The 144,179-nt window shown below is 36.4% G+C and overlaps 1 long non-coding RNA gene across 3 annotated transcripts; it reads right to left on the reverse strand.

Annotated features, from left to right (window-relative positions):
* Positions 1-22,551: 22,551 nt before the first annotated feature.
* LOC127385939 (uncharacterized) lies at positions 22,552-84,457 on the reverse strand. 3 transcript variants are annotated; one of them, XR_007889776.1, is made up of 5 exons: positions 84,347-84,457; positions 81,048-81,210; positions 47,149-47,251; positions 26,557-26,654; positions 22,552-25,176 (listed from the first exon to the last, which is right to left on the reverse strand). It is a non-coding gene; the product is annotated as an uncharacterized LOC127385939 (long non-coding RNA). The 3 variants fall into 3 exon arrangements; XR_007889775.1 differs by having other exon boundaries at positions 22,552-26,654; XR_007889777.1 differs by lacking the exon at positions 81,048-81,210 and having other exon boundaries at positions 22,552-26,654.
* Positions 84,458-144,179: the final 59,722 nt, after the last annotated feature.

Here is a 144,179-nt window from a genome sequence, read left to right on the forward strand (position 1 = left end):
CATCTTGATCTGGAGGTCTGTAGTAGACTCCCACAACTGTATCACCCATACCACCCTGCCCTTTAATTCTTACCCACAGACTTTCAACTTGCCCCTCATCAGCCCCTGCACAAAACTCAATACATTCTAGTTGTTCTCTCACATAAAGAGCAACTCCACCACCTCACTTCACTGACCGATCTTTCCTAAAAAGCACATAGCCATCCATGGCCACATTCCAGTCGTGTGAGCTGTCCCACCATGTCTCTATTATTGCTACCAGATCATAACCCTTAGACTGCACACAGACCTCTAACTCTTCCTGTTTATTCCCCATGCTGCATGCATTGGTGTACAGGCATTTCAGGAAGCAAGCAGAGCACACTGGTGGGACCAAATCCTCCTTAGACCACCCCCCTTCAGGCCCTGGTATGTTCCTCTTGGGCTTGTCCCTAACAGACCCAGTTTTCTCCCCTTCCCCCTTCACATCTAGTTTAAAGCCCTCTCAATGAGCCCTGATATGTCCTGCCCCAAAAGCCTTTTCCCCCTCTGTGACAGGTGCATCTCACCTGCCACCATCAGGCCAGGTGTCTCATATAGCAGCCCATGATCAAAAAAACCAAAACCCTGCCTTTGGCACCAGTCTCGTAGCCACTCATTCATCAGTAAACTCTTCCTGTTTAAGTCTTCACCCATTCTTACAGGAGGTATGGAGGCAAACGCTACTTGCGCTCCAGACCCCCTAACTAGCCGTTCCAGGGCCCTGAAGTCTCTCTTCATTGCCCTGACATTTCTTGTAATAATTTCGTCACTGCCAACCTGAAAAATCAGCAGTGGGTAGTAATCAAATGGATTTACAATACTAGAGAGTTTCCTTTTAACATCTCTAATGCGAGCCCCAGGGAGGCAGCAGACCTCCCTGTGGGATGGGTCCGGTTGACAGATGAGCCCTTCTGTTCCCCTCAGAAGGGAGTCACCCACCACAATTACCCTCCTTTCCTTCTTAGTTGAAGAAGTCCTAAGGCATGGAGCTGAGCAACAAGTCCTAGGGGGTTCACTAGACAAATCTATCGCTCCAACTTCATTTTCCTGTCCTTGAAGTACCAAGGCTTCATACCTATTCTTCAAGGGCAATTCAGAGGGCGGAGGGGGTTGGGAGGGTTTTTGCTTGCCTCTCCGAGGACAGACCTCCATCCATTCCTCCACGTCTCTAAAGTTCTCTCCTTCTGTCTGATGACAGGCAGGGAGGGGATCCATCACTTGTTCAATAACCTCTTCTTTCTGCCCTTGCCTCAGGGTTTGGCTCCACCAATCTGTTTCGCTCTCACATTCTCTGATAGTTCTTAGTCTTTCAACCTCCTCTGTCAGTCTAACCACCTGCCTGAGGAGATCATTGATTTGCTCACACCGCACACACGCGGTGCCACTGGCTCCCTCTGGTACCAGTGCCAGGCTCAGGCACTCGCTGCAGCCAGAGACCTGCACAGCTGTGTGCCTGCTCAGAACCTCCGTCTGAGTTCCCATATCCTTTTTCAATACGGTTTTAGGGCGTGTTGTCACCATGCTAGAGAAAGCTACCAGTGTCTTCTTTTCCCTGCCTCCACTCACGCCGCTCCCCGCCCTCGCGCCACTTCCTGTGAAGGCCACTCCCTGCTCCTGCCGCTCTGCGCTGCCGCGTGCTCTGAGGGAGCTGCCGAGATGGCTGCCGTTAAACCTTGCCGCCGTTCTCAGCCACGCCCCCTGCCACATCAGCCTTCCTGTTCTCTCAGGATTCCCGCTCAGACTCAGGTCTCCTCGCTCTGCTCCGGCTTCGCCGTCTCTGGGAAGCCCGGCCCCTTCTCTAATCCTCAGTAATTAAAGGAGCAGCTCTCACCAGTGCCACTGCCGCTGCCGCTCTCCGCTCTGCCCTGCCGCGTGCTCGCATATCTTCAGCTTCACAGGCACAGCAGCAGCAAAGGCTCACTTGAGCTGCTGAAACTCCACCACCCACAAAGTGATGCTCCTTGAGCCTTCTTTCTTTTAATAACTGGCAGAAGAGGAACTGCTAAAGATGAGAAGGTGTTGAATCTCTGTCAATAGCCTTTAGTTTAACCCTGTGCTCATTTTTCTTTACCATACCACTCAGTAATAATCCTTACTAAGATTAGAATAAACACCATTTTATTCTTATGCCCTCTTTACAGTGTTTACACAAAGTCTGCATGAAGACCCATTGCCAATGAGTCAATAAAATAGGACGTTTTCAATATTTTTTTCAGAACACAGTGCCCAATAATTACAAATGAATAGAACAAATACCTCTGAAATACTGTGCAATTTTCAAAGTGATATCGGTCTAGAAAGCATTTTCAGTCAGATTCAATGCATTTCAGGATTAAAACTGGTGAATAGGAAAGTTTCAAATGTGCAATAGTGAGCAACATATTTCTAGAGCATGTTTCTCTGAACAAGAGTATCTTTGCTCGTTTCTCTGAACAATAGAAGTATCTCTAGCATATTTGCAAACAGTCAAAATTATAGCTGATAGCATTATCAATGAAAGGCTTGTAAATCTTTCACTGGAGGAGAACAGTACACTTTCCATTAACATAATTCTGCCATAAAATCCTTTAATGGAATAGTAATGGAAAAGAAAGAGATTTAAAATTTCTCAGGTTGAAGGTTCATTTACAGTATTACCTGAAAAACAAGTTTCTGCTAAGTAAATCCATGTGAATTTTAAGTAACTCATGTACTTACAGTAAATTCCCCAGAGAATGATCATAACTTGTGATAGTTTAATCTCAGTTCACAGTGTAATCACAGTGTAAGAGCATGCACACACAGTTGCTACTTTACTACACTAACTTCTTCATTTGATCAAATCCAGATCACTTCATAATTGCATCTTAGTTCCTATATCTCTTAGCCATATCTCTCAGCCAGACATAGCTCTTCCCTTTTTTTCCTTTAGCCTGTATTATTAAAATGAGCACTAATTTTGTATTGCATCATTTTTAATTATATGTACTTATTAAAGTAATACCTAAAACCTGAGTTTATGGAATATTCATTTTTTGTACTTGATCCTGGAGATGAATACTTTTTAGTTTCAGACAAAAATAATTTTTATTTAATCACAAGTTATCTGAACATACATAAACAAAATTATAAACCCAAATGTCTTGAGTACCTCACACATAAAGGAGGGGGAGAATGAGAAGACTTAAATAATATTAGGGTCTAAAAATCTTACTTTATTAGAATCTTCCTTTGAGCTGCACAGATTGTATTCACAAATGTAAATATATATGACATTGCATAATGTATAACTTGCAAGGCTAGCTACAGAAAGCTGTTTCGGTGGAACCATACTGTCAGCATTATAGATCTCCTGCCAATATAGGTAAGATGTAGTCAGTATATACTTAGGATTGTGTACTGGCATTAGATAGAAGAGTCAGAAAGGTTCTTCATTTCAAAAATGGTCTCTGAAATCTTCTGTGCTAATTGGGGTTGCCAAATATCTCAGATAAAATGAGTTGTCTTTTCATGTTATCTTCACACTTTTTTAGTGTCTCCTCAAGGGAGAGTGGATGTAATGTTATTGTATGTTTGCTGTATAACCTCAGAGATGGTAGTGTGTTCGCAGGATCCTTTTAGGTTTCATGGCTTGATAGAGTTGTTCCGTGGGTCTCTGTGGTAGAGGAAACTGAACTTGATATGACCTTATTTATGCAGCCTCTTGGAGAAATCTCTAAAGATCATCACCCTCTGGATCATGGTTAGGCATCATCATAGACAACAGCTATTAAATATACAGCCTGCAAATTAATAGATCAGAGAGCAAAGATGCAAGTTAAGTTTATTGTCAGTACAGAGTTAACTTTTATGGTTACTGCAATATTCAAAATGAAAGGCTAATAGAACACAGCTATGCCTCTGTATTCATAACAACTGCTTGTTTTAAAAAAGTTTAGCAACCAATAAGAAAAATGGCAACTCTGCATGAAGAGATACGGTCAACACTGTTGATCTGTGTATGGAAGGAACAGCTTCATGTAGCACATTAAGTGATCTCAGTGCCTTGAGTGTCCTGGGTATAAAAAAGCTGAGTACACATTATTTATTTGGCTGTTAATATCATAGTTATCAGCACTTAAAATGAATGCTGGTTATTAATTGCCTATGTATGTAATAGTCTATAATCACTGGTAATTCTCAAATAAGCATGAAGGAATGTGATGTCATTTTTATAGAATACATCATGCCATGCACAGGATAGATGACATAATCATGATGAAGGCAGATTTTATAAAGGAATAAATGTTAATTTCTTCAGGGACAGAGGAAATAATTCATTTTATTAAATGGCTTGTTAAACCTATACTGCCAATGCTTTTATCTATTTGATTGCCTTGGCAGTAGAGCATGATAAGAACACATCTAATAGGATTTTAAATGAGGACTGGATTTTGCTGCTTTAATACATACAAAAGAATGTTCAAATAGTGCTATTGATTACACTGACCCTTTTTAAGTAGAGAGCTGCTACAAAGCCCTCATGAGTGGATAACTATGGCCTTAAATTAGCGAACAATGTAGTCTTGGGTAGAAGTGGGTGAAATTCAAATGTAAGTATCTAAATCTTGTAGTGAGAGGTCAAACTCTCTTCAATCAACTCAAACTCTATTCAAATATTGTTTAATTTAGATATTAGCAGAACAAGACTCTTCTTTTTCCTTCTTCTAGTATCATTAAGACTAATATGTATGTCTTTAAGCTGAATAAAAATGGAAAATCAGGCAAGTAAAATTAATCTTTCTCAGGAAAAATTCCACACTTTCTATGTGATAGATACCAAATTAATTATTTTTCAACAATGTATACATATTCTAGTCAATATGGCCAACTGTAAAATCGAACTAGTGAGGAGAAAAGAATCTGTGAATGATCTGTAATTATTTGTGAAATTATTTTCCAGCTTTATAGTTTGGTGGCATTGTAGACAATTGACCTGAATTCATATGAAGGTTTCCATCTGAAAACAGCTTCTTTTTGGACCTGGAGCTCTTATAAAAAGTAGCTTTAAGGATCTTTGGGGAAAATGTTCTTTTTCTGCCTCTTTTTTTTTTCTCCTTTTGGAGCAGTAAACCTAAGGAATATGGATCCGATAAGTAGAGAGGTAGTAAATTCAGTTGTGGTATAAGGGCTATAGCACTAGGCTGATCAGGACTGAATCCTGGCAATTGAATGCAGCAGTTTGCCCATCAACTTGACTGTATTAAGATATCCAGTTTGCTTATTCTGAAATTCTTCGATGCATGCTCATATAATGCTAATTAACCTCAGTAATATACCACACTATATTCCTGCCTCATGCTCGTCTTGAATATGTAATTAATCAAAAAGTTATTCCTTGCCAGAGCAGTATAATCAGATTACAGACAATGGCATCCCAGGAAACACTGCAAAGATAAAGCTCTGAATTGGTACTAAAAATGCACTGTTAGAGTTATCTATTTATAGATTTGGGGCTTTCTGAGAAACGTAGTAAAATTTCATTGTGAGACCTAGTTTTAAGATTCTTATTTCTCATGTTCAAAAAAGCAGAATGCCTAAAATTTTTAGTGCATGACTGTAAGTCCTTGATGGAATATTGTCTTTAGACAAGTTAATCAATCTTCTAGTAGGGCACCGGTGACTACAGGCTGTTTCCTTATATGTATTAATGATAATATTCAGTTAGACAATACTTATTTTTAGGAAAAAAATGAAATTCTTTGCAAAAGTTATCACTGTTATTAATCCATTTTGCAGGTAAGAAAATGCCAGCCAATGCATACAAAGTGTCTTTTCATAGCCACAGAGCAGCTGCCAAGACAGGATTGGAACTTAAATATCTGGAGTCCTGGTCCCCACTGGAGAGAGCACTCAACTCTGCTTATTTCTCCTTTCAGCTGGGACATATGTATGTTTATTGCACCACAGATACTTCCAGAAGGTTAAATTAGTCCAGAAGGAGAAAGCATTATCTAAAGTGGAGTCAGGATGACAGCTGGAATGCATTCTTCCTATGCACATTTCCTGATGATAATCAGTTTAACATGCGGTCACACTGTTTTTCAAAGAACTATTTATGAAGCTTGTTCTCTGTGCAAGTGTTTCAAGACAAGCCCCATTGGCCAGTCCTGTCCTTCAATGTTGCTTCCAGAAATGTTGAGCCTGAACCATTGATTTTGAAAAAAGGCTTATCTGGAAATTATTATTGTGAGGTGAATTTCCAAATTAATACCATCACCTCTGCTTGGAAAGAATGCGTCAGTGCTTAATAACTGCAGTAGTACCTTCCAAATTCTCTCACAAATTGTTCCAACCAGTAGCTGTTACTTTTACTATAATTGTAAAATAGGTTCACTGTTCCATTAGTGGTCTTTCAATGTCACTTTGGAATGACATGAAGTGGTGTAAGATAGAATGAGTCAGTAACATTATATTATTGATTTTAGCACAGCCTTTTTTTCCTTACAGTAGCATAATAAAGAATTAGGAGACACTGAATCAGATCCTCTGAATTGTATTTAACAGAAAAAGGGTTAGAGATTACAAACAGTCCTTAAATACATCACTGTAGCAACTGAATGTCATGCATATTTATTGACACTCTCAGAATGAGTTGAGTGTAAGTTTGCTTTAAATCTATATACCCAACTCTGAAATAAAAATGTAAATAAATGGTAGAAACAGCAATAGTGTACTGGGAAGGAAGAGGTAAATATTAGAGCCACTGTCACAGTTCTAGTTCTGTTAAAGAGTCCTCTTCATGGAAGCAGTCAGCATCTTTGAATGATGTTTTTTTTGGTAAGTAGAATCAGATGGGGGAACACAAGCAACATTACTGAAATAAGTAAACTTTCCAGATTTGACTTGAAGCAATACTGTTCACACACATCGCCCATCAAGAATAGGATGGGAGAAAGAAAATGGATAGCGAGCTGAAGGTTGTTAATATCTTCAATTAGCACAGCTGTTGACAGAATAAACATATGCCCATGGCTTCCTTTTCCAAAATTTCCTTGTAATGAAGAAACACTTAAATTACTTTTAGTGCAACTTTAGACACCAGAAGAAAAAGGAGAGCCAAGCTGCTTTTAAAATCACTAGGTTGCCATTTTTTGTTCCAACTCAGAGATTTGGGAAATTACACTGAAATCTTACATTTATTTATTTTTTTAGCTGTGATTTGACTGGTTAGTTTTCTTTCTAATTTGTTTGGAGATGAGGACTAATATAAATTATGAAATTACATCCTATTTTTTATCAAATGATGTTCACTTTCTTTTTAGTTGTATAATATGTCCTCCGAATATTGTCTGAAGTCTTCCAGAATAACAGAGTTGATTTTGAGGGAGCTTTATTTTTTGTGTGAGTTCCAGCCATAGGCACATCATGTGGTCTTAATAGAGATGTGTAGATCAATACATCCTGCACCTTAAAATGTATTTGTAACTTTTACTGCAGAAACTGGAATCTGGGTGCAAATTACAAAATCTTCCTTAGGAAAGTAAATTTTTCCTGGAAAGGTAGAGTAAGCAAATGTCCATACTCAGAGGAAAAGAGCATCTCATTATTTAATCAGACAAAGAGATCTCTAGTATTTCTAAGCCTACTGAAATCAGAATAGACGAATGTTTGAATACGTCAACGTCCCTTCATTCTGTTATTTTGAATCAGGGTGTTACTGTGACCCTTCACTGTCCAAATGTTTTTGAGAAATTCAGATGTTCAAAAGAGATGGGACTCTGTATTATATCAATTATTAACTATTGACTTTAAGTTGTCTTTTTATTTGTTTATTTTTCTCCTTTTGGGAGGAAGGGGAAGAGAATGGAGATAATGATTTCTTTTTTTTTCTTTAAGGAGATACTTCATCTCAGTTCATTATGTGCAGAATAATGAATCTGCAAAATAATTCTAGGTTGCTTTGTTAACAAAAGTCTTTTATCACAATATCTTTATTTATTTATTTATAATAATGAGTTGGTGAGTTAGCTTGATATACACTTTAGACTTGTAAAAATGCAAAACCATGAACCAGAGCCTACCTTTAACTAAGCTGCTTTTGGACTTTCCTTTACATTAATGACGTTATATTTTCACACCTTTCTTTGAAGAAATCTCTGACGTTCCCAATTGAGAAGCCTGCAGAGACTCAAACTGTTGTTGTTATGAGGTCATTCTGGTGCAATTTGCTCTTCTGAGGCAGTTTTTTTTTTTTACCATTCTCTGTCTATGCCTTTGTTTAATATTAATGTTAAGGCTCAGTTTCTGCATTTCTTCACTTTTTCTTCAGTTTTGGCAAACAGAGCAAAGGTTTATAGTACACATATGAAATCATTTATTGAGTGTTATAAGAAGCACACTCTGTGTAATTTGATACAGGAGCTACTATGGTATATACATTTTTATTTTAAGTGGTAAATAAATGTGGTAAACTCCATATAACTTGTCAGCGTGCAGGTTACGTTGCTTGGGAACTAGACAAGGATACACACTGGCTTATTAATTAATTCATTTATTTATTTATTTATTTAAAATTTAACTGGTAAATTAGCATGTGCAAATCCACATAGCCTGTCAGTATGTAGGTTAAAATTACTTGCAAACTGGTCTATGATACCCAGTGGGCTATTTAAGTTATTTTTAAAAATTGTGCTGGTAACGGATGACTCTATTTTGTATGCTGGAGCTGGTGACTCCTTATCCTGTTGATTTTGGCTGCTTTCCTCTTGCACCACCCAGCCAGGCTATGTGATGAAGCAGCTAGCACTCTCTCAAGGCAAATGAATCATAGAAGGGGTACCCCTAGATTTTTCAAGTTAAATGAATTATTTAAAGCCCCACATCTGAAGTTGAAGGTGACTTTAAGGAGGAATTACATCCAACTTCTTACTGTGTAAGAAAGCTTGAGGCCTCCATGTATCTTGTTGCTTTCCTTAAACTTCTTTAAAATTTGCTTCCCACTTTAAATATATTAGTGAATGGGATGTCTTCATGGGTTTTACCTTCCATCTCCTAAAAAAACCCACAATAATCTATCCTTTGATTATAGGATTGGACTCTGAATATGATACAACAGCATTTTAATTAGTATTTTAAATGTCTGTAACTGGGCTTTGAGTTTTTAACTTTACTGAATTTAATACTCTTATTAAGCAGCTAGTCCCCTTTATTTTTTGCTATTTGTTTTCTGTTTTATTGCAGATTTATGATTCAGCAAAAATCCAAGAGAGATAAGCCTTTTGGGAAGAAGAAGTAAGAGTATGTACAGAACAAAAGTGGTAGTGCAAGCTTCTCCAGCCACTCCCCTACCAGAAGAACTTATGATATGTGACTTACTTGAGATTTAATTAGGGTTACTGTATTCTCTCTGCAGAGACAACCAAACCCTTCCTGTTTGATGGGCTCTTTTTTTTTTTACTGTGGTGGGGATACAGATTCACATTTGTGAGCTAAACCACTGTTTAATTCAACATAGTCCACTGAGCAGTCAAATTGATAGAAATTGTCTTAAATCATTTAACAACCCAGGCTCATATTGACTAATTAGCAATGATGAAACATTTTATCCCAGTCAGCTGTCTAGTCCCTCATCCCAACTTTCCAACTCAAATGTTGTAGAATACTGTCTTATTTAGTTGTTTGTCTTTTATAAAGTTTCTGTATTTTTTTCCTAGTAGATCTGGACAAGAATATAGTGTGGATCTGCACAGATGGCAAGGGTACTCAGGATACATTGCAGTTGCTGAGTAGGTGGCTCTGGACTCTACATCACACATGTGGTGAGGTCAGGATGTCCAAGATGCCCACAGAGAGTAGTTGTTTCCCCATGACTTTCAGACATCTGCTGTTTTCATTGGAGCTGCTGGAATGCTAGATACCAGAAAACCTGGCCAGATTCACTCTTTACCAGGCACACAAAACTGCCAGGCTTAAATGAGGAAATAATCAGGATGCGTGTTAGTGCAGTCCGAGATATTAGATATGGGCACAGGTCTAGCTAGCACTTTGAAGGATTCACTCAGTGCTATGGGAAAGCTGTGTGTTGTAGAACCAGATGTCTTTTTGCTATTCTTTCCTTACTTCATCTGATAAAAACAATTTGTTTTACTCATCACATAAGGTTTCCTCATTGCAGAATCACAGAATCACAGGATGTTAGGGGTTGGAAGGGACCTCGAAAGATCATCTAGTCCAACCCCCATGGCAGAGCAGGATCCCCTAGAGTAGGTTACACAGGAACACATCCAGGTGGGTTTTGAATGTCTCCAGAAAAGAAGACTCCACAGTCTCTCTGGGCAGCCTGTTCCAGTGTCCTGTCACCCTCACGGTGAAAATGGTTTTCCTCATGTTTACATGGAATCTCCTGTACTCCAGCTTGCACACATTTCCCCTTGTCCTATCACTGGACATCACTGGAAGGGCATGGTTGTGTCCTCCTAATCCTTGCCTTTTACATATTTGTAAACATGAATGAGGTCACTTTGACATCACATTGATGATGAAGTGCCTTTCATTTCTTGCTTTCCTACCCCATTGTCTTTCATCTTTTAAAGTTGCACTACACACACGACTTCCTCCTGATGTTTAGAGAAGGCTAGAAACATTTTTAAAACCATCTTTCAGTCTATTAGTGGACTCACACAAAATACATTTTACTTGCTGTTGATGAGTTATATCTACGAACCTTCATGTCAATTCACCTCATGAATTGCCACTTGTTATCTACTGGAGGTTCACGGTGTTTGAGGGAGACAAGGTGAAGCTATAGGGGAATGTACAGACACACAGCTACCAATCCTGCTTTTCACGGGGAGTATACTTCCTTCTTTTTTTCTTCTTAGTTTGGTGTGCATCCAGAGCCCTTGAAACAGCCAAGTCATCTGTTGAATTTATTTACAGTTTGGCAAAAGCTTATAATTTTATTACATTTGCAAAATAAAAATGATTCTAGCTTAAGTTTATTGAATCATCTTTGGCTTGCCAAATGTGAGAAGAATATTTATTCATTTATTTGTTCATTCATCCATCTATTCATTTGTGTATAGGTACTGTGGAAGGCCTTAGTCCAAGAACTTACTATTCAAGTAAATATAAAATAGTTGATGCACGATTACTGAAGTAAGCGGGTTATTTTTGTTGGATATTACAGTCACAGTTTGCATTTGTTAATGTTTCTAATGTGAATGCCCTCATTTATGAATTTTTACTTCCTGTACACATAATTTACTTCCAAACCTATCAACAGGAACAACATCTTAAAGAACTGCCTTGATGAGACCCCAAATGCAGCTTTTTTAAAGACAAGCTTTGGTAACCTTCCAGAACTTTTTTTTCAGAAAACTATGTAAATAGAAGCTGATTTTAAAATATATTTTTGTTGCATAAAGCATTCAGAAGTACTCCCTTATTTTCAGTACCTTCCAGTGCCTTTGAATAATGAGCTTTTTTTCATCATGTTGCAATTTTATTGCTACTTTTTAATGAACAATATGTATAAATTTTAATTTGTCAGAGACAGGAAATTAATTATAGTGTACAAAATGCTACCAAATGGTACAAATTTCAGCTAGGGTAAATTAAAATTATATAAAACAGTGGAATATTTGACCCCTATGATTTTTTTAAAAAGAATACTTGAAACAGAGGGAAAATTGACCTAACTGAAACATTCCTCTAAGTTAGTGTAAACATGAATGAACTTGCAGAAAAAAAAATATGAGGACTAACGATTCTGACTGCTTAAGAACACCAAATGATGACAGGTGTTTCTCTCTCCTTTTGTGCCATGCAAGTACCCTGAGGATGCTCTTGTCTTTCTCTTTGTGAGCCCTTGTCATGCCAGTGCATAGGATAAGTTATTACCATGGTGCTAAAGACATCCTTTTCCTTTTGGCCTTCTCTCTTGTATCTTCTGTCACTTCTGTCATCCTATACCAACCACATTTGGCACCTTCATTTAGCCCTCCTGGTGTGACCTCAGAATCCTTCTATGTGCACACTGTTCTTTGATTATCCAGCAGAGTCTCAACATGCCTGTAGAAGTTTCAGCCTTTTAAAATGAGAGTCTTCTGTCTGGTATCTATGCCAGTATTTTGGTTTTGGTTTTTGTTTTACCACATATATTCTCAACATTGCTTTTCAAATGACCAAATAGGACATAAAGGGGAAATCCTGGTCATTTGAAATGCAAAGATGACAGAAGTGGGTAGAGAATTTGAGCCCTGAATTTTTTTCGGTTATACCAATTTTGTGCTTGTTTTGACATTATTTTTTATAATGCAACATAATTTTTATGTGGAACAAAACAGCATGCAATCCATAGCTCCTATAAATTCTTTCTTATCCCTGGCCAATACTCTGGGGCAATCCATGATCTGTCCTTTCAGCTGTTGTACCAGTGAGGTCCAAAGAGAAATGTGTTGCACACTCACTGGTAGATAGGATTCTAAACTAGGAAGAAGTATTTGGGTACAGAGTGTCTTACCAGTCGATTGGCTAATCTTGGTCTTCTGTTTCAGGTCTTTGTCTGTTAAGTACAGAATATGTTACCTATCACCTCTGCAAGTTGCAGAAATGTCCACATAAAATACTTTATATTATTATTGTTAATATAAAAATTAAAGGTTTCCATTTGCTTGGCTAGAGACTATGCCAACTTTTAAAACTGGTCAACTGTATTCCTAAAATAATTAAGCCTCTTTTTTTTTTTTTTTTTTTCTGTTTAGTAGAAGGGGAGGGAGGAACTCAGACTAGAAGGAGCTTCCAAAGAACATGATTGCAGAACAAAAAGACCCTTATGTAGGTATTTGCAGTAAAAGCTCTCCTTTATTCTCCAAGAAAAACACCAAACTCCCCATAAATACCCCTGTAGCAGAAGCAAAGTCCATTTTTTCCCCTCTTCTCCCATTGAGTGCTGCTCTTCCAGTTTCACTCATAATAATATTATTATAGGAAAGGGTAAAATCAGTTCCAGTTTCAAGGTGTCTAATTGCAAGGCTGAAAAAAACCTATCTATATATTACATGTTTCTGTTTAATCCAAAAAGCAACGCTTGCAAATCCACCTGGGTTTTTTTCTACTCTCTGGCTGAGACTGACGAAAGCATAAAATGAGACAAAAATAAATCAAGGAGAAAAACATAAAGCTGTAGTAATCTTATTATTAAATTAGTCTATGGAATGCCACAGAAGGGAATTATATAGAACAGTATCACTTAAATGTCAGAAGTGCTTCCTAAAACATTTTTGGGAGTTATTTTACTATTATCTATGCTAAATTAAGATTGACAAATAGCTTCTTAATCCTGGCGGCCACCAGTCCTGAGATTAAGAAAGGAGTCCCTGGACAAAACCTTCTCGTCTAGGTAACACAGCTTTTGAAATTACATTTTGGCTCTAGTCTGATCAGAAGCCACAAACTGCATTTCATCTGAGGATCATGCCAAGTTTTAAGAGGAAAGAGTCTAATTTCTGTGGCTTTAAAGACCAATACTCTTTTAAGAATAAACTACAGACTGGTGATTACTGATTATCTTGATGTGACTGTAAAATTTTTATTAATTGTTCTCTTTCTTTTGAAAATTAGAGCTCATAAAGAATCTAATTTATTAATGTGATGGTTAATCTATTCTACTGTAAATATAACAGCAAACTGGAATATAAAATTTCCTCTGAATTAGGAAAAGTGCCAAATTAGTGCATGGAAATTCATAACAGGATTTGGGCACCTAAAATACATTTGACCTCCAAAAACTAGTCATCACCATTATCATCAAGATATTAATACATCTGTTACTTAAGCTCCTACTCTACCTGAGTAAAAAAGGTGTTTTTTGTTTCTAAAACACAAAACTCTGTAAACATCAAAGTGCAAATTACACAAAAATGGAGGGTGGCAAATGTCACCCCCACCTACAAGGAAGACTGAAAGGAGGATCCAGGGAACTACAGGGCTCTTAATCTGACCTCAGTGCCAGGAAAAGTTACGGATCAGATCAATTTAAGTGCCATTACACAGCATGTGCAGGACAATCGGGAGACCAGGCCTTGTCCGCAAGTGTTCATGAAAGCAAGGTCCTGCTTGACTAACCTAATCTTCTATGACAATTTCACCCATTTGGTGGATGAGGGAAAAGCTGTGGATGTTGCTGGCCTAGACTTTAGCAAAGCCTTCAACACTGTTTCCCACAGTTTTCCCACAACCCCATGCAACAAATGCTACAAGCTGCAGGAAAAGTGGCTGGAAAGCTGCCCAGAGAAACAGGAACTGGGGGTGTTGATTGCCAACCAGCTGAATATAAGACAGCAGAGTGCCCAGGTGGCGATGAAGGCCAATGGCATCCTGGCTTGTATCAGAAATATTGTGGCCAGCAGGACTAGGAAAGTTGTCCCCCAGCACTTGACAGTGGTGAGGTCGCACCTCAGATACTGTGTTCAGTTTTGGACACCTCACTACAAGAATGACCTGAAAGGTCATTGTAGACAGGTTGGTTGTGGTGTCTTCTCACAGATAATTAGCAATAGAACAAGAGGGAATGACTCAAGCTGCAACAGAGTAGGTTTAGACTGGACATTAGAAATTTTATTTTTCACAGAAAGAGTGGTCAGACACTGGGGTAGGCTGCCCAGGGAGCTGGTTGAGTCACCATCCCTGCATGTGTTCAAGGGTCATTTGGATGTGGTGTTGGTGGATATGGTTTAGGGGAGAACTTTGTAGAGTAAGGATGTTTCACCGTTTGACTCAGGTTCAACAACAATGCTCTCGATCCCCTCCCCGTCCCACCTGGGTAGGGAAGGAGAGAGAGAAAAAAACAGAGACTTTACTGGTTTGAAAACTAAACTACACAGCTTTAAACACTAATGTTATAAGAAAATATATACAATTATATACAAATATGTTCAGATATGGGCAAAAGCCCCACCCCCGGCAACTCCCACAGCACTCTCCTTAGCTGAGAACAGTCCCAAAAAATCCCGGAGCTGCTGGAGAAAGCAGAGAGTGATGAGGGTCAGGAGAGCTTGAGCCTCGGGGTCGATGGTGGTGGATGGACAGAGTCCTCCCCGAACGCCGTCCATGGATGGAAGAGAAGGGCAGAAGAAGCAGGAAGGAAGTTGTCTTCTGTGATCTCTGACCTTCCTCTGAGCTTACGTAGATATATGGAATGGAATAACTCTGGCCAATTTTGCTGTCTGTCTAATTCAGCTCACTATGGGGGAGTCATAGATCTCCCCATAGTGTCTGAGCCAGCAGAGCAAAGATGTGACCTTGAAGATCCAGCAGTTAGAAAAACATTCCAACATTTGTTATCATTCCTAGCTGGAAGGCTCTGTGACTAGTTAAAAGAAAGCTTACTGAAGGAAAAAAACAAAATCAGTAAAAGGAAAATTGGCTTAATCCTGGCTCAAACCAGGACAGGATGATAGCTGGTCTTGGTGATCCCAAGGGTCTTTTCTAACCTGAGTGGTTCTAAGAAAGACATTGAGGTGCTGGAGTGACTCCACAGAAGGACAACAAAGCCCTTCTGTACAAGTCTTATGAGGAGTGTCTCGGGCAACTGAGGTTAAGAGAAAAGGAGGCTGAGGGGAGGCCTTACCACTCTCCACAACTAACTGAAAGGATGTTGTAGAGAGGTGCGGCTTGGTTTCTGCTCCCAAGTAACAAGCAACAGGACACGAGCAAATGGTCAGAGATGTGGTGCCTAGGAATATGGTATAGCACTGGATTTGGTAGAGCTAGGTTGAAGGTTAAACTTGACTATCTTAAAAGGTCTTTTCCAACCAAGAATGATTCTGTGATTCTGTGAAAAACCTCCTTCTTATGTGTGATTTCACATTAAAATGTTTTCTCTTGATCTTTTTCTGCCACAACTATTCAGCTAAGAAACAATAAGCAAAAAGAAATCTTGCAGATGAAACAAAAGGCAAACATTAGCACCTGCTGAAATGCTGTTTTTCCTAGGTGGAAAATTGTTGATTCTTTGTCCACTGAATTGTCTCATAAAACAAATGCACAACCACAAATTTTCATGCCATAAAACCAACGCTTGTGCCTTTAATTTATTTATTAACGGGCTTTTTAGTAAATACTGTCAAATTAATCCAGACTCTTGTTTACATCTCTGAAGAGTCATAAGCAGGAGACAATTAACTGCTAATTATTTCCACCTGGTGAACTCTATTTTGAGAAGTTTTGATTAATTAACAGTGGGGATCTATCATCATAATTTGCTGGTGAGAAGGGAAAAAATAACAGTTTACATCAAATTAACATTAATCTGAAGTGAGGTCTTTGTCCATTTTCTAGATCATTGCCACTAAACTCATTATAGAAATAATTGGAAAATGCAGCCACTGTTAATCAATATAACAATATGATTTCCTTTATGAAGCCAGTGGCAATTGCAAGGAAGAATGAAAAGATATTTTAAAGAAGTGGAGAAGTATTTTTTTGACCATTACTATGGCCTTACTCTCAGCCAGTTAAGGAGTAAACAAAACTAGCTTTTCTTTGCTTGCAAAGTACAAGAACTCCTTTTAATTTGAAAGATTTTTAATTAATGGAGATGTTGTTTCAGTGCTGCTTATTTCCTCTTAATTCAGTGATTGCTCGTTTTATCGAAAAAAAATCTGTAGAAAGTTTTTAAGCTAAAGCATTTATTTGGTCCTTCAGATGACGTCCAAGCTGTCTCTCCGTTTCCCTCAAACAAGTTCTAAAAGATTACCACTGTGCCAGGGTTTCTTTTGGCAGTGTGCCATAATCCAAGCTAGTTACCCCTCAGTAACATGTCTTGCCCACCCTGCATTTTCCTCAGAACTAATCTTACACTTTATCTTGAGATCCTAAGAAGATGCATGTCAGCCAGCCCTGCAGGACATTGGTTTAGGATCCTCAATGGGATTTTTTTCAGGAGATTAATTACCTTGTTTGTTGTATATACACTCTTGAAGAGTGAACACAGGAATAGTTCACAGAAATATTAGTTATTAGGTATTTAATTCTGCTACGAGTGCCAGGGTGTTGAATGAAGAGGATTTTATAGCAGATCAGTAAAAACAAATGTAAAAATAAAGCATAAGTATAATGTGTAAAAAAAAGAGGGTGAGAGCTAAATTCTTTTTTCTCCTACTCTTCTCAATGTACTTTTTTGTAGTCTTCTCAGTCGATTTTTATCTCTCAGCTTTCAGCTGTACACATGTGAAATCTACCCGTTTATCTTCTGATTTGTTTATCTATTGCTACTATTTTAAGACATATTTGTTCTTGAGCATACGTGGGTGTGAGACAGTGTCTGTTTGCTGTTCTACCAATAAAGATTTTAGGTGAAAACACTAGATAATTATCCTCTTATTATTTTTTGCCTTTTTAAAAATGTAGTTAATAAATGTACCAGAGGGTTAATGGAGCTATATGGAGGGCAGACTGTTCTTAGAACACTCTTTGTTCTGTTAAAAACAAAAATAATGAGTTAAGAACATCTGTATAATTTTGCAAGAAATGCTTCATTATTCCATATTAAGCTAAGAGAATCCTACATTTCTGCTTTCTTCTGTTGTGCAAAAGAAGATTAGGCAAATTTATGACATCTTGCTAGTTGTTTGTTCTTTCATTTTTATTCATAGAGGAGTAGTATAGAACTCAGTTATTCTAAACAGTGTTCAATCCTTTTAATTCTTGTTGCTGTAAGACAAGAGTGTGATAATCATATGAAAAAATTAATATTAGAACTTTTTGCCTATATTAAAAAGGTTCAAAATTATTTCCTGCCTGTACTGCTAAGAATGTTTGAAGTCAAGTTAATGGCTTTGTTTTGGAGAAAACAAAGATAAATAGAATGAGAAATTTTAACCCCTTTTTTCCCACTTTCTTTTTCTTAAAAAACCATAATTTTCTCTTTCCACTCAGAATTTTGTTCCTCTACTCGCAAGTTTTCTATCTAACATGGACAACATTGCTGGTTAGGTAGGTTATTTTGTACAATGAGATTGAGAAGACAAGAAAAATAGAACAGTTTGTACATTAACAGGATAAGCAGTCAGTGCACTATAGTTTTAATTCCCATCCAGACCTCATACTAGGACAGCTAATTGTCTCTGTTTTCCTGTAAGATCTCTGACCCATTCTCAATTATAGAGCTAATGGATAACTTTCAAGTTTCAAACAAAATATGACAGACTATTTACAATAAATACACTACCACCATTCATAACAATGCCTCAAATAACTTTTTTTTTTTTTTCTGTAATAAAAATGTAAATTCTAATTCTGGTTCCTGATAGGATGCAGATCAAGGATACACTTGTAAGGATACTTATTTGATGTCTGGAATATACAGATTTACCTGTACAGAAATGTTTCCTTTTATCATAAATTTTGGATTTGCAGTGCATGTAACTTACCCACTTCCCACTCAGTGATCACAATCCAAATGTGAATACTCAACAGATTTAGATGTACTACTGATGGTCAGTGTTTGGTACTAAGGAATTGTTACATGTTGTCTTAAACTGTAATGGAAATTAAACACATATAATGTACAGATATTTGTGTATGTCTATGTTTTGTGTATATAAAAAAATAAACAATTTAATCTTTGTCCATATGGGTGTGCAATTGTGCCTCAATATTTTAAAAGCAAAGCAAACCGTCTGACCTGGAATCTGAACTAGTCGTATTCCAGCCTCCTGAATCCAAATCAAATGTTTTCAGTGTTCTTTTTTGAAAGTTTGATAAGATGCAATGATATTCATATTACAGAAGTGTCCAATCATATTATTGTCTGTGGCCAGGAGAAGTTGGATCTGAACATTGCCTTTATATTGCCTGATTTATTGATGTTTTAATGAGACACTAAAATAATTATGAAATTTCAGCCTAGTCATGATGACAGCTTTCTTATTTATCTTACCTGCTATGCATTCTGAAATACCTCAGACCATGATTTCTGTCCATATTTTCTATTTTTTAAAAGAAATGTCAATGTTTATATGACTTTTTTTTCTTCATTAAAATGCTTATTTAGATTTTAAAAGAATCCACTATGACATAAAATATCACTTCTAAAGTCAAGATAGAGTGGATTGAGGGAGTAGATCAGATTTTTCAGGGGTTTTTAACTACTCAAAGACCATTAAGCTCACCAAATACTATGCTCAAAGGATTATGTTTGAGAAAAAAAAAAGACTTTTTCACTTAGCATGCAGGATCAAGATCAGGGACTGCTAGTTGAGCCCCTGAGTAAACCCTATTACAAAGCACATCGACTTTTGGTGTGAACAATGATGTACAATTCCACTTGATTTCAACATATCTTTAGTCTTGATGCCAATGATATCACACCATCCACAAAAAGATACTGGTAGAGAAGGAAGAAACTGTGCATAAAGTGGGGATTGACACAACACACACAGAGCATAGCTACCACAGAAAAGCTGAAATAGGGTTTGGCAGCTGTTTTTTTGTGAGCTGGTAAATATATACCCTATGTTAAGGTCAGGTTCTTGTTGCACATTGAGATAGGAAAAAAAAAAGTAAATTTAGAGAGATGTCAGGCATAAGTCAAGTTCTGTGACTGAGAGCTGAAGAACTAAGGAGAGAAATGTGACTGCAATTTCTGTAACCACAATCAAGACCAATTCCCCTTTGCAAACAAAAGACAGAGAAAAAGTATCTCAAAGAAAGACAAAACTGAAGAAAGTGCATATCAAATTTTTTTAACTGACCTTGCCTTGTTCTTTCACCCCCACAACCCACACACAGAGAGTTATTCTCTTCAGCTCAGTTATTCCAGGAAAAAAGCTTTGGGGCCAGATTTTCACTTTCGTTTAAAACCTTTCACATGACTTTGGAAATATAAAGCACCAAGGGAATCTGTCCTTTCCTCTTGCCTAAGACAGAAGGTTTCCCAGAGAAATAAGGCAAAATTCACACTGTGCGACTACTGAAGAAGAAGGTATTAGATCAGCCACATGTTGAGTAGAACGTAGCAGCTATTTACCAAAACACAACAACACTAAGCAACATGCTAGGAAAGGAAATTAAGAAAGCTGTTTCTATCTGAAACTGCAGGGGGAATTTAGGGAAGCAGAATGTAATTAACCTAATTGAAATTTGTCAGAGTATAGGATTTTTCCAGAGCCTTACTGTTCAGAATGACTTTATCATGAAACAAATGAGCCACTGTCACAGACATTCACTTTTAGCAAAGCAGGAGCTTTGATCTTTTGATTATATCTACACTAAACTCAAAGACTGTTCATGCACTGAGCATTCAGTCCTCTGTACTGTTTGTTCTTGGTAAACAAACAATAAAAACCCATTTGGTGTAACAGAAGATCTTGAACAAACAGTCTATAATTGTAAACATTTTCACTGGTGACATAAATGAGAGCAACTGATTATTTTTGTGGTCTTGCAAAACTGAAGGAGTTGTTGATATTGCTGCTGTAAAGCACAGGCACTCAGCATAACCCCAAAAAAGAAAGTCAGCAATACATCACCTATACATTTTTCAAAGGTTCACCCAGCAATATTTTTATAAGCTGCATTATTTTTAATATGAATAGCCATTGGAAAGGAAAGGTCACTACTCACTGGCTACATCACCTTTTGGATGTAGGGAATTTCCTCTTCGCCTCGCTCCTCTTCAGTAGGAAAATATGGGATATATTTTAATATACTTGCTGTTAGACAGACTGAGATGGATGAGGGAGTTTGTAACTTCTAAAATTTATACAGCTCTTTAATAGCAAAGCTGATTATACTGAAGCCTGCTTTAAATGCTTCTTTCACTAGTTCCCTAGATGTGCAATACTGAACAGTGCAGTTTGGTTAAAAAAACTCAAGCCAACTATTTAGAATTAATTTCTTCTGAAATGTCTTGATTTCTGAAGTGTCCTGATATCTTCAAAACCACATGCAGCTCAAAGATTTATCTTCAAAGTCCTCCAAGTCCATTTTCTGAGCAATGGATAGAGCAATATGGTGGTTCTGTTTAACACATTCCCAGTTTCAATTCCTTGCCTCCAGGTTAATGGTGTTACTGTTCCTTAACTCATGTCGCACTTTCTGCTTACTGGTCTAGCCATCTTACTAAAAATCTTAAAACTTATTGACACTAGTTGCATTGTTCCTTTTCTCTTAGTATATCTCTGGCCTTGGTATTATTTGATATATAATATCTTAGTGGGGAAGGAAAAAATCTGTTAATATTGTATACAAAAGGTTTTTATGGGAGACTTGGCTGTGTTCTGTAACTTTGCTATCCAATAAAGTATGGTCTCTAAGGCATGCAATAGAATCCTTCATGTCACACTGAGAGCAAAAATGGGTAGAAAGTAACCAGAAAATTGTTGTTTTACAAATTGTTTAGAACAGGAATGCTTTTACCAGAAATTTATCGCTGGTAGGATAATCAGATTTTAAAAGAGTTCAACTAAACATGTCAAAATGTAAAAGGTGCAGGTGTTAACATCATCTTTTTATTTTAAAAAGTAAGTTAATTCCTCCCAAGAAGGAAGACTCCTGAATTAAGCAAGAGGTACTATACTCTAGAAGGCACCAGGGATGCAAAGGCCTAAAGGCCTCCTGCTGATCTCACGGTAGCTGGAAGGGATTGACAAAGAATTCATAGCATGCAGAACTTTCCACAACAGGAAAAGGAATGGAAATCTTAGAGAGACCATCTCCATCCAGCAGTTTTTTTCACAGTCCTGCCCATAGACATTTCGGCATGAATCAGTCACTTGGAACTGTTATGTAGAAATATATAAAATATTATTGGTAAACCTTGGGACTGAGAACAAACTCGAGACATACTTGAACTTGAGAGTTGAACAGAACTTGAGAGGTTCTGTTTCCTCAAAGAATATGTGAGGAAACACAACCTTTACTGATTCGCTACAATTGTTTAGACTCCTTGGTACACTTCTTAGATTATTCAGATGTGAATATGTCCTGTAGGGACAGCGGGGAGCATCCAGTTGTTTATATGGCCATAGAAAACAATAATTCAGTTCCATACAGCCTACCATGATGAAGGGTGATAGGAAATGTAATTGAATATACTGGAAATTGTCTGAATATTTTTGAGGATCTGAAACTTATCTCCATGTACTTGTACTTTAATTTATCATGTGTAAGAAAGAAAAAACAGAACTTTTTAAAAAAGACAACTCTTCTAAGTTCTGTAATAATAAATATTGCAATGTTCAAAATATTGATTTATTAATCCTATTTGTCCTGAATTGGTAAATGCCAACCTGTAAACTCCCCAGTTTCTTAAAAAGTATCTACCAAAATAGCAATACTTGTAATGACAACTATTTAATTTCAGAAACCATCTCCAGTGGGATGATAGTAACCAAACTTGTCAGTTAGAAAGGTGATGGAGAGTCAATACTTGTGACTGCATTTTAAGAATGTATATAGAAGTGTCACCGTTTGACTCAGGTCCGACAACAATGCTCTCGATCCCCTCCCCCCCCCCACCCAGTCAGGGAAGGAGAGAGAGAAAAGGAGAGAGACTTGGCTGGATTGAAAACTAAACTACACAGCTTTAATTAAAACACTAATGAATCACACAAGAAAATATATACAATTATATACAGATATATATTCAGATATGGGCAAAAGCCTCTCGCCTCCCCCCACCCCCAGCAACTCCCACAGCACTCCCCTGAACTGGCAAGAGTCCCGAGAAATCCCGGAGCCGCTGCTGGAGAAAGCGGAGAGTTATGAGGGCCAGGAGAGCTCGAGCCTAAGGGTCGGCGGTGATGGATGAGCAGAGTCCTCCCCGGACGCCGGCCATGGACTGAAGAGAGGGCGAGAAGAGGGAGGAAGCTGTCTTCTAAGATCTCTGTCCTTCCTCTGAGCTTACGTAGATATATGGAATGGAATATCTTTGGCCAATTTTGCTGTCTGTCTAACTCAGCCTCCCACGGGGGGGTCAGAGATCTCCCCATAGTGTCTGAGCCGGCGGAGTGAAGGTGTAACCTTGAAACCTCAGTAGTTAGAAAAACATTCCACTGTCTTATCAGCCTAGCAGAACACACAGTTGCTAGTTAAAAGAAAGCTTACTGAAGGAAAAAAAAATCAGTGAAAAGAAAAATTGGCTTAATCCTGGCTCAAACCAGGACAAGAAGGAATACAAATATATGTCAAACTAAAACAGTAGAGGTTAACAAGTTTCAAACCTATCGAAATTAAGGAAACTATTTGCTAAAGCTTGTTCCTTCAACAATGGTTTTGTCTTTTATGAATTTGTTTGCCAGTCATTCATCAGTTGTGTAATCATCTTGTCCATTTTCTCCACTATAATGCCCTCATCGATATCATTTGAACTTGGATCATTGATCTTCAGGGCACAAAAGCTCTCCAGATTTCTAGTACTTCTTTTAGAGAATTATTTATTAGAGTTTGCTGTGACCTGTTATCCGCAGTGTACCAGCTGCTAGTCATAGTACATGGAAATAGCGGGTTGCATATGCATACATGTCACAGGTCAGGTTACGAACTGCATTAACTTCCAGAGATGCTTTCTTGGAGGTAGTGCAATTAACAGGAGGCAACCTGTGCCCATCGTGTCAGACATATAGGTTCTAATAATAGATCATATGGTTTTATTGCTAATGTAATGTAATGAACAAAAATGTCACCAAGAACACATTATTAATATTAGTACAATATTGAATACATGGTTTTTTTTCCTTTTTACTGTATTTTCCATAGTCCATAATTACAAAACAGTCAGATGATAGTTGCTAAACATGAAGTTAACCTGTCTGCATCTCTTCTGGAAAATCAGTTACATGCCAACAGAAGTAAGTTCTCAAAAATATGCCCAGTTTTTATTGAGCAAAGAGTAATTTTAGAAGCATTTCTATCTAATCATGCTAAACAAGGACTTTCAATGATGGTCTTGATGATTGTGAAAATCTGGATTGATTTCAATAAAATCTAGAATACGCTAGTTCTTCCCTGACGTCCTTGTCAAAATCTGAAGATTCTTAAAAAAGTATCAAAATATCAGGATGCTTCTGTTCAGGCAGAATGAGCAGCCACAAAATAAACACTGAAAAGTAGAGAACAAGTTTAGTTTCAAGGCCACCACTGTGATCCCTGTAGTGCCACAAAGTTGCAAGAAAATTATATGTATAGCAGAGATCTGCTTCAGTTTTGGAAATCACACTGGTTTTGGAAACTACAGTGGTTTTCAAATTTTTTAAAAAATTGGTTTTAATAACACTTTAATGATGCTAATATCTTAGTGATGAGATAATCTGTGGAAATGCAACATCTACTAGAGTTATAAAATTTAAATTAATGAAGTTCTTAAAGGTTTATTTTTGAAACAACAGTTTGGTTGTTTAGAGCTTCTTAGCACTTGAACTGTCTATTGCATATTCAGTTTGTGAAAAGATTGCTGCTGTGAGTTTGTCAATCGTGTTCTAAGACCATTTCTTATCTGATCTGAGAGATTCAAGAGCAGTGGCATCAGCTATTAATCAGTTTCACATACATCAGTGATGAATGGACATTTTTGATCATTTCCTTTGTGTTTAATAGGGCTTTCAAATTTTCCCTTTTGCTTCAGTGTATTAGTACTGAATATTGGTTGCGTTTCTGCTTTACCTCTGCTCATTTTATTCACAGACAAGAACACAGCTTTTCTAACAAAATATAGCAAAACAGTAGCTTAATGTCAGATTAGACAAATGAAGAATAATGTGGTTATATGCCAGTGTAGTTTATGAGGTTATATTGTTCTAATTACAGTAACACCTTTTTAGGTCTTAAAAGATATATATTTCCTGAGTTTAGAGACAGTAAAAGCCCGATCACTTAATGATCTTTTTAAACATCAGGTATAGAGTTCCTTTTCATGTATGTTCATGCTATTTTTTACTTCAGCCCTTACCTCTTCTTCTCAGCAACTGTACTGCATATCAGGCTGCAGGGGAAAAATCCTTCTCATAGCAGAAAGAATCATTAGGACTCCATGGAGTCCCTCACCAAATGGGAAATTTCATTTTATTCCACGTCTCCTGTGGAAGCTAGAAAAAACCTCCTCTCTGTTGGCACACTGCAGCAAGGCACTATGATGCTTGCAGGCATTCTTCTTGTGGCTGGTTTGCATTAGGAACACTTCTCACAGAACTTCTGCATTATGAAAAGAAGGGAAAAGGCAAGGAAAAGGGGAAGAGGAAGGGTAAAGGGAAAAGGAAGTTTTATAAAACAAAAAAGTCATTTTGGAAGAACAGGCACTAACAGAGGATAACTGGAGAGGTAATTTTCCCTCCTGTTTTAAAGGACTAGGTAAAAGCAGACAGAATTTCATACTTTTTCACTAGTACATCTGAATATTCTAAGTTCTGACATTTGTGTGAAGCACTTGGAATCTCCTGCTTTGGGAAGGAAAGACTCCTAAATTTTCATTTTTGTTTTATTTTTAGTTTGCTGGCTGCTGTTGAAGTAGTTTCTAACCCGAAAAAAGGTCTGCTTTTGTACATTACTTGTTTGATATCTAACATGCTTGATGAACAGAATTGAATTAGGTGGGGATGTATTGCCAGGGAGCAGGAGCACTAATTTGTAAATGCAATGCTAAATCAATAATGCTAAGGAAAGTTCCTGTGGTTTTTCAGATTATGAGATGTCATCTCCTCTGTTGCTTCTTGTTGAGCCTCAGAAAGAACAGAGAAACTGGGAAACAGAGTTAAGCTTAATTTCAAATGCTTGCTCTACACTGGGACACAACTAATTTGGTTTATGGAGGTGGAAGAAATTATCAGAAGCTTGATCTGTGCAGATTTTAGTTAAAGCTGATACACTGCAAAATCTTGAATGCTCAGTTTTTAAAGATATTTCCATTATAGCTGTAACTTAGTTCTATTTCAAAATAGAAAACAACTTTGGACATTATAATTTAAATTCTATTTATGCTTTTGAATGTCTTATATTGCTCCCTTTCCAGCCTTTACACAAAATCGGATAAGCTTCTGGGAGAAATGAAAAAGGGAGCAAAGCTGATGCCTTCTGCATGCTTTCTACAATGCTCATAATCAAATCAGAAAAGCAGACTCCCTGTGAAAGTAAAGTTTTTACAACATAAGTTCAGTTCAGACTTCTAATTTCCTGGTATTTTTTTCTAAAACATACTTTTTATGGTAGATGGTCTTGACTTGAGTCAAGTGAGATTTGCTTTTTCTTAGTCTGAAGTTTTCCACAATTTTATCCTTGCTGAAAGTTTAAAGCCAGAAAAGACTACTAAAAACTCAGGCATGATATATTAGTATTATTATTACAATAGCTATTATAGTTTAAGTCTTGAATTTAGCTAAATTGTTGGCATTGGCAAAAACCATTCCCATCCTCAGAGGTTATTCTTTTTTATGTATCTGGAGTTTGAAGTCCATCAAATGATACAAAGTGACTGATAATGTGATAAACCCATTGACTGCATGGGGAGCCATGTTTCAGAGAAGGTCAGAAGATTTCTGTCTATATGATGGGTTTTTCATTTATTTCTGAAGTCATTACCAAGGCTCATTGGTCTGATTCAGGCTGTGGGACTGGAGGAAGTTTTAGTAGGATCATCCATTACTTTGACAGGCTCTTGTCAGAGCTAATTATCTGTTCTGAAAAAAAAAAGAAAAAAAAAAAAAAAAGAGCAAAACATGTATATGTTATCAGAATACACATGCCCTGACAAATGCATTATAGGGTAGCCAAATATGGCCATCAAAGAGAAACTATTTTTTTTCTAAAAAACTGGACAAAAAGATGACACTGTAAATAAATACATGGAAGAACTTAGGTGGATTTCTCTGGGATTACAATGTGGGGTGGCTCTTCCACTTTCCCTTCATACTCTGTTAATCATCTGATAGGGAAGCTGCTGCCTGCTGCCTGGACAGCTGTGTCCACCCTTGGGAAGGGTTAGATCATATAAAAGGAGGCTTATTTGTAGGTCAATAGAAAAGGTTTTACACCATCTTTAGTGCCTATACTTTTTTTTTCCCCCTTGGAGTTTAGCACTGAGGTGCTATACTGAGAAAGAACTACTCCCTTATACATCCACCATTGTGGCTAAAACTAGGACAAAAGTCACCAAGACTAATGATTGAAAATTAGTTCCCTCATTCTCTTGGGGCTAAATTTTCAACTTCAAAAGACATTCCTTTATTCTTCTGAAGATTATATAGTTTAAGGGAAACACCCAAAAAGAGAATTAACTCATATTAAACTCATAAAGCCAACAATAGAAATAAAATAATTTTAAATTCACTGTTGCTTTGAAAACAATTAGCATTAACATAAATCCCATTAATTATTGTATATTACTTGCCTAGAGGGTCTAAATGAGGAAAGAGAAGAAGGGGAACGAAGGAAATTTCAGTGAAAAGAAAATAAATTGATTAGTTTCATGAGCATTGGTGTATATTTTTCATTATTTTTAGTTTTCCAGTTCATATAAACACTGCTGTGATGTTAACACTTCACAATTCTCCTTGTCTTGCAGCAATGTGACTTTTGCTTCAGGCCAATATACTCTAACAGAGATGATGATCCATGTGTTTAGTTTGCTCTCAAGGCTTTCTCCCCTCTCTATTATCCAAGAATGCTAACATAGTTTTGTGTTGCTTCCTGCACTACAAAATAATTCTGAAGAGCCTGCAGTTTTATGCTCTAAGCCAGACTGCAGTTTGAGGGTGGTGATGACAATGAATAGCTTATACCAGTTTAATAAATTATTTTTTTAATTGTTTGTTAATAAAATAAGTTCTTCACTAAAGATTTCCTTTAGAAACCGCTGCAATATTTTAAATGCTGAAAAGAACAGTGTTAGATTTCTTTTACTCCTTCTAACCACCAGACATAGCTCAGGCTGACAAGCTCTTCAGTCTTTCTGTCACCTTCTTACTTAGCTTTCAAAAACTCACTTGAGTGTATTTGCCACCTTTTTGCCTTCCATTTGACAATGAAGGTTATCACACTCTCTCTGGATTTATATTTTTTAAGTGTCATCTTGCAGTGATCAGTATGACAGCATGTTTCATACAGTGGCCCATAAAATCTTTGGAGAAAACCCAAGAGAGGATTAGAGCATGTGAAAGACAAAGTTGGGGGAGGAAAGGAATTGAAGGATTCTTCTTTTATTTCATATTTCATACAGGAAAATAAAGGACAAATCCTCCTCTTCACCCTTGACATTTATTTGGTGATTGGTGCCACTTGCAGTACTTCCTTAATCCCTTAGATAGCACAACTTTTCAGTCAGAGTGAAAAATAATATCATTTTATTGCACATAAGCTTAAGCCCTTTAGACAGGCAGACACTGCTGCTTTGTAGAGAAATCTGAAATGAATATGAATTGCTTGGATTAATGGGACAGAAGACATAGGTAAATAATTTTATTGGAAATTGAACACTACGAACACCCTTTACCAGGTAATGCATGCTAGATGATAATATGGCAAGTATAATGCAGGCTGGATATCTGACAATGAGATGTATCATATTGTAAAACACAACATTTTGTTTACACAGCCTCCTTCAACTCATTTGTGTACCATCTGGGGACATAATATGGTACATTATAAAAATACCTATATATATTGTTTCTTTAATTATGGGAAACTGCAAAAAGCAGCTTGAGAAGACTTACATTAGTCATTGCTTTCTGAAACACAGGCTTTACTGAATTTGACCTTTGTGGGCATTATTCTTCAACAGTCACTGTGGCTATTGCTGGGATTAAGTGGCAAGAGCAGGCATACAGAAATTCAATATGTATTTTCTACTGCTCAAGGCTCAGTTGCACATTTTCAATCATTCCTGCTGTCTGCCATTTACATGTCTCCAGGTCAAATTCTGTTCTCTGTTACACCAAAGCCCATCCGTAGTCAACCAGAGTCAGTGTGAGCTGAGAGGCAAACTCTTTAGTTTAGCCTAACAAAACAGAATCCTCCCTGCTGCCATTGGTGAAAAAGTTCACTGTACTCCTTTATGAGCTGGATGGCAAAGTTCATCACGTTTCACAGCTGTTTTCTAGCAGGAACTTATAGTCCCCCATTTTGGAATGATAGTTGAGTCAAAGAGAGAAATGGAATTCTAAGGGTGTCAACTGATCCTATGAGAACGGATACACACTCTGAGAACTTGCCTGAGTAATAACTGCTGTGGGAGAATTGGCTCGGAGGATACATTTTGCTACCAGAATTTCAACACAGATCCCGGAAAGAGGGAAAAAAGTCTCCAAATCATTTGCAGTTAAGACAGTGTCTCAGTAATTTTTGTAAGAAACTAGAGCTGACTACTAAGTATCTTACATCCTGACGAACCTGAGAGGTAGATATCAAATACTAGTGAATTACTTTGGCACTTTTATATTCTCCAGTACCATAAAGCCATCTTTTAAAATCAGTGGGCTTAGTGGTAGAATAAAGTGGTAGGATAAATTTAAAGGGCAATTTCTGAAGCAAAGGCTAATTTTCCAGGCATCTGAAGGAGGCTGCCTGCTGGGTCATTGGGTCTTACTGCTTAGAACAGCAACAGATGTGAAAAGAATAATGATAAATGCAGAGCTCTCCCAGCCAAAATATAGTTCAAATAGCTGTACCATCAAACTTAAACTGTTAGTCAGACTCATTCTGCTTTCTGTAGGTTATTCAGCAAAACTGCAGCAAATGTTGACATCCCAAATATGGTCAGTGTTTTGTAAGTAGTACATTGTTTTTGTAACACTATCTATAAAATAAAGTTTACTTCATCTAACAGTGCCACTGTATTGAGCCTACTTGGGCTTTGTCAATCTAATGTCACAGCAGTTCACAAAGGAATTTCTCTTCACATGAGGGAAATAGCTGTATTCTATTTTTAATGAGAAGGAAATGAGGGATGGAATAATTACAGAAGAAAACTGATAACAGAAATTTCTGATAATTTTGTCTCCATGTGTATATGGTAGAACACCAGAGATGCTCATATTGCCCCTCATTTTTTGTTTAGTATCTTATAAAGATGACATATCTTAATAAAATCTATTTCTAGTCCTGCATAATATTTTAACAGCAAAAAATGTTAACCATTTATTAATGGAATGATAATATAGTTGGAATTGCAGGATACAGAAGAAAGTCATGGGGTGTGACCATCTGTCTTGAGGAAGATTAGACAACTATACCTGTAAATAATGACTTCTCTTGGATGTCATCACAGAATTGTCTTTCAGAATTTAAAACTTCCAGGCATTTTGAGAAAGGGTTAAAGCAAACTGTCTCTGAATCCAGAAGCATAGCTCTGTAAGATGTGGAAACAGTAACTTTTTCCTGAAAGCCTAAGACGTTTTAAATTTCTCCTATGTTCTTTCACTTTTTTGGATATCATCATGAAAACTTTACGTGGGAATAGTGTGAAGTATGAATTATGCATCATATGCATGAAATATGAATTAATGCATCATTTTTAAAGATACCTCTTCTCCTAGTATAATACTTGCATAGTTCCAGGTCAACTGATGAGGACAATTTAATTGCTCAGTTCTTCTTTGAAATGATCAGTGCAGGAGCAATAAAGGAAACACTCTTACAAATGCAGTTTGCACGCCTTATTGTTTACTGTATATCTTTATGATTATTTGCTTTGTATTAAAAAGGACTGTCTACTGGGTATAGCAGATGACTTGCATTATCAGCTAAAAAGAAATTAATAAAATAGTTTGTAATTCTATGTCCAGCCCACAAAGGGGCCATAAAACCAGCTGTGATCCAATGATACAATCTCCTAGATTGAAAGTTTAGGTGTCTTATCTCTCAAGAAGTAGTTTAAGTATTATGTTATCACACTGCAGTGTCTTCCTTTGGGATTATAAAAAACTGGATTTTATATCCTTCAGCCTTTTAGGGGGTTGTCCACTGTTTACACATGACACAAAATTTAACTATCTTCTATTGAAGTGCTCATACACATATTTTAGTTTTATGCAGTGTAATTTGAATGAGAAAGAACTGAGAGAAATGATCAATGAGCTCTTGTGTCTATTTGTGGCTGCAATAAAGCCATTTTAATATTGCAGACTTGCAGAATGCATCACGTAATAGAAATGTGATCACCTAACTATGAATGAATGTACTGGTGACATTAACACTTCAGGAAGGGCAGTGAAGATTATTAGATTCAAGGGACACTTTTCATGTAGGGCATTTCCCCATGAGAACATATTGAAGCCAAGGCATCTTCAAAAGGAAATCATTTTGTAAATGAGGAAACAACTTTGTAAATGAGGAAACATTTTGTAACGCTTGAAATGTAAAGACCAAGTGCTGTAGAAGAGAGCTCACAATTCCTCCTAATAGGAAAGGACTAAAGTGATGATCTCTCCTGCTTCAGATGAAGGTACTTAGTTCTTTCACTGTTTTTAATTCACAGGAAATTGCTACTGACATGAGTGCAAAGACCTGTTTTCTCTGTCTATACAGAGGTGATGTAACTATATAATCTTCTTTCTGCTCTTTATGAAAGAAGTTGCAAGTGGCTTACTTTCTCTTTTTACTGTGAATGTTGTCCAATCAGTTTTCTTTAAGACTTCAGTTCTTTCAGTAGGTATAAATCTTGCTTTAGACAACAAAATGGTTTGATAGTCAGTGTTTGTCACTATGTAATGTAAAACCTTTTTCGTAGGTCAAAAAGTAGTGTTGGGAATTAGAATCTTAAGCAGGAAATCTTCCACTATTTTCCTCCCTAAAAAGAGCCTGTGAAAGTGAAAGACTGATGACCATGATGAAGAAGAATCAATCTGAACAAAAAGATAACACAAAATAAGTTTAGATTTTTTAATAAAGTTACAGTGTGAACCAATTTATTTTTTAATTAGTTTTTTTGCAAGATATTTGTTGCAAAATTAACATTATTAGAATATGTTCCTTGACTCTGAGGTTATTTCCTTTTTTGAGAAATTTGGTCTTCATTAAATTTTTCCATGGAATTTAATTTCTTATAAAATCATCCTAAATGGGATGGATTGGCTTAGGCATTCCTTTGATATGAACTTAAAAATTAATTCATGGGTAATACACAGCCTGAGATAGAATACTAATAAAAGGTTTTCTGTGAAGCTTTCAGTGGTTGGCTGACATGAAAGGCAACAGTCTGTTTAATTTCTGATAGTGTTTTCCTAAATTATGAGCATTAATAGCTTAATTTCATATGTGAAATAATAATTAAAAAATTATTTATGTATACAACAGTTTACACTTAAAATTAATCTCCTGCAGCATCTTTGCAGATATTCTTGTTCTAGTATATAAACCTGATCATCTCAGCAGCCTTATAGCATCAAAGATTTTATGTACATAATACACTAAGGTGCTTCAGTGAGTTATTGGGTTGATGTATTTTTATGTAGAGCTTTCTACTGGCAGTATTGCTCCACTCCAGCTAAGAATTTTCAAGCAAATATAAGTATTTCCACAATATTTTCCTCAAGAAAAGAGTGTTGAATAGAAATTCTGGTCAAAGGGGAAGCCATGCAGCTTGTTCCTCTGCACACCCCTCTTCAAAATACACACATGCAAGCGTAACTGCATCTATAAAGTCTTCTGTGTCTCTCTCCTGTAAAAATGCCATGCACTAGAAAACAATTTCTTGCAAACAATTATTTAAGGCTCAGCTTCATCTGCTGTGGTACACACACTAAGTGAATATTCTGGGTTGTCTCATTGTTCACCAGCCTTCCTTCTTTTTCCCTCTCTTTTTTTTCTTCCTCCTCTTTACCTCACCAAAAATCACCCCACACTGAGAATCAATGTACCCTGAAGAACTACTTTGAAAAATGTGCTTTATTTGGATGTATAGTGCATACATGTTTTGGAATCTGTGGTATTATTAAAGAATAAGTAATTTTGTGGATTGTTCTGGTTCTGCTTTCTCCTGAACATACATGTCACCTAGGATGTACACGTGACAACTTTTTGCCTGGAGGCAGTTCAAAATACTTCAGTGGGAGGGTGTGCTTTAAACATGGCTGAGGAAATTAGGCAAACAACTTCACAAGTAGATCATCTCCAGCTTCCATTCCACCTTACACAACATTATAAATGAAAAATTAACTTCCTTCTTCATTACATTTTTTTACTCTCTCTTCTCATAGTCCCTAATGTGACAAAATAAGTCTTTTGATACAGAATAACAGTAAGTCTTTATGATTATTTTTTTAGTAATAAATTACAAATAGAATTGGGAATCTCTTTTGCTACAATTAATTCTCATAAATTCTTAGGGCTTAAACTTTGACTACATTTGTTTCTCTGAAAAACGTTTGCTTTTTGTTATACATTTTTTTTCAGGTTTTTTCCCATACCTTTCTGATGCTAAAAATAATGGCCTTTTGAAATATGTCATTAAACCTACTAAAGAAGTTATCTGCCTTCTCTGATAGCTTAAACAAAGAGAAGAAAATGCTGAAAGACTTATTTTATACCTCTTTCATTCTTAGTTTTTATTGTGTTTTGATGTTCTTTTAAAGACATTAATAAAGCCATTATTGAATCCAACTTATTAATGAAAGTCCACAAAAAATAACTAGTTCATCAAAGTTGTCACTGGAATTCTGATCTGCAGGAAGCACTTTTCTTCCTGCTTTTTACTGGAGTAGGCGGTGCAGCAGTGGAGTGATATGATGAGGACTGGAAAGCCATGTTCTTCATAACCTAACAGTAGTTGTTGTCACTTAAGAAAATACTGCTCAAAGTCTCCTCCCCACTATATATCAGAACTTGTTTCATTTACAGGCCTCTCTTAATACCTGTAAGAGGTGTTACAAGCTGAAAGCAACATATCCTTATTTATCCATATTCTTATTTTGCCTAATTCTCTTTAGGCCTGTCAGCTGAATACAGTAAACTAGTGTAACCCTTTCATCTCAGTTAGATTGTGAATGTCAAATGATTTGCTTTCAAAAAACCCTAAAAACTAATTAAAATGGAAATTCTAATGGTAATAAGAATTGGATGAGACTTCACTATTATGTTATAATCTATATCTGACCTTTTCAGTGTTTTAGATTTTCCTTCTGAAACAACCAAGAATGATATGGCAGTATTCCTCAATCTATGATTTTTAGTTTTAAGACTGCCACATAGAAGTTAATTGGTGTTATTTAATACATGTATTTTATTTCTTTTTCTTTTTTTTTTTTAATTTATTTTATGGCTAATCAACACAGTTTTAATAATTTTTCACTACATTTTTTACTTAAGTCGTTCAATGAGAACAAATGTAGTCCTGAGTTACTGGGATTTTCTTCCTTTTCTCACATTCCTGGTTATCTAGGCTTATTGTGGTATTTGTTATTTAAAAGTGTTCTCTGATTCCTTAGGCTTGATGAAACTAGTGTCTCATCTGTTCAGGCTTATTTCTCTGGAGCCTTGAGTGCTCCAGCTCCACTAGAGACTGCAACTAAGAACTGATATCAGCTTGCAGTGACATAGTTCAGTATTATCCTTTTTATAGAAATTTTACTTCTAAGAAGAGGACTAGCATCAGTTCTTTTCTGAGTTAGCAAAGTTTCATAGTACATAAAAAATAATTGAGAAAGAAATTGCCTCTGTTTCAAGCATAATTTTTCTTATTAAAAATATATATTGTGTTTAGAGGGCAAAAGAAGAAAGATTCAGTTGTATTTGGTAATGTATTACAGCATTTTTAATACAAAGAGTGCTGGGTTTTTTGTGGTATGAAATTATGTGTCTTCATATTCCAGCCATAGGAAAATAACTTTAACACATTCTGCCCATGAATGTAAATTTACTGTCTAATCAACTAGTATCTCAGTTCCTTTGCCGTATTTCATGACAAGTAATTTTCTCTAGAATTTGATTAACTTTTTTTTGTTATTTTTTTCTGCACCATCTGAAATTTTTCAGCATTCTTTTAAAACCTGACATTTCAGTTTAGCTTTCACAAAATTTTGTATACAGAATTATATAACTGTCTCACTCAGAATCTCCCTGAGTTTCACAACTTTCATGCTAGCATCTTGTAGCTACTGTAGTCCCTGCAAATTATTGGTCTCTTGCCAAACAGAGCACAAAATCTGTTCAAGGTGACTTCTTCCTAAGATACAGATGGCAATGAGAAAGGGGTTAACTGGATTTTTACCTTTTAGTTATATGATCATCCTTCAGTTCTGTTAAAATACAGTTTGTCTGACTTCGATAACTGCATTATACAACAATGTAGTTGACTTCCTTTCTGTCCTTGTTTTTCACCTCAGACAGCCGATATTTGTTCAGTTGACTATGTGTTCCAGTTCTAGTGTATCATATCTTTTTACTAAAAATGCTGTACTAAATCAAGTTCCAAAATTCTAGAACAACTACTTTTTTATAATTTAGATTTGTAATGTCAGCATGGCATTAAATCAGTGCTGTTTGAATACATTAATTCCTTAGAAAGCTCATGGAGATTATTATTAACTACTTTACTGTATTTCATTGGATTGTATTATTTATTATTTTGTCTCAATTTCTAGCCATCCCTGTGAGTGTTTAATCTGTCTCCCATAACATCTTCATTAGGAAACTGAGGGAGTGTGGGCTAGATGAGTGGACCTTGAAGTAGATTGAGATTTGAATGTGTGACAGAACTCCGAGTGTTTGATTAATGGAGCAGGGTCAAGTTGGAGGCCTGTAACCAGTGGTGTCCCCCAGGGGTGAATACTTGGTCTGGTCTTGTTCAACATATTAATCAATGACCTGGACGAGGGAACAGAGTGCATCCGCAGCAAGTTCGTTGATGATGCCAAACTGGGAGGGGTGGCTGACACTCCAGAAGTCTGTGCTGCCATCCAATATGACTTGGACTTGGACAGACTGGAGATATGGGCAGACAGGAACATAATGAGGTTCAACAAGGGCAAGTGTACAGTCCTGGACTTGGGAAGGAAGAACCCTATGCACCAATATAGGTTAGGGGTGGACCTGCTGGAAAGCAGTTCTGAGGAGAAGTATCTGGAATCCTAGTAGATAGTAAATTAACCATGAGCCAGCAATGTGCCTTTGTTGCCAAGAGGGCCAATGGAATCCTGGGTTGCATAACGAAGAGTGTGGCAACTAGGTCAAGAGAGGTAATTTCCCCTTCTACTCTGCCCTGGTGAGGCCGCATCTGGAATGCTGTGCATCTCTCTTATGAGGAAAGGCTGAGAGAGCTGGGACTCTAGCCTGGAGAAGGGAAGGCTGAGGGAAGACCTTATTAATGCCTACAAGTATCTAAAGGGTGGGTGCAAGGAGGATGGATCCAGACTCTTTTCTGTAGTTCACTGTGACAGGATGAGGGGCAATGGGCACAAGCTGAAAGTTCCATTTAAATATGAGAAAAAAACTTATTTACTATGAGGATGACAGAGCACTGGAACAGGTTGCCCAGGGAGGTAGTGGAGTTCCCCCCTTCTCTGGAGACATTCAAGACCCGCCTGGATGCACTCCTGAGTAATGTGTTCTAGGGGATCCTGCTTTAGCAGAGGAGTTGGACTAGATGGTCTCTAGAGGTCTCTTCCAGCTCTGACAATTCTGTGATTCTGTGTTCAGACTCTGCAAACAGAAGCTTATATTTACTCTGAGATTTTGACTATGATAGGCTGTCTTCTTCCAGATGCTTCTAAGATCCATTTGAGGAAAACACTATGCATGGTCTGGAAGGATTGCACAAAACAAATGGCAAATACAGCTGGTTTTGGAGGGACTCTGCTGTGTATCAGTAAGAAGTTACACAGGCACAATAAGTAAAGTATGTATATCACTGTTAAGTATTTGAACCTCAGTTAACAGAGGTTACGTTAGTATTTTAGCTTCTCTCTTTATTAAAGATGTAACAATGAAGTCATTGATGAGTTTCTTCTAGTTATTTTCTTCTTTGCTTTTCTGAACAGCCACACAGTTCCTATTTTGTTTTGCTGTGTTGGGTTTTTTTCCACTGGGTACTGTTGCCTTCCTTTATTTGTTTTCTGCATAAGCTCTGTATTCTCTCTTTAATATTTATCTTGAATTGTTTTCTGGTTTTAATTGTTCAGTGATCTTCTATCCCTGAATCTGGATCGGTTTTAAACAAAAAGAAATCATGTCTTTAATCATCTAATAAGTAAATTATTCTCATTTTTATTTATATTCCCATGTGTTTAATTTTGTTAGTAATCTCATTATTGCACCTTGAGGTAATAATTTATTAATTATAGTATACAACTATTAAAACATTTGCAGTCTTATCTGGGGTTTTTGATTATTTTTAATATTATTGGTTCTTTAGGTATTATTTTTTCCTGTTTCTATCCCCACAGAGACTTATTTTTATTAATAATAAGATCCAGGATAATATTATATATTATTAGGCTTTTTTGAGTTGAAAAATTATTAGAAGATAAAGTAACACTTAATAGTTACAAAGGCATCTTTACATCTTTTTGTTTACTTCTACTCTATATTTGAAGATCCTCTTCTGCCCTTTAATGACCAAAATTCAACTGTTAAAATTCTTATGACTGATCCTGTGTCCATATAAGTCAGCATACAGCAGGAGTAATTAAATTACAGTAGTAAAATGGGCACAATAAAAAAAGCATAAGAATTTGAAGCAGATATTTTTATACCAAATAGGGAACAAAGGAGCTATGAACTACACATAAAGATGAATATTCTTATTGCTTATATGTTGTTTGATATAACTTAGGCTATAACATCTTCTGGGCAAAGACTTTGTTGGTTTAAACATTATGCATATCTCTACTCCTTTCTAGCCTAATAGATTTACAGTGCTTCCTATAAGGAGTTAGTGTTACCATATAATAAACAGAAAAAGGAAATACTCTTGTAAGAGAACAGTGACTTGATTTAAAGCACCTTAAACTACATGCACTTAAAAGCAATCTAAGTAGTGAGCGAGCTATGTTTACTTGAGTAAATAATTAAGTTTTGAGGGTTTTTTTCAGACTAACAATTGCTACTAAGAGAAACATACATGTACTTTTGTACTAATGTCCTGTAAAAGCAATAAATAGGAAGATATAAGCAGTTCTCATATGGACATTAAAAGGATTTTAAAATATGTAAAAGAAAAACAAACAGATTCAGAAATTGACACCATGAAACATGAAGGAAGGATTTTTATCCAAGTAATATTTTTCTGTAGTGGGTAGATCCAGGAGAATGGCATTCTCCTGGCTCTGCATTCAGAGAAAAGCCAGAGAATTGCACAGGTGAAGCACATACAATCATAGAATGGTTTGGATTGGAAGGGACCTTAAATATCATCTAGTTCCAACCCCCATGCATGGACAGGGACACTGTCCACTGGACCAGGTTGCTCAAAGCCCCATTTAGCCTGACCTTGAACACTTTCAGGAAGGGTGCATTCACAACTTCCCTGTTGTGGGAATACAACACAGCCTGTTCCAGTGTCTCATCACCCTCACACTAAAGAATTTCTTCCTAATGTCTAAAATAAATCTACCTTTTTCTACTTTAAAACCATTCCCGTCATCCTATCACCACATGCCCTTGTAAAAAGTCCATCCCCAGCTTTCCTGTAGTCCCCTTTCAGATATAGTAAGGCTGCTATGAGGTCTCCCTGGAGCCTTCTCTTCTCCAGGCTGAACAACCCCAACTCTCTCAACCTGTCTTCAGAGAAGACATGCTCCAGAACTCTGATCATCTTCATGGGCCTCCTCTAGACTCAGTCTGACAGCTTCACGTCTTTCTTGTGTTGGGGGCTCCAGAACTGAACATAGTAATTCAGGAAGGTTTTTTGGAGAGCAGAGTAGAGAGGGAGAACCACCTCCTTTGACCTGCTGGCCATACTTCATTTGATGCAGCCCAGGATGTGTGTTGAACTTCCCATCAACCAACATCCCCAAGTCCCTCTCCTCAGGGATGTTTTCAATCCATTCTCCACCCAACCTGTATTTGTGCTTGGGATTGCCCCACCCATGTGCAGGACCTTGTACTTGGCCTTGTTGAACTTCATGAGGTTGGCATATGCCCAACTCCCAAGCCTTTCAAGGTCCTTCTGGATGGTCTCCCTTTCATCCAGCACCCTTTCCTTTCAGTGTGTCAACCACACCACACACCTTGCTGTCATCAGCAAACTTGCTGAGGGTGCACTCAATTCCACTACCCAGGGGGCCAATAAAGATGTTAAACAGAACCAGTTCCAGTACCAACCCTTTAGGAACTCCACTTATCATTCGTCAACAGCACTTGACACTAGTCACGTTTATAAAACAAAAAACCTAAAAGACTGCTGAAGACTTGACATGTGCCTGTTTTCATTATCTAAGACCAGAAGTCTTGCACTTCTACAGTGGTTTGCCATGAAGGCTTATGCTGGACACCCTCATAGAACTACGGCTCTTGTTTTGTCATAATACCCATGGTAATAGATGCCAAAGGCAGCTCAGTAAGGATTAAAGAAAAATAACTTGTCTGCATCAAGTAATAAAACATGTTGCTGCTAAATAGAAAAGTGCCGAAGCATAATGACCCCTAAACACATTTACGAAATATGGCCCTCAAAATGTCTCTGAGGAATTGAGACAAAATTGAAGTTACTTTGGACAAAGAAATAAGATAGAAGAAGGACATGTTTCTGGAGAAGTAACTGATAATATAGGGGTAAGCCAATATATTACAATACACAAGATTATTTGTTTTCAGCCTAGAACACATAATATTGCAAAATAGATGATGACATGACAGACAGCATGTGATTAGAGCCAATGACTAAGAAAATAGATCATCAGCTTCAAAGAAAATGGTCTGAGGTAGGAAAGAAAAAGCTCTTGTTCCAAATTTTTTGGGTTTTTTAGGGTTTTTTTAATATCATTTGCTCATGCATCAGCAACATCACACATGGAAGGAATTGTGTGACTATATTCAGCAGTGGCTAAGATCAGTTGCAAAGATAAGTGGCAAGAGCAGGGACTAGAGCTTGCCATCGAGGGGAAAGAGCACCAAATGGCACAACACTGCTCATAACCTTTTATCCACCATTTAGTGGATCAAGCAAGGGTGTCCCACAGACACACAGACAAACACAGAGAGAGGTACTGCTCCAGTGCATCAGCGCAGTCCAGCCTAAGAAATATGTGACAGCCAGACAAGGTCTGTGCAGCAGCTTGACATGCAAAAGTCCTCTGCTTCTACACCAGGCCAGAGATCTGCCTAACAGTGTCTCCCCAATTACAAGTTTTGTGAATCATCCTGTCTATCAATCATATCAATCACGGCTCATGGTGTGCAGCTACTCAGCTCTCAATCAACAGGAGGGTTGTGGTGCTCCCACAGCACAAACTAAGCTCTCTTTCTTTCAGAGCAGTAGGCACTTCAAGAAATGGATAGGCCACAAAACAGAACATTTCTTGTTGGACTTAACTACCTAAAACACTTAAACAAATAGATGCAAATGCTTGGTTTTAACATGGCAAAGAGCTCAATGTAGGCAGTAACAGCCTGTGTTATTGGCCACAATGTGGCCAGCAGGGGCAGGGAGGTGATTCTGGCCCTCTACTCTGCTCTTGTGAGAACCCACCTGGAGTGCTGTGTACAGCTCTGGAATCCTCAGCACAGGAAAGACATGGAGCTGTTGGAGAGGGTCCAGAGGAAGGCCATGAAGATGATCAAAGGGCTGGAGCACCTCTGCTATGAAGACAAGCTGAGCGAGTTGGGGCTGCTCAGCCTGGAGAAGAGAAGGCTTCAGAGAGACCTTATAGTGGCCTTCCAGTACCTGAAGGGGGTCTAAGGAGAGCTGTTACCTTTGGCTTTTCACCAGAGAGTGTAGTCGTAGGACAAGGGGTAGTGGTGTTAAAGTGAAAGAGGGTAGATTTAGGTTAGACATCAGGAAGAAATTCTTCACCATGAGGGTAGTAAGGCACTGGAATAGGTTGCCCAGGAAGGCTGTGGAAGCCCTCTCCCTGGAAGTGCTTAAGGCTAGGTTGGATGAGGCCTTGTGCAGCCTCGTCTAGTGTGAAGTGTCCCTGCTCATAGCTGGGGGCTTGGAATCTGATGAACTTTAAGGTTCCTTCCAAACCCAAACTATTCTATGATTCTATGACTTTTCAGTCTCAGAGAGATGACTGAAAGAAATGTAGAGAAGACTGAATCTCAGTACCATAATACTTTCTGTTATAGACAATGCTGTACTGGGATTTAATATCTGACTCTCATTCTAACTTTTTTTTTTTTTGTCTTATAATAATCTGACTTCATATTTGACTTTTCAAATAGTTTCTGTTGGCTCCGTACTTAAGGCACCAATTTCCTTTAATACATCTGTTGCTAATCCACAATAGTAATGCCATGAATTTTCAATCAGCAGCAAAGTGTAAGGCCTGTGATCAAAAATGCTTAATTTTAGCAATATCTGTGTTTGTGTTGAAGACCCATCTTTAAACCCCCCTTTTGACACTGCTAGTAGTTCTGATCTATTTCTGAGATAGGCAATAATCTTATTACTTCAGTATTGCTACATTTCAACATTTTATGTTGGCCTTTTTGCCAATATAAAACCTTCATTTCACCATATACTTGTGTCTGCAAGTTAGCCAAATGTTATCTAGAACTGTCATTGCAATGAAAATGTCAGTGATGTTTTTATAAACTGTGTAATTAAACTCTTCCATCCAATTACCTAGTTAATGACCATTCAAATTTAAGCAAGTATTTAAAATACAGTAATTCCTTAATCCCTTTTCTTATATTTTGTTCAAGATAGCATTTTGTTTTCCACATATTCTTTCAACATAGTATAACATTTCTGCAGCTGTTTTATAAGTGAATCATATGCTTTTATTGCTGCATATAAAACTCCCCACCAAGTGTATCCCAGCTTAATGGAAAAAATAAATAATTTTTAAAACTCCTTTTCTTTTTTTCCCATTGATTTTAGAACCTGAGTATTGATCAATGCCACTTCAGACTGATACAAAACCATAATGTTACTTACTTAACAATACTTTTCAATGGATTCTTTTGGTACACACACACAAAAAGAAGTGTTGTAGAGAATTCCTCCGGTGCTATGATAAATATAATTTGTCTCTAAATATCAGATTATTTTACAAGATATCAAAAGCAGTAATGCTCAACAACATTCATGTGCCTGGATGTGCAGTAGTCACCCCGTGTTTTCTTGGCTCCACAGTTCAAGACGGACAGGGATTTGAGAGAGTCTAATGGAGGGCTGTGAGGATGACTAAGGGAGTGGAAGACCTGTCTTATGAAGAAAAGCTGAGAGACCTAGGGCAGTTTAGTCTAGAGAAGAGAAGACTGAGAGTGGATCTTATTAATGTTTACAAATATATGAAGGGTGGGTGTCAAGAAGAAGGGTCCAGTCACTTTTCAGTCGTGCCCTGTGACAGGACAAAGGGCAATGGATGCAAACTAGAGCACAGGAAGTTCCACTTCATCATGAGGAAAAAGTTATTTACTGTAGGGGTTACGGAGCACTGGAAAAGGCTGCCCAGAGAGGCTGTGGGATCTCCTTCTCTGGAGACTTTGAAGACCCATCTGGATGTGTTTCTGTGTGACCTGTTCTGGATTCTGTGGTGGGCCTACTCTGGGGGTTTAGACTCTATGATCTCCAGGGGTCCCTTCCAAACCCTAACATTCTGTGACTCTGTGATTCTGAGTAAATATGTATATTTTAAATACTCAGCAACTAGTAAATATTATGCAAGTTGAAGATGAGTCATAACTAGAATGTTCTTGACAATGTGCTGTAATCACTATTTGTCTTTCTTCTGAATTTAGAGAGCTCTCCTTGAGTTCTAGTTCAATCAGAAACATGTATCTCCCTTCTTTTTCTGTATTACCTCCATCAGTGCAAATGACAAATTTTATCAACCTAACCTGCTATAAGGCAGTTAAACAGTTTGTGTTGAAATATCAACAATTTTCATGGAAGTACACATACAATACAATAACTTAGAGCTCATCAGATCTTACTACCTTAAAAGAATTAAACTGCTCACCTCTTCTTAGCAGGCATGTTTACTGCTTTCCTGAATAAAATCAGTATCTGCTTTAAAGGCACTTTCAATAGGATTCAAGTTTCCACAGTATCCCTGCGTTAATCAATAGAAACTGCCAATATGTTACTAAATCTGTAGCTACAATGTAATGAATTTTGAATGAGAAATTATTTCTTTTAAGTGTTGCTGAGTGTTACATCTACACTGTGCAAGCGTACATACAGTAAATACTCCTTTCCAAGTTGTGGACCTTGACCTACTAGGCTTATGTTAATGTAAATTTATTACACCTTTGTTGCAGATTCGGTTCAAGAGGGACTTACATCTTACATGCTGCACTGTTATTGAGCACAGAGCAAGAAGGCAGGACTCAGAAGATGGTGAAGAAGAGATGTAAAATGGATTAAATAGATAAACTACTAACTTGAGGCGTAATTTTTTTTTTCCCTCCTATATTTATTTCAATCTTTTAATGCTGTATTAAGTAAATTTTACATAGAAAGACATTAAAGATAATGCTGAATACCAATTAGACTTGTTTCTGGAGAAAAATCTTCATTTGCTCCAAGCTCCACCTCCCACAAGAACAGGGACTGCCAGTCAAGGACACTTCTCTCTTATGTGAGATAGGGAAAGTCATCTGCCAATGACAGCTGCTTTCTTAAGAGGCTTTCTACTTGCTTTTCACAATGGTATTTCTGCTTAGTCTTCTATGTAGTATAAAGTTCAACAAAGACAAATGCAAAACCCAACACCTGGAACACACTGAGCCCTGGCATCAGTACAGGCTGGAGAATGGTTGGGGTTATCCCTACCCTGTCCTTGTTTCTCTGACCCTCACTGAGTATTTCTGTTTAATTTGATTAGCCTTTAGTCACACATCCTCCTGTTGAACATAAGAATAAAAAACTTCAGAACTAGAGTGGTTAAGGACTGGAAAGAGTAGTCCAGAAAAATTATTAAATCTTCCTTCTTTAAAATTTGGTTGGAGAAGAACTTGAACAAGCTGGTATAAATTAAACATTAGCACTTGTTTGAGCTGGAGGTCTGACCACCTGACCTTTGAAGGCCTCTTTTAAATATTCCTTTTTCTATCTCTGCAAAAAGTGGCTGTTTGTAACAGTGACTGTGTGCTGAAAAGGAAGTACTTGCATCACACCATATCTTGTCAACTCTGTTGAATAACTCTTAGAATATAATAAACTTGAGTAAAGTGCAAACCTGTAGTGCCTGAACTCTTTATTACCTGATTTATTAGCCCTACAGTCACACTCTCAAAAAAGTGAACTCATCAGTCAAACAATAATGTTTACCAGTGCATAGCATGCTGTTGAGCTCTAATGGTCTTTAAGTATAAAAAAAGCCATAAGGGGCAGTATTCTTATTATCATTGCAGCACAATATCGGGACAGATTGCATTATTGAGTGGTGAATGGGGGCTTGCTCTTTATTGCTTTCCTGGATATAATCTGATGCAATTCATCACAATTGAAAAGAGTAATTTCAAAATGTAGAGGCCTCTAAAATGATTTGAAGTCAATGAGTTAGTAGTGGAATCAACCTGGCTCTCATATTCACACACAGGTTATATGGTCTGCTTGCTGCATACACAGCTGTGGTTATGTTGCTCTGTAGCTGCTGGCATTACAGTAAGAATGCTGAATCAGAACCTCCCAGCAACAGAGGTACCAAAAGCAAGTACCAAGCACTTTTATTTTGACTGCTGAACAATTGGAAATCCTAGCAAAAACTGAGAGCTCCCTTTACTTATTTTTTTTTTCATCAGTTTTGGCACAATAAAGACCCTTAACCACTCCTCAGCTGTATTGTGGTGAACACACAATACTCTGACATTTGCTTCTAATGAGGAGAGAGAAAAAATGAAACTTTCTCTTGGATTACCAAAATACAGTTCATAGAGGAAAAGCAAAGGGTTGCACAAGCTTTTATTTCTTTGCTTGTTTTGGTGGGTTATTTTCTTAATTTGGTGGCAAACTGAGACTTCAAAAAGTTTTCTGACATTGCTTTCCCTTCTCTGTTGGAAACAACAAAAACTAAAAAATTAGTTTTGTCTTTTCCTCAAATCTTTTTTGTGTGTGTGCATTTGGGCATGCTAAAATTTAATTTAAATAGAAAATGACCAGCTTTTGTTTAATTGGTTTTCCCCATTGCTTCTTCCTACTCTCCTAACTACATTATCACTTAGATGCTGCATTTTTATCCCTTTGTCATTCTGCATTTCTTACACTTCTATGGAATTACAAAGGAATTGATGAATTGTTTAGGTCCTACCAAGATCTTTTCTTTTCAAGAATGCTTTTTTCTTAGTTACTAGAAAAGTCAAGGGCAAGCCTATATTTGCTGATTCTGAGATTTTTTTTTTTTACAATTTTGTCCGTTTTTTGAAAATGAAAGTTGGATGAGTTCAGTCAGTGATTCTAGCCAAAGTCAGACATGAAAAAAAAAAACCAAAAAGACAGTGAAAGAAAGCATTGAAAAATGATAAAAATTTACTGAGGGAGAGTGCCAGTAAACAGAAAATATTATGTTGAAATATTGTGTTGAAATGAAGACAGAAAAGGAGCATATGAAGCATGAGTCAGGGTTATTTGTAAACAAACAACAAGCAAACCCTCTGGTTGTTGGAACATATATACTTCTTTGTTTCTGTTCATATTTTTTTCTATGGAAGTTATAATCCTATAAATTAATTTCAGACAAACACCAGCAGTTGCTCTTGGATTGAAGGCAAAGTACAGGATCTTTGGTCTCATTAACAGTTGGACTTAATGATCTTCATTTTAATGGTCTTTTCCAACCCAAACATTAGTATGATTATATTATTCTGTTATTCTTCTGTAAGTTTCCACAGAATGGATTCTCTACAGCTACAGTTCTCCTTCCAGATAGTACCTCTTCAGATCTCACTTAGAAAAAGACGATGGTGAAAAATAAATAAATGGCAAGATTAAACTGCTATCCTTTTTGCCACCTGTGGCACCGTATTTCTCTAGTACTTTACTTAATTTTTATCATTTCTGGCAAAAAAAAAAATCTTCCTGAAGTTAATGAATTTTTCCATATTTAGTTGTCCTGGACTACATACGTACAGCGATTCATACTTCACTGCACTCTGAAAAGTGTAGACATAGAATCTATTTTCCCTATTATTGAAAAAAAACAACAACACATTTTGTTGCATTACCAGATGGAAAGTGTTCACTGTGCTTGCTTAATCTAATATTAGCTCTGAATCCATTATCACTAAGCAACAAGTTTCAAATACTTATCTAATACAGCTCTGTTTAAATTAAGAATCTTTAAATGTCAGGTTGTTAGCTCTTAATTGTTAACATGGTAATTACTGTGATTTTCAATTTCTGGAGACCACTAAAGGATTAATCATTGAAATGAAATAAATTACAGGCATTAGGGGGTCCTTGAACAGTGATCATTTTTCGCTGTATTGATAAATATTAAAACTGGAATAAAATATCAATAGTGGGAAATGCAAATGCAGGTTTCATTGATTTGAAATTACTGGGTTTATGTACAATTTTATCCATTTGTAAAAGTAAGACAATTCAAATTAGCATAATCCTATGCATTGCTTAGCTATCCCTGCATCTTTCTGTACTCTTTCAAGAAAGAAAAACTGATCCTTACTCTCCACTGCTACTAAAAGACAGAAAAAGATCTTGGAAACTCTTTGCTTCCACACTGTTTCCTAAGAATACTTAATGCTTTGCTACTTGGCATTTTCCATGGTAAATTCTCAAAACAAGATTGATTTTAATTAAAAGAAACTGAAAAAATGGAAATAATGTCTGTAGAACAAAATGTATTGCTTAATAATTTCAGACTTACACATCTTAAAATTTTACTAGAGAAACACTCTTCATACCAGTTATATAAAACTCCCAATAGTCTTACCAATACACACACTTTGAAAAGGACTTGCTCCCTGTCACTGAACAACCGATAGACTAATAAGCTTGTGATTGATATAATGTATTTCAGAGCAAATATAGTCACAATAACACCTTTAGAAGAATGAGGGATAAGACTTTTTTCAAAACGGTTTCAGTTTCCATTCCAAGCTTTCTGTACTGACCTGAACTTACAGGTTTTCATTAATGTAAAAAGACCTTCAGTTTTCTTTTTCTCTGTGAAGCTACTGAAAATTTTCAAGATTTCCATTCTCACCTCTTTAAGAGCTGAAAAAAAAAATAATTAAATATTTTTACCACACAGATATAAAAGGAAATGAAGAGCAAGATACAGACCTTAAGAAAGTTTACTGTCTGGAGTCAGAAAATGTAGTGCAACAAATTATTTTACAAAGAATTTTCTCACTTCCATGAGTCACCAGTTTGTAAATATTTCATTTATTCACTTAAATAAATACATCAAGGACACTCCTTATGAAACCATTATTTCATCTCTGTTTCTGCCTCCCTTCTCCATCATACTGTTTTCTGATGCAGTACAAGCCTTGACACAAAATAACTTGATAAAATAAGATAGAAGGAAAAGGTGTATTTCATGCCATGAAGTTAGCCTTCCCAAAAGGAACTGGAAGCACATATTTAATCCTGTGTCTTACAAAGATTTGTGATTATTTACATCTCTTTTAGAAACTAGTATTTTAGCTCTGAAAATAATAATAATAAAAAAAGTTCAACTATGTTAACTAAATGTTTCTAAGTTATAGCAGCCATTGATGAGACTTTAGAAGATCATAAAATCATAGAATCATAGAATCCTAGGGGTTGGAAGGGACCTCGAAAGATCATCTAGTCCAACCCCCCCGCCAGAGCAGGGTCACCTAGAGTACATCACACAGGAAGGTGTCCAGGCGGGTTTTGAACGTCTCCAGTGAAGAAGACTCCACAACCTCTCTGGGCAGCCTGTTCCAGTGCTCTGTCACTCTCACAGTAAAAATTTTTTTTCTGATATTCACCTTAAACACTCACCCTTTACGTATTTGTAAACATTGATGAGGTCACCCCTCCGTCTCCTTTTCTCCAAACTAAAGAGACCCAGCTCTCTCAGCCTTTCCTCATAAGGGAGATGTTCCACTCCCTTAATCATCTTTGTGGAAGATATAGCTCTCTCTAGAAGACTAGATGTAAAAAGGAATTTATTCCTTATATATGTAAAGATATGCACCTTTGCTAAGTATCACTAAAAGGATCCAACATTTAAAAGAGTACTCTATGGAAACAGTAATTATCTATCCAAAACTTGTCTAAAATTCCCCCCAAACTTCAACCATATGCTACAGAAAATAGAATATCAGAAAATATTTTTTGATTTTTAAGAGTTTGAGTCATTAAGAAAGATAGCTCTTCTGCTTAGAAACTGGTGTGATGCTTAGCATTACCTGTATTCTCTAATAGAGTTTAGTAGAAACAATAGCCAACTGTTAGCTTCATCCTAGCCGTAGGAGTTTTCAAAATGCTTTTAGCTCCCCTCAACTGTTGACAACATGATTTCATTTATTATAGTTTTTTTCAACTTTTTATTTAGGGAGTTGTCCATTGCCCCTGTAACAGTCTTAGCAGGAGTATCCATTAATATGCAAGCAGTGATTTTCATCTTGTATAGCTTCTTAGTGTTGCTTTGGTGTGCATTGCACCACCACTCTCAGTGACATGTGGCAAGAACCATGAAACTTATATTCTACTTGTAATTTAACTTGGCAGTTCTTCCAGCAGCTTACAGATTCTTCAGATTCATTTCATTACCATCTTGAAGTTTTGCTATCATTTGGATGAATGACAAAATAACAAATCCAGTTCTGGTTTGGGGGGGTTTATTTTGTTTTGTAAGGACTAAGACTGTCTTGGTACTCATAACTATTCAAAAGCTATTTTTTATTCTATATGTTTCCTAAGAACAAAACTGACATTATTATTTTCATTTATTTTTTAAGGTTACTGCTGTTTCATACCTATATTCCTGATCTTTGATCAGGCTCAATATGAGATATATTACTTCTCTGGTTTTGGTACAATATCCATCTCTGCAATAGACTATTTCCCATCTGCACCAGTAAGATATTGTCAAACAAGCTTAACAGGAGGCCGCAACACCTACAGACATCCCCATCTTATCCTGTCATTCTCCATTTTTCTTTAGGCAGCAGGAGCAAATTCTCTGAGAATTAACAAACAGCTTCAAAATTTGAAACTATTACCAAACACTAATTTGAAGTACAGAGTCTTAAAAAGAATTATGTATTGTTCTTTCAGATAGGAGAACAAAACTATAAATAATTAAAGGCTAGAATGTAATAAATAAATCTGAATAAAATCAGATGTCAGAATTAATGATGGTTCCAAGTTTGTTTTTTTTAATATAACCTCACATGTTTTGGACCACCTAGAAGAACAGCTTTGTCTTAATTAAAATTTGAGCTGGTTTTGCAAAGGCATCTTCAACAAAGCACAGAAATATACCTTGTTATCTTTCAAAATATTCTGTCTTTGATTTGTAATTAGTATGACTAATTTCAGTCATTTGACTAGTTCCCTTTTCTAATGAGGTCTGATTCAAACTAACCTTGGATACCAGTTTGCTTTGCAATGTACAAAGAGCTAGAAATAAATTGCTGTCACTTGTTGAACAGTAGACTGTTGGGGTTGTTCTCTGTGCTATACCAATACCCATTATTTACCTGACCCCTGTGTCTGACTTTTCCCAGAATCAACTTGAATTTTACATGAAGTCAGTGTCAGATGTTTTACTATTCCTGAGAATACTATTGTTAAGAAATAACATTTAAAATACCACCAGATCCTCATCCCACCAGTCACTAAGTTTCAGTATGAATAGTTATTATCAGATTATTTTTGTGGATTATTCCAGTGGAATAATTTCTTCTCTTTGTTTTTGTCACTGATTCTTTTCTTCCTCCATTTTATAAGTTTAAAAATTCAAAGTAGAAAGTTAACTATATTCTAAATAGGCTGAATTCCCTTCCCCATACACATTTTGCAGTGTGCCAAATATGTGTGTCGTCTCTGTAGAAAAGGTATTAATACAAGCACAGTAGCCATAATTGCTTAGATGCTTTCTAGAATAATGTTTGGCTATTTATCTTACAGTTCTGAATCTGCCGATATACCTACTGACCCTCTACAGACTGATCCCTAAAACTAATCAAGCTCAGTGCCATTATCTTTATCTCTAACAGCATACATTATATAGAATAAATAACATTGTGAAGAAATGCTAATGTTACAATAGACTGGTGTGCACAGTCCATTGAGGCACTGAGCTATTGTTAAATCAGCCCAACTCTCTGCCCTGTACAGAAAAATAAGAGGGAAAAAGCATGGACAGGTGGATGATCTGCATCAGAAAATAGTGTTATGTGTTCAGACAGAAATCTGATGAGTTAGAAATCTGTTGTTTCAACAGTAATAAAGATGGATTAAGATCCTGAGAAGAAATGTTTGCTATCACCTTTATCTGCTGATGTTTACTAATTTCATATTGTTAGAGAAGCAATCAATCTTGAATTATTTTTTAAATTTTAAGTAACACTGCAAAAAAACCAAACAAACAACAAATCCAAACCCCAAAATCACACATGTACACACACAAAAAAATCAACCAAAAGCCCAGCAACGACTAACAACCAAGTTTTCAGTATAATCTGAGTAAAGTTTTTTTTTGCCTTTTGGAAAACCAGCATCCTGAAATTTTTTAAAAAACAACCTCTATTTTATCATATACATGTTGTAGAAAAACATAATTTCACATTTTCACTGCTGTATTTCTTATTACATAAAGCAAAAGATGAGCATCTAAATTACCAACACATAGGAATTTACATTCTTAATTTCATTTTTCACAACTGTAGGTATCTGAAGAAGGCTGATCTTTTCATTATTTACAATACTGCGTTTTGTTTTGCTTTTTCCCCTGAAAGTTAGGATGATCTAAGGATGCTCAAGTGCTTTTGTATAATGTTTAGCAATGAACTGAGGAAGGAGGAGACAAGAAGAGGAATGGAAAGGACTATTGCTAGAGCTCTATTCCTCAGTGTATTTTGGTTGTGTTTTTTTTTAATGTGTGTGAGATGGAAATGAGTTGACTCAAATATATTTGAGTTAAAGAACTGGTAAAATTTTTCTTCCTTCCTTCTTTTCATCTTTTTTGTGTAAAAACAGAGTGCAAGAATTAAGATTTATTTGGAAGAAATTTTAAAAGTTACTTACTTAATGAGACCAAAAAAAAATCTATATAGAAAGGCCAAAAGAGAAAAGCTAAAGAAAAAAAATTGCCTTACTGACACTATGAAACATTGGGAAAACCACTAGAGGAAAATGCTGTCATTTTCATACTTCAGGGCTTTCATTTCACTTTGATGAAAACTGAATGCTATCCAATTTTCCCAATATTGTAAAGCATTTCACACAACTTTGTCATTTTCAAATGACAAGTAATTTCAAAAGTCAACAAGTTTAAAGCTGATGTTCGACAGAGAGGGTAGTTCTGTAAAAACTTAGGAGCAATCCAATGACTACAGAGGAATCCTGGGATTTAGAGTTCATAGTTTTGCCATAGACTGTCTGTCTGATCATGGACAAGACATTTGATCCTTATCAAATGCATTTCCTCATCTGTAAAATGGGAAAGTGTAGCATTTTGCCACTTTCAGAGGAAGCTGCAAGGATAAATATATTGATTGTCAAGAAGAAAGTTCAGGAAAAGGAGTTGTCATTTAGGCATACACAATTGCTGATTTGAAATGTCATTGAGGTTCAACAGTTGAAACAATTGGTCTTAGGTGCTTAATGCTGTGTCTTTATATGGCATTTAATCAGTGGAACTGCAAATGGTAACAGAGAGTGATGAAAAATCTTCAGACCTCATAAAGCACTAATACAGAACTTCCCAGTTATCAAATTTCCTCAACACACTAAACTGAGAGTAAAAACTTTCATATAACATTATTATATATGTTAAAAATTTCCAATTTGATTGGGATTGAATAATGTGTTAAAACATGAGTACCTCTGAATAAAGAAATTCTATAATATGTGGGAAGGTCTCTCTAGAGAAAATAAAATGAAACTTTTTAAAAGAGTTTTTTGTTTGGTTTCTCTGTACTTGTCAAACATACACAGTTTCTACAAGTAATTAGATCCCACGTTTTTAGTAAATTTTAAAATAGCCATCAAAATGGTTATGTTAGTCATATATTAGGTAATAATTAGGTAATTAGGTAATAATTAGGTAATTAGGTAATAAATCTATAAAGGCCTGGTGGGGTTTCATAGAAGGAGGCTAATGAACAATGGTTTTCCATACCTACAGTAAATACCCCAAATAGGAATGTTGTGAAAGATTGCATAGAAGAACTGTGAGGTGGTGTACTAATCAAAGAACTATGTGTCAGGAAAAAAACAGAAACTGCTGCCTAGCACAAAAGTGTTCAGCAGCCCTGCCTGCTTCTCAAGCCCTGTGTTTCTCCTTTATATAACCCATATGTTTTTTCTATTAGAACTAGCAGCACTCTTAGTTTTGCTGCTATTTCTAGGTCTGATGATGAAACACATTTTTTGTCATAAAAATATTCCAGTCCAGGTTATTTTTATTTCATACCTACTCCACACATTTTTGAGCTTGTTAGTTCATCTCCTATTTAAGAGATTACCTGCAGTCAGTGCAAAGGCATGCACATCACCTGCTCAAAAGCAAGCTGCACGACTGACAGCTTGGCCAAAGCAATGTTATAATTCACTCTTTACTCTTCATGGTTCTTCATGATACTTTTTAATTGAAACTGAAAAAATTTAATAAAATTGTAAGTATTGAAAATTTGACTTTAATATTTTTTCTTATGACATTAATTCTAAGAAATAAAAATACTTTAGATACTATATTTCGAATATTAAAACAACTGTCCAGTGATGTTAAGATACAAAAACTCATGACTAAAAAAGTATTTCAATATGCAAAAAACAGGATTTGCAAAAGGTCATGGGCTATTGAGCAAGAAATATATAGAGACCTAGTAGTATTGCAAGAAGCATTTACTTTCCCTGTTAGCATGAAATGACAAGAATACATGGAACATATTGAATTGAAATTTGCTTTAGCTGTGATGTAGGTTTCCAGTTAGTGCTGACAAGAAGTAATACTGTGATTTTCCTCCACTACCTCTTTTATCTCTGGAAGCTTATTATGCCACTCACATATTATCTGCAAATATGTTTTTAGCTTTGGCTTGAACATAAGGCTCAGGAACAGGTTAGTCATAGCACTACAAGAATGAAAGAAAGATATGTGCATTAAACTACTTTTAAGTTCAAGACTTGTTTCTCCTGTGAACTGGAAAATGCTTATTGCATGTAAGCCAGTACATGCATATCAACTTCCTACTGCACAGAACAGACACAATTATGTGCTGGGGTCAAATGGAGTGATAAGTTAAAACTTGATATTGCCATTGCTGTTCTAGTTCAGCCCAAAGGCTGAATTCATGCAGGGAATCTGAGAATGCACAGGAATCCCTGTTGCCTATATTCTGTTCTCATTCTGTTCTGTTAAATCATTATTACATTGATAAGCAGTACAGGTACCATCACAGATTGGTTACACTGTGAATCTTTCTGGCAGTCTGTGTATTAGTCCTTTTTTACATGCCTGTTTCCCTACGGCCTCTGGAAAGATAGTTTGCTCTATGGTCCATTGACTTCTTGGCTGCTAATGAGCTGCATCAAAGCTCCCAGGTAATTTCACAGGTGTTACCAAAAACAGATGCTAAGTATTTGTGGCAAAGGTAAAGCAATTATCAAGAGGGCTGTGTTTTTTATGACAATGAGACATTCTTCAATGACTGTAACCTGTTAGGGAGGGATGGAACACATCTGTCCGGAAAAGGAAAGGGAATCTTTGGTAGCAGGCTGGCCAGCTTAGTGAAATGAGCTTTAAACTGAAGGATTCAGGGGTAGGGTCCAAAATGGAATGCTTGTGTCAACACATCCACATGGGAATAAACCAGGTCAGCTAGACTTGCAACAAATACTCCTTAGTTGCCTCCAAAGAGAAGAAACAGAAGGATAACCACCTTGGAGCAGTGTACAACTTTGGTATATCCTTCTATTCCCCTCCAGCGAAACCTTCATGTTGGACTACCTCTGTGAAATGCCTATACAGCAACACATGCAGTATGGGGAACAAACAGGAAGAACTAGAGATTTGAGTGCTGTCACAGGGCCATCATCTCAATGCAATTACTGAGACATGGTGGGATAACTCAAATGAATGGAATGCTGTCATGGATGGCTACATACAGCTCAGGAAAGACAGGCCAGCAAGACAGGGTAGTGGGGTGGTTCTTCATGTGAAAGTGCTTCTGGAATGTACCAAGCTCTACCTATGAGAAGATGAAAATCTAGTTGAGAGTTTATGGGTAAGAATTAAGAGGCAGGCTAATTCATGTTGTGTCTACTGTATGTCACATCATCAGCATGAAGAGGTTGGTGAGACCTTTACAGGCAACTGAAGGTAGCCTCACACTCACAAGCCCTAGTCCTCACTGGGGACTTCAGCCACCCTGATACTTGGTGGGAAGGCAACACAGCTAGGCACACTAAGTCCAGGAGATTCCTACGGAGCACTGAGGATAACTTTCTAACACATGTGGCAGAAGAACCTACATGAAGAGGCTGTCCAGAGAGGTTGTGGAGTCTCCTCTGGAGATATTCAAAACCTGCCTGGATGCAATCCTGTGTAACATGCTCTAGGCGATACTGCTTTAGAGGTGGGAGCTGGATTATATGATCTCTAGTGGACCCTTCCAGCTCCAACGATTCTGTGATTCAAATGTGAATGATGCCTAGTCTTCTAAGGTGCTGGTGCAACTCTACAAGTCTGACAATTCTGTGATTCCATTATTGGATCCTCCTGTTCATTCCAATGTCACCGCTTTCAACTGGAAGGAGGGAAGAGACCTGCTGTCCTTGTCTAGTCCTGCTGGCCACAGTATTTCTGATACAAGCCAGGGTGCTGTTGGCCTTCTTGGCCATCTGGACACACTGCTGACCCATATTCAGGTGGCTGTGTTTTACCTCCAGTGTTTTAAACAGAACTGGCCTCAATATTGAGATCTGGGGAACACCATTTGTGACTGGCTGCCAGCTCCATTCACTGCAACTCTTTAAGCCCAGCCATCCAGGCAGTTTTATACCTGGCAAATTGTACACCCATTCAAGCCATGAGCAGCCAGTGGGAAACAGTCCTGAAGGTTTTACTAGAGTCTAGGCAGACAACATCCATAGCCTTTCCCTCATTAACTAAGCAGGTCATCTTGTCAAATAAGGAGATCAGCTTAGTCAACATTATGGAATGGATACTGAAAATACCTAAATGTGGGGGGGGGGGTTGTGCATAATTATCTTGTTGCTGGCTTTTGGCTTTGTCTATGTCTATATTCAGACTGCATAACTTTGAATATTTTATTCTTTTATACTAATAACCTAGTTGCATCTGATAATGAAAAGTGCTGCACTGGAATTTAACACTGCACAGAAATATCTGACCAAAAACTGTATTTTTGCATTTGAATGTCTATATTCACTCTTTCTTGTACTTCTTTTTAACTTTTCTCTGCCTTTTTTTAGTAGCAATGAGACCCAGTTTCACATACACCCAGTATCTTACAAAAAAACATGGTTCTTAAACTTACATTTACACCATTATTTTGTCACACGCAGGTCCAACTTCAGAGCACTATTTCTACTTGGCTCAAGCCTTTGTTTATTTTCCCTGATTGTATCCATTCATTGTATGTTTGATGTTTCTGCCTTTGACTTTTCATCTAAGAAATTCCTATACCCTTTTATTTATAGATTTTTTCTCTATTTTTCCATCTTGAAGATGTAACATTAAAATTGTAAAGATGTAAAATTCTTCCCCATCTCAGTTCCTGTGATATGAGTACTGATTTTTTTCTACCCCAATTTGCACTTAATTTTACAGCTTTTGTCACACGATCTTTAATTTTCTTGCACCAGCCAAATGTTCAGGTTACTTACCTTGATCAATCTGGTTAACTAATTCAAGCTAGTAGTTTACTTTAGAGATTCCATACACCAATGTAGATCTTGAATTATTTTCTCTAGAGTTCTTAGATTTAGAAAGAAAGTTAATTTCTCTATGTTTTGTCACTGCCATTAATTTGCCATTGAAGAACTACTTAAACAGCATAAATAGCAGCCGATTAACTGCAATGAAAACACATGAAATAAATTATGTTGCTGGCTTACTCCCAGTTGCATTGGTGAGATTTACTTTCTCAAGAGTAAGCATGTGTATTTCCCAAGATGTGTAAGTAAGAATAGATTCCCTGTTGCTAGAAATTAACCCAGCTTGACTGAACAGACTGTCTTTTCTGTCAAGCTGACACCATACTATGGATGAGCTCAGAAGACCTTAAGTTTGCTTCCAGGCTCAGCTGCAACCTCAAATATACAGTTAAACTTAAGAAGACATAATATCATGTAGTTTCCTTTCCTTAAAAAGAAGATAGCACTGCTATTAAGGACAAATATATTTTAATGACAGTCTCTGTCTCTATTTGAGGAGCCCAGATACTACATAGATTGAAGATCCAGAGTTTATAAAGAATAAATAAATAAATAAATCAGCATTTAATCTCATTAGTTACTTGATCTTATGCTAGTATTTGATCTTATTCCTTGTTTATGTTTCTTATAGCTCCATTGTAAGCTCAATTCACATTAACATAAATGCAGGATCCGGCTTGCTGGATTATTTTCCACCTGTTTTTTGGAGTCCCAGACAATGTCTTCCCTATCAGTTTAAAGTTTTCTATATGTAAAACAAGTGGCATAATAGCAGTTTATAATAATAACAACAACAACAACAACAATGATAATCAACAACAACAACAAATATTAGCTATTGCAACATTTTTAAAATATCGTAATTTTGTGGGTGTATGTGTTGCACCAACAAATGTTCAGGAAGATAAAGCAGCTCTGTGAGAAGGAAAAATATCGATAGAGGTATGCAAACCATAATGGTATAGTTTTATTTTAGCACATAAAGGAAAAAGCTAGCTTTAAAACTGACTACATAAAATAGAGTTGTGCACAAAGTGTTTCTGTACTCCTAATCTCCTGCTTCAGTCTCAGTAGTCTGACAGCTTCACCAGTCTCTGTATTAATTAAAATTCCATATATGATGTCAGACAAAACTCATATTATACTGTTTATATCAACCATAATTTACTCCAGATTTTGTTTAGCTTTAATGCCAAAGACCACACAAAAGCTTTCTTAGTTTTCTTTTTTCTTGTTGTTTCTGTTGCTCAGTCAGTTTTAGCTCTAGAAAATGACTTTCAACTGATGGTATCTTTTCCCACTAATAACTTCTCTTATCATGAGAACAGTTGTTTTCCTCCTCTTTTGGGTAAGTTACTTAATCAAAGAACCACACTTCAGAGTTAATGCGCACATCCTTTTTCCGGTCTCTGTTCCAGCTACTTTTTAAAAAGGTTGTATCTCAACATTTCTCCACTATTCCTCATTAGTATAATCAAAATAATTACAGCAATCACAGCTCATAAAATATTATTTTTTACTGCTATGTTATATCCTTTATTTTTTTGTAATACTGTAGAAAATCATGTCAAATTGCAATTGAAAACAGTGCTAGTATTCATCCTGTATAATGAAAATCATCCAGGGTCATGGGGGTAAAGTTTGTGCAAAGTAGCAGAAGTTGTATTTTCAGTCATATTACTAGAGGCTAAGAAATGTCATAAAACAATTAAAAATGTACACTCAAAAGCTGAGATTCCCAAAGATATAACATTTATGAAACCAATGAAGAAAATTTGTAGATAATCGTGAGAGACATATTCAGCTTTTAATTGGGATAATTTCCCAAATTTTTCTGTATATTGTAAAATGCAAGGGTTAAAGGAAAAATATTTTTATTTAAGTTACAAAAGGATGGAATGCACATATAGATTGTAGCTAGTATTAACAGATTGTAAGTAATTTGTAAGAAGACACTAAGAAGAGTGACTACTTCTGAGTTGTGTACTTACAAACTCTTATACTTAAGACAAAAACAAGTGGACCTCAACATTAAGTAAGGTATGAGACAATCTGATGGAGTGTAGAGCAATAATTTTCTTGTGTAGAAAAAAACCCTATTTTCCCTTTACAGTTAGTTGGAGAAGTCTTTGCTTAAACATGATCAGAAATCTCACAAAAACAGATGATTTTTTCCATTGCAAGATGATAACCTAAATTCCAAATGGAGTCAGATTTTAAAATAGTTGAAATCAAGAAGGTAATACTCATTGAAATTACTAGAATTTGGATACACAGGGATTGTTTTCTCCATTGAGAGTTGGAAGTTAGAAGAATTTGTTTCAGATTTCTGATTTTTACTTCCCTAGTCATAGCTACAAAAACAAAAGCTGAGCCAGGGACATCATTGTCTGAGAATCACAACTTCAAAACATGTATTGGGGAAAATACTGATCTGAAAAAAAATCTTAAATACTTGAATACATCTACCTAGTAATATTGTTTGTTAGTGGTATGTTTCAGAGGCCATAAATAATGTTCAAACTTACAACCAAGAAAGAATCCATTATAACACAGAGTAAAGGAACTAAAAAGACAAATTAATGCAGTTCCCATCCAAGTTAGGTCAACCAATCTCACATCTGACTACTGCCTGAAATTCACAATTTTCTGCTAGCCAAACTAATTCCCTAGCCTTATTAATTACTTCCAGACAAATTTTATTTAAGATATGATGGGACGTCAACTTGAAAAAGTTTTTAGTTTTACATAGTATGTGGCAGACTTTGATTTTCACTAGTGTTCTGGCAAGTTGAAGCCAAATTTCCACAGAAACTATAATTCCATCATGAGACGAGTCTTCCTCACAGGAGTCGTAAGCCCATAAATTGTAGATAAATTAACCACAACAAATAATAATAAAATGCAGCACCATTAAGGACTGCTGAAGCCAGAGACAGCTGCATAACTTGCTCATGGTGGAGGAACTCTGATCATGGAACTCAATCAGGTCTACTTTACTTAGGAACACTTGTCATTTTCTGCAGTCTTTAGAGGGCAGAGAAGCAAATCAAGTCTACTAAACACCAGCTTCTATCTCTGGAAAATGCATCTAACCATCCAATTTCCAAACTAAGTGGAGTCTTTAGATCCATTAGGAGAGTCCCCTTGAACCCTTTTCCTAAAAACACTGTGCAAGTAGTCAGAGGTTTTTCACCGTTTGGTAGGCTAAAAGATGAAGGAAATTTTGCTAATATCAAGTGAGTCCAGGTGAATCATTAACTTTGTAAGATATGATTAAAAATATAAGTTTGTTTTCCTTCCCTCAGGCTGCTTCTTCCTCTTTTTTTGTGTCCACTTTTTGTTCTGAGTACTCAGAATATTATAATCCCTTCTGGCAACAGAACAGAAACATGGTTTCTATTACAGTTTATTACTTTTTTCCTTTTACGTTTTTTTATTATTATTATTATTATTATCAATCCATATGAATCCCAAAGGACTCAATCCACTGTTACAAACTGCAGACAAGACATATTGTGGGTCTAGTACTCCCATATTTCTATATGACTTAGACTGTGTGTTTAGTTCCCATGTGCATCGTTAAAATTAAAATAAAAGTAAAATATGTATTCATTTAGTATTCTGAAAATGAATTATTTTTGTTCTATTGATGTCTATTAAAAAACTACTCCTTTTAGTTTTGTATATATAGCATGTTTGGAAGTGTTCTCAGATTTAAAAAAAAAAAAATCCTTTCCTTTTCATTAAGAAATCTACTTTATTAAAAAAAAAACAAAACAAAGAAAACAAAAAACCACCAACAGAAAAATGTAGTGTTTTAAAGCAAATCTTTTAAGCTACTCTATATAGACACCTTTAGGGTGGTTCCTGCTCCCCTAAAGCCCAGGCCAGCCAGTGAGGTCTCAATTTTAATTAATAGGGGAAGGCAACCTATTGAGTCTTATGCTGTAATTTCACAATCAATTTGCAGCAGCGGCATCTGGCACTGATGCCAAGAGAAGTGTCTGTATCATTCCCCTTTCACCTCCCACCCATCTTCGCCCCCCTGGGAAAGCTTTGTACAGCTGCACAGTGAACCAGGTCAGAGGACTGATCTTGCATGGCAAAAACCCCAACTATTTAGTTTTAGCTGGAAGGTAAATGTTTGTGCTGACACAAGGGAGAAATAGAGACGCAGAAGAACGATGGGGCCACTTCATTTGCAGCCCTGCCAGTTTAATCTGATTTAAACTAATTGTGAAACTACAGCACTGCACATTAACTTTGAAAATGGGCAATTGCCATTGAGCATGCTCATTTTTATTTCTTATCAAAGGTGTTTGAATGACTGCTTTAGACTTTTAACAGTTAGGTAACTTGTCTGAAGTTCAAGGAAATTAGTTCCCCAAAGTGATTTATGCAAAAACTGCAAGGATTGGCACTCCTTAATTCACTTCATTATGACAATGACTGTATTGTGAGATTGAAGGAGAAGACAATAATTTTCATCAACTCACCTGCATAACCTATATTACCATGTTTACCTTTATCTCTGCATTTGCATTAAGACAAAAACAGAGAATGTGTATGGAGAATGCAGTACATATTTCACTGCATTTTTAATCTGTTGTTGACTGCTTTCAGATGTAAATTTCACCATAGCATTATCTAATTCTGATATTTGAAAGATGAACAATCTTCCTGAAATATAATTTACATAGCTGCCTTGTGACAATGGTTTGACCAGTTAACATTTATTTAAATGTAAGTAGTAAGGTGTTGAACAGTGTAAGTCTCTGATATCTTTCCCTTGTCTCTGAAATAAAATCTTTCAAAAGTTCTGTTATTTAAAGATTCAAAAGCAGCTGGTTCTGCTACAGGTCATAAAAAGGTTAAACTACACCTAAACAAGAACAACTGCCATTATGCCATTGTGAAATTCTTCTGTTCAGCATGCCCATATAAGTTCTTATCTTAATAAGGGTAAGACAGGATCAATAGTTACATAAGTCAGCAGAATGGCGTTTATAGTGTTTTTATGAACCCAGTATGAAAGACCATGTGTGTGAGTGAAGTATTCTCTATTTCTTATTTGAAGTCAAGAAAGGAAATGACAGTAGTCTTAAATAATTTGACATGAAGCATAGATCCCAATGCAGTGAGTCCTCCACCAGCCTCTCCTTCATGACTCCTTCCCACAAGGTCAGAAGCTGCTCCAGGGTGGGCTTCCCACAGAGTCACATGTTGCTTTGGGAACAAACTCCCCTGGCGCCCGGGTCTTCCAAAGCTGCTCAGTCAGAGTCCACCAGCAGTAAATCCACTGGTCACAAAATCCAAGTCCACTGGCCAAGTTCAAACCCCCTGGCGCCTTCAGGGAATGTTCCACCACGTTCCTCCATTAATGCAGGGGGACAGCTGTCATCTCGCCATGGGTTGCAGGGAAACTTCTGCTTGGGCACCTTCTTCCCCTTTTTCCTCACAAACCACCAGCACCTCTCCCCTTCTCCAGCACTGCCTTCTTTAAGTGCTCTCTGCTCAGGTGTTATTTCAGTTCTTTCTTATGTTAATTGCTGAGGGGCATCTATTGGCCCTCTAATGACTCCTTGGCTGGGTTTGGAGCAGGGGAAGCTTCACAGCTTCTTACCGGAGCCACTCCTGTAGCCCTTCCCCTGCTACCAAAAAACCCACCAAACCAGAACATTCTCAAAACAAAATTTCTACTATTTTTTTTCAGTGAGAAGTCTTCAAAATTCAAATTCATATGTCAATATTGGAATTTAACTATTTTTTTATTCCCAGAATATATTGCTCTATGTTGAGTACATCCCTACTTTTTACCTCATGTTTTTTGTCTTTCACTAATCATAGTAACTATCTGTCAGATGAACAACATAAATTTGGGGCAGAATTTTGTAAAAGTTTTATTTGTATTAAGGGGGAAAGAGGAAAAGAGACTTAGCAGGGACTGATTTTGTTTATGGTAAGTAGATCTGAAAAGTGTATGAAAATGTAATTTACACTAATTCTGATGTATTTACACGGCTGAATAGTTGAACTAATAAAAAAATCTGTCACACAGACATTGTCCTGTATCTCCTCTTTCCCCCAGATACAGCAGTCATATGTTTGAACAAGTGGCCAAACCTGTCTGAAGGTGAGAGAAGCAAGCACTGTAATATCACATGGATTCCTGTAGGTTTAGAGCTGTATAGCATATGTCACCCATTTTGAGATTAATTCTCAAAAAATGCACAATTATAATGCAATAAATCATACTGATAAGTGTCACTAGTACAGTAAGATTCATGCCAGCCTTTGCTTATCTGTAGTACTGTATTTCAATACAAACTGTTTTATGTTACAAAGACAAGAAATGGTTTTGGTAGGAGAATGGTTACAGGTAGTTAAGCTTCTAATACAAAAGCTCCTGCAAACCTCCAGTGGGCTTTAAAATGTGCAAACTCTGTTGTTTTCTGAAGTGTTTTCCAGGAAGCATCACAGCAGAAGTTAATTGCTGTTGTTCAATCTTTGGAAGTGCATTTGATCCCAGGAGCTGTGGAATAACAGAAATGTATTTTTTCACTCTTTTGGTCTCTTCCACAGTGAGCCTAGAGCTCTCCACTAATAATCCTGGTGGAGAAGTTCCATGACAAAGCAAAGTTCTGCCTTGCTCTTTGGTTTGCACCTTCAGTAGAGCCTAGAACTGTAACCTGGAGTCAGCAGGAAGGACTACAGAACAGCCTATCGACTTCTAGACCAATAAGGAAGTCAGGAAAACTACACATGCTGATGAAACCTAAACAGCAAGATGTGCTTCTTTTATTTTATTAAGGTAATGCTCAGAAGAGAGGGCTCAGACTTGAGGTTTGTGAGGTTTTTCACTGCTGTCTCAAAATTCATCTGGCCATAATGACAATCCTCTTTACTTCCACATACTCAGTATTATTTACTCAGCACTGTGCCCAAAAGAAATAGTCCAACAGAAATAGCCCCTGAGGTGTGTCAGATTAATATTACATTAATAAATAAAACAGGCCAGAGACCACTCTCTGCATCTGAGGTTCATGCCAAGGCAACTAATGTGGGTCCTGCATCCTTGATTCTTGACCCAAACTGGGTGCCAGCTGTGGCTCTGTTGGCCCTTGAGCCATTCCCAGATATCATCACCTGAAGCTGAAATGGAGCCCTGGGATTGGGGCAGAGGGTATGTGGGAGTCCTGGGGAACTCAGCAGAGCAGTCAGAGCCTGTGGGAACCCTTGAGGCCCTGACAGCACTCAGGAGGAAGGGAAAAGACTCTTGTTTGTCTTCCAATCAACATTGCCTGTGAATATGTATTGTAAGGTCTTTTGCTTAGAAGTGATTGAGGTGTTGAAGATTTCCATGACAATTTGCTGTGTAATAAAAAGAAAAAAAAATCATGTTCTGAAATTCTTAGTGCACTACAGAGGAGGACACTTCTAAAAGGTCACCATTCGGATTTGGCCTTTGGGCTGGAGGCCAGGTCAAGTGCACTCTAAAATAAATAACAATGTAAAAAGAGTCTTACTTCCATGATTTCCTGTTGATAAGATCTATTACTTTTTAGCCACAGATTCCGAGGGTGCTTTATGGATTTTCTTTGCTATCTTTTTCAAAACTATAAAATTCCAATTAATATGTTTCTTTATGATGTGACATCAGAATGAAAATTGATAGTACAGCTGTTTAATAATCCTTTTTTTTCTTCGTTATAAGACTTTATTTTTCATCTCATTACTTGCATAAGTTGAAACAACATTTTGTTATTTAAAAACTTATAAAAATTTAACTCCAGTACACTCACTCCAGAACCTTTTAAATAGGAAAGGATCTTGGAAAAAGAATGATCAAATATTTAGTTAAAAAAAAAAAAAGGTGGGGGGGGAGGGCTGTGGAAATGTTTAATATATGAAGGTTCTATGTAAACTCTTAAAATTCTAAATTTTCCATTTCAGAAACAGAAAGATTTACTGGTTTGAAACTGATTTTTTTTTCCTAATTTAAAACTGTATTTGAATTTAAACAGTATTCTGAAGAAAACCCTAATGTATTAAAAACAGTTTTGGTTTTTTTTTTTTTTACAGGAAACTGTGATTTTTCAGAATGAAATTCTCACTTTGATTCATAGAAAAAGCAAATCAGAAAATAACTTTTTCATTATTTTCCTGTAGATGCTTTTTGCAGTTTCCTCCTTTTTTTTTTTTTTTTGTTCTTCCTTTTAACATCCATTATCCAAAATTAAAAATAAAGCCATTGTCATTTGAGTTAGAAAATAACTAATTTTCTAGCCATATTCTTATGGTTATTTCTCACAGGAAACTATTATTTTGAATATCCAATATTGTGGCAATTTTTCAAAAGCTATTTAATAGATCCTTCTAGCAAAGAGAGCTGTGACGTTTTTAGCAGACAGAGTTCTCATATTAAAACTAAATCTTATTAATATAGTCAGTTGTGACAGTTGTAAACAGTAATAACTTTAACATTAATAAGTGCAACTTCTATTATTCCACATAGATCTAAATTTTTTTATAAATTAAGTATAATGGTAACAATAAGAAGTAACCACCTGGTAGCTTATATTGTTGCTCTAATTATATTAATGTGGGAAAAGATTCCTGCTATAAAAGGGGGTTTATGCTTCTGCATATTTGTTACATCAATTTCTATGTGTTTACCTAATTAGTTATTATTTTTGACAGCCTGTTATGGGAGTACTTGTACTATTGTAGGAAATATATATTTTGCAGAGATACATTTTTTATCAGGTTACTCACACAAAAGTGACATTTTATTTTAGAGCTAATTGGGACATATGTTTCACATTTTTAAATTATATCCATGCCCTTTAATATTGAATTATATAATGAAATATATAATGAAATATATAATGAAATATATAATGAATACATAATGAATTATATAATGAAATAATCAAACATGTAAACAAAAACGGTCAAAAAAAAATTAAACTAACAAATTACTTGGTCAATAAATTGAAATAACCTCACTATTCCAAAATATTTGTTTAACTTATACAGTTTGTTTTAAAATTACCCTTAATATGTTAAGAATTTCGAACAGGAGATGACTTAATGAAAACTTATTACATTTTTTTCCTCTTATTTTTGTTTTTTTGTTTTGAGAAAACTTGGTGTGTTGAAAAAACATAACTTTCATTACTGATAAGAAAGAATTCAAATTTGAAAACAAAATTATTTGATGTTTCTGTAATTTCTGTTCACTTCCAGACAGCATATAACATAAAATTTCATTTTTAAAATTGTCACATGGACTTTCTAATCACACATATAATGAGAAAAGCCAAGAACTTCAAAAGTCTTGTTCCAAAATAATAGTAGATGTGCATATATATGTATGATTTTTTTTTTAAATATACACAAATACAGCTGAAATGCTAATGTAACCTTTATAATATATGTATTTAAACATTAATAAAATAATTCTGCATGTATGCAAATGCATAAACTTGCTTATCCTTCCTGTAGAGTGACTGCAGACATATATTGGAATATCAGAATACTACAAAATCATGTCAGAGAACAAAAATAATTCAGCTAATAATGAAAAAAGGAGTTAAAGAAAGATTATAAAGTCTAGAGACATAGTCCAAGATGATGAACTACAAAGAAACAGTATTTTTGAATACTAAACAGTATTGTGTACTAGCAATAAATTTTCCCTGTGTTTCATACAATTTTTTTTTTTTCCTTTCTGGTGTCACTTAACAAAAAAAAATCTCGCTCCTTTCTACTTTTTATATCCTTTCATAGGACACAGGTCATTTGCCAGGAGCAGAACATTAGTTTAATGAATCACATTTATCCTCAGCAATATGTAACTTTAAAAACTCTTTCTGAACTGGAATAGACAAAGAACAGAATGTCACACACACTGATTTCGTATTTTCCAAAAGTATCTTAAATCAAGCCTGGAAATAGGGTGAGAGGACCATTGAGTGATACACTGAGTAGGATGATATCATGCAAATCGGACACGGAAAAAGGCCACGTAACTTTGCTGACTTCATTTTCTCTTGGCACACAGTAATAACTGTCAAGCTGCAGAACATCTGATAATGCAATAGGGGAAATAACAGCTGAGCATGCTGGAACTGAATGCAAAATAGCTGCCTTTGAAGTGAAAATATAGATTTAGGCAATAAGAAAAGACATTTGTGTTCAAAATGACAGAAATTTGTTTCTAAAAATGACCTTAAGAGTCTTTCCATTTGAAACTTACAGTTTAATTTTTGTGGTTTAGGGAAGAAATCTTCTCATTAATAATAGGAAAAGAAACTTGAGTTACCTACTGGGAAAATAGTCACTCTTTCTGGTTGTTTTAGCAAATGAATGATATTATTGCACAGCTATGCATTCACGCATGTTCTGCATTCATGCAAGTTCATGGTTATTCATGACACAGACCTTTGCAAACAGATTTTGTTGACAACACTGAGCCTCATCTTACTGGAAAAAAGAGCTTGTGTGTTTTCTGATGTTCAGCCAGAAATCCTACTTTTTGTTTCTCTCTGGGACTTCGGAAGGGCCAGAAGAGCAAGCAAATGAACCCATTTTCACAAACTGTGCTGCTTAGGCAAACTCTGCAAGGATCTCTGCATTAAAATGCAAGCGATGCAGCCACTGGTGAAGGCAAAGGCAGTGGCAGATGGATGCTGATGTGTTTGCATGGATCTGAGCATTCAGAGCAAACACACATCCCCGAGACTGTGTAGAACACACTAATTATTGCAGCACTGCACATGTCCCCCCAGCTAACACTTTTTTGTTGGATTTCTAGAGTGCCAGAAATTAGCTCTACTCTTCTTCAGCAGTGAAAGAATAGACCAGTTGGGACCCAAACCCAGACTGTTCTTTTTCGGTTACAGCTTCCAGAGCTTACTACAGTAGAAGCACTGTGGAATCTTCCCATGTTGCAGTTGCAGCTGTCTTTATGGGTATTAAAACCTGCCTACACCCACATATCACAGTGTGTGAACAATCTAACTTACTGCTCATCAGTGTGGAAAATAAAATACATTATTATTGATAAACCTGCTTTATCTATTCACACCTTATTCCTTTGACCTTCAGGGAGAAGTTTAAAAAAGATGGCATTAATCTGATATGCCAGCTTGCTGACCACACCATTGTTGAATTACCAAGCAAAGCTGTGAAACTTTTATTTAAAATGAAATACATGAGAACACCACTGATTAAGTAGCTCCTCTGACCTCCCCAGCCATTTGCAGTTTACAGTGTAGAGAGAACAAGCTCACTCACCTGCAGTGGGAAGTGCCGACACATTGTCTGCTGAAGGAAAGATTTCATGTTCTCCCCACTAGACCCAGGATTATCTGTTGTTTTTAACATTGCGGTTCATGTAGCATGAACTGATTTAACTAGCTTTAGGGCAGTTGCACATGTTTGGGTCCCAGCCTCTCACAGCTCAATAATCACTCAGAAGATGCAGAGCAGAAAAGGCCCTCAACATACACAGAAAATGCCGGAGGTACCTGTGACTATTGCTAATGAATGGTAGAGGGATAATTTCCTCTGCTCTGTGTATGTGTGTGTAAGTGTGTATGTATTTTCCTTCCTCCTTAAAACAAATCAAATCACAGCAATAACTTTCAACCCAGTAACCTTCATAAAAACTCCATGGTGACTAATTATAAGAGAACTAAGAGCATCTACTATTAGCAGGTATAGGATTGTTATTCAGTAACCTTGAGAGGCTGCACATACAATGATGCTCTGAATCCGCAGTTGTTAGATGGGGGGGGTCTACTCAAGGTTGTTTTTGATTGCTGCTGGCGTCTTGCTGCTGAGCTTTGTTCATTCAATGCCACAATGTCAGCAGCCTGAAATTCCCTGTCTGGATTTTATGCAGCTAATAATCTTCAATTTAGTAGTGTTTGCAAATGAAGAATGAGAATGAGGCAGTTTCAGAAGAGGGGTGCTCTCTGCAGCTCTCTGTCTAGGGGCAGTTCTGACAGTATACTCTCACTTGCTGTTCACCAACAGCAATGTGTCATGTACTGAAAAAAACAATTTGCTTAAGCTCCTGTGATTTATACTGATGCTGATTAACAGAATGCAGACATTTCAAATTGCCTTTGTGTTGCATGTATGGCTTTGTTTGCATAAAAGTTAGCAACAAGTAAAAAGGAAATGGTATGCCTGCCACACACCCACATCTTTGCCTCCTCCCACTCCAGGAAAGCAGGGATACCAGTGGATTTCAGTGTTACTGAAGCAAGCAGGATATGTTTAATTTTCACACTGCATGGATGTTGATGAGGCAAGGACAAACCGGCAAACAAGAAAGCAGACTAGTTTTACAGACAGTAGTCTTTAAGGCACTGATTTAATTCCATTCCAGAGCTGACAAACAAAGCCACAAAACTAATTTCTAGTCCTAACATCTGTGTTTTTGTAATAAGAGTCTTACAACTCCCAAATGATCCTTGGAAAAATGACTTTGAAAGGCTGTTTTCACTGCAAAAAAAAAGTCAACCCTGTCCTTCCCTCCTTAAAGTTCTACTCCACAAGCCGTGTGTTGTTTCACCAGGAGTTTCTTTAAAACTTGGTTCTTGGAAGAATACCAGATACATTTAGGAAGTGTTATTAGCAGCAAGTTTACCAATTACAATGTATGACAATATCATTAGGAGTCAGTACTTAAGTTAGAAAAGCAACAAATTAGAGACCTGTGGGGGGTGATCCTTTTTCAACATAATAGTAATGTATATACCATAGTTTGGGCATACCATCTTCTAAGAAGGCTGACAGGTGTGAAAATGCAGAATCTACCTTGTTCAATCCACCAGAAGGCTTCAGTATGATTTCAGGGATATTTCTTCAATCCAGTGCATATTCTCTGACAGTTTTTCAAAATCTGCTCCTAAATTGCTCTGTCGACAGAGAGCCTTCTTTCATTGAAACTGATTTCCTCACCTTCCAAACAGAGGCTAGGACCTGCTTCAAGATTTGATTCTTTCACTAGCTGTTTTCACTATCTCAACTGTCTTAGCAACTGAGGTCAGTTCTTCAGAGATCTTCATATCCAGACCTGCACCTTTTATTTTTTGTTCATTTTTTTAATTGTACAGTCATAATATCATCGTGCATAGAGGAAAAAAAACCCTGGATTTTTATAAAATGTTTTAAAATTGCCAAGTTTTTAATCTTCCTGCTATAAAGCAACTGCTTCCTAAATACTTCATTACCCCTTCCTTAAACAGACAAAAACTCTAATCTGTAAGTGGAGTTGAAAAACTGCAGTTTTCATATCAGTCCAGTTTTACTCAAATCTAACAGATAATTCAAATCATACCATGATGTCAGAAGTGCAATGCCTCCCACTATGACTCATTACAGGACATTGTTTCTAACATGACTGAAAAGAAATGTAGAAAGAAATTCTTAAATTATTTACCTGAGGAACCAAAGCAACCTGTTTCTGACTATGTCTACATGGCTTTCAACAATATCTCTCTCCGTTCTCAAATACGGACCTACTGAGTATCCACACTAATTGGAAGCAAACCCATATATTGGCATGGAGAACATGAGGTTCAGAGGATGCTGGTACTTGATCCTCTATTTCTAAGACAGACCAAACCTTCCAATTCTGTGCTGTGGGTAGATGGAACACTGAGGGTACAAATCTGAAGTATAAAAAAAATATATTTTTACTTCCTGTATTCATTATAGCTATTGGCATGGTTGCAATATATTTCATGGTATATCACAAAATAGAAAGCTAATTTCTTTTGCAACACAAAAATAATATCCCAGCTCTCAAATATTTGGATTTTGTATGTATCTTACAAGCTGAACCTGAATTAATGACTGTTCCTGTTTGTGAACAAATGCAACACAGGCTTGTATTTAGTGAGATTCATCTGACTTTGCAAACTACACTTTATTTCTGATCAAATTAGCCTGTTACGAAACCAGTGTGCAACTAGCCTGTTTCTCTCCAGCTGTCCCATGATATCTTCTGTTTCTATGCATATGTTGTTCTACAAAATGTCCAGATAAAAATATAATACATTTTAACCTCAATATCATAGATTAAAAATCTGTTTTCAATAATTTTATTTACCTTTTTTCTTATTTCATTTGTAGCTGTGGCAGACTTTTGCAGCTGATTGAAATAAGAGCACAACTACAAGATGTCTTGTAATTCTAATTAAACTGTTAATTGTTACTGGTGACTTTTGATACCTGACGTTTAGCATCAGTGAATAACAACACAGTAAAGAGCAGCAATAAAAACAGCATTATTTTTCCCTTGCAAAACTCTGAAGCCAATTCTGCTTTAAAGTTTGCAAGCTCATTTGATGTCAGGATTAAAGCATAATTTGTTCAAAATTCTCCAGCACTCTGTGCGAGAACTGTTAGTAATTAGATACTGCTGCAGGTAGCAAGTACATATCATATACTGCCACACAAACAAACTCTAAATAGGATATGCTGAATAAAGAACAATACTGAATTTGATAGTTCAGCATGCCACCCCTGCAACTGCATTCAGAAAGTATGAAGGTAACAATGTGCAGCAATAGTATGAAAAAGCAGAGAGCAGCATAGCTAAAATTCAAGAAAACCTCACTTTACCAAACAAGAATAAATACTGTTTGCTAACATCTCTCTCTCCCTGCTAAACTGAAGATTGGTGCAAAAAAAAAACAAACAACACAATAAAATGAGTATGCTGAATATGCAAAAAATGCCAGCATCTAATCCATCCTTTAATTAACAACAGGGTATATGAGAGCTAGTCCTACAGAATGGTCTCATTGTGTAGATTCTTTACAGTTGCTGATATCAGTGAAGAGAATTTGTTCTTCCATTATATGAAAGGAGAACATTTCCTGCAGAATGTTTTTCTATAATTCTCATTTTGGGTTTAAATTTAAAATGCAAATGTATTTTTATTAATATTGTTTATGATAAAATGGAGAATGCAAAAATAAATATTTGCCTCCCTTTAAGACAAACGTTGTTGCTTGTTTCAAAATGAAAAATACAAATATACAAAAAGAAGGCAGAAGAACAGCCCAAAAGAGGAAAATAATGTTTGTACCTCTCCTAATGCCAAACTGAATGTTATTATATCTGATCTTTTATGATCTGATGAACCAAACTTAACATGAAAAACTTAGATCCAGTTAGGTCCTTCACTTTGAAAATGATCACATGTATGTTTATAAAATGTGTCTTGCATTGTAGCCTCATATGCTAAAAATTATTAATTGAGATGTTCTACCAAGGCTATCATGTTTAAAGGAATAGGTGCTGGAATCCCATCTTGTTGTCCCCACTTACTTAAGTACTCCTGCTAAAGACCCTGAAGTTGCTTGAGTAGCCAGGTAGGTTACTTGAATAAGAAAATATGCAGACTGTAGAGATTATTTATATTATATTTTTTATTATTATTATTATTATTATTATTATTTATATTATAGTATGCATGTTTACCTCATTCATCAGAGATGTATGTTTTCCTTTTATTGACTGATTGCAATGCATTTTCGTAACTGAATAAAACCAATTTGGTTATATTTTCTTGTCAGCTAGTTCTCAGCATAAAGCTCATTGAATATTGTATTTAAAATTAATTTCCACTCTGGATTTGGCAATCAGTTTCTTAATAAAAGAAAATCATATTTAAATTATCTGTGCTAAGTGACAGATTTTAATTGCCCTTTACAATTTTCGTTCCTCTTTCAGACTATAGGTGATCTGGGATATTAAGCAAGCATGTTAAACCTCTGACAAGTAGCAAGTCTTCATTTAAAAGCTAAATGGTACTGGGTTGGAATATACCTGCTATTTCAATCAAAGTCTGCCATTCTATTCTGATTTGGCTCAGGCTTGCATGGTACTTCATAGTTACAAATGTGACTTGGTTTGCAGCACTTTCAAGCTATGCTCTTCAAGGACAGAGCCATAATACTTATTTACAAATTGATTTCAACTTACTCACTTGAGTGACTAAGAACTCTTTACACAGATATGATATTACCAGACTGCATTTGTCTCATTTAAAGTATCAAAATTCAAAGACAGATTAAGTACGGAACAGAACTCTTTTTCAGCTCCTGTGTTAATCTCCTTACTAATTCTGTCAGCAAATTCCCAGATATCTTAAATCCTACTTTTCCCCTCCTTTATTGTAGGATAGGTAAAGGACCTCTCAGCTATTTTATTCCTCAGCAGTAAAAAGGCATGAAGGTAAATGTAGAAATTATATAGAATCTCATCAAACAAATGAGATACGCAATGGTCTGAAATACTATAGTTTCTTGGGGAGAGAAGAAGAAAGATAAGGAAATGAGGACAGGTAGCTACTGACATCACAGAAATCTGCTGTATTAAGAATCAAGTGACCTTAAATGCCACTGAACCATTAAAAGTAATGGGATGTGATCTCAAACCAGTGAGTGATGTGAAGCCAATTCCTTCTCAGGGGCTCAAGCTGTAACATCCACATTAATGTATTAGTATCAGTAGATGAAACATAACGAATACTACATCTCATTTACATAATGGATGAGACTAGGGAAGCAGTTCCAGATGGCTGATGAGCACCTTGAGCCAACAGAGGAAATTTGTTTTTGACATATCAGCATCCACAAGTTTAAAGTGCTGAGATTAGATCAGGCTGATGAGAATATAGACTTTGAGTGATTTGTTGCCCTTAAATTTGAAGAGAGTTAAAATATCCCTCAAGCACAACAGCATTCCATGCAGCTGTGGGACATTCTCTGCATATTGTTGTCATTTATTCATCGCTGTCTCAGGTAGTCTGATGGAGGTGCACACTTCCCGAAAAATCTTATTCTCTGACCAGTTCTGCTGAACATATCTTCAAAGAGTCAACTCACATGTTCAAAATCAAATTCATGTTTATACACTGTACTGGGTTGGTACCTTAATGCACATAATGTATATTGTTTAGAAATACTGGACTATTCATGAACTCAGTACAACACTCATTCAACAGTTTAAGGACAAATGAGAACAAAATGTCCTTTTTTACAACCATAAGCTTGCTTTCTAAATTATTTCTCCAAGCCTGGGATGGGTATAAAATCAAATACATTGGATCTGCATTATCAGTGCATTGAATTACCCATTACTGGAAGAAGGAGTCTGTTTTGCCACTGAAAGAAGGAACTGATGTCCTTGATTACCTCTTATTCTTGGAGAAGGCTGGTTTTTGTGAATGAGCTGAAGAAAGGCATTAATTTATTTTTTTTTACCAAGTCATGAAAACTGTAGGTGTTTCAAGAATCCCAGCTAGTTCATTGATAAGATATTTCTGTTTGCTTACTAGTACTGAGAAATCTCAGCTGGACTGATTGGTGTGCTTTGTTCACAGTGTTAGCCCTTCTATTGAACCAATATTGTGTCAAAATTGGGCCCATTTCCAGATTTACAGTCTAGAAAATGTTGTGTCTTACCTTCTTGTCTCTCCCTGGTTAGACTAGCAATGACATTAGAGAGTTTTTGCCTTTCTCTGTAGCAAGCAGTGCAGTCTGCTTTCTAGAATAACTGTGGCAATTTAAGTGAGCGTCTTTGCTGTTTCTAAAGGCTATACTATTAGCAAGAATATTGTCTGGGGCACATTATTCTAATTTGTTGCTCTGATATATTAATGACATTGAGTATAAAAGAGTGTTTGAAGGAGTGATTTAGTTATTATGAAGAGATGAAGGTGAGATAGAAGAGATACCCTCAGGGAGCCTAACAGATTTCACATGGTGGTCTATAATTCCTGACACTAATTCAGTGCCTGAAAGAGCCTATCATAGCTTTTTCTATCTTAAGTAAACATTAGAACACAAAATATAAAAGAGACTTGGAGAATGGTGTTTAAAACTTTATACATTTGAGCATTTGTGAGTGCACGTGCGTGTATGTGTTTGTGCACGCTATTGTTTATCTACTTGCAGGATTAAGGGATAGGAAGAAGTTATGTAGACCATTTGGTAGAAGGTCATTCTATATTTGGAGAACAAGCTCAGAAAATTTGTCAATGTTTGTCAACAGTTTGCAGATTTAAAAAGCTTATCAACACCTGTTCTTTCTCAAACATTGATTTGATTTTTGGTATTTGAAAAAAAGTTGCCATCAAATTACCACCAAGGAGCAGCAAGATGGGTTTTTTTGGCACAAGGAAGCTTCACATGGAATTTCCAGTCTTTTGAGACCTGCATAGATTAAATGCTGCTGTATAGAATTTAAAGCATCTGCTGCCTTGCAGAATTATGCCATACAGTGATCAAGTAGAGACAGCTATTAGAAGTGGGAGGCTTAGAAAAATAGATTGTCTGTTTTCAAAGTTCTGTTATGTTGACTGTGTTTCAGCTGTAGTTCTGAGATTTTCAGAATATAAAAAAAAAAAAATCAACACCAATTAATTTTGGGTTACAGCTTAATAAGAAATCAAAATAAGAGGATTCATGGAGTTATTAATCTGGTTGTCAATCAGCTCTAATATGCTAACAGAGTATTGGAGGAAAGCTACCAGCAATGGGGAAAAATCAAATACAAATCTAAAAAGACTGCATTTAAATTCTATCAGAATGTAACTTCATAAGAAGATGTTTTACCATACTATGCAGCAAATGCTTTCTGTAGTCTTAAAGTTTAAAAAATGCTAATTAAACTATTTAAAGGTTTTCTTTTTACTGCCTCCCCTGCAATTATTTTCCTTTCTTAAAAATCAGAAACAAAATTATAGTCAAGTTGGTATATTTTCCCTCACTTCTGATCCATGAGCACGATTATGGGCTGTGTATCACTAAAAACAGGATAAAAAGTCATCAGAATGATAACATTTTGGGAGGTGAAAAGAAGAAGACAGGATGCAAATGCCTTCTTTTGTGCTTTTTGAAGCACAAAATGAAAGCATCCTTCATTGCAGAGAAGTGTCTTTGAAACACATTTGAGAAAACAGCTAGATTTATGTTGGCTTAATACTAAGAACCAAGAGATTGAAATGAAACAGCCCAAACATGAATAGATATAGTAATTAATATTATTATGTACTTCTGGGTGCTCTATTTTTTGTAAGCTTAATGAAAGATATAGTCAAACTAATTCATCCCTGGAGTTTTTCCTTATTTAGAGATCTCATACTGTCTGCTTTATCTATCTTCTCTTAATTTGTTCAAACAAACACTTTTTCGATCCTTAAATTAAGCTGGCTTTTTACTTCTCCCTCAAGACAATTGCACATCATTATAGAGCTGGTGGAACAAGTACAATTGCAAACATCTGCTACTATGGTACAGTGATGCTATAAGCTGATCTGTAGTCATTGTGACTGTCAGGACTTCAAGTTTATATAAAGGTCACGTTGTCTGGTTGTGCATAAATGACCCTGGGATTTCATGCCATCATTAAGGGCGTATAAACCCATTTTGATTATTCAGTAAATATGTTATGTGAAGATAGGAACTATATGAAATGAAGTAAGTGTTCAGAACTGTTTTATTGGTGTGATTTTTTGTTACTTATGAAATATTCTTGATAATTTATATCACATGGTATTTCAGGTATTTCAAGTGCTGATTCCCGGACCTTTGCATATGGGAGAAAACAGTACTGTAATAGTATAATATAATGAATTATCAAATTGTGCTGCTGCTAGGCATGGCTATTTACATTCACACAGAATATCAGTGCTGCACCTGAACAAGTACTTTTCCTGAGTTTAAAACTCAGGACTGTTTTATTGTGTTTTGAATTATTTTTACTTGGAATACAAGAAAATGACTGATTTATAACTGCTAGCACACTATCCTTTAAAGTCTGGTGGCTTGTGTATGATGCTACAAGAAATGCTTTCCCTAACATATGTAAATAAGAATTTGCCACTAATTCCAGAAGTTGTACAAATAAACTACCTCTACCTAAATCCTAAAATGTTCTCCCACTCCCAGCTATCACTGCAGTCAGAAAAGCTATGTACCTACTTCCCTTTAGGGATTAGGTTCTTCATTTTGTTTGGACAGATATTCAGTTAGTTTAAATTGGAACTGCTTCATTGCCTTCAGAAGGGTGATAACAGTTTATGCCAGCTCAAAATGTGGTGCTTAATCTCAGAACTCAGAGAGGAGGTGAAAAAGAAGGAGCACTCCATATCAACTTAAAAAAAAAATAACCTCCGGTCTTAAAACAAGAGGATGGAAAATTTAATGCAAGTTATAAATAGGACCATTAATTTGCTATACAGAGCTCTAGCAGCATACACCATTAAGCATCCATATTTACTTAGCTGCTACTGTGCTACCAACATGACATAGTGTGCTGGTTTGTTTTGGCAGGTTGTTTGGTAATGGGGCAGGGGCCCCACAGGTAGTTCCTGTAAGAAGCTGAGAAGCTGCCCCCCAGCTCCAAAACCAGCCAAAGAGCAATTAGAGAGAGACAATAGATGCATCTCTGCAATTAAGATATGAAGAAAGAACCGATATAAGACCTGAGCAGAGCAAGCAGTTAGAAAGATCTGAGCTGGAGGCAGAGTAGTGCTGGTGGTTGGTGAGGAAGAAGGAGAAGGTGCCAAGCAGAAGTTTCCCTGCAACCTGTGGTGAGATGGCAGCTATCACCCTGCACTCATGGAGGAACGTGGTGGAACATTCCCTGAAGGCATCAGGAGGGGGGAACTTGGCCAGTGAACTTCGATTTGCTGCTAGTGGACTTGGATTATGCAGCTTTTGGAAGACCCCGGTGCCAGGAGAGGTGACTGTTCCCAAAGGAGCCGATGACTCTGTGAGAAGCCCACACTGGAGCAGCTCTGGACCCTGACTCAACCACCTCCCTGAACAGGCTGTTCCAGTACGTGACCACTCTTTTAGTATAAAAAATCTTCCTAATGTCCAATCTAAACCACCCCTGCTGCAACTTCAGGCCATTAGGCCATCTCCAAAAGGAGAAGAACACATGAAAAATCAGTCAACAGAGAGGTGAAAAAAATTTAAAATCAAATGATAGGGTTAGATGATTTTGTAATGAAGATAAATTGAGTTTCAGTTTCTGAAGATAAGGGCTGAGGACATGAACACCTTTCCCACTGTTGTGATCAGAAAGATATACACAGAATATAAGAGCAGGAAGAACCTCCAAGGTCACTGAATGTAATTCCCATAAAAGCAGGCAATTATTTCATGGTGTCTTATATATGTAATTCATAATGTCACATTACACTGTCTACAGATGGCTAGGGAGACAGGTTTGTTCACATCATGAACACCATTTTCATCACTAGTATTATGAACTATAATAAATTAATGTATATTTGAAGATGAGTAGCCTATGGTATCTTATCTCCTACAAGGCTGGGTGCTGCAAGTCATAAAAAGACGACACTTTTCACATATCCTCATCCAGAAGTGTAATAAAAGTGAGAGTAGCTCACATTTTAGAAATATCGCAATAATAATTTTAAACTAATACAGTTGTAGGGTTTATTCTGTGTTTGTTGGGGAAACTGTACAAAGCTGAGGCTCATAACATGAGAACCAACTTCATTTATGTGTCTTATACATGTCATTCATAATGTCACTTACAGTGACTACAGATGGCTTGGGAGAGGGGTTTGTTCACAGAGTTCCTTCCTGCTGGAAGATGGTTAATTTCTTTTGTGACTATAAATAACATCTAATCTACAATATCTAATCATGATACTAAATTTACTATTTTCAGTCCTTCCTAAAATTTCAAGATCCTCAGAGTTATAGTAATTTCTGCTCAGTTCAGTAAACAGTGCACGGGAGTCTGTGTCAAAGAATATCACTGTAAAAGTGTATACTGAGTGCAGAGGCAATCAGATTACTTTCTGCAGTTGGTCCCTTCTGGCCCGTTTTCACTTTTCCCATTGATCAGCTCAATAGCAGTGTTTATAAAGAAAGCAGTCTAGAAATAGCACAGAGAGCTGTGATAATAATTTCATGGTTAACTTGTGCATTACCTTTCCCCCAATTCACAAAGGATTTTATAAATTCTTATATTCTGTTTCCTAGGGATTGTCTTTTTTTTTTTTTTTTCCACTCATTATTTTCCTTGGTCATTCATTCATTATTAAGTTTCCACGAAAAAAGGCCATTCTCCAGCTAAAGCTACATCTTTTGTTCCTAGGAAAGACTGAATTGTCTGATGGGCAATATGGAGAAGCTTTACCTTACTCCTCCTTGAGTCTTGAACTTCTTTGCAGTAAACTAGAGGGCTACAGTCAATAACACACATAAACAATCACATACTTAGAAACATATTTTTAATACTTTGATATATTAGGAACATCTCAAACAGATCCATGGTTAAGAACAAAAGCATTTTCAAATTAAGGATTTAAATGCATATAATTTACTTGTCTTTCTGTAGATGTAATTATGCTTATTTAATTAATCTAAGGACTAGAAGAGTGTTATGCTTTGTTGAGACCTGTGAAAGTAATTTTAGTGCTATTGATGAAAGACTGGCAAGTTCAGACTGTCAGTAGCCTTGTTTATAGTAAGAATCAAAATTCTGGTCATGCCACCTATACTTCAGAAGAAGAAATTAACTTGGTCCAATTGAGAAATCTGTCGAGGAGATATCTTACATTCAATACATCTTTTGTGATACAATCTCATAACTGCAGATTTTACCCAAAACATTTCTATACCTACTCTGTCTAGCCATTGCAGGGTGTTATTCCCATAACTACATGCTTTACTTATATACAGATATATTTGTTGAAAATGAGACCATGCTGTTACAGATATATGGAAATATTTTATGGAAAAATGTCAAAGACAAACAGATCATAGTATGGCTCTCGCAGCGACTGACAGAAACTACCATTCCTTTGCTGCACCTTTTCCTCCTTTTTGCTTTCTTATTGCAAGTTCTCCCAAATGACTGATCAGTTTCCCAGTCCTTACATGTTCCATCCAAGATAAATACAAATGGAGGAAACTAACATTTCTTATACCAAATGGCCACTGAAATATTTTCCAGTGAACCATCAAAATCGTTTATGTCCAGTGTTCCAGCAGACCATGATTTATACCATGTTTCAAAATCTGTCTCTGGAGGTGTTTGCTCTTAACACTCAGTATCCCTTAAAGATTAGTGAAACCATCAGATTTGTTGCCAGGCTTCAACCCTAAAAAAAGGACACTTTTTATTTCATATACAGAAGAAAGAATAAAGACATGCAAAAAGAAACACATAATATCCATGTTCTTCCACCTGTTCCTCTAACTAGAAGTAATGAAAATCAAAGTTCCTAGCTTTAAGTAGCAAAGTTATCTTTTTAAAGAGATGCAACAAGCTTTGAGGTTTTATTGAATGCATATTGGTTCATTTTACAAGATGCTTTTCAGAGAATCTCACTGATCTGGAAATCACTCCAAACAAAATGCCATTGTTTGAATACTATATCACTCTTTAGTGTCTAGTAAATGAACAAGTAGAAAGCTTTATTCAGTTTTAGTGAAACTTGACTCAGCTAGAAATTAGTTTTTTATCATAATTCCTGCTCAGACAAATCAGTATAAAACCAGTGAGAATTGCATCCATTCCACAAGGTTTCTAAATGCTGTATCCCTACTATATAATAGCTTATTTCATATCCATATAATCTGTGCTACAAAGAGTCAATTAATTCCAGTCTCAATAATGCAAGTATGTTCTGAACACCTCAGAGCTATTAGCCAGACATAGTACATTTGAATGCAGTTATGTTGCCAAGACTTTCTGAATGCTTACAAGTCTAGGATATAGATGAAAGTTACAAAGCAAAAAAAGGAAAAAAAAATCAAAGCTAAAAGTGGGTGCTAGAATGAAAAACAGCTATATGTCCTTTACCTCTGAAGTTTAGGGCTTTGATTCTGCATTAGGACCCATAGCGAAAATAATTTTAATGGCTTAACTCTGATCCCCTGGGTGCAGTTTATCCACATTACAGATTTCACTATAACATTAAGAATTAAATCCATTTTTTCCTAAAGAAAGATGTGGAACAGAAATAACAGAGGACACTTTACAGATCAGGATTGATGTATGTTGGCAGAGCAATGTGTGAAGACTGTAGGTCTGTAAATAGCCATGGATTTAAGTATGGATTTAATTGCATTGAAAGGGGCTATTGAGAATTTGGTATGACCTCCGTTTGCACAGTAGTGCTAATATTCAGACCTTAACATCATGAACACCATTTTCATCACTAGAATTATTAACTATAATAAATTAATGTATATTTGAACATGAGTAGCCTATGGTATCTTATCTCCTACAAGGAGAAGTGTAATAAAAATGAGAGTCACATTTTAGAAATATTGCAATAATAATTGTAAACTAATACAGTTGTAGGGTTTATTCTGTGTTTGTTGTGGAAACTGTACAAAGCTGAGGCTCATAAACATGAGGACCAACTTGATTTATCATAGCTAATAATCCAAACCATTTTTAGGGCTGTATTCTTGATCAGTGTTTTAGACATCACAAAGTGTTTTGGAGCATATTTCTCCTTTGTTCTGTTTTGGCATTTAGTTCAAATGTAATCTTCTTGTACCAGTCTTTCTCTCCCATGGGCTGTTTCTATTGTTCTTCAGATATTCATTTGTGTAGTTGCTCTTTACAATTACTTTAACTCTCACTGCATCTGGGATCTTCTAAATTATAGAGTTGATCCATTTATGAATGTAACGATAGCAATTCCTAGAGACCGATTTTTTTTAAAGCAGCTGCCACCAAGCTGTTTCCTCAGATTTAATTGGTACCATGTTGTCCAAGAGACCCTCTGACATTGTGTGTAAGTAGAAATGATAAAAATAGTTAAAACCTGATGCTGGCAGCAAGCGCAACCTTGTAATATTACCTGTGGTGTATCAGCTCCTCGCTGTCTTTACAGGCCTTTCCTTGCCTAAAGAATTTCTTGGGTGCTCTAGAAAAGTTCTTCTAGTCAAAACTACAGGGGTGAAGCACTGAACGTCCCTCTCCCAAGTAGAGCACTGTGCCTTACATCAGGTAGAAAATTATTCCTGATAGAACACAAAGGAAAACAGTGAGAGCTGTAGCAAATTCCCACTACTTTTATGTCTTATCTAGAGTCTGCAGCCATTCAGCTTGTATAAGACTCTTAACTAGGTAAAAGCAGCCTGCAAATACTTGCAAAAGCCTTAATTTTTCACTTCCTTTTTTTTCCACTTTTTTTTTCTTTTTTTTTTTTTCCAAGGAATATAGTATCTGATACAATAGATTGCATAGAAGAACACTACGTTGTTTTTTCTACCAAAAAGCTTCACAAGTCTTAGGAGATCTTTGGAATATTTAATATTTGGTCACAAACTCAGGGGGAAATACTGAGCTTATAGAAAGCAATCCAGTTGTAACATTGGCTTCCATAGGACCAACCGCTGGTGATCTGAAATCTGCAGCTCTTCTTACTATAACTGCTAAGCTGGAGATTTGGCTCAAGATTCATTTGGAAGGAAGCTTGTCCAACCTTGCCCACTCTGAAGTGCCACTAGTTTCACCTTGGAAAAGACTCAAAGAATGCATCTTGTTTGCTTTTGATAAGCAAACAGGATATAAGATAATGGTGACAACACTGTCGTGGATTTGTAATGGAGAGAATCAGGGGAAGAGATAAGAGGAAGGATGGAACAGGAGGAATGGGGACCATCGATTTCCAGGTCCTGTATATGTTGATATTTGATGAATTTGGCCAAGAAGTAGATCTTTTCCATGTAATTTCACTTCTACACTCAACGTGCTCTTCCTTTTAGAAAAGAAATTAAAAGCAATTTACTTAAGGGAAGAAAGAAAGTTAAGTTTGTTAAACGAATCTGTTTCTTTTCTATACTCTTAAGACCAAAATATTCCTCAGAAACCCTTCTGTACTCTGAAACAAACACTCAATAAAGAGAAAAAGCTGTTAAAATGAAACATTTGCCTTGGCAACGAGGTTTCACACTGAGAATGCTTCTGCTGAAATACCAGCTGTGAAATGTTTTGCATGAAATCAAGAGAAAGCCTTAATCTTCCAGTTGTTGGCATTTTGCTTATACATTCAGCATGTGTTTTTCTCATTCCTATTTTTATTATAGCACACATTTTAAAACTAGCTTTGTCTTTGTTCAGTGAGAATAGTCATAAACAAATTAGAGGTTAAAAAAATGTTTTCCTCTCTTATTTGAAAATTAAAGATACAAGCTTTCCTACAATGAGAGATTTGAAATGGTACTTAGGAAAAGTATAGAAATAATGCGTATAAAAATACCATAGTGTGATATTTAGATATATATATTTAGATATATGTTCTGTTTATTCTTAGTAGATTGCTGCAAATGTTCTTAATGTAACCTTAGTGTAACATGAATTTTGCTGTAACTATAAAATGCAGAGTAATATATAGAAGGGCAAAAATGTGGATACTCTTTTTGCTAGTATGAGGTTTATGTGTGTGCTCCCATGAAAACCAAGGGATGCTTATGGACTTGACATTAAACAAAGGGAAACTTTGTGGATTTTGACTGGTCTTGGCTTTATTCCACCTTGAAATTTAAAGTAGGACTTGTGGCAATTTTAATTCTAATGCCAAACACATCCTTAGTGCAAGTCTATAGGGGTCAGAGATCTTTCATCTGGGATGAATTAGATAATTAGGAACTCATGTTACTCCACAGAAAGTCTGGTACCTTTAAATATCAAGTTATTTCTATCATTCTCCCATTAAGAGGTAAGAACGCACAGGGTTTTTTCCCACAATCAGTGCAATACTTTACTGAAACAAAAATATAACTGAATGGCTCATCTGTGGGAGGGCTTTTCTCTAATGACAGCAGTAGGATGCAAGATCAGTTTACTGCCCCGTGCATGGATGCGAGCTGGAACACTGTGTGAAAGGCTGTTTCCCAATGGAGCTTGAGTGAGATTTGGTTTAGATGATTACAGATAGCTCATGAGAAAATCTATTACTGTAAGATTTCAAGAAAACTTTATGGTCTTATAGAATCTACATACTTACAGATGTACTCCAGTCAATTATGTACATACTTCAGTGCTATTGTCACAGTAAATCGGGTACAGACAATCTAGATAGTCTTTTGAAAACAAAAGGAACTAAATATGCACAAGTATGTGCAAAACATTTAAAATGCAAATTTGGGGGAGAGGGGAAGATATCAAAATTTACGCAAAAAATGGGTTCATTTGGTGTGAAATTGCCTTGCCTGCCAGCATTTTCACTCATTGCTTGTAACAGACAGACTGAGGTGAAAGAGGCAGGCAGATTAAGGAGGAGAGGGGAATGCTGTTCCCAAGTAATTTAATTCACTGCCTTTAAGAAGAGGAATAGCAGTGACTGCTGCTTGACTGACTTTCATGTGATCAGGGAAAGTTCCTACTCGGGATGCAGCTCTTGGTTATGGGCTTTCAAGTGAGATTAAGAGGCTCCTGCTAAGCTTATAAGTCTTTGTTACTTTTTATGTCCACCTGACACAACATAAAATCTGTTTGGAGGCCACCTTTGCACAGAGTATGATGTAGAAGCAAATTAAACACACTTGGAAAACGGTAACTGAGATCAGGAGTTGTGTAATGTAGGGATCAAGCAACAGTCAGCACCTTTCCAATGAAAGAGGAAAGATACTTACACTCTTCAGTTTCAAACATGCAAATTCAAATGCTTAACTCAAGAGCTTTATTTCCCCATGGTTTCTGTAATCAATAGAGCTAAATAAATCAGATGCAGAAAAATTAACTTAGCAGCTAACATTGCATGGTTAGGTTTCACGGAGTGGAATTCACTCCAATCTCCTCTACGTAAAATTCCCATATTTTACATTGTTCTCTCACAATTTCTTTTTTTTTTTTTTTTGTTGTCCTTCCAGCTCTGTTATCTCTCGTTCAAAGAGCACTGTAGAAGGAATGCCATGTGCATCTTTGTTTGCATTATTTGTAAGGGCAGTCACCTTTCTTTAACTTGCTTTAAAAAGGTAACGTGGTACAGTGCATGTAGGACTAAAAGGATGAAGGGAAACTTTAAAAAGAATTTCTGAGTAGATGCTCATATATTGCCAACAAAAATAAAAATTATAGTGCTAAATAAAAAAACAAATCACATCTCTGCAAGGACAACACTATATCAAGGAAGAATAATTCACTTTGTCTTACCTTGGGGTTAAATGCTTGATGCTGCTTGGGAAAGCTTGTGTTTCTTTTGTGCTGTGTATGTCTGTGAATGTTTTATGAATCTAATTGAGCTTAGGAATCAAGTTTCTCAGACAGACACAGTTTATTCAGAAGAATAAAGATACAGCAGAAAGTTATTGATTTTTTAGGAATGTACGCCTTGTGAAAAATTAACCAGACATTCCTTCCAAATCAATACTATTACCCTTGCTGTTTCAGGACTTCTTAATCTGACCCATAGAGTGTTTCCAGTGCTAAGTAGTCTGTACCACCATTCTGTTAATGAAAGCTGATTTCTGCTGTTTCTTTTGTGTATATATTTCCCACTAGTCTTTCTGGGTGTGCACACATGTGTGTCTCTGTATAGGAGTACTAATATTTATGAGAAACAGAGGGGCTTTCCTTCTATGTTTAACAAATTTAGAGGTATGACAAATGCAAGGATTTTTGTCATAAAAACCAGGTCTTCTTCTACTGATGTTACTGAAAACACAGAAGTTATACTTTTCCATGATGCTTAAATGCTGGTTTGGAAGAAACAGGTCTAGGAGATTGAAGTCCTTTCAGTTCCCATTCCCAAGGGACGTCTCTCTTGAAACCATCATTAAAGCTCACAGCTAAAGGTACTAAATCTTGGTAAGATTTGCCATATCCAAAGCAGAAATACACTGCAGTTGGTAATCCACTAAAGACATTTCAGTTAGCAATTGACAGCTACACAGCTTCCAGTCACGGAAGGGAGTTGCTTTATAGACCTTGAGCACTTCTTTCCCTGCTATTCATCAGCATTGCTTTATAACTGATCTCCTGTTTCAAATTTACTTCTTTTTAAAATTACTTTTATTTTGTTTTCCCTCACAGTCATTCAATCTTAGTTTTCCTGAACTTGAAAAAGACCAAATTATGTTGGTTTTGAGATAACTTCTTCAAGCTGACAAGATTGAATTTTCCATAAAAAGACTTAGCTAACCTTTCTTTGTGTTTAATACCTTCTATACCTATGCAGCAATGGTTTCATACATCCTCAGTTCTTCACTTTCTTAAGACTACTGATGCTTTCTCTTAGATAATATACATTGAAAAAACCCTCTCAGTAATTAAAGAAATTAATGGAATTACTAGCATCTGTCAGTGATGTAGCAATGAACACAAAAATATGTTATGCTTTGCAGTTAGCTTTTTCAGCATTGATTTACTCATCACAAAGGGATTTTCTTCTATATACTAGTCATTAGTGTAGCACGCACTTCTGAGATCATGATGGGAACTGGCTCCCTACTAGATATTTCATAACAGATTTTTCATCATTTTCTGGACAGATTTCATTAGAAAAAAATTACACCTGCTTAGACCATGAATGATAAATCTTTAAAGAAGGTCAGATTAATTATTGAGAGTTGATGAAAATTATTAGGGGAAAGATCACATTTATGGTGAGAGGAATCCAGTTTGCTAGGACACATTTTTTATGCCAGGCCACTTCTTAAGAATTAAAATTTCTACAGAATTTTTGGTGAGGTGCCAATATACAAGTGCTACTGTTTGAACAAAACTTTTCCTTGTTTAGTTAAACACCTGTTTTACAAGCTATTTTTGGTCTGATGAGTTCTCCTCCACCACTGTAATTCATTGTGCATTTGAAAAGGTTTGGAAGAGCTGAATCATTCCACTCACTAATGGCTGAGTGTTTCTGTTAGACATGACTTGCAAAGTGTTTAGGAATCTATTTGGATGAAAGTTGCTTTGTTAATGGAAATTATTTGAATGGTTAAACAGTGAGAATTTTAAAATGAATTTTTTTTTTTTTTTGGTCATTGTTTTGTCTGATGAGTTCCTAAGCTACTAGAAAAAATAAATTACCTTGCGACATGGAAGAATAAGTTTTGTCCAGGAAAGGTCAGCAAGATCCAGTAGACTGCAGCTGAACTGTACAGGAGACATCTTCCTGGACTGGCATGTTATATCTCAGGAGATGAGGAACTTTCTTAATCTGCCTGGAGTACTCTTACTGTGTATACATAATGTATGCATGTGTATTTTATATGTGTATACATATATGTATTTGTATTTTTATATATATATATATATATGTATATGCATGTATATATTTAAATTGACTACTAAAAATCACAGGTGAAAAGCTCCAAAATATATTGAAAAGATAAGATTAATATTTCAGAGCATGAATTATTCTTATTGATTGTCTGCACCAGGAGTATAAAATTGAAAATGTGATAGTTCAGAAGCAATTTATAACCTTCTCAATATTAAGAAGTGTGAATAAATAAATAAATAAATAAGCAAGTTTACATTGAAGCATGTTTTCTCTTTGAATGGAACCAGAGATTTCAGGTAAGGAAAATGAATGTTTTAATATCAACTGATCTGAAATGCAGTTACTGGGAGGCTTTTTCTTTTTTACAGTTGTTTCACTGTAAAACTTCAATTGTATTTTTCAGTTTGAATGGATGATCCAGCTGGTGTTTCATTTGAAATTGACTTTAACTCTTTCTTAAAATTACCCCAGGGTTTTCAGAGTTTTAACTGTTCGGTGCAGATAAGGAATATCAATTCACTATCAGTTTTCCAAGGTTCCTGGCTATAATACAAACACACAATCTAATGAAAGTATGGATCTCTGGTAATGACTCTATGGCCATTCAAACATAATAACTGATAAAAAAGAGCGAAAGAGCGAAAGAAAGAGCGAAAGAGAGAAAGAGAGAAAGAAAGAGCGAAAGAAAGAAAGAGCGAAAGAAAGAGCGAAAGAGCGGAAGAAAGAAAGAGCGAAAGAAAGAGCGAAAGAAAGAGCGAAAGAGCGAAAGTAAGAAAGAGCGAAAGAAAGAGCGAAAGAAAGAAAGAGCGAAAGAAAGAGTGAAAGAAAGAGTGAAAGAGCGAAAGAGCGAAAGAAAGAGCGAAAGAAAGAAAGAGCGAAAGAAAGAAAGAGCGAAAGAGCGAAAGAAAGAGCGAAAGAGCGAAAGAGCGAAAGAAAGAGCGAAAGAAAGAAAGAAAGAAAGAAAGAAAGAAAGAAAGAAAGAAAGAAAGAAAGAAAGAAAGAAAGAAAGAAAGAAAGAAAGAAAGAAAGAAAGAAAGAAAGAAAGAAAGAAAGAAAGAAAGAAAGAAAGAAAGAAAGAAAGAAAGAAAGAAAGAAAGAAAGAAAGAAAGAAAGAAAGAAAGAAAGAAAGAAAGAAAGAAAGAAAGAAAGAAAGAAAGAAAGAAAGAAAGAAAGAAAGAAAGAAAGAAAGAAAGAAAGAAAGAAAGAAAGAAAGAAAGAAAGAAAGAAAGAAAATAAAAGAAAAAGGGAAGGAAGGAAGGAAGGAAGGAAGGAAGGAAGGAAGGAAGGAAGGAAGGAAGGAAGGAAGGAAGGAAGGAAGGAAGGAAGGAAGGAAGGAAGGAAAGGCTTCAGTAATTATTTGATCATAAGCATTTAATTTACTATGAAAATTGCAGATGACAAAACAGCATAACTCTACCTAGCTCCAGCTGCACCAGAAGGCATCCAGACGTCAAGCACTTTTCTGGGTACTTTGTCCACAGTTAATGACATCTGTAGAAAAACATAATTAAAATAAAATAAAATATTTTGTTAAAAACAAAACTAATGATGTTATGCAGGCATTCATAATAAATTAAAAATGTGATGTCTAAAAAAGAGAAAGTTGAAAATAGGAGACAAAATACATTAAAAGTTATAAAGTGCAGAAAGTTGCTTAAATAAAACCCCAAACACTAAGGATGTTACTGATTATTAACCTCAAAGGAAAGTTGTTTTTTTAAAGCAGAATGGAAAAAGCCCACAATCCTACATTGCTGTAGATGTACTAATTGTAAATGGAAAAATTGTTAAAAATTGATGCAGAACTGTCAGAGGTGCTTGATAGATATGTCTGCACTGCAGGAAAAAAAGACCAGGATGTTGTACTTACTCTTAAAAATATGCTGAAGTATATTCTAGCCTACTAGAAACTGAAGGGGTTTTAACAGCTGTTAAGTATAAAAAAAGACCCATCTTAAAAAAAAAAACAACACACAACAACCAATAATGTTAATTTTTAATATTATTGAAATAGCTGAAATTTTCCAGAACAATAGAACAATGCTATGGATGTGCCAGCATGCAGAAAAGGCAGACAGGATAACCAGGGTGTATATATAGGATGGTTGATCTAACATCCATTTAGACAAAATAATAGAAGAGGTAATACAGTAAACAGTAATAAAGAATGAGAGGGTGGGGAAATTATAATGCCAGTACAAATTATTTTATGGAAAATAAACCTTTCCAGGCAAACCTGATTTAATACTTTTACAGGATTACATGTTAGCTGCTAAAGATATTATTACAGACTGAAAATGTTTAGATTTTTCTAAGTTTTTACTTAAACCATCTGACATTCAGATTTTCTAAATTTACCTTTATACTGTAGCAAAATAGAACACGTTAAATGAAATAAAGAGTGATGGATCTCCAAAATTAGCTGTCAGAGAGGACTCATTACTGAATGAGAATTTTTTCAGAGAAGATGGTATTCAACCTGACACTATTCAAAATTTTTATTAATCCAGGAAAATATGAAATTCCTGTTGAAAAAGAATTAGTAAGTGACAGATGAGAAGAATGATAAGTAACAGTGAGGCACAGGCTTGGAAGGTGTAAAGCTGTGCACCTCTAAAAAGAGATTCATGCCACTGTCACCTTCTCTGCTGCTACCTAAAGGTGGTTTGAAAAATCCTGATGCTAAAAGGCTTCGTGGTCAGTACTGGAAAATCAGCTCAAAGCGAAGTGGAGTTACAGCCAAAAAGCTTCTGAAATTCTCACACAGAAAAGCTAGGTAGTGGTGAGTTAACAATGGCTGACAATTCTGAAAGAGTTTTGCTGCCAGTGGTTTTTATCAAATATTCAGAAATGGAAGAACAAGAGTCACTGTGGACTGGCAGTATAAAGGTTACATGTGTGTAAACTTTGAAAAATAATTATCAGATAAAACATGAGAGTAAAAATTTACTTTGAGGGAGATAGCAAAGAAATAACAAGAAACAGTGATTATAAAATAAATTCGGAAAAATGCAACGGTGAAAAAAACCCAATACTATTTGCACTCAAAAAAGAGAGAGACCACTCCATCCCATAATTATTTGTATCAAAACTGGCAAGATTTGAAAGGAGAAGTCATAGTTTTTATTGATTTGCATTTGATCTGTTTGCATAGAATTGTAGAAACATAGAATGGTTCTGTTTGGAAGGAACCTTAAAGGCCATCTAGTTCCAATGTCCCCTATATAGGCAGGATCCTTATCCACTCGACCAGGTTGCTCAAAGCCACAGCCAACCTGACCTGGAGCACTCCCAGAGATGAGGCATCCACTATCTCCCTGGGCAACCTGTTCCAGTGTGACATCACCCTCACACTAAAGAATTTCTTCCTATATGCCTAACCTAAATCTACTCTCTTCCAGTTTAGAATCATTCCCCCTCATCCTAACACTACATGAGCTTGTAAAAATTCCCTCTTCAGCTTTCTTGTAGGCTGCTTCAGGTATTGGAAGTCTTCTACAAGGTCTCCCCAGAGCCTTCTCTTCTCCAGGCTGAACAACACCAACTCTCTCAGACTTTCTTCATAGGAGAGGTGCTCCAGCCCTCTGATCATCTTTATGGCCCTCTGAACTCTATCTCCATGTCCTTCTTGTGTTGGCCATTCACGAACTAGACACAGTACTCCATATGGGGTCTCACAAGACAGGAGTATAGGGGGGAAATCACCTCCCTTCACCTGCTGGACATGCTTCTTTTGATGCAGCCCAGGACACTATTGGCTTTCTGGGCTGCAAGCACACACTGTTAGCTCATGTTGAGCTTCTCATCAACCAACACCCCTAAGTCCTCTCCTCAGGTCTTTTCTCAATCCATTCTCTGCCCAGCCTGTAATTGTGATTGGGATTGCCCTGAGCCATGTGCAGGGCCTTGCACTTGGCCTTATTGAACTTCATGAAGTTAGCATAGGCCCACCTCTCAAGCCTGGTAAGATTCCTCTGGATGGCATCCGTTCCCTACAGTGTGTCGACTTGTACCACAGTTTTGTGTAGCCATCAGACTTGCTGAGGGTGCACTCAATTCTACGGTCCATGTTGTCAACAAAGATATTAAATAGCATCAGTCTCAGTACATATTAGCAATATTTTTTCCTTTTTTTTTCAAGTCAGACCATGCTTTTAATGTCATGTTGTATGTTCATGTATGCTGCTCAGTTCTTCTGTGTTTAATATGGAAAGATATTTTGTATTAGTCTTTGAAAAACAGTTTTAAAATTGGGGTTAAAAATATTTCCTTCAGGAAAAAGTAAGCCCCCCAAAATAAAGTAGTTACTCTGTTGGAATTTTTGTGTTAAGAAGAAAAATCTATGCAAAGTAATTTCCAAAGCTTATGATCTTGAAACTTTTACTTATATCTATGAAAATGGCTTTAAAGGCAACATATTTCGCAATAGGTATTGTTCTGTCTTTTTGCACTAATATTAATTTTCCTAGTGATGCAGGTTCAGATAGCAGTCTGCCGTAGTCTGAATTTCATTGCTCAACCTAAAGAAAATTAAAGGCACTTCAAAGAGTGAAAAATCCAACTCAGATTTATTTCTGCCGCAAACATGACTGTGAAGGTGGATGACTTACTGTGCTTGAAAAGTCAGCCTTTCCCCACAGATCCATCAGGAGGAAAACATTGACTTGTAGAATTGTAAATTTATTCTTTGAAACGCTTCTCTTCTATGAATTTTCATCACTTGCAAAACGGGGTAATTTCCTTCTCAGTTTTGAAGAGATTCAAAAGTTGTAGGTCAGTAACAGCCGGGATGCAGGCTCTAGATATCTTTGCTTGTCAATAATTTGGTTCCATAACTTATGAGATAATTGATTAATTCCAGGCACAGATGTAGGAGCACAATATGAAAGAGATGCAGGACATTTTTGTGTGTGCTGGACTGCGACGGTCTCTGAAAGCATGTTTCACAGCCAGCATAGTCTTAAGCACGTGGAAAAGGGATTCTGTCATGCCTATGTGTGTACACAGATCCAGTTTATTTTCCCTCACTTTTTGCTTTGCAGCTCTTTCATTCTAACCTTACAGTTAATTAAGCATCATCTGTTTTCCCTATGATTGTTGTCCTGAGGTAGTTGGGCTGCTGTGCTTACTATTCAAAGGTTTCTGGGCCCATGCTCTGCAGAGCCCAGAAAGGCATTTGTGCCTATCAGTTCCTAGCTCTGTTACCTTTGGACATCCTTTCTGACATTTACCCCACAACTTCACTGTGTGTCTATGCTCTAAGTTTGGTGTACAGGTGACTTCTGACTCCCTAGTAGCTTACTTGACATGGAAATAGCTTTGGTGCCATAGTGTGCTGTGAAAGAACCCTGACGTCTACACAGAATCATAGAATCATAGAATGTCTTGGGTTGGAAGGGACCTCTAAAAGTCATCTAGTCCAAACCCCTACAATAAGCATGGACATCTCCAACTAGAACAGATTGCTCAGAGCCCCATCAAGCCTGACTTTGGGTGTCTCCGGCAATGGGGTTTCCACCACCTCTCTAGGCAACCTGTTCCAGTGACCCACCACCCTCATATTAAAGAGCTTTTTCCTAATGTCCAATAATCAGTGGTCTAGATTTGAACCTCAAGACCAGAAAACTAAAAAAGTTCAGCAATAACGGCAGCATAGCCTTCAACATCTGGAGAACCTGCAAGTGAAAACTGGATTTTATTCCTGTAATAGACCTGCAGTTCCAGGCAGGGACCAAGCCAATGTTAAACATTTCACTCTGAATATGAACAAGTAAAAAAGTCTAGGCAGGAGACCACATCAACATGATTGTGTTTTCCAGAGCTGTTAGAAACTACCCTGGTACACAAAGCAGATAGCCAAGAGCTTGCTGAGTGATGTCTTCATGGCACCACCCTATCTGCAAGGACCTGAGGAATAGACTCCATCTCCCCCAACATTAGACACTTTTATAGACATTAGACTCCTTTTATAATCAATGAAGAGAAATGGAAATCTCTGAAGTGTGATTAATCTGATCTATTTTAAACACTAGGCTTACAATGAGACAAACGTGACCTGGAAGTATCTGTTTATTTCAACAGACTGTAAAGCAATACCAGAGCAGTGATGCAGACAAAAATGCCTATATTTGGTGAGATTAACCCTAAAATGCTTTTGGAAGTGAGGAGCTGTTAGGTTAAGTCTGAAGTCAAGTGGGGAACATTTAATTAGAACTTAGATTTCACCTGCATCCCGTTAAATATGACCAATTTCTTTCTTGCACCTGCATCTCAATTGATCTTTCTGTTCAGCCCTGAAAAGAGGCAACCCTCTATATTAGGGAGATGAAGGAATGCCTGAAAATTAATGAAGGTGATGATAGAGTTGAGTTCTTACAGGTAAGAATCAGGGGGAAAGCCAGCAAGGCTGATATGGTGAGAGTCTGTTATAGATCACCCAACCTGGATGAAGAGGCAGATGAAACATTCTATAAGCAGTCAGGAGAGGTTTCATGATCACTACCCCTTGTTCTCATGGGGGACTTTAACTTCCCAGATGTCTTCTGGAAATACAATCCAGCAGAGAGAGAACAGTCCCAGAGGTTCCTGGAGTGCATGGAAGACAACTTCCTGGCACAAATGGTGAGGAAAACAATCAGGGAAGGTGTCCTCCTAGACCTGCTCCTTGTGAATAGAGAAGAACTTGTGGGGGGAAGTAATGGCTGGCGTCAATCAAGGGCATAGCAACCATGAAATGATAGTGTTTTCAATTCCTGGGGAAGGAAGTAGGGGAGTCAGTAAAACTGCCACCATGGACTTCCAGAGGGCAGATTTTGGCCTGTTGAGGGGACTGATAAGCAGGCAAAACTGCATTAAAATTTATAAATATAAAGACATTAATAAATGGAACAGCGTGCACTTGTTCAATAGCAGTAGTTCTAGTTCTTTGCACTTCTGTAGTTCTGTAGTGCACCATCCTGAAATCTCAATTTACTCACTCTGGAACCAATCAAGCCATGCACTTAAACATATATTTGACTTGAAGCACTAGGCCAATAGTATTTCACATCTAGTTAGGTGTGTAGAGAGAGGAGGGATAGAATAATCATCATCTTGGAGTAATACACTGGGTAAATCTGATATGGGTGTTATTGCCTAGTTTTACTTTATGACAGTTCAGATAATGCCAGTGGAGATTTGGTTTAATTTAGAAATTCTTGACTAGAAATGGAGTAGAAACACAATGACAGTAACACAGGCAAAACACAGGTACATCTGAGGTGCTGCAGAAATACAAAACAGGTAGTGGTGTCCAATATATTAATTAGACCAAGAGAAAGTGAAACTGATCACAGGAAACTGTTTAAAATGCCATTTCTCTTTGTGGTTTATGCATCTCACTCAGAGGTCCTCAAAGGTGTCACTGTCTTGACAAGACTTGCAAGAAAAAACACCACCCTGCCTTTCAGCATTTTAATTTCTATTTCAGAGCAACTTGTCTAGAGGAAACAGTGCTCAGTCCAGACACGAGTGACTCAGATTAACTACTCTCTCAGGATCCAAGAAACCCCTATTTTAAATTCACATCTGTGCACTCTTCCCACTTTGTACTTGACTTCTCTACAACCACTCCAAAAGCAGTGTTGAGCAGGGTTATCTGCAAATGGCTTTCTTAGTAGCATCCCTTAAATGTAGTGCAAACATTAAACTAAACTGGTCTAAAATATAAGCAGAGAAAGCAAACAGTAATGTCTGTGCCATTTGGATTAGAATGCTCCCCGGATGTGAAAATTATTAACAATCATTGGATAAAATACAAAAACAGTACAGATAATTATTATACTCTTCTTGAAGCTGTCTCTCTCTCTCTCTCTATATATATATATATTTTTTTATTTTATTTTTTTTTTCCTAGAACATATTCCTTCTTTTTCTGATATGAAAGGCCTTAGCTTTTCTTGAGTACAGCTTGTGGTGGGTTTTCAGTTCTCTGTCAGAAGAAGTAAAAAAGGAACACCTTTCGGGACTAGATAATTAGCTGCCCAAAGCTCTCTGTGATCAATGAGGACAAAGAGTTGCTTCCATGAGTTGATTCACTGGACAAATAAGGAAGTGTCCATGAAATTCAACTTCCACTGAACTTACATCACCTGAGCACTACAGCAGGAGCCTTTGTACAGCAATCTGGAACTGAACCTCTCAGTTCCTGATGTTTTTTCAGAACAATTCAGATCCTACTTGTCAATTAAGAAAAAATATGTCCACGTGGACAGTACCATCATGAGCTAACATATACTGTAAGAAAATACAAGTAATCCAAAAGACCATCTGTCATTATAGGTGGCTGTAGAGAAGCTACTGCAGCAAGTCTGATACTCCTTACAGTACCTGGAAGCCTACCAGGTATAAAAAGGTCAGCAGTGAACTCCTGAAATAATTTTGTTTACTGCCACCTACATACATTATGGGGATTTTATTTTTATAGACCTGCAAGCAAATTAAATGGTCTATTTTCATATTGCTACAAAAGTACTAACTTTTTATAATATTTAATTACGTTTTGTGCAATACCATAAACCTGATACATATCCAGTGCTTGTGTAATTGAGAGGTGTTAGACAAACTGCACTCACAGTAACAAATTCTTTAATTATTTATGATTTTGAGTAACATTATTAGTAGCATATGTTGTTGCAAAACATTTTGTAATATTCACCTCTCGCACATACTTCTCAGTCTAAATCTCCTTGAAATTCACCTGTTCTGTCACTCATGTGATATTTATTAAGGCAAACACAAGGAGAAGGACCTATCACCAGACAAAATGTCCTGGGCTGTTGTTACCTTTTAATATTTATCATGTCAGCAATATTGACTTCTGAAGAAATAGCTGTAATTTCAAAATTACATTATAGAGAAATCTTACAACTGCAGCTGCAAATGAACCATGTAAGTAGGTATGTTAAAACTGAGAGGAAGTACAGACTGTTGTTCACTTTGTGTTCAATTCATTTAGGACATACATCTTCATCCAGAAAAACTGGATGCCCAGCATCCAGAAATGTAAAAGTCAAGACCAGATAATTATGTGTCCATAGGTGGATATATTTTTTTTTTGTATCAGCAATGAAGAAGAGGCAAAGGGAGGAGGAAAAAAAAATCACCTACAGATAGAGATAACATTAGAAGGGAAAGTGGGCTCAAAAAAAAGAGAAAAAACGGAGCAGGAGAATCGGTACATTAAATTAATGTCAGTGAACAAAAAAAACCAAAACAAAACACCAAAACCAAAACCAACCAAAATCCAACAAGAAAAACCTGTATAAAAGTATTGGTAAGACCACTACCTCCAGCTATATTAGATTAGCTAATACCAGTCTGTATTGGGAGCTTAAGTGGTGGTAAACTGTCAATGAAGTGCTTCTTGGATGCAGATTTGCAGTGAAGCTCAGAGACTAGGTTTGCAAAAAAGCAGGCCAATAGTACAACCTTTTGAACAGTCTTTTAACCGAGTATAATGTTTTCAGTCCTTGTTGTGCAAGAGAAGATCTCATGACTTCCTTGTGCTTGGTCTTCAAATATGTAAAATGGTGGTAATTATACATTCCTTATGACTTGCTGGAATGACACTGAATTTATTGAGAGTGATTTGTTCTATAAAGATGACAAATAAACAAAGACTATGATTCAGACTCAAAATTACAGATTTAACTTTCAAAAATAATGCTAGAATTTTTGGTGTTAAATAAATATTTCATGAATAACTGCTATGCCTTTGTGTTTACAGAACTGAAATCCTGCAAGAAAATCTGCACTCCTACCTCCTGCTGATATACTTCTGTTTTGTCTGGAAAGGCACACACCTAAGTGCAGTTGTATGTGCAGTAAAATGATGTAAACTAGCCACTTGTGCTTACTGAGAGATCTAATGTTCCGGATTGGACTCTCTTTCATTTCCAAAGCAAAAGAATACTTTATTTTGGTTTTGTTTATACAAGGGCTTTCTGAAACCATAAGTTAGTTGTTTTGTACAAATCCAAAACAGTGGATCTAAGCTTCTTAAACTAAGAGACTCTGATTAGAAACATATAGGATATCTCATCTCTGGGAATTTCTAATGCATTAATTACTCTAGTATCAAGGCTACACCTGGGCAATGAGATAATTAATTTTATATTTCTCAAAGTATTATAGAGGCTTTTTTACACTCTCCTTGAAGCTTTCTCAAAAACAATACAATAAAATCCCGAGTTTAAAAAAAGGTGAAGAGATCAGCTGTGTTCCATTCCAAATCAGTGGTGTTACCACCTGCTGAATTACTGCTGTTCACAGAGCTACCTTAATGCCCCAACTGTTGTTTTGATTACTTTGCATGTTATGAATGTCAAGTGAAAGCAATAGAGGCATGATTTTTTGAACAAATGACCCTATCTCTCCTTGCCAACGTAATTTTTTAATTTAGCCTCTGAGAACATTCAGCTGAACATATGTGGATCTCCAGAAGAACTGCTTATTAGCTTTCAGGCTTTGGTTGTCTTCTTGCTTTTACAATCGTCTATGAATGCCATGTCATCTGTATATATGTAAAAGGTAGAAATTGAATTAACTGTCAATATTTAGGTACTCACTGACACCTGGTGAAAGCAATGCAGCTACAGTTTATGTGAGCAAAAATACCTTAAATGCCTGACTGCTTTTCAGGAACTGAAGTGATGAAGTATTTGGTTGGTACCATAATTCTCTTTCTGTGTGGAGAATGGAATAGGAAGTTTGAAGATTAAAGTACTTTCAGAATGACAAGCAAACAAACCTAAAAGAAGTACAAAGTAACATTGTGATCAGTTGATTGGTAAGTGTTTATTTGGTGTCATGTCTTCTTATTTTTTTTTCTTTTAATGTTTTGTAACAATTCAGTCTCCTACTTCTAGATGTTTGTTTGGCATCCTTTCTCACCCTTGGTCTAAATTTGTATAAGTACTCTAAGACTAATAATTAAACTAAGGAAAATAAAATACTTAAAATAAAAACTTTTTAATTTTACTTTCCCAGCAGAATTGTGACACATCAAGCTCAGTTGGTACCTTGTCGTATAATTACTTTAAGAGCTCATTAAATTCTAAATCAGTTCTACTTTTATCTGCTCTGCTTTAGTCAGACAGGGAACAAGGAGGATGCTCAAAAGTGAGAGAGGAATATGTTTGAACTTAACACTTCATAAATAATCCTTTTTTTTAGTGGAGGTGGCTTTGAATTGTGCTTAAATTTGCAATGCTGCAACTTTTTTTAAAAGCTCCATTCTTATTTTATTATTGCAAGCTACAGCTGGTTGGAGGGTTGAAATTGTTAAAAAATCCAAGCTAAGGTTCAATATAAAATTATACCCCTTTTCTAATTGTTACTAGTTGTAGCTTACCTGTTATACAAGAAAGAAATTGAAAGATCAAATGAAAATAATTCAAAAAAATGAACACAACATATTTGAACTGACCCAATAAATGCCTACTACTCTTTTTTATTTATTTTTTTCAAAATTTTAAGAGCAGTTTGGTGATTAGAAAGATTTTGTCCTCCTTTGAGCAAATGTATAAAATTTTAACACTTTTCTAGAAGGGACTTTTTTTGGACAGGTTGGCTTTCTGGGCTGCAAGTGCACGTTGCCAGCCCATATTGAGCTTCTCATCAACCAACAACTTTAAGTCCTCTCCTCAGAGCTTTGCTCAATCCTTTCTCCTCCCAACCTGTGACTGTGCTTGGGATTTCCCCAACCCATATGCAGGACCTTTCACTTGGCCTTGTTTAACTTCATGCAATTTGCAGAGATACACCTCTCCAGCTCTTCAAGGTCTCTGCATGGCCTCCCTTCTCTCCAGCGTGTCAACCACATCACACAGATGGTGGTGTTGGCAAACTTGCTAAGGGTGCACTTAGTTCCACTGTCCATACTGCCAACAAAAACATTAAACAGTGCTGGTCCCAATACTGACCACTGAGGAACACTACTTGTCATCAAGCCATTGACCACAACTCTTTGAGTGTGACCATCCAGCTAATTCCTTATCCACTGGGTGGTCCATCCATTAAATCCACATAGCTCCAGATTTTGAGACCAGGAAGTTGTGCCGGACGTTGTGAAATGTTTTACAGAAGTCCAGGTAGATGACTTCGGTTGCTCTCCCCTTGTCCACTGATGCTGTAACACCATCGTAGAAAGATTTGTCAAGTGCACTTTGACTTTGGTGAAGCCATATTAGCTGTCACCAATCACCTCCTCATTTTCCATGTGCCTTAGCATACTTTCCAGGAGGATCTGCTCCATGATCTTGCTGGGCACAGGGGTGACAGTGAGAACTTCACTGGACTCACACAGTTTCTCAAATACAGTGGATGGTGGCTTACCAGCTTACTCCACCAGTTCCCTCAGGACCCGTGGGTGCATTCATTAAGTCTCATAGTCTTATGAACTTACAGGTTCTTTATATGGTTTCAAACATGTTCTTCTCCTACCAGGGGTGGTTCTTCATTTTACCCTGTCCCTGCTCTTTCCTTCTGTGACTTGGGTGGTGTGGCTTGAAATTGCTGGTGAAGACTGAAGCAAAAAATTAATAGAGTACCTCATCTTTCTCCATATCTCAGGTAGCCAGGTCTCCTGTCTCCTTCCAGAGAAGGCTCATGTTTTTTCTAGTCTTCCTTTCATCACTGACTTACCTAAAGAAGCTTTCCTTGTCACCCTTGATTTTTTTCTTGTCATTCTGGCCAGATTTAATTCTAACAGGACTTTAGCTTTCCTAACCTGATCCATGGCTGCTTGGGCAGTTTCCCTGCATTCATCCCAGCTACCTGCCCTTTCTTTCACCCTTGCTTCCCTTTTATGTCTGAGTTTGTCCAGGAGCTCCTTATTCATCCATGCTGTCCTTCTGGCATTTTTTTCCTGACTTGTCATCCTGTTGGGATGCACTGGTGAGGCCTCTTCTCGAATGTTGTGTCCAGTTCTGGGCCCCTCACTTCAAGAAAGATATTGAGACCCTGGAGCAGTCCAGAGGAGAGCAACAAGGTTGGTCAAGGGACTAGAGGAAACATGAGAAGAGGCTGAGGGAGCTGGGGTTGTTTAACCTGAAGAAGAGGAGACTAGGGGGACCTTATCACTCTCTACAGCTACCTGAAGGGAGGTTGTAGTCACGTGGGGGCTGGGATCTTGTCCCAGGCAAATACTGGCAGGATGAGAGGCCATGGCCTCAAGTTGTGTCAGGGGTGGTTTAGGTTGGATATTAGGAAACGCTTCCTCATGGAAAGAGTTATCAGACATTGGAATGGACTCTCCAGTGAAGTGGTGGAGTCACCATCCCTGGAAGTGTTAAAGGAAAGACTGGATGTGGCACTTAGTGCCATGGTCTAACGGATGCAGTGGTGTCAGGTCATAGGTTGGACTTGATGATCTCAGAGGTCTTTTCCAGCCTTAATAATTCTATAATTCTGTGATTGTTCCTGATCTTGGAGGAGGTGATCCTTGAATATTACCAGCTTTTCTGGACTCCTTTTCCTTCCAGGGCTTTACATCATGGTCCTCTACCAAGAAGGCCCCTGAAGAGGATAAAGGCTGCTCTCCTGAAGTCCAAGATAGTGAGCTCACTGTGCACCCTTCTCACTCCCCTAGGGGTCTTGAACTCCACCATCTGATGGTCATTGCAGCCCAGGCCGCCTTTCAGCTTCACGTTCCCCACCAGACCCTCCTTGTTGGCGAGAACAAGGTCCTGCGTAGCATCTTTCCTCTTTCGTTGCTCTGTCACTTGGAGGTGGAAGCTATCATAAATTAATTTTGTTAAAAAAATTCAACATAGTCACACAATATCGCATTATTGACTATATCCTTATGGCCTACTGTTCAAAATAACCAATACTGTTCAAATAACCAAAAAGATAAAAATAAGCTTGGATACTTGTGGCAGGATTTATTTTAGTTTATTTGAATAGCCTCAGCTGAAATTTATGCAAAGTTTTCAGAAGAATAAACCCTCCCCTGAGACTCTATTACTTCAAGACTTCAGCTGCATTGAGAACACTTAGAAAGCAGCAGAAAGTTCAGCTCTCGTTAAGCAAGCTGGAACTAGACCTGCTTATCTGAAGGACATTTGACCTTTATTCTTTCAGTGATTCAGCTCTCATGTCAAACGAATACCAGAGAGAAGCTTTTTCCGTGAATAGACTTTTAAACATACAATATATCTGTAATGATAAACATGCATCTTCAAAACAGCTCCATTTGTGAATCCCAGCTTCACTTATTTGCCTGAGTTGGTTTTATTACTTTTGCTTTATTTCTACACACAGGTTTGAAGCTTTCACATACATGTTAGTTATCCAGTTTCTTAAACATTTAGTTTTTTACTTAGTTGAGAAAGTACCATTTGTCAAAGGGAAGCAACACTAAACAACTGCACAACAACGAAATGCTAACTCACTGGAAATTAGCAGGTCTTTGAATGGTAATGTTTGGAAGTAAAGATGAAATTTATGTTAAGATCCCTATGCAGAAATCCTCTAATGTCCTTCACTAACTGCAGAAATATCTCATCCTTCTTCAAAGATTACACTTTCCGCTTCTACACAGCTCTTTTTATTGCAAATGCAGCACAAGCTTAAATCTCCTGGAAAGGGCAAGATCTGTAATAGGTCTTAGCAAACAAACTGTATTTTCTACAATGAGAGGAGGAGCTGCTCACAACAAGGACAGGAAAAGCATGATTTCATATCGGGGAGAGACAGGATTTACACAAAATAGCATTGAAATTATTTTATGGGAATCAGATTAAAACTTTACATAGGAGAATATTTTCTCCCTAACATGCTGTTGTAAGGGTTTTAACTAGAGGGTGAATGTCACCAGCTCCCATCTGTTGCCATTCAGAGTGGGATAGACATCTGAAAGACAGAGGAGCAGGAGGTAAAGATAGAAAGCTGTAATCTTTTTAAAGCTAAGGAATCGGGTGTCTGACAGTGAAGTCCAGGCTTAAAAAAATCTGATGACAGTTGAATTTGGCTTGTGCTCTGGTTTGGCAGTTCCCAGTGTACTTGCCCTGCTCTGGCACAGGGCCTTCTTGCATTTCCCAAAGTCTGCCTCACAGTAACACTTTACACTTCTATTGTCGCGATCCGATATTCGGATACGTGGCACTTTTTTATTAAAGGTGATCCCAAATGGTGAAATTAAGACACAAACGAGATCAGATGTCACACACACAACAAACTTTTATTAGAGTAACACAGCGAAGTCCCTAGAGCAGATAGGACAGGGAGGAAAACAGAGACAGAAAAGAACAGAGAAAGCAGAGATACAGAGGACAGCAAGCAAGAGCATAGTTACCACCACAGTCCAGCGATGTCGTCGGTGGGGAAGTGGTTCCTGGTGGGGAAGTGCTTCAAATGCACCTATAGTGTCCCAGATTTTTATACAGTTCTTGCCCACTGCACCCCCACTTTTCTCCCTGAATAAGGGAAAAAATCCTGCTATCTTCTCCATGCTCCTCCGAGATAGCAGGGGGGTAGGTATGGCTCCAGGGCTATGTCTTGCAGATAGTCTTTGTTTGGCTAAGTGTTAAGACCAGCCATTTCAAAGAGGAGGTTGAGACAACTGGCACCACAGGATTAGTTTATTGCAGTGGAGTTTCAGTCCTAGGAAGTGGCTTGAGACCGGCACTCTTTCTTGTCCTGCTAAGTTGGTGCTTTTCATGAGATATCATCCTGGTTATCCTTTTTCTCCAAGCTCAGCATGTCCCACATTAAACTCCCCAGTTCTCAGGTACACTTTGCAGGAGGGGAAGCAAAACGGTTGAGTGGGTTGCTGAGACATCTCTTTAATCCATCAACAAATGTTGTTCAACTCTCAGATGCCACAAGACAGACAATAGATATCCTGAGTGCCAAAGTCCATCACTTATCTCTTGGGTTGTTCGAGACAAGCACTGTACATCTTGAATGCCACATCTGTACAGGGAGATTCACCTGGAAAGCTACTTATATGTATTCATTCAGTCTTACTGAACCTCTGAGGAAGGAAATAATAATCCTGCTTGACAGGTGGATAAACCAGGCGCTGTGGCACGAGTCACTGTAAAACTTTACGCTCAGTTTCAGAAAAATTAATTAAAAAACATCAACCACTAAGTAGCAATGGTTTTACAGTGTCCTAAAGTTTAGTACAGGAATAGAAAGATCCTATTATGAAGGACAATCTGTATCAACGCAGTTGTTTTTGACATAAAAATGCTACAGCAAAAACCCCTTTAAAAACAAAAGCTTAACACAGGCATGGCCAACAGCTCTTGGTTCTTACATAAATTTTCTTACCTGATATCACAGGCAACGATATATATATTAAAAAGAGGAAAATAAATTACTGCAGTATTTATATTGGAGACAACATAATTTCATCAGTGACACTAAAAAAGACCTTTTTATTATTCAAAGAGGTTTTGAAACGGAAATAACAGATTTGGCAACATTGCATTTTCAATTGATGTTTCCCTCCAGATGGTTTTGTAAGTTAACTCCCACATTCCTTGTTAGTGATCAAAGCTAATACAGTCAATAAAATATTGGAAAATCTGCTCTTGTTTATATTTTTTTATTTATTTTTTCCATTTTTCCCATTCATTCCCATCATCATTCCCATTCCCTATTTCTTGTTTTGAGTAGCTAGAGCATGTCTACATGAAAAGGAATAACAGAGAGAAGTTTCATGCTGAGCATTATTTGGTAAATTTCATGATCAAGATAATTCATCTTTGTTTTCTTTTCTCTGTACAAAGAGCAATATTTGTAAAAATATTCTAAATGGGAAGTCTTTTATTAAAATAAAACAACTCAGCTGAAACAATAATTGAAGAGAGACAGATAGGAACATTAATCTGCACACTCAGTAAAAAGATGAAAGAACTAAAAAACATTACTTAGATTTGAGCAGAAAGATGTCACTAAAGAGATTAACAATTGTTAAAGAGTACAAGAATAGGTTAGAGAATTGTTTGCTTCCTGGCCAAGTTTTTCATAATTCTTTAAAAGAAATAGCTGAATTATCAGAAAGCAACTACTGAACCAAAAAATAATGTAACTTCTATAATGTAAATTATAAAATAAAAAAATTATGTAAAATACAGAAATCTTGAGGCTGAAAAGGTAAACGCAATAGTAGTTTCAAGTTCTACTAGAACTTCATTTCTCATGAAATGCAGCAGCACTGATACCACTTCCTGCAAACTTCTTTCCCGATTTTATCTCCACTTTAAAATGTTCCTTTTAATGGTCAAATGAGCATAGTTTCACTGCTTATTCAACTTGGACACCATGTCAAAATACTTTTATTAATTGCTTAATCTTTTTATGTGTAATGATGTTTTAACAAGGCTTTAGGCAGATGTTCAAGGATAATATTTTTTGTTTTGTAAACATTTCTCTGTCAACTTATATGCTGACTGTCTGGAAAACAGCTTGGCAGGAAAGGACTTGTGGGTCCTGGTGGACATGAAGTTGAACAGGAGTCAGCAAGGTGCCCCTGTGTCAGGGAAAACTAAGTGTACTCCGGGCTACATTAAGAGTAGTGTTGTTGACAGGTTTAGGGAGGTGAGCATTTCCCTCTGCTCAGCATTGGTGAGGCCACACTGGGAGCACCTAGTCTAGCTCCAGGCTAGTTCAGTAGAGAAGAGAGTCCAGAAAAAAGCTGAGAAAATTATTAAGGACCTGGAGAATACAAGAAACAATTGAGAGATCTGAGACTTCTCCCTGGAGAAGGCCTAGGGAGATCCTATTAATGTGTAGAAATGTAGAATGGAGGGTGCAATGAAGAGGGAGACAGGTTGGATGGGGCTTTGAGCAACCTGGTCTAGCGGCAGGTGTCTCTATCCATGCAGGGAGGTTGGAACTAGGTGATCTTTAAGGTCCCTTCCAACCCAAAAGATTCTGTGACTCTATGATTCTTTTCAGTGGTGCCAGAGGCCCACTTTCAGTATGACCAGAGGCAATGGGCACAAACTGAAACACAGGACATTCCACCTGAACACCAGGGAACAGTTTTTTACTGTGAGGATGGTCAAACACTGGAAAAGGTTTCCCAGAGAGGTTGCTATGTCTTCCTCCTTGGAGATATTAAAAAGCCATTTGGACAGACTCCTGGGCAGCCTTATCTAGGTGACCCTTCTTGAGCAGGGGCATGAGAAAAGATGACCTCAAGAGGTTTCTTCCAATCTCATCCAGTCTGCAATTCTTGAAATTTTAATATCACTATTGTACAAAATTGCAAGGATTTTCAATTATTGTTTTTGCACTTATGGTAGAAAATGAAAAAAATAATTATGACAATTACAGAATATAGTTAAAAAGAAAAAGTTGAAAAGTTACATCAAGGTGTATTGTTTGACTAGTAAGAAAGTTCAGTGCAGAACAGGGCTTTTAAAACAATGAGGTTTTGATATTTAACTCAGTAAGGTCTTACGGCTCCATTTATTTACTGAAGTTATGTTATTATCTTCAAGTCTAACAGAAATTAAGAGGATCATGTATAACTGAAGTGTCTTCAGTGACCTTCTACATCTTCTGCCTTTGCAGACCACTGAGACCTTTAACGATATTTCTTTACTCTTGTTAATTTATAGTCATTATAGAAAGCAGTTCTGTGTTAAACAATTATCAGTATTCAAAATTTTAATCATTTTGGTACCATTAGTAAATCTCACTTCGTACTGAAAGATCGTTTGGGTAAAAAACACCATTTTGTATCAGGAATTTGTGGAATAAATTAAGAAGACATGATGAATTTATAAGACTTTATATAGTTTGCAAAATTTACAAACTCAGCTCAATTACTGTTATATATCCCCCTTGCTTTTTTATGTGTATTTGAGCTCTTCATCAATTTATGCTATTTACTTAATAAAGTATGTATATTTGGTATTACTGTCAGTTCCATTTTTGACTGAAAATGAAGGAATGCAGTAGAGTTGCTCAGATTTTTTTTCTAATAAATTCTGAGTGAAACGATCATTCCTTTCACCTGATCTCTTTTATAGTTAATTTGATGGGTTCAAGATATAACTCTCATATATTCCAGGAATCTTTTTACTCCTGTTATCAAGATTAAACATATTTTGTTACTCTATAGTGGGACTTCAACTTAAAGATGATGCTTTCACTGCCACTGCATACTGTTTTTCTTCTTGGACTTCTGCGGAGCACTAAAATAATGTCACAGGTAGATTCTCTGTATTTCTGTTAGCACATCTCCCTCCAGGATTTACTGTTCTTTTTTCTGATTCTGGATTTCTGAAGTTTCTAAGTATATTTCATGTATGGCCCTTTCATTTCAGTGACTGCAGTGTGAATATACAGGAGAGTTCAAATTACTATCTATGTAAAATATGCATCTACACATATTTGGAGGAGAACTCATGATGAATACTGTTTTCTTTAACTTACTGAACTAAATTTCTTGTTTTAGGGAAAACCTGCAAAGTGGCAGGTACGCTCACCAAAAGGGATTCAGCCTTAGATAGGTGGTAAGAGTTGGGTATGTTCAGCCTGGAGAAGGGAAGGCTCTGGGGAGACTGCATAGTGGCCTTCCAGTATCTGAAGGAGGCCTATAAGAAAGCTGTGGACTGTCTTTTTACAAGGGCATGTAGTGATAGGATGAGGGGGAATGGTTTTAAACTGAAAGAGGGGATATTTAGGTTCAACATTAGGAGGAAATTCTTTAATGTGAGGGTGGTGTGAAATTGGAACAGGTTGCCCAGGGAAGTTGTGGATGCCCATGCCCTGGAAGAGTTCAAGGCCAGGTTGGATGGAGCTTTGAACAACCTGTCCGGTGAGAGGAGTCCCTGCCCATGTCCGACGAATTGGAACTAGGTGGGCTTTAAGGTCCCTCCCAAACCCAAACCATTCTATGATTCTATAAACACTTTTATTGCGAGTTTGTCCTCTACAATTAGGAGTTCAAGTTCATTCCAATAGCATTCAGAAAGCAACATATCTGAGAATAGGGTTTTAGGTGTGATCTGTGAGCCTAATACTCCAGGCTGCTTATGACCTCAAGCATGCTTCAAAAGAAAACTTCAGAAAAAAGTGTTTGAGCACACAACACTGTTATATAATACTTACATTAAGATTTTTATGACCAGATTACTTATTTTCTTAGCCTGATCTTTTGACAGACAGAAATTACAATGCTAGATTGCAAAAAGGAACTGTGCCTGGAATAATTTTGGTTGATTATTTTTTTCCTATCCTTTATTACGTAACAGATCAATAAGAACTAAGTAGTGAACAGTAGAGTGTATTTTACAAACCAATACAAGAAATAATGAAATGTATTTGGTTTTATTTACTCATTTATTAATGATTATTAATTTTTTTCCCCTCTAAGGATGATAGAGTTTGAACATTTTTCTTTTTTTCTGACACACCACCTTTGGGAAACTCAAGGGAAATATTTATCATCACTAGCTGTCCACTTTGTTGTTTTACCATTTGTTACATGATATTTTTTTCCTGTTGCTGGTTGTTTGGCATTATATAAAGATAGTTTAACTTAGTGCACCGTGACTTTAGTTGTCAAACTGTAAGGATAACAGGTCACCAACAGAAAAGAAAATCATGAGGAAATCTCTTTCAGTAAAAACATGCATGAATGTACATGCTTTCTGCATTTTAATCTTTCTCTGTCTTTTCACATTTAATATATGAAAAAGCATATTTCTGTTTGTTTTGCTTTGCTTTGGGTTTTAGAGCCTGCTAGGAAAAAACAGGTTTTCTTAAATTAACTTGCTTTGGGAGGGATGGTTTTAGGGCAGAAGAGAAAATCAGGATGGAAAGATATATAAGGAAGTTCTTAATGTCACAGTGGTATCTCCAGTGTTAAAAATTTTCCCGATATTACACATTGTCTCTTACTAGGCAATCATATTTTATACTCTCTGTAAATTCTAGACCTAAAGGATACACCAAATTGAACTGAAAAAAAACAACAACTCAGTAATAATCAGAGATACTTAGAGAAAAATATCTTCATCTGACACTTCCTGTTCTGCTAATACAAATTTAATTTCAGCAACACTAAAAGGGATTATTACATTTGAGATTCTTTATACACTTTCTAGCTGGAAGTTAGATTTCAACTTAGCAGTGAAGACAAACACTTTAAATAAATCCAGAAATAACATCTCAAGACATCTTTGCTCTGGCCACTCAGAAAACATATCAAAACAGATCTTCTACCTATTAGCAAGTCTTACTGTACCAAAGCCTGAACTGAGAGGGAATTGCTTCCTTTAATCATGCTTGTTGATTATTTCTTTCACTGAGACTCCCATGCTAGCACCTGATGAGCAGATGATGAATGAGAGTAAAGACTTTAGTGACAATCAATTCAAGATAAATTGTTCCCAGACTACTGAGTCAGTCTCAGTAGTACCATGTTTCTCTTGTGTTCCTGTCATATTGAGTCGAATATGTCTTACAAATGCTGCTCTCAGAAACAGGAGTCTGATCATTTGCCTCTATTAGTTATTAGAGCACAGGACAAGACATTTAAGGACTCAGGTCAGATCAATGGATTGCATGAAACTTCAGTTTCATGGGGGTGAGAGGTAGCCTCTTTACCCTTCTGTGCACCAGCTTACCTGACTTTCAGTTCTACTTCTTATCACTATATGGAGTCACACAAATAAAAATATTAATCAAATTGTATATAGACTTATATAGCTTATATAGAAACAACAACCTTTTTAAGAACGTAGGAACAAGCTCAGCTTAAGAAAAGAAGAATCACAGGTTACTGATCTCCCAGCATAAATAAATAAAGTTTAATAGGGTAAATCTTGGCCTTTATGAGAGTGTCTGTATATACCACAGTATCATTCTGGTTGGAAAAGACCTTCAAGAACATCGAGTCCAACCACTACCCTAACTCTGCCATGTCCAAAACTAAACCCTGTCCCCTGGCATCACATCCGTCTGTGTATATATATAACACAATATTTTTTCATAGAGAAACAGGGAGCTTTAAACATAGTAGTGTCCTGGATGGGATGGACAATGTGTACAGGCAGTAATCAAGATTTATTGCATACGATGTTGGGGGTTTTAAGTATTCTGGACAAGTGGCATGAGTACAGTAAAAATGCAGGAAAATTGTAAGATAAGAACAGAAGTGCAGTTAGGATGCAAAGGGTATATTAGCAGTGAATTTTACTACTTATAATTAAATCAAACAATAAAGATTAACCACTAAGATGCTAGCAACTTACTTATTAACAAATACCATATTAGGTCTAAAACATCAACCATCATCCTTAAAGGATCTTACAATCTTAAGCTTAATAATGAAGATTACTTGATGTTAAGTTTGCTATTAAAGACAATGAATGAGTAATATTTCTCACCCATGTCAGGACATAACTGGGTGTCCTTGGTCAGACCACAACTCCTGAGAATCAGTCTCTCTGACAGGCACCCACACTAGAGGAGAGAAGGTCCACCAACCTCCTGGGGAAAGTGTATGGAGATCTTTTTGATCAAAAATGGGACCAGGCTTTTATAGAATAAAGTGGATTGACTGCTGTCATTTAACCATTAGCCATACCTCCATCACCTCTCATTGGAGAATAAAAGGAAAACAGTAGGAAAAACCATGAGGGCCTTGTTCTCAACAAGCAAACTGTTGTTTATCTGTTCGTTATTACTTTATCTTCATTTTGGGCCTAGCTGTGGCTGGGCTGAGCTCATGTTCATAAACACTGAGAGCAGCTGGTGTTATACACATCCACTTGGCCCTCTGTTTATACCTTTCAAGGTTGATACCTTGATACCTAGAGTTTGCTAGGCCTTTTCCCTTCTCCTGGGAACCTTTCACTGTAGGCCAGGGTCTGAAAAATGAGAGACAAAAAGCAGTCAAATCATAGAAGGGAACTGAGGCAGGCATATTGAGAGATGGAGCCCCCTGCTACAAGTAGTCTTTTACAAGAATAGTTTCATTGCAATGAAAGCTGCATTTGAATACCAAGGAGTACTTGTACATGAGATGTCATGTGTACATATCAGTGTGTCATATCCAAACTCACACATAGTCATGCCAAGACCTATTAAATAGCCATGCATGAAGTACATAACCTCTAAAAGAATCACCAGTGTGAAAGTAATTTCAGAAGAAGAGAGTAAGAACTTTTAGTAATTTTTCACTACTAGAAAAAGGTAGCACTTTTACAATGCCAACTATACTGTCTTGGAAAGTACTAAGTGCTGAAAATTACTAACTCCTGAAACAGGCAAACAGTTTGAATCCAAGTCCCCTCCCTCTCCAGTGGACCTGTTGATGTTACTGTGATATTTCACATGCAGATAGAAAATTATATATACCCTTGATCAAAAACGAAGGATGAAATGGAGCAGAGTACATGCTGGAAAACCTAAAAGACTAGATAAACAAACAGTTATTATTTTTATGCTGTGAATAAAGATTGCTTTCTCTACTGTAAGAACAAAAAAGGCATTACCAGTATACGAAATTAAGTTATTTGTGATAAAACAATTGTTTCTGCTTTGCATAAACATGGAGATGAGTTTCTGCACAAGCTCATCTTTCCTATTGTATCAGAAAAAAAAATAAATAATAATTTCAAGAAAAAAAAAATCTTCAAAGCTGGCATCTACCCCAAAGAGGGAAGAATAGATACATAGCAGGATATTGACACCTTAGCCTTGGATAAGGAGTTAAAGAAGTCAAGGATGACAAACATGAGCATAAACCAGAATCCTCCATGGGTTGTACTCTTTCTTTTCTCTACACTGTGAGATAGCTTAGGCCATTATCTTTTCCTTTATGTGGAGAACTTAAGTTTCAAGCCTAGAGTTGTATCCTAACCATTGAAAGTGCATACTTAATAGCCACCTCCCTCTACAGATGGAACAGTACTCCATACAAAAAAATTAATCCAAATATGCTTGTTAGGCTACTCTTCAACATTTAAACTTGGAAATAACCTTGAAGTTATGGTGGTCTTCATTTGAGTTGCTTATTTAATATAAAAGGGAAAGAAAAAAGGGCAAGGGAAAAATATTCCTTCTTCTTTATGTTTTCATCAATGCCTAAACTAAGGGGATATCTTGCAGTGTGACACCCCTTCAGTGTACATGCATGGAGATACGTGTATGGGTGTAGGGGGAGAAGAAAGAAAACAACACCGATCTACAATGAATCGTCACATCTGAGTGCCATCTCATGATGTTCAAATGGCTTGGAAGGCAGTCAGGGAACTGCCTAGGTTCAGAGGACAATGACTAGGCCCAGTGTACTGGGACTTAGAAGAAGGTGGTGTTCTTGGCAATGCAAGGGAATCATAGGGTCTTGCATGTAGCTTGAGTAAAATCGGATTCTTTCCAAGAACATTTTTTAGGCAGATGTAGTATTTCCTGTTTGACATCACTAAGTCACACTTGTTCTTTGTTTTTCAGTGCTGGTCAGTGAGCACAAGGACATTCCTTTGTAATACATGTTTGCTCCATGGTTAATTTGTTGTGATTCTAGCAATAAGAGCTTTTCTGTCTGCTAGGACATAAAATAATTGATTATCTGGAATTTTACTGAGATAGCAAGCTCCCTTGGTAGTGAGAAACATATGTTCTTTGTCAGCTTGTGAGCCACTTGTTGACATGAGTCTTTTGTTGTGAGTGGAAAAGCTACAGACCTCTGCAGATCTCTGGGGTCTGGGAGGTTTGTCTGAATTTAAGCCAATAAACAATTCTAATTCATTACTATCCCTGATAAATTGATTGCTGTGAGATTCCAGTAACAGTGGAGCAAAGCACTTGTTGTTACTTTATACATGGAAGTTGTCTCAGGATGCCCTAGATGCCTCAATGCCTCAGCCTTGGCAATGCTAAGGACTTGCTATTCACAGCACTGTAACCCTTTTACTTAGGCCACTGAATCAGTGTTTTCCCAGAGGCTCTGTGGGTGTACTTTTTCTTTGCTCTTCTTGTGCTGTTTTTCTCATATTGTTGGACTCACGGACTTACACATGCAAAACCCAAAAATGTTATAGATTTTTCACAGGTAGCACCTGCCAGTTCCATGAGGCTTGTCACAATTTGACTCAGGATCGGCAATTAAGCCAATTACAATAACACTCTTGATCCCCTCTCCCTCCCAACCAAGTAGGGAAAGGAGAGAGATAAGAAGGAGACTTTCTGGATTGAAAATTAAACTAGATAGCTGTAATTAAATACTAATGATAAAATAAATATGTACAATTATATACAAGTATACGCAAGAATGTGCAGAACCCTATTGCCTCTCCCCACCCCCAGCAACTCCCATGGCATCTCCTGAGCTGTGAGCAGTTGCAAAATGTCCCGGAGCTGCTGGAGAGAGTGGCAGAGCAGACAGGAGCTGAGGGGAGAGTGATGAGGACCAGGAATGCATGAGCCTAGGGATCAACAGTGATGGATTGATGGAATCCTCTCTGGACACAAGCCACGGACAAGAAGGGAAGAAGAAGAGGGAAGGTGAATGACTTCCATGATCTCTGACCTTACACCAACCTTATGTAGAAATATGTAAGCAATAACATAAACATTCCAGCATTATCAGTCCACTAGCTGGAAAACTTGCTGCTTGTTAAAAGAGAGCTCACCAAAGAAAAAACAACAGCAAAAATGAAATTGGCTTAATTCTGGTTTAAACCAGGACAGGCTCACCTTTCTATCCCCTTCTTTCCTCAACTCCTCAACATAATGTAACTTACATTGGAAGAGCTAGTCAAGATGAAAGATAAAGAGTTAGCCACAGGTGTTTGAACAAACTGATCGTCATGAACAAAATCACTGGAAATTTTACAATAATTTTTGAAAAGAGCAATTATTTTATCCATGCTGTGTTCCTCTTCAGAATTGTTTATAACTATGAGACCAGAAAGAACTGTCTAGGCATTTCTAGGTATGTGCTCTAAAACACCAGCTATTCTGTATGGGAGGAACAGTGGTCAGCCATACAGGTTGAAATATAAGAAAAGCAATGTAAAATTTTAAGAATGTACCTTTCCCCTTTCCTGTTTGTTCACATCTGAACGTAGCTCAGAGATTCTTCTTTGAACAATTCTTCTCTGCATGTCAGAAGTTCTAAGGGAAAATTTTGTTTTTGTTCCTTCTAATGCAAATGACACCAGGAAGAGTAGGTAATCGGAGATTTTCAGGACAGGTAGCTTAGCTGGTGTTGCAGTGACTGATTTCTTAGTATCCTATAGCTTTATGAAACATTAATTTACATTCATAGCACAAAACTTTGACTCAACTTAGAGAAGGACAGTAGAGGAATACACTACTCAATCTGAATACTCATGATCTACTTAATTAAACCAGGTTTCTTTTTTTAAAAAAAAAAAACAAAAAACAACAACAACAAACCAAACCAAACAAACCCAGAACAAAAACCAATAACAACAACAAAACATACTGTTTTTCTAATTAAGGTCTAAAGCTGTTAACACTTTTGTTTACTAACTACTAGAAGGTATTTTGCAAGATATTTCAGTATGAATGAGGAAAAAATCACTTTGATTAGAAGGAAATTGAGATGTTGGGGCTGATCTGAGTCCTAATCAGGTGAGTTAGGTGTATTTCTAGGTATTTTAGCAGGCTCTAGGCTGAAGCCTGAGTGGTGGTGCATGGCTGTGTCTGTTGTTTGCTGAAAGGTACCAGTCTGGAAGCATATTTCACTGAGGTCAGAAAAATTACCTGTGTGCATGCTAGACTGCTGTTTAAGCAAAATCATCTGAAGTGGGATACTGTAATTTTTTATTTATTTATTTTTTTTTTTTAATGGTAGTGTTTTCTGTAACACAATGTAAGGTGAATGTCATTATTTTAAATTTTGTAAGTATAGCTGATGTGGAATTTTGAAAGAGAAGAAACTGAAGAAGCAGAAGACTATGCTCTGCTAGCTAATTTTCAAAACCAGAAATCCTAAATAACAAAATATAATTTCACTGGAGCACTTTGAATAGGCAACATGGTCCATTTACCCTAGTATTTTCTGACAAAGTTGAGTAAAGATGTTTTGGAGGATTCTTAAGGAATCTTTTGCTGAAAGTTAAAGAAGAATTGGAGGCTTTACTTTTTATCCTATGATGTGTAAGATATTATATGTCATTTAAATTTGTCTTATTTCTTCAATTTTCAGTGGCGTCTGGACTTCCTTATACTTAAAAAATAAATTTCACCATTCAGACATACGATCAATTGTGTGTTTATTCTACTTGTAAGCTTTCAACTGAATTACATTTTGCTGGTTATTCCATCAAGAGAAAACTATTGTATAACATATTTTGCACCATTCATCATGTCCTCTGCAATGCCTTCTCATATCCCACCACTCAGTTATCACACAGTTATTGCTGCTTGCAACCACAAGATTAATTCTCAGACAATTCAGATAACACTGTGTCTGAAAAGGGGGCATCTGAGAAATTCAAATCACTATATACTTCAGATCTGAATGCCAAAATGTTATTGTATGGGTAACTCATCACCGTGGGTAACAGCAATGTATCAGCTATGAAAATAACTTATTAGCTCACAAACTATAGGGTGAATTCAAAGAAACCAGGAGTCTTGCTCAGAAGTCTGCAAGGCATGATGAATATAGAAGAATTTCTTTGCCCATATCCTTGCTAGGAAACACTTTAAAATAAGTGAATAAAAATCTTTGCATAAAAATAGTTTTGAATTAATTACATTGTGTTTTCTATTAATTAAAAAAAATACATGACCCAGCTCAAGCTTCATTACCATCCAATTCTGCATTTACTAGAAATGCATTTTCTCCCATATCCAGTCTATGTAATATCAAGCTATTCTAAGGTTTGTTTTATAGTAGTGTATCATTTTCAGTAAAGTCTTATAAATGTTCTAGACAGTTTTGCATCCCTTTTTTTTATTAAGCGAAAGTTTTAAGGCTTGTTTTCTCACAAGTTAATGTCAACCTTTGTAGATACTGGGGATATGCCAGTGGCTTACAGGAATGACTAGGGAATTAGGACATGACTCAAATGAAGTAGGGTGGAACTGGTATTTCCCATGAGAATATTTCCATACCAACACAGATGTGAACTTGCTTTACATGTACAAATGTCAAAGTAGTGTTTATCAGAATATACAAATTTATCTTTAATTAAGGATAATAAGTCTCACAATTGAAAAAACTGTAGTACAGAATGGATGTAAGGGAAAGAAGAAATTTAAAGTGTAAAAATATTCTCATAGAAACTGATGAGTTCTCTGTATGTTTAGAACTACTAAAGTATTCACATTCTTTACTAGACTGGGACTTCATTCCTATTACATAATTATTTTGGTCTAATTAGGCTGGAGATCAAAAACTATATCCATTTACTAGAGTAAGATTGTGCAAATTTTTGCTCTTATGGGTATTCTGCTCTATTGAGTATCATTACTTACATGCAAGTGGAAGTAAATGACCAGTTTAAACTGTGGTCATGGAACAGCAGAAATTTTGTCCCCTGAGGGTATACACATACACATATGTGTGTGTGTACATGTATACACATACACACACACAGAAAGACACATAAAGCAGCCAGAGTATTTTTGTGTGTGTGCATTAAATAAACCAGAACAGTGTCCGGAAGCAAATAACATTTAACATAATAAATCATTAAGATTATGTAACTAATTTTTTTTCTGGAATTATCTGTGAGCCCTGTATCTGAGATATCTAGATACAAAACCTCTGTGAAGACCAATGATATTTCACAGACTCACCACTGAGAAGAGATGGAGATGACAAAGAACTGAAATGTCCTAGTATAAGTATGTTGATTCAGTATATTCACCTAATTCGCCACATAAAACCTGATATATATGTATTGCTTCAGAATGATGTATGTAGCATAAAGTGCTCTCAGGAATTCTTTTATTGTATTTGTTAATAATTTTAACATAATTTGTTTGACTCAGATTCTTGGTTCTTGATTTAATATGTAACCTTGCCAGTGCTCTCAAATGCTATTTATGTCAATGATGATTTCTAACCCAGTACTGGTTCTAATGTAAGTTTTTATTTTTTAAAAGAAAAATATGTTTATCCTAATGATTCTTAATAAACAAAGAAATAAATTTGAAAAACAACAAATTAAAGTTAGATACTGCAAAGTGACCTCTCACAGTGCAGTTGCCATATTTTTATTATTTTCTAGAGGATTTTGTAAGCACCTTTTATAATCAATGAAACTAACAAAACCAAACAAAAAAGCCCAAACACTTTCTAAGCTTCTGGTGCACATGTTGTTAAAAAATGCATTTGATTTATTTCATAGAACTTTCATGTAAGGGATATTCAAAGATACAATATGTATTGTGCAAGATTTCTTAAATGCATTTCTGTCAGGACTGTATTTCATTGGAACCTGTTACTTGAGAGACAACCGACTTTTTTTGTTGCAGGAAACTTTTCTGCATGTTTGCCATATCTGACACAGTCTCACTCAGCTGTCAATTCAATGCATAAATAATGATTTATCATTATTTAAGGAAGAGATGAAGCAACTGAAATTCTAGGCAAGCTGCCTTTATTCCTTCAGAACATTGCCCACTTTACTTTTCCAATCACTTTTTAGGTAGGTCTATCTTTGAGCTCTATTCCTTTATTCTGCTAAGACTATTTCCTCCATGTAATCTTATAGATGGCTGCATTCAACTGTGACAGAACTGGATAAGGACTTCAAGGTAAAGTTATCAGTTGATGGAGTGTGAAAAACCAAAGTTAAATCATAGTATATCTAAATGTATGTGTATTGGTAATTAATTCTTCAGTAGCTGATGGAAACAGTGAGACTTAATATAACAGAAACTTTTGGTACTGAAGATTAAACTTTCAAAATTTTTAAGACTTTCACTCTAAAAACACTCCCCCTAATGCTGCCTTATGTTCCACTTCGTATCCACCAGGACCCCAAGGTTCTTTTCTGCCAAGCTGCCTTTTGGCCAGTCAGCCCCCAAGATGTACTGCTGCACGTTGTTTCTCTCTGCAAGTATAGAACTTGGTGTTTGCCTTTGCTGAGCTTTTTGTGCTCCCATCAGCCCATTTCTCCAGCTCACTAAGGTCTCTCTGGATGGTAGCAAAACATTGTTTTTTCAGTCACTCACCAGGTTTGATTCATCAACAAGTCTAAATTTTGTCTATGGAGAACTTCTAACAGGCATTTTCAGAGAGAATAATCTCACATACATAGATAGTTAGAATGAACTCCCTGTTATCTCTGTTGATTATGTTGACAGACAAATGACCAACTACTTGGTATGAGATGCTGAAGTTTTACACAGCTAAACATAAGTGAGATAAATTTAGATCTAGTGATTCTTCTTTTTTTTAATCCAGAATCAACTTTTCCTTTGTCTTTCCTCAGACTCCAGTCACTTTTTCTACAGCAGTTTTCTCCTCTAGATGCCTTAAACTATTAAATAGCCTTTCAAAACCTTCAGGCTCCTGTAATAGTTGACAAACTGACTCTTCCTTCACTGATGGCAGGTCAATGTCTGCATCAACCTGGACTTTTGTTCCTGTGGCTTGGGACCCAGCAGCACTGGTAAAGACAGAGGTGAAGAAGGTGTTGAGGACCTTTGCATTTCAGCATTGTTGATGACTATTTCAACTATTTGATAAAATGAGGTATAGATTAAAAAAAAATAATAATAATTCAGACTATTTCCACTGTTACTCCTAATATTTTTGGAATTGCAGAACTTTTCATGCATCCATTTCTGTTCGAATTAACTGTCCTGTCAAATTGCAGAGAAGACATATACCCCAGCTTTTTTTTTAGAACAAAATTATGAAAGCACAATAAATAAGTTTTGAAAGACACAATCAAAACAACTTTATAATTTTCACAATATTCTTCCATAGAAAATGTTGGAATTTTTCCTCTGTCTTCACTTCACCTTGAAAATAAAAATAATTTACTGTTCTGCCACCCCCCACACCCAGGTAAATGAAACTCACATAGTATTTATGTTTGGTGTTCATAATACACTCAGTGTTTTTATGATTAAATCTCCTGTACTTTGTAAGATTTAAGCTTCTGATTTTTTAAGAAATAAATTTTATTCATATTTTATTTTATAATATAGCAGTTTAGTATACATTTTCTTGCTTTCTTTTTTTTCCTTTTGCAGCCCTCGAATATAAGCACAAATACTGTGCAATCTCTACTTCACTTGATATGAATATGCAGCTCTGAAGAAAAATTACACAAGATCAGTAGCTGCTGATCTCAAAAAGAGGGGTCAGACTTGGAAGTACTATCCAGGAGGTCTGAACTTATGCTACTTGTATTATAAATAATTTATTTCCGTATTTGGAAAAAATGTTATCGTGTTTCTTCTAAAACCATTTCACACATGCACAGACTTCAATCCCAGAAAGAATATGAACATGCAGTTTCACTGGCTGTATAACACACTAAACTGAATTCCAGAAATTTGTGACAGAAATCATAAAAATAATTTTTCATTAACCTGTGCACTCAAAAGCCAAACCAAACTAGAGCCTCAATCTCTCATTTTTGTTTGCTTGATAGTGACTTTTGAGACACACATTGCCATAGCTTTAAAATAAGGTAAATTCTCATCACAAGAAGAGTTATCAGTTAATGACTGTATTAAGAAGAAAAAATAAATATATTAGTGACCTGGAAAATGCAAAATAATGCAATTATAAACAGTAAAATGCAATGGCTTTAGTTTCCTAATAGTTTAATAACAGGCTACTTCAGACTAATGCTGTTTAATTCACCATTTTTCACTTTTATTATATCAAGCTCTTTCAGATTATGTATGTTCCAACAGTCACTTTATGGTGTTGCCATATCATTTTGTACCCAAATATTATGTGCAGCCTGTTAGATGTAGAACGAAAACAGCAGTCAAAATCTGTTGTAGTATAATACCTCTTTATCCTGTGCATTTCTAAAGCTTATATCAGATTCAGATTTTACTTACAAGCTGTCCTGCATTCATTTATCATTGGGTGGGAAATATTTATAAATGGAATTAAATCAAATATTCTTGTAAACCCTAGTCATTATGGGTGATTAATTTTCTATTATAAACTCTATTGACTGTCCTTACACTTTTTCTACAGACCCAGGCCTCTAAATAATTTCCCTTCTCCTCTTCACCTGCTAACAGTCCAGGGTCATGCTGGGATACTTGCTAGTTTTAAGGTAGCAGTTCTGCCAGGAAGCCTCAGAGGCATCAGCATCACCTGAGAAATCGTTAACATAACTGGAGCTACAATCTAAAACTGGCAAGCATAGAATAATCATTAAGGGGCTGAAACATGTTCTTCAATAAATGAGGATTTTTGAGGGAGAAAAAAAAAAGAGAAAAAATGCATGTCATGTTCCAGTCATCCTCTGGACACAAAAAGAGATCTTAATAAATCAGATTTTAAGCCAATTTTGTGCGTGTATCTCTACCATGTCTTTGAAATAGTATCAAGTTTTTCAGACCCATGATTTATTTTTTGCTGACAAAGTCCAGAAGTATTGAATCATGTGTGACAGCAAAGACAGGGGATCAGGTTTGTAATCTTACATTATATTGGCTGAGCCTGATTACATTATTTGCATATTTGTCATTATAATTTTCACTTAAGTTGTCTGCTGCCTTCCTTACCAAGACTATTTATGAGGCAATTTTTCACAAGAGCAACATGAGTAATTTGCATAGTCATATGTATGAAGATACTGGGACAAACCTCTCGAATAAATAGCACGGTTTTGAGGAACTTTGAATAGTTAAGTACTGATGCTGATTGGATTAAGGGGTTATTTGGGTATCAGGAGTAGCCAGCATGGATTCACCAAGTGGAAATTATGTTTGACTAACTTGATAGCCTTCTAAGAATTTGGAACTGAATTGGTAGGTGCAGGGAGAACAGTAGATGTAGTCTACCTTGACCTTAGCAAGACTTTTGACACGGTCTCCCATAACATCCTCGTGAGCAAGCTCAGGAACAGCGGGCAGCGAGATGGATTGAGAACTGGCTAAACATTAGATTTTAGCAGTGTTTACAAATATCTGAAAGGTGGATGTCAAGAAGGAGGGGCCAGTCTCTTTTCAGTTGTGCCCTGTGATAGGATGAGGGACAATGGATGCAAACTAGAGCACAGGAAGTTCCACCTCAACATGAGGAAAAACTTCTTTACTGTAGGGGTGACAGAGCACTGGAACAGGCTGCCTAGAGAGGTTGTGTAGTCTACTCTCTGGAGACGTTAAAGACCCATCTGGATGCACTTCTGTGTGACCTGTCCTAGGTGGTCCTGCTCTGGCAAGAGCGTTGGACTTGATAATCTTTGGAGGTTCCTTCCAACCCCTAATATTCTATTATTCTATGATGAAAGCCATTTGGGAACAAAAAGGAGATCCATCTTGAAAGACTTAATGACCCTTCAGGCTTTCCATTCTCTTTCAGACTAACAGAAACATCTATTCTTTTTCCTTGATCACTCACTATAGACATTTTAAAGCATCTTTCTAATTCTCAGGTTTTCTCCCCATAGCTCCAACTCCATAATGCTAACTTATAATAACTTTTCCCATTCTCAATACGGCTGAGATGTAAGAATGTAGCTACCTACTGGTCCATACTCCCTCTTGACTAAAACTTGGCCTTATATGTATCCGTGATAATATAAAGAAACAAAAAACCAAAAAGACTCTTCTCTGAGATAATGGAGGGGCAGCTTGCCCTCATTAACCAACTCACCCACCGCTGGATTCACTGATGGCTTATCTGACTGTAATGGTCAGGCTTAGTCTTTTTTTTTTAATTGAAAAGGAGCTGGGTAAACCAAGAGATTTTGAGCTAAAAGTACAAAAGGAACAACATCAAATTCTGCTGATTTTAGCAGACTATATATATATATTTACAGAAAGTACTGAAAACAATAAAGGAAAAAAATATAAGTAGGAACCAGCCAAGAGATGAAGATCAACAGTCAGACCCTTCAAGTCTGCATTCATCTTATCTGCATCTCCACCATGACCCAAACTTTCATTCAATAAAGTTCAAGCCAGTGATTTCAGTAGGATTCAGACCATTATTTATATCATCCTACAGTAGATTTGTAGACTTGCATGTCTGAGAAGATGAACTGCAATCCTCAGCACCAGCTTTTTTTGCCCTTCTTGGGCCTCACTCGAGAACCTCAATGTCTTTCTTGTAGTGAGGGGCTCAAAACTGAACACAGTTTTCGAGGTGTGGCCTCAGCACACAATTCCTTCCCTACTGCTGCTGATCATACAGTGAGCATGCAGTTGTTACACTATATTCCACGCTTCTTGTCTATCTTACAACTTATTCTATGAACATTACATTCTTTCCATATTTTATAATCACTATTCAACTTGGAGGGCTGTGTGAACAGGAATTTTGCAGCAAAACATATTTTTTTTCTCTCTTAGAAATTGGTGATACATCAAAGACTCATTCCCATTTGTTCTCAAATTTATCCATCTAAAAAACCCAACAAAACGAACGAACAAACAAACAAACAAACAAAAACCACAAAAACCCAAAAAACCCAAAAAAACAACATTTGTCTAAAAGCAATTCCAGATGGAATGTAAAAATCACTTTTAACCCTTGGACCAGCATCCAAGTAACACCTATCCCAGGGACTTGAACATAAGGACTAGATGGGAGAAGAAATTATTTCTTTCACCCCAGCAGAGTGTCTTAGCCATTGCTATTGAGCAGTATTCTGGTCTTCCTCCAGAAGAAAAAGAACCAAATAGTGTCACTTTTGTACCCAAGTGGCATAAGAATTCTGTTTACAGTTCAGTTTATTTCTTTAGAATAGTAAAAACCTTCAGAATATTGCATTTTGTGAGGCTGCCCATTTAAGCATTAGCTTCTTCTTTGAAGACAAACCTAACTGATTTCTGTGCACTTGGGTGGTTAAAATAGACTCCAAAATCTTAGTCTGAGACAGCAAAAAAAAAAAAAAATACCTTCAGATGAATCACAGACTCAGGCAAATATTTCATTTGCCACATGTTGGCTTTTTTTAAAAAGAAACCAGCTGCTAATTTTGGATACAAATAAAATTCAATTATTTAGTCTCCCTCTAATATAAAAGCACAATTTCAGCTCAAGATTTGTTTGCACTCTAATCTTTCATACATACATTTAATTTAAATTTCACTTAGCACTTCTCTTCAATCTCAATAAAGAAGTGTGTGAACTTTACCATGAGTTTACTTTAGAAAACATTATTATGTGTACGAATATCTCACTGATATGTGAGCACAAATCTGAGGATTTTGTCAGAGTCTGAAGCACATTCTCAGCATCCATACTGACCATGTGGAACACTGAGGAGTGGAGCCAAAAAGAAAAAAATCCACTAATGGAAAAGTCACCTGTTAGAAAAGCTCTGCCAAGGGATGTCCAGAGTGTGAGTCTTGGTGATGTTGTCATCCACAAGATATAAATATGAACAGCATCTACGAGCCAGAGATGAGAAAACCAGCAACGACAGAGAATCAACAGTTGGACAAGGAAATATAAACACACTTAAATCCGAGGAGAAAAAGCTGTTTAAAAGTGAAAAGACTGGTATCCCACAGAGACAAGCTTTCCCTTAGCAGCACAAGCGGGGTTGTAGGCAGAGCCAGTTGGCTTGAGAAAGACTCTCTTCATTACTATGTAGGCTGTTGCATGGAAAAGTCGGCCCAGATGGCAGAGGAATGAGGCTCAGACTTTACTTTCAAAGTCTCCCAGATTGCAGCCCTCTTTAGTTAAATCTGAACCTATCATAAAGCGAATGGGAATCTTGCCAGTGACTTAGGGCTGGGATTCCACCCCTCAGCAGTAACAGGAAAATATTGTTAGAAGTATTCTTTTTTGTTACATTACGTAAATGTGCTATAGAAGGAGGAAAAGTCTGAAGATGTCCTAAAGGTTACCACTAACCATACAACAGTGTGTGTCTGACGAAAGCAGTAGTAAAAGTCCTATTAATTAATTTACAGAATATAACTTCTCATTTGCACAGCCCAGGCATTTAGACAGCAGTACTGGCTCCCATTGTAAGAAAGATACCTATGTCTAAAAGACCAAGATGTTTATGCTCTGTGTTGAATTACATTGTATTCTTCTGAGCATTTTATGCAGATTCTGATAATTAACCTCTACCTCTGACACTTCCTCTCACATTTCAAATCTATGAGCAGCATCAAGAAGATTTTCATTGATAAATCAGCTTGCCATAGAAGTATTTTGTCTTTCCTGTCAGGAATCTAGACAAGAATCCAGTTATTATCTCTGGGCTAAAGTTTTCCTTACAGTTAAAGTTTTCAGCTATCCAAGGGATTTCATAATGCTAAAATACTATTCTTTAAAAAAATAAGCTTTCACTTAGACTATATCAGGACTTTTACAACAATTTTAATGTACTGGTTGCTGTTTTGTTGATGGATAAGTACAAAGACACTAACTAAAGTGGATACCTGACCTATGGAGACTACAGTCTCCATACATCTTAAATATCTGTGTGAAGAAACTTCATGAATGATTTTACATTAGAAACTTTTGCATGGACAAAACAGTTCCTTCTCAGTAGAACAAGGATTTTCCTTCCATTTCTGTGCTTTGAGAAACCAGTGCACAATACTTCAGGGCTTGTACTGATGGTGGGGGAGGCAGTAGGGAAAGTAGGGAAGGGGACAAAAAAGCGTTCACCTATCATGATCTGAAACCAAATTTTTTCCAGAGTATGATAGAGGGTGGTGTTCTGGATTAATACCAGATGTGAAGGGATTAGTCTGAGAAGAAAAAAACCCTCCACTTGCTACTTTTGTTTGACTTAGTGTACAAATAGAGGAGAAGAAAGGATCTGATCGTTACGATTTCAAAAAACGAAAAGCATATTCAAAGAAAGAAAGAAAGAAAAAATCCTTATACATTTTCCTGCAGTCATAAAGCCTCACTGTTTTTTTATCTCCCTTCCCAGAAAGACCTCACATGTTTTCACTTAAATGACCTGGGCCACTGATAAAAAACAGAAGAATAATATGCAGTAAAAAAAATAAAAATGGCCTTCATCTTCTGATGTACAAGAAAACAATACTCTAACTAAGACACAATCGTTAAGTCAACGAGAGGCAAAAAGTGAGGAGGGGAACAGAAATATTTTTGAAAGGCTGACTACAAGGGAAAAATGTTGATAGTAGTGTCCGATATGTCTGAAGCAGATGCAACTAATTGTTTAATGACAAGTTAATAGAATCTGCAAAATAAACTGTAAGTCTTTATACCATTGAACAGGCAAACTGCCACAGATCCCATCTCAGATTAGTAGAGGATAAAGCATTTACATGCTTCTGACTTTTCACAATTTCAGAGGGAAAAAAAATATATTTAAAAAAACAGAATGAAAACATTTCTGATTTGAAGTTCTCTAACAGTGGCAAAATTACTGGAAACATACTTTTCCTACAAGAAAAGTTAAATACGTAGCTCTGAGCTTTGGACTTGTCTTTTTACCATGAGCTTTCAATTCTTATATTACGTTTTGTTTTCATCTGTTTTTTATTTGAAAATCCCACTTGAGCAGATCCAGAAAGAATTGTTAAACATATCAATGTTACAACTGTTTAAATAATATGAACATAATTGTCTGGGTTTACTTTGCTAAAATGATATGTAAAGAAGATCTTTACTTAGCATACTACAAGGTCTCTCTATTATACCTGCTAAAGCTAATAACATTGTTGAGACTAAATGAAAAACAGAACACTAAGCAAAGTGGTCAAGAAAAAAGAAGGAGTAATTGAACCACTACAGCTTTCTATGCTTAAGTACTGGTATCTTCTAAAGTGTACATACTTAAACTAATCTGGCAAAATTTTAGATATTTCAGTCATTCAAAGTACTACCAAGCCTTATTTTACAAATGTACAAATACAAAAAGAAAACTCTTATGTGTTTAAAGAAGAAGACTATAAACATAATTTTATTGTGTAGTGTAATTTATCAAACAGAGTGCCAAAAGTACATAAACATATATTAAACTGAATCACACAACCTGCAATTAGCTGCAGATCAGTCATGCACAGTCAATTCAGGGAGGAGCAATGTCTGTAGAAGCTGCAGGACCAGGAGTTGTATGAGTAACTTGATTGATAACATCTTTAAAATAGTCCTGGTAATTGTAGTTCCATGGTGTCCACCAAAATCATATTTCCATTTCCAAACAGTGTTTCTATTTTCAATATAACTGTAGCAAAAAAAAACCCAAACCACTCAAAATACTTTAATAGAAGAAATGAAAAGCAAAAGAAACCATGGTCATGAGAAGAGCTGGAACCAATCAACAGACATTTTGGGGAATTTTGGTTCCCCCTTCCTGGCCATAATTTAGCTACACCATCTTGGTGGGAATTCTATTCAACTGTTTGAGTATTACAGCTGCTTCAAAAAGTCCCAATCAATTAATATATTTTGCATCATAAAGTGTTCACAAGCTGGTCATGAAGAATACTTATTTATTTGTACTCCAGTATATGAAATCACATTCTGGAGTGGATTGTTTTATGAGGCTCTGATAGAGTGAGCGAAGATGTAATGAGTGCTTGAAGAAAAAAATTAAGCCTTTGATTCTTTTGGAGAGAGGATTTAGCAGATGATAAATAAAGTCATACATTTTAGAGCATTTAAAATCTTTTCCTATTATCTTTGAACCAGCTGAAGAATTATGTTTATTTGGCTCCACACATGGACCTTAGATTTAAAAATAACCATATTCCTTTCTGAGTGAGGCAGTGAGAGGGATAAAAGCCAGATGTACTGGCTGTCGGAGAGGCTTAACATTCATTTTTTTTCTTGACACATTCACACCAAGCAATGAAAGTGTGAGGTCTTTCTTGTGAAAGCTGTGGTTAAAGCCTGGTTCTGTCCAGGAGCTTGAGAGAATTTCTGTTCCCGTATCCCACATGCAGCAGAACAACACGTTTTTTCACATACCTGGCAAGCACATGCAATGAGCCAATTTTCTCTTTTATGTTGTGCTCTCAACAACTGTTCATCACAGAACCACTTGTAAATGGGAAGTATTGTTGACAAAGCAAGTGATTGGGTTTAGGGGTCACTGGACTTTGCTTATTCATCATATTACAGGAGTTTCACAGAGATAAGTCACTTCTGATTAAGTTCTCAAAATTTGTCTGATTATTTGCCAACTCACCTTTATTGAGACTACTTTATTGCAGCTGGTATACCAGACTTGTCCTCTTCCAGAATCCACAGCTCCTCTAGAGCTCAGCAGTGGTTTGTTCACTTACAGAAGGAATCCAAAATGATCAATTTTCCAGCCAGATGAATCTGAAACTGAAAGTAAAGATGAAACTAAATGTTACTAATAAATACATTAATTTTTAATGTTCCATTTTAAGCTCAAACCCATCCCTAATTATTTTTTATCTGCTGACCTTATTAATTAAGCAGTTGGCCTCTGTTTACTTTTACTAAATTATTGCATCAAGGGGAGAGAAAATACAGTATTTCATAGTGCAGTTTTAAGACTTCACATTAGAATTAGATTTTTAAGTGCACATCCCCAAATTAGGAATATAATTTAGTGATTAGAGGGACTAATAATTCAGGGACTCAGTTGCTACCACAGTCGTCTAGGGTTTGAAGTTTTTTCAAGAGGTCTGGAAGCCAGAGATTCAGATGCTTGTATCAACTTAGGAAGGCTGTGGATTTAAGAGTAACACCACTCTGAAAGCTGGAAAAAATGTAATTTTTTAGTCTTCTAAATCTTGATGAGACAACTCAACCAGACTTACCCCAGAGCCTATGCAGATTTCTGGAATAGCTTCTCAGAAAGATGTGACAAGCAGCACCAGCACAATTTTAAAGGAAAAGCTGCAAACTCTAGTTTTGGGTTAATCTTTTCAGACTTTTCTTACATGTACATCAGAAATGTTTTCAGGAAGTACTTTTGAAATCAAGTTGCTAGGAAGCCAAATGCCTATTTAATTTCTGTTTTAATGTTTGAGATACCAAACATGACTCAGTGCTGCTACAACAGATGTGCTTCTGAGTATGGAAGTGAATATAGCTCCCTGTTATGCTTCCTGGATTAAAATTAATGGCCATAGGAAACTTAGGCTCCTCCAATAATAAAGAACAAGTAAGTAAAAGACTGATCTTTAAATGCCATCTCAACCCTATTATATTCAACTGTCCAGTTTTTGGTTGATCTTGACTGTGGATAGTTGTGAAAACTGAATTTTGCTCTATTGTGTTCAGTTATTGACATGTTGTGTTCAAGTCTAACTCAGTACATCATGAGCTATCAATGGAACAAATTAGTTCCCCTGAAGTGCAACTTATTGTTAATATATTAACGTTGTTAGTAGTAGTAGTAGTATTGGTAATATTGGTATTATTGGTAATATTAATATTATTATTGTTTACTATTAATATTATTATTACTGTCACTATTGCTATTATGAAATATTTTATTATTTTCCCACATTCCTTCTTGCTTTGCAATCACAGCAAATTAGACTGTATTTTGAAACTGCTTAGAGCTCTTCTATTTGTAAATCTCAACTAAGTTTCTTACAGAAGTGTTTTATTTGCCAAAGTTAGAGAGAGATATGTAAATTACTGAAAGATAAGTCAGGAGTGTTTGGAGGCAATGACAGTTTCAAAATTGAAATGGTAAAATCTTTTCTTCTAATCTTATATTTGATTTTACAGTCCAAAATAATCACAGATCTCTTGTATAAATCCAAACTTTTATATCCACTCCCTCCCTCTTTGAATATATATGTATTTTACGTGTTTAAATAATTTACATGATATGCAGAGCATATGAGAGGAAAACAAAAGACACAGATATAAATACAGTAACAAAACATTTGCTATAGTGAAGGATCTAAACCTATAAATTATGCTAGCAATCTGGATTACAATCACAGCAAAGTGATAAAATGCACTGTAAAGTGTCAAGCAAAATCCTTTTCTATTGGGACTGTATTTCAAGAGTCTACATGAGTGAAATGTTGACCCCTTTAAATTCAAGGGGAAAGCTCCCCATAGAGATCTGACACTGCATAACAGCAGAGGATCTGGGTCCCAGAGCTGTTACAGCCTTTTAGCTCATCTATTTGTCATCTCAGTTCTGTTCACACTGGTCTGGAAGAGGCTTTGAGGAAGAAATCTTTAAGCCAACAGGGCTGAGAAAAAAAAAAATCTCATTTGGATAGTGAGCACTAATCCCAGTACTGATGAAAGTAAGCTATCATACAGGATATGTAATTATACAGCAGACATGATCTGATGATGGTTTGTACATTAGCTACCATCAAAAGCAAAAAAATAAACCTATAAGGGGATTCTGTGATGCAGAGAAGAGTATTTTTTCATTAAGGTTTCCAATTTTGGGTTAGCACTCTGTGTTTCTGTGCAGAGTTTAGAGTAGGATTCACATACCTCATTCCTTTCCTAGTACTCCAGCTATAAAAATTGTTCTTCCTTCCCAAAAAAAACACCAGTAGTTGAAATATTTTGATCTGCTCTTAAAATCACATCTAATTTTAACAGGGAGCAACTGGACAGACAGTAGGGGCTAATACCACTTAATCCAAAGCTGATACTGTTTTATATGTAGACCATCAGTCTACTAAAGCCTGCCTTGAATTTTCAGGCTTGTTATATAATATACAGAGCATTGAGATGTGAAATTGTATAGATTTTTCAGCAAACATAGAAAGGAAAGAATGCCAGATGTTGTAAACATATAAGGGGGAGCTTAGAATCCATTTTGGCCCATCTCAGCAAGTAGTTTGACTAACTTCTTCCCACACAATTTAACCTCATACAATGCCATCTGCATTGCATTGGCAGTCACTTTGAAACACTCATTTTACTTTATTTCACTTGCCAATTGTGTAGTAGCCTGCAGCTTAATACTGTTACTTGTTTGAAAGGTACACTGAAACCTATAAGCTGACCAAATCTATCTTCTTGTTGCTTGTTCTCTCCCAATTGGTTCTGTGACAGAAGTTTGAATAGTACAGTAAGAAAATCATTCTCAATGACATTCAGTTTTCAACTGTTCTGGGTTTCCCCCCCCCCCCCCCCTTCTGAGAGTAAAATACACACAGATATCTATTTTGTGAGTTTTAGATACAACCCCTCCACATACATTTATATCAAATTGCCCAAGCGAAGACTGCCATGATCCTCTTTTTCTAATGGTTTCCATTTAACAAGTGCACCATGAGCTTTATCACATTTATCTCTCCATTAAGCCATAGTCAAGAAGGAAAACAAATCAGATTTGAGGAAATAAAAACTTAGTAACATCTCCAGCTACAGGAATTTTGAGCACACTTTTATATGATACAGTATTTACCAGGCAGTAAAGTAGGATTATTTTGTTTCTTCAGACTTAACTGTTATTTTTAAGTGCTGTCTCTGCTGCCTTTAAGATACAGGATGAGTATTTCATCCTGTTGATTTTCACAAGCTGTTGGCATTGTCCTGTGGTGAAGTCTGGTCTGTTATTGACAGGCTTTGGTAAACCTTAAGACACAAAAATGCCGCCTAGTTCTTCTGTGGTTTTGGATAGAAGTTGTTCTGGGCATGCTATTAGTTCCAAGAACTGTTGTCTGCTACTTGGAAGCATTCCTTACCTCTTTCAGCAAGGCTGGATATATTGCACTGCACTACTTCAGGGCTATTTCAATCATTGTGAAGGTACCTGCTCTTACTGTTCTACCAACTCTTCATCTGCTGCTTAATCTCTTTATTAAATCTTGGTTACCAGCAATAGGTTCTTACTAGAACTGCCATTTGGCACTTTCTTAAGTATTCTCTGGGCAGATCTACAAATATTTCAGCTCAGTAGCATAGAATTTATCACCCTAAATTCCCATAGCAAGTACCTTTGCTCACTCAAGAGCAGACATTTGATCATGAGTCCGCAGCAGCAGCTGTTCTATAATTAATCTTAGGTTCAGTTGATTCCTAATTAATAATTAAGGTTGTGTTCAGCAGTTTACTTAAAGCAAGAATTTAACTTTTTAGCTTTGTACAAGAGGTGTAATCTATCTTTCTTACATTTTGAGTGTTTAGTCCCTGAACACATATAAAATAATCTATTTTCAACTAAACTGTTGTTTAATTTAGGAGTTAGGAATGATCAAACCAATAGCTTTTAAAAGAACATCTTTTTATATATCACTTTTATTCAGATGTTCTTTAATTATGAATGGTCAGTTTGTTATCATTTAAACTTCCAAAACAGTTACTATTCATTAAAACCTCATATAAAATTTCTACTTATTCCTTTAAAGAGGTATGTTTATACTGCTAACAATTTGTGGTTTGTTTTTTTTTTTTTTGTTGGTTTGGGTTTTTTTTCTGAAGGTTGTAGTTCAGTTTAACTGTTCTTATGTTTTTCCTTATTTTATACTAGTTCAATTTACAGTGGGTCTCAATATGCTTGTTATGGTCAAATGGATTAATACTCTTCATCATCACGTTTCTCTACCAAAGCCCAGGTGGAAAAGAAGAAAATAGTCTCTAATAATGGTAGCCATTGGAGCAGAGGAGTGTTTTATTAATGTACAGGGGTTTTTTTGTTTCTAATTCAGAAATCCTAGATTCATTAACATTTTTTCACAAATAAATAAATATAGCAGTATTTTCAACAATACAAAGGAGACAAAATTAAAGCAATATACCTTTTCACTGTTCAGTTACCTGTTTGTAGCTAAGGAATGGCAAAGTTCCTGTATTTCAAGGTCACTTTATTTTGACCTACAAGAACAGTCCTTTATCATCAAACAAGGATTTCCTTGCTTATATTGTGTAACCACCAACATCTGCTTAAACAAACAAATCTGTACATCTCATCCTACCCTCAAACAGATGAGAGGGGAGGAAATCTGATATATGTAAATGTATGTAAATTATATACAGCCTCTGGGCTGTTGGTAATGTGCCAACACATCCTTCAACTGAGCAAATATTGAACACCTGATATAAACCTATATTTTCTGAGGCTGCTGCATGTTAATAATGTATTTATTTGTGTCATTCAATTCACTCAGCTTCCTGAAGTCAATAAAATAATCCTTGTTGGAGAGGTTTGGGTATGTTATATAATTCTATCTGGCTCATAAAGGGGTATGCTGTCACTAGCTGCTCATTCCTAGGAGGGTTTGTGGAGTCTGTGGTTTTCTTCACTCAGCCAATGGTACAATCAGTCCCTTGGAAAAACATAGTTTTCATTTACACAAATAGGAGTGATCCTTAAAGAGCATCTACAGAGCACTTTCTATGGGGAAAGACTGTTGTCTTACCCAATATTGTCATTAAGAATGATATTAAGAGATGTATACTGCATGAACTTGCTGTGATATAAAGCAGAGCACATCTACACAGCAGTGAAAAATAGTTATACTTTAAGGCATATGACAAGATATTTATAATTTCACAATATTGTATGTGTATACATTTAAAACCATTTAAAATATACATGAAAACATTTTTCAAATAAAGACTCCTTAATGTGCCAAAAAGTAAAGATGTCCACCTGTACATTTTCTAAATTCTGTACTAAATCATTCTGAGCTTGTTGTATGAAAGCATTACTAGTCATGGATCCCATGTGATACCTAGTTAAAGGGTGGATGTGGGCTGAGAAGTGTCCTGGCATGATGAAGATGATAGAACTGCTTTATCACAATTCTTTTTGAAGTATGTGCTTCATCTTTCACTCTAGTTACTTTATACCATCTGCTTTGAGTTGTCTCCAGTGTTACTTGATAGAGGATAAGGATACATCCAGTTTAGGAAGCAGAAAAACTTCAAACCCCAAAACTTTTCTGTTAAAAAAACCCAAACACACCAAACCTCCAGAACATTCAGGGCAAACAATCACATAATGAAATGATATGCTACATACAAGTTCAAGCATAAGTGAGATGGAAATGATTTTCTGATGGCATTCTCCAGCAGTTATTATATATTATGGATAAGTAGCATTACATGTAATCATTCAGAACCCAAAAAAAAATCTGGTCTTAATATTGTAAATTGCAGAGAAGAAAGTACGTTGTTTTCAAGCATTTAACTTGAAATTACCGGAAATTCAGTATGTTGGGATTTCTCTCTTAACACTTTACTAAAATTACTGCTTTTATCTCAACTAATATTAATTGTATTTTTCACATCGTGGTAATGAGCGAGTGGTTGGAACAAAATAACTGAATATGTACAGGCACTCTCCTACAGCAGACAGACTGAGAAACCCAGTAAAAAAAAATAATCTATAACTAGTACATACAATGTTAATATGAAAAGGATTTTCTATACTATATATATGGCAGGTTTTTAATCTATTATCTCTCTGTAGCTTTCTGAGACTGATTTTTACAAGCCATAAAACTGAATTCTAATTTTGAAATAGCAAACATGCTCCGGATCCAGGACAGGAATGGGAATAAGGAAAATTCTGCAAATCAGAGATTAATAAAGAAACATCTATCAGCCTCTGTCAGTTTTATGATGCCGGTTAAAGCTGGAAGATTCAGAATTAGTCTTGTTTCAGACAGGTACCAATCTGTCACATGATAAAGTGAGGATGAAGAAGTCAAATGTTGCTAACAAATAGGACTATCAAATGAGATGACTATTGTCACAAGTGCCTGTCACCACTATATGCAGCTAACCGTGTACATAGGCTATAGTTTCTTGAACATGAGGGTATTTTTTCCCCCCTATTTTTTAGGTACTTGAATTCAACAGTCATATTGGATTCACATATTGCAATCTAATTATCTCAGACTTGTCACACAGCAGAAGTTGAATATAACTATCAGGGAAGTGTTTTGCTATGTAGAGCTAATCCATTAGGACTGCCTGTACTTAGGTAATGAATGTAATGTAATTCAAGGTAGCTTACCATAGTATTATTATTCTAAATAAAAACCAAACTAATGCAATTGCCATTAATAAGGACAATTTAAAACATATTTTGGACTATAAAAATTTCTAGAAGGTACAGGTTGCCTTAAACTCACATTAGTCTTTTACCCAGCTAAATATGACTGTATTTGTACATTGTAAAGCAAAATACTTGTGCCTCAGAATATTTTAAAAGCATTGTTTCCTGAGATAATACCAGTGCTGAATGTTGGATGTGTGAGAAACTTTAGCCTTTTCTAAGTAAATAAAGGTCACAGAAATTTACTGCGTTATATAAATGGAATGATCTTTCCATATGCAGCTTCTCCTCAGCAAAATAAAGAACAGTGTTTTATGAATTTTCTCCATTGTAATCTTACTCTCCTTACTCTGAAAAGCATTGCCAATGGCAAGAGAAGCTCGTAAGGGGCTTAGAGTATATCTTGTTTTTATAAAAACATAGCAGATCATTATTTTGGTTATGTGTGACATAGTGAAATAAACACATAAAATTTAATGTTGATGTTTAAAAATCAGCATCCTAACATACTTTTGCTATTTTTGTTAAATGGATGAATCCTTTTTAAAACAGCTTATATCTGTTTTTAAAACAGATAAACTATAGCAGAGACAGTATTTATGTGCCATTGAAACACACACTAGAACTAGCTGGAAAATGTCTATAAAATAAGTTTCCTTTAGAAGTACAGTTATATTTTTCATTATGAAGTATGAAATGAAATATTTGTCAAGTAGAATATCTACTGTAGGGAATAAATAGCAGTTTTAAAGTCAACATTTTCTATATTGTTTTCATATGTTTTTTGGTTTACTTAAAACATACAAATAATCATCTCAGCTGGTACAGACGAATTTTTTTTTTTTTTTTTTGTTAGACATGGAATTTCTTCCTGCTCTTTTTCAGTCTCTAGAAGGATTTTCACTACGTCCAGGCATTTAACTTGGGTGCCTCAGTTTACACTTAGATACAGGCATTTTTTATTGGGTGTAGAATCCCATATAAAAATTTTCAAAATCCCCTTTAGTTATAGTAATTTTTAAACATATTTAAGGCATTTATTTTGTGGAAGAATACACAGAGGGGTTCAGCAAACTGCAGTCAGAGCAGTAAACTATGCTTAAAAACTCCTTTGCAAGTATGCCTTAGTTCTGTGTTCTAAATTGCCTGTAACAAATTATTAAACTCCTTGATTAATTAAAGCAGTTTTTTACAATATATTTCCTTCTTGCTTTGATCTATACCATTTTAAGAGAGATTAATTTTTTAAGAAAAACAGAAACAACCTTTTCTGAATGTTTGGTAGTTAATTTAAGTGCAGGCATATGCTCAGCACAGTTCTGCTACACTCGTATTTATTCCCATTTCTCAGGGTATGGTCCCACTGGGTTTGGGCATCTGTAGCAGCCTCCAAGTCTCCATGCTTATCTCTCTGCAGTGAGCAGGGTATGGCAATGCTTAGTAATTCTGCCCACTCCCATAAACTGGGTGTCATCCTGCTGCCAATTTTTTTTGAGGCATTGCTTGTACAGGTCGACAGCATTCCCAGTGCTCCATCGGAAGTCCTCAAGGTTGATGTGGGTCAAGGACAGACTGGCCACTTTGAAATGGCGTGACATAACAAATGGAAGTGTCCCATTTCAGCAAGTAGGCATGAAGTTCATTCCTGTCACTGGTGTCACCAAATCAAATCTGCTCACAAAAGTCAAAGCTATCAAAGCCTCCCCTGTTTCCTTCCTTATAATTCAGGAATTACAGAGCCATCTACTGGTGCTTCTTGTACCTATATGTACAATACTAATGCATTTGTGAACAATATAAATGACCATTGAAACTATAAGGAGGGTTTTAATTCAAAATAAACTGCTGAATTGATAAAATAAGAACATGTTAGAGAGATCAGTAACGGCGAAATGCTGAAACTTAAGTGAAGGTTGAAAGTGAAAACTTCAAAATCCACTTCTTTTTTTTTTTTGTGTACATTTGACTACTAATAACAGATAAATAAATAGTTGTAATGAAATAGCTTTTCTTTTAAAATTTAATAAAGTTCTCTGAGCACTGTAGAAGTTCTAAGGCATTGTAAAATATAAACATGTATTTGGTCAGTTCAGAACATCTGAAAACAACTGGCTGAACAGCAACCCACCAGAAAAATGTCTGTGTGTGTGATGCATACCCTGATCTGTGTAAGGAGGCTGCATGGAGGTATTTGAGGGATCAAGGCTGTGGGACAACATGACAGGATCTTTTGTTAAATTTAACAAAAAGAATGCAGTGCTGCCAGTCTGCCTAACCATCCCCCACCACAGAGGGATTGTCTTACAAAAGACAAGCTAAATCACTGTGATTCTTACGTGGGTAAGGAGTAGGGGCAGAAGGAACAGACCATTGTGTTAGCCAGAGTATCAGCCAAGATAAAACTCTGGCGCCTGGCTTGTGCGTCTTGACTGCAAGCTTGATGATGGCAATTAGCATGACTTCTGAAACAGGATGAAGATTCTGTGGCTTGAGGTTACAGCAATAAGCTGAGAAATCTGCATCAAGAGCAACACCGGTCCTTTTCCCCTCCCTTCTCTTAATTGGTAAGTAATATAAGCCTGCAAAGGTAACAATGAGAAAATTTTTTATTACCTAGTCCCATCTTGTCAACTGGTATAAATTAGCCTTAGAATCCTCTGTTTCTTTGGAGGAAGAGATCAACAGTTATTCAGATGGGTAGATGGGTCTGAATCCTCACTTCTCCCTCAGTAGGGGGCACCTTTTAGTAAGACTTGCACGTCTGATTCTGTTGGATGTTTTTATTTTGTCTTTACTATATTCACCTCAAATCTATGCAGATGGTGAATTTTTCAATGGCTATCCAGAACTTTTTATAACTGTTGCATCAATAAATCATCTTAAACTTGCTTTTAAACTGTCTCAGTGAAAGTCCTTGTTAGGGCTCTAAGGTAAGTAAAATGCTTCAGTGAAAGTCCTTTTGGTGGGACTCAGAAGCGGCAACTTTGCAAAGCTGTCTCAGAGAATTCCTCTTTGGGACTCTGAGACGGGCAAACATTGTCCTTTTTATACAACCAAGGCCAAGTCATACAGTGTTGAGTGACTGTGTAGGATAGGGGAATCAAACTGGTTTAACCTTGCTCTTGCTGTTTATGTAGAATATCCTTGACATCTTCTGTGAGTCTTCGTTATGCACTGCCAACAAACGTAAAAACAGGAATGAAACAGACTGCAGCTGTGAGCTTGGTGCTTATTAGCCACTGCTGAGGATCATGGATCAGTGTTTAGACCCATGCCATGTCTTTTATCTTTTATAATCATGGAAAGAAAGAATTGCAAAAGTAGGGCAGATGTTGTTTATCAAGGAAAGAAATTAAATACGAAGTGAAGAATACATGTACTTTGGCATAGTTTCAGAGAAATAATTATATGAAAGGTGAGGAAAACAAATTGAGAAAAAAGTATCTTTCAAATCCAAGACAGGAAAGAAAACAATAAGGGGCCTCAACTGGGTAGGAATGAGGAAGCAGAAGGAAAAGGACATATAATAAGACAAAAAATTACAGAGGAAACAGAAGATTAAATTCAGGGCCTAACTGAACTGAAAATAAAGATATCCCTGTTCAAGCACATATCTAGGCATTTTCTTATCTCCTATGGTCTTTCATAATGATACATTCTAATTCTTATTAGAACAGAGATGTTTGTTTCATTTATCAGCAGATTTAAGAAGCCTTCTCCTACTTCAGGATGCAGACCAAAATGTTCTCAGAAGCAAATTGTGACACATTAGCAATGCAAGAATTAATAGCTTTGTCTTTTCTTGCTACAAAGAGCTCTTTCAACAAAGCATTTCATCATGTCTATGTAAGTAATCTATATTTGGCAAAACATGTAAGTACTTGTTTAATATTAGACACAAAGTGTTCTGTGTGTTACTGGATCTCAACTATGTGGTTGATTTAAAGATGTACTTCTGTATATTCCTTGAATGAGACTTTAGGTGTGTACTTGACTAGCTATAGCTTGGACTAGCTATAACTTATTCCTTGTATCTCTGAATCCAGAATCTATCACATTATATAATCAAAGACTTGTTAAACAATCTGTCACAGAAATACTTTGAATCTGGATGTCACAGCATTCATTGTCCAGCTTCCACTCAAATCAGAGGGGCTGCACAATTGCTTTTTCAGAGACCATTTCTGTTCAACCAGAGCTCTTTCAGCAGCACTGTGTTGACAGAACTTGCAAGCAAGTGGAGGTGGGGCTGCGCTGGAATGTAATCAGTTCATTTTATATACCTTCCTTCAGCCACTCTGCATTAGGTACTATTACAAGACACATGTAAAGAGATATGAGGTTTTTTCCCACCCAGTCTCAACCAACACCTTACCTGCTGCTTGTCCTTTCCCAAGGGAAATACGCAGACCAAGTTCTTTCCCACTTGGGCACAATGGTTTTCAAAGGATTCAACACTAATTTTACCTTACGTATATATTCCAAAACATATATAAAGTTTGAAAAAAAAAAAAAAAACCTAATGGAAAATAATCTTGAGCTTTTCACTGTTTTATACTTCACCAGTTCCAATATGTAATTTAATGGATTTCATTATACAAATTGATCTGAAAAACACCAGGACCAGCTGCCTAGGACTGCTACAGACCTGCTAGTTTGTGCTACTGGGGCCAAAAGGCTCTCTGAGGGGGTTTATCTTCACACTTTTGGTACATTTTAAAATGTTTTGAGAGTGAGTTTGCTATTGGATTTGCTAAATATACCCATAGGCTGATATCTGCAACACAGCTAAAACACATCCACATACTACATTGTTGTTGTCAGAGCATAATAGAGAATTAAAAGGAAAAAAAAGGCAGAAAAGGAGTAAAGCTCCATCTTAAAGTCTTCTAATAAGAAAGTACTTAGGTCTTTGTAGACGGATTTAAAAGGAGCTATTTTTTGTCCTTTAATAGAATTCAAATATACAAAATAATTGCCTTGGGTGAGATTTCAGTATTCTCTTAATATAATAAATGATTCTTTTTAAATTGTGCTACGGTAACACTGAGAAGTATCAGCTAAGCAAAGCTTTTTGCATGCTATGAAGGCACATTAAGAAACAATTCTTACACTACAGAGTAAATCAGAAAGACAGGCAGACTGTCTGTGCTACCAAGTGAATGTCTTTGTATATTGCATATATTACAGAACACTGATAGAAATGCTTAAAAAAATGGTAAATCAGGCTAGTTTCAAACTTCTGCACTTTACTGGACTGGCTGCTTGACAAACCTAATCTTCTGTGACAAGGTCACCTGTTTAGCAGATGAGAAAAAGGCCGTGGGTGTTGTTTACCCAGACTTTAGTAAATCCTTCAACACTGCTTACCACAGCATTCTCCTGGAGAAAGTAGATACTGATAGCCTAGATCAGTGTACTCTTCACTGGGTAAAAAAAATGGCTGGATAACCAGGCCCAAAGAGTTGTGGTGAATGGAGTTAAACTCAGCTGGCAGCCAGTCACAAGTGGTGTTCCTGAGGGCTCACTGTTGGGGCCAATTATCTTCTCAATGAGGGGATCAATTGCACCCTCAGTAAGTTTGCAGATGACACTAAGTTAGGATGGACAGTTGATCTCCTTGATGGTAGGAAGGCTCTACAGAGGGAACTGAACAATGGGCCAAGTACAATTGTATGAGATTCAATAAGAACAAGTGTGAGGTCCTGCACCTGGGTCACAATAACACCATGCAATGCTAAAGGCTTGGTAAAGAGTGCCTGGAAAGCTGCTTGGTGGAAAAGGACCTGGGGCTGTTAATCAATTGCCAGCCAAACATGAGCCAGCGGAGTGCCCCAGTGGCCAAGAAGGCCAATGGAATCCTGGCCTGCACCAGAAATAGTGGCCAGCAGCAATAGGGAAGGGATTGTCTTTCTTCCTACCTTGTAGGTTTTGCTACTTCCACAAAGTACCAATTTGAGCAAATAAATAAAAAATCTTCATTTGCCTGTTTGCAGTTATATATCACTTTTATCATCAGCTGTGTTACAAAAACTTTATTGTTGGTTCTGCTATTGCTAGTGTTACCATATTAAAAGGATCTATACTGTCACATATTTTAATGTCCTTACATCTAATTTTAAAGCAAGCAAATAATAGTCATATCGTTCTTAGCCTGCTTCTACTTTGTGTGTGAAAAGTTTTGGCTACATCAGGCTTGTCAAGAGTGATTTTTTTAGATATGTAGCACACTTAAGATTTAAGAGATAAAATCTCTAGAAACTTAAGGCAGTTGGGGCTTTGAGGATTAGGGATACATGAACATGAGACTTCAGACTTATTTCAGATCTGAACACTTACTTAAGTGCTGCCTTGTCCTGGCTTGAGCCAGGATGAAGCCAATTTTCTTTTAACTGATTTTTTAACTAGCAGCAAGTTTTCCAGCTAGTGAATTGATAATGCCTGAATGTTTATGTTACTGCTGAGACACCAAGGACATTTTGCTCTGCTTTTTGAATCTGTGGCCTGAGATGCTAAAGGAGCAGAAGAGTTGTATCTGCAACCTTTCCATAGGGATGAGCAGACTAGATATTTGTATGTCCAAATGACTAGTCCTAGACATTTCTTTTATTTGCAAATGTGTTGCTGCTGTATCAGACTATACTAGTACAATACCTTTCCAATGAGGATGCAAAGTTTTTGCTAAAACTTAACTAATTATTAAAATACAGAACAGTACACTTTGTTATCCTGGGTTCCAAAACTCATGTTCAGCTGCTGTACTCATCAAATTTGTAAACTCCAAGGGAGAGACTCAGTCAAGAAGAACATCTCCAAGTAATGATTGCTCCAGTTGTTTATCTCCTGAATCTTCTTCCATTCTGCTTCACTCATCATCAATAATGTTAGGGAAACTGCTGCCCTCTTTTCCTGTCATTTGCTCTGGGATGTCTTGTTCATGTCCAGTTTGCTTAATTTGTTTCTTTCTAATTAAAATAATATATATATAAGAAATATTGTTTCACTTGAATTCATTTTCCTCTTCATCAAAAAGAAAGTGTTTTTTCTTGATTTTCCATTGTTTGTTTTGGCTAGTGAAGATGTATTTGTAAATCTGGAGTCACCACAGGAAAATAAAACTCTGCAATTCTTCTGAAGTTGGTGGAAGTCTAGAAAAATAACAGGATTTAGAGATCAATTTTTCATTCTGCAACTCTGTAACTCTTAACAAAGTTCAAAGTTAGGGGGGAAAAAACCCCACAAAATTTTTGTTCTAATATATAAAGGAAATTTTGTTTTCTTTCTGTAAACTCTTTAGGAGCAAGCACCATTACACTTAGACGAGAGACAGATTAAGGCCATGATTTGATTTAAATTCATCATGTATTTCATGATGCTCCAGAGACTCATAGAATGGAGGCTGATGGAGCCAGTCTGGGCTCTCAAACATGATAAAATCTATATTCATAATCATGAAAACTTTCATACTGACAATAGGCCAAAAATCAGATAATACCATAGTTCAGCATGAAATGCAGTTATTAAGATTACTCTTATATGCTCTTGTCTTTGCACCATCATGTCTATGTGACATGGAGAAGAGATATTTAAAATACAGTTCAAGAAAAATCCTCATTTGGTATAAATTGTCATAGTTTTGTCATGTATTTTGTATATAAATCAGCTTTCTTCTGTTTTGTTCATTTTCTAGCTCTTAACTTTAAACACGAAGAGGAGAAGGTGGTAGGAAGTAAGGTAGACAGATTACTTCGCACTGTAACATAGGACAGAAAATGGGGTCCTGCAGGAACTTTGGAGTGTGCCCATGTGTTACTTTATAACAGAATTCTTAGAAGCAAGCATAAACTTAGTGTAAGGCACAGATACAGACAGATAGCAAGTACAACTGAATTTACCCCTTCTCAAGATGAACTGTTACAATGACTTCCGACATCATATATAAAGATAAATGTGTATTAAATAAATAGCAAACAAAACCCTCTAGCTCACCTCTATTAAAACTAACAATAATTTATTTAATATTAAACATGGCTTTGCAATTTATGTTGGTTTGATGTATGTTCACCCTGCATAGGCACCATATCTTGGAAATGGTATGATTGCTGCTGATTGAGTACATCTTACTGCAACAAAAACTATATCAAGCTTCAAAGATTTGTATTATGGAAAAGACTGAAAAAACTGAATGTCTGCCCACTGGATTCAAGTGAACATCAAAGGAATTCATGCAAGGTTTATAAAGTTATAAAGGCGATTAAATCAAACCTAAGGCTAACCCTAATATTTAAAGATGATGAAACAGACATTAAAGAGATTGTTCTTTCAAAAATTAAAGAATTAGATAAAAAAATAGTAGTTTATAGATTTTAAAAATCCCATTTCACAAAGGGTAATAAATCTGAAATATGCATCTAAAAAGAGGATCTATCGCAACTATGAGCTCTAGCAATAATGAGATGGCAGCTGGAACAAAGGCTATTACACATAGAGGAGTCAAAGAAAAAAGCCGCAGAGACTATTTCAGAGTGAGAAAAAGTCACCAGTGGCAGAGGATAAAACAGAAGTCTATTTCTTATGTCATTGTACTTTTATCCAGGCTCCAAAAGTAAAAGTACAGGCTGTTTTGTATTTATGTGTTTGTTCAAATACTTAGATTTGCTGATTTGCTGTTGTGGGTATCACAAGAAATGGCATCTGTATGAAACAGAAGCAGTACAGAACAATCGTTATCTTCTTTCCTTTTCCTTCTCTCCCTTACTTATTAATTCTAGCATCACTGGAAAATAGGACCACAATCTGCAGAGAAATTTTGTTTTAAACCTGCACAGAGGTAAAAAATGTGCATCACTTTAACCCTGTAAGCTCTTCCCTTTATTTCAATGACTCTTTGTGCTTTGATTGCAGCCTTAATAATTCATACCGTAAATACCTAATTGTTGATTAGATTATTTAAATGAACTGTAGCCTTTCACCTTTCAGAACAATGAGTTAGCTTTGGGAATACTTTCATCATACTTTTCAAACAAGTATGTAATAAACAACAACTAGAGAAAAGACAGAATATATTACTGGTGTGGACTATTGGATGAACGATCACACTGACTTGCACTTGTGGGATTTGCGCTCATTTCATGAATGAAGTGTCAGTTGTCAGAATATTGTCAAATAATAGACAATAAAGTACACAGAATAACAGCATAACACTTCACTCTGTTCATTAAAATATTCATGAAAGATTTATTTTTTTTTTACCAACTCTGATAAGGAATGATAAACAACAATTAGGATTAAATTTATAAGGGAAGTTAGCTAATGCACATGTAAATTAACAACTAATATATTTTTAAAAATGCTTTTCCATGAGTATTAGCTAGGATAAAATATAGCATTAGTTGTATTGTAGCACTTGTATTTACATGATTAGTGTATTCTTGCTCTAAATTCACTTGTAGGATTATTTTTTTTTACTGGAAATAGTAAGCTTTTAATAAGTATTGGGGAAGGATTCCACTTATGTTTTAACAAATATTCATGCTGCAGCTCTGAACCAGTTTCTTTACTCTTACTTGAATACAGCATAGAACAGGAAAGGATATCTTCAGTCAAGTCCTTCTCTCTGCTCTCACTACAATATGTTCTGCAATTCATTTTATACATATATGTTTATGTGTGCATATATATATCAACTTCAGTTTTAAAGATTAGCAAGTTTTTCATCTCTTCTGGTTACAGACTCTCATTTTTTACAAGAGCCTTTAGTTAGATCTTTGCTGTATTCCCCTTTCTGTACTTCATTTTCATCCTAGACAATAAAATTATTCTGATATAATGGGATTCATCCCATTCTGCTCTAGACATCTGTAATAACATCTCTGTCCATACCTAATCTAGCTGCTCATTGAACATCCTCTCATTGATCTTACAGGGATCCTGATGTTTCTTTCTCAAATGCTCACTCTCTTATTTCAGCAGATAAACCCCACCATTTCTGTCTATCTTATTCTTCTAGTATGAGTACCTACTCAATCATAGTTGCTTACCTTTACAATTCTAAATTAAGTTAGGCTGCATTTTAAATACTTCTAATTAATACCTGTCGTATCTCTCTCTCTCACACACACTTTCACTCTCTGTTTTTTCCTAGATGCCATTGAACAGTGCACTAGGAAAAATTTCTGATATACAGGCAGGCAGCATAAAAGAGTTCCATGGAAAAAAAAAAAAAAAAAAAAGACACACCCAACCCTATTCAACACATGGATGACAGTAAAAGATTTGGAGATGCATTATTATAATACAATCCAGATATTCTGAAATTCATGGTTTCCAGTAAATTGGAATATTCAATTCAGCTGACGCCAGCACAAGAGCTATTGTAAATTGACGTTATTTTTCCTGGGATAGGTGTGTCCACTGTATTGCAATGAAAATCTTCCATAAGCTCTCAGTAGGGAGAATTTTCAGGACAGTGAAGGCTCAACATTTTAATTTATAAGAATAAGAGAGGCATGAGGGCAGCAATATAATAATTGTAGTATTCTAGAAACAGTAGTTTCCTATCCAAAATTTTCCACCTTACATAAAGTAGCAAGAGCTGATGATTTGTCAGTGTAAAGATGCAGAGTTTGACATGGCAACATAGAATTCTGTGACAGCTTTCCTAAGTATCAGAAAAAGCTCTGTATTTTTCACAATATTCTGATACTATCTTGCCACTTAGTGTAGGATTTTTATTCACAAGATACCACTCATATTTGTCTGTAAAGAACTCATAAAACACTTGTTGCTGGTGACAGAAATCTTCATGTGTCCAAAAGAATGTTTTGCAAATAGGAAACAAAAAAACTAGTGAAAGTCTTACTAAAAAAAGTCTTTTTTTCTTCAGAATTAAATAATGTCTTAGTATTCTATTTTCCCTTGCTTTATTTTCATCTTGCTTTAACAAATAGTGCATTCCTAAACCAATTGTTGTAGAAAAGGGAAGAAAGAAACACAAGAAAAATAAATCAGCTCTCAATTTAAAACAAGTAACTGTAAGCCAGCTGTGTGTTTCTAAATAAATTCTTGCTTGGTAGTAAATTCTGAGCCACATAGGAAGGAAGTACCTTATTGCAATTGTAATATATGTATTCCAAGATAATAACCCTTGGGAGCCCACACTGGAGCAGGTTTGCTGGAAAGACTTGTAGCCTTGCGAAGGACCCATGTGGGAGCACTTTGTGAAAAACAGCAGCACATAGGAAGGAATTATATGGAAGAAGTTTATGGAGGACTGTCTCCCATGGGAGGAACCCCATGCTGGAGTAGGAGAAGAGTGTGAGGAGTCCTCCTCCTGAGAAGCAAGGAGTGGCAGAGACAACATGTGATAAACTGACCACACCCCCATTCACCAACTGTGGCAGAGCACTTGTGCCCTCCCCACCCTAAACAGGTGTTGGGGGTTACCTGTTAAGCCCTCTGGAGATGGCAAAAGAAGTCCTGGTGAGTCTACCTTTGTTAGGTCAGACTGGATGGCATTGAGTCATGTTTCTGGTTGTAACCTCTGTTGGGCTGTGGAACTGCCAGCAGACAGGGTGGCACTTGGTTTTCTCCAGCAATCTGGGTATTACCAGGGGAAACCTTGTGGCAATGAGCAGGGTCCCCAGCCAATGTGGTGTCTTGACCCCAGGTAGAATAATGAATGAATGAT

Source organism: Apus apus, chromosome 5 (genome assembly GCF_020740795.1).
Source record: "Apus apus isolate bApuApu2 chromosome 5, bApuApu2.pri.cur, whole genome shotgun sequence".
NCBI classification, from domain to species: Eukaryota; Metazoa; Chordata; class Aves; order Apodiformes; family Apodidae; genus Apus; species Apus apus.